Source organism: Battus philenor, unplaced genomic scaffold (genome assembly GCF_028537555.1).
Source record: "Battus philenor isolate CCGP_79_NKW_IND1 unplaced genomic scaffold, ilBatPhil1.0.hap1 SCAF_28, whole genome shotgun sequence".
Taxonomy (NCBI): domain Eukaryota; kingdom Metazoa; phylum Arthropoda; class Insecta; order Lepidoptera; family Papilionidae; genus Battus; species Battus philenor.
This window is the reverse complement of record NW_027181691.1, coordinates 6,443,555-6,581,848: the sequence shown is the minus strand read 5'-3', so window position 1 is coordinate 6,581,848 and position 138,294 is coordinate 6,443,555. Positions and strand designations below refer to the sequence as shown.

General features: G+C 32.7%; 4 protein-coding genes across 4 annotated transcripts; 3 read left to right on the top strand and 1 right to left on the bottom strand.

Moving 5' to 3' along the window:
• Nucleotides 1–43,912: 43,912 nt before the first annotated feature.
• C15 (homeobox protein C15) lies at nucleotides 43,913–99,292 on the bottom strand. The gene is made up of 3 exons (XM_068769259.1): nucleotides 98,743–99,292; nucleotides 70,636–70,864; nucleotides 43,913–44,210 (listed from the first exon to the last, which is right to left on the bottom strand). The coding sequence occupies exons 1-3, from the start codon at nucleotides 99,290–99,292 to the stop codon at nucleotides 43,913–43,915; spliced, it is 1,077 nt and encodes a 358-aa protein (XP_068625360.1).
• A 3,251-nt stretch (nucleotides 99,293–102,543) lies between these two features.
• Nucleotides 102,544–111,940, top strand: LOC137925823 (uncharacterized). Its single transcript, XM_068769283.1, has 9 exons — nucleotides 102,544–102,562; nucleotides 103,265–103,380; nucleotides 104,535–104,686; nucleotides 105,106–105,182; nucleotides 107,344–107,570; nucleotides 108,866–109,039; nucleotides 109,799–109,945; nucleotides 110,663–110,835; nucleotides 111,883–111,940. Exons 1-9 carry the CDS (start codon nucleotides 102,544–102,546, stop codon nucleotides 111,938–111,940), a joined length of 1,143 nt encoding a protein of 380 aa, XP_068625384.1.
• A 1,176-nt stretch (nucleotides 111,941–113,116) lies between these two features.
• LOC137925822 (uncharacterized) lies at nucleotides 113,117–125,250 on the top strand. The gene is made up of 11 exons (XM_068769282.1): nucleotides 113,117–113,180; nucleotides 114,198–114,272; nucleotides 117,160–117,272; nucleotides 117,631–117,782; nucleotides 118,365–118,447; nucleotides 119,817–120,034; nucleotides 120,973–121,140; nucleotides 121,720–121,911; nucleotides 123,142–123,314; nucleotides 124,350–124,427; nucleotides 125,097–125,250. Exons 1-11 carry the CDS (start codon nucleotides 113,117–113,119, stop codon nucleotides 125,248–125,250), a joined length of 1,470 nt encoding a protein of 489 aa, XP_068625383.1.
• A 2,662-nt stretch (nucleotides 125,251–127,912) lies between these two features.
• On the top strand, nucleotides 127,913–136,996 carry LOC137925980 (uncharacterized). The gene is made up of 12 exons (XM_068769489.1): nucleotides 127,913–127,973; nucleotides 128,958–129,187; nucleotides 130,134–130,368; nucleotides 131,261–131,472; nucleotides 132,295–132,477; nucleotides 132,866–133,021; nucleotides 133,537–133,709; nucleotides 134,444–134,518; nucleotides 135,140–135,163; nucleotides 135,249–135,272; nucleotides 135,466–135,492; nucleotides 136,684–136,996. Exons 1-12 carry the CDS (start codon nucleotides 127,925–127,927, stop codon nucleotides 136,961–136,963), a joined length of 1,668 nt encoding a protein of 555 aa, XP_068625590.1. The 5' UTR covers nucleotides 127,913–127,924; the 3' UTR covers nucleotides 136,964–136,996.
• Nucleotides 136,997–138,294: the final 1,298 nt, after the last annotated feature.

The following is a 138,294-nucleotide window of genomic DNA, read 5'->3' as shown; positions in this document are numbered from 1 at the left end:
TCGGCTTAAGCGAGCCCATCGCGCTCGTATATCGCAAGAGCGCGACGGATCGTGGGCCGCGGCGATACCGATACGATATCGTGACGACTTTATTCCGGGACGAGCGATTTATAACCGACTAGGCGGCCGCTGACGCGACGATAAACATGTGTCCACAATGCGAAACGTTACAGCGGGCGATACAACTGTTTTACAGCGCACATTAGCGCGTCGGTGTGCGCCTATCTTTACGATAAGGGCACCAAATAAAAATGGCGCTTTAAAGATTACAACGGTGACAGATTTGTATTCGATTTTATTCGTTGGATTTATACGTTTTTACTTCGAGATTCCATAAACGGATCATGTTTTTGTTTTTAAGGCTTCATAGCGTTATCGACTGTCCCGGGCTTGTTGGCTTGTTTCTGTGTACATAGTATTTAGTCTTTTTTTGCACCATGTCAGAAGATTAGCCTTGTGATTGTTTAGCTTGTTCCTCGAGGATAATAACATAAATAATGATACTATGTTGCCAATGATAAAAACATTTTAAAATCTGTGCTGCCTACTCAAGTAGTTGTTAGAAGTTCTCCGTTCGAAGTTGTAGGCAGTTATATATGTTGGGGCAAAAAATCCAGTTTGGTAAGTCCAACTCGCCGAATCCAACTCGAATAGGCAGCGTTCGAAAAGGTCCAAAACCGAATCGAAACAAAATACCGCAATGCCTGGAGACGAAGGTTTTTACTAATGTATGTTGCGATAGGTCTCATAAGAAAGGTTTTTGAGCAGCGACCACGTGCCGGTAGACTTTAAGTTCACGGACCCTTCCGCTCCGTGAACTTCGTTCCGTTGAAGCTGTAAAAGCCCTCGGAATAACAGCAACTTCATCGTCAGAAAATAAGTAGGAGTCGATAGACACGGAAATGAGTCCCTTGGTAGGTGGACCGCCCACATAGTTAAAGTCGCCGGAAGTCCCCGGACGTGGACAACACAAAACCGGGCGCCGTGGCGATTTTTCGGAGAAGCTCATGTGAAAACACATCGCTTTTCAAGACTTTTCAGTCGATAGACGTTCAATACAAAAGAAGTATATGATGAATTTGATTAAAAATGGCGATTAGTACTGAATTCTGTCCCCTAAGTCCACTGTTAGTTAATAATTTGTGCATTAGATTAATGTTGTTTAGATTTTGATTATAAGTAAGAAGCAGTATTTCTTTTGTTTTATAAAATAATTGTAATCATTTAATTATAAATATAAACTGTGTTAAAACTGCTAGCTTGCTCATCAGCAATCAGATAGTTGTTATACATAAACAACGAACATAAATTTAAGATAAAAATAGTATTTATGTTACTAAAGTACAACTGTTTATATCTACATGTGCGTGTTATTTATACGCATGGGTGTGTGTTTTGGTGTGTTTAAAATTTGTTCAAGAGTGTCTTATGTGTAGTATTTCACAGAATATGCTGAGTGTAAATATTCTTCTTAAGAAGCCAAATTGGTTTTCTTTTATATATACACTGCAAATAGTGAGAACATATAAACAAATTTATAGCGAGAGATTATAGTTTTCTCTATTTTCAGCGTATATATTAAGTTATTAATCAAGTAACATTAACTGCAAGAACTGTCCTGCAAGAAATAATTGAGAACATTACATTCTAGTAACGGAATGCCAGCGATTTTATTTCGTATTTTGATTAAGATAATGAGAAAACACTTTCATAAAAAATTTAATATTTCATGTGGTATTGTAAAAGTATATCATATTTTTCTGAAGGTAAAATACTTAAGGCTTGTTGCAACATATAAGGTACTTATGACATTCTAATTTCATTAATTTACATTTAAATAGATTAATATAATGCAGGAACATAGATTGTAAACATTGTGTGTAATCAGTCGAAATATACGAGTAACTAGAAATTGATCAAGCCACTCCGATGTGGTATTAATATATCTATAAAAATGTATTAGATTGTTATTACTCAGATCATTTAATTGTATTAGATATATAACTAGAAATAAACGAACAATTCTAGTTTATGTGCTACATTGTTGAAATATTTATTAATTCGCATATGACTTCGACGACGATGACTATCTAATAAATATTGTTTACGTCACGTATAAGTATATTTATTAATTATTTATTTATAGCTAATATTCATTATTAATTATTTAACATTAATATACAACATTCTTGTTAAGAAGGTTGAAAGACGTTGGATGCGAAGCGCTTCCGGTATTGGAACTGTATGGGCAAGATCTTGAAGAAGGTCCTATGGCTAAAATGATGACAACATCAATATAATGATTAAATTTATACCAAGTAGGTTTTATATATATAATTTATTTAATGCTCTTTATTATACAGGCTACAAAATATATACATAGTTGAAATAGTAAAGAAAAAAGTTTAACGGGTGGTCTTATCACACGAAGCAGTTTCTTCTAGACAACCATAGTATGGAATCAGAAGATGTACATATAGACAAAATATTCATGTGTATACATATAATAAATACAGTATAATATTAAATATATACACAAAAATGAATGAAAACATCAAACTGACTTGGATTGCACTTTCGACAGAAAGAACAGACGACAGATAGAAACAAAGAAATAAAATAAAGGATAGTAAAGATTTATTAATCATTCTTTTAAAAATAGGTAGTAATTTAGAGTCTTACATTCAGCGGTAATCCATCCCACAATTGAATGGCCTGTGTTTAAGCGTTGTGGGAATTTTAATCGCCATTTCATTTTTTTTCTTAGTGTATATGTTTTTTCGAAATGGTAGGAATGTTAGCTAGGCAGTAACAACCGATCAAGTAGAGGAGCTGCTATACGTTTCGAGTGAAAACTAAAGCCGAGGTCCCTTTTTGAGTGTTACTTCAAGAAACGACCATTTAAATTACCTAAAAGATTGGCAGTCTTTTAATAGGTGGCGAAATTTATGTATAATATAAGGCGCTCATGTCGAATGTCGCTCCAAGCTCAATAGAGGTCTAGGCTAAGCACGTTTATCGCTATTCCATCCCAAGTCGAACAAGAATGTCATCAAAGACAATAAAAAAAAGAACATGAAAAAATCAATAAAGAAAATAGACGACACAGGGTCGTCCTTCCCAAAGATACGAGAGGTACGCGAGGACCCTAATAGCGGAGGCCATATGAAACAACAAGAATATCAATGTAGATATTATTGTCTATATAAGTAGAAAATAGTATTAATATTATAAGTATTTTTATTAATTCATTATTAATGTCCACGATTTAGCCACCTTTAAATGTGACAAGATTTATGGTGTAAATTTTTAAAGATTTTTAAACGTTTGACATTCAAACAATGTTAACGTTTAACTTGTAATAAATTATTAATAGATTTCACGCATTTATTTAACAATAAATATCCTTCTTGTGTAACTTTCTAATTAGTTTCTCGATATTTTTTATAAAACATCTTTACACTTAATATTGCAGTGATGAAGTGTTGATTATTTTAGTAAAATATTTTTATGTAACAAATTAGTATATACAACTAGTAGCGGTGCAATACTTTCAGTAAAACGATAGAAAATATATTTTTAGTAAGCAAATGTTGTGCCTAAAGGTAACATTCGTTTGCGATTTAGAACTCATGTCTCTGGGAAATTACTGAAATAACCAAATATGGTATTGGTACTGGTCAGGATTTTAAATTTTAAAACTATGATAAATTTCAATGTTCGTTATCTAGGCAACTCTGTAATATTTGCCATTATATGAACTAAGAATACAAAATAGCATAGCATAAAAATAGAATTAAAAGCGAAAGGTGTAATAATTACCTACACCTGTGATATTTGAGGAATGAGATGAAGGAAGAGGGGCTATGCATGAAAGGAAATTAGGATGTAGAGGAATGCTAGAGAGTAATTGGAAGAAAGAAGTGAAACGTTAGATTATATGACGAACAAAAAAAGAGGAAAGAAATAAGTATGTGAAAAAAAAAAAATTAAAAAAATGTAAATACCTTGTCCTAAAATCAGATAGGGGAGTTCAAGAGAGAAAAAAAGTTGCCATTCATTCATCCCAATTTTTTTTTCACTTTGGATTGTTTATGGTGACCACTTCACCTCAAGAGAAAAAAACAATTTGACGAAAACAAGAATAAAATCGACCTCTCTTGTAATGCTAATGTAATGCCTCCCCCAAAAATTATCACGATGATAGGTCTTGCACTGCTCTTATCCAGCTACTTGCCGCAAGTTTTTCATTTTCGTAATTGTAATTTGTAATTAGAAAAGTCGAATAGTTAACCAGAATGCTCGAGTGTTGATTTGTAAATATCATATCCTTTTTAAATGTGTTCCTGACATATGCCTCAGTTATTTACAACAATGAAAAATTGAAAAATCTCTTTAAATAAGCTTTCAAGAGCTTGAAATAACAGTAGAATAGCCTTACTACGAATATGCTTATATTCTATCGATCTTGTTATACATAAGCCGTCGCGTGCACCGGCCGCAACGTGCGCGCTGCAAATTCGCGTCGGCGACTAAGTGGCAGATATAAATCCACGCGAGTGTGGGTGTCTCCGTATAAAATTTTAAAAATGTGTGTCGGTCGTGTTGTCCGCACAAAACACATTCATTAATACTGGCCCGTTTATCGCGCTTTCATTTAAATACCTTCGTCTTGTAAGAAATGCGAGCCGGCACTGCCCAGAGAAAGTACGGGCACCATTTATAACGTTTTAATTTTTTGTTACTTTAGAAAGATAAAAGCTATCTTTGATATGCGATATAGGTGAGGGCAAGGAAATCGTTCGCCGAACAGAGTTAATACCAGAAAACATAAAACTTACTTTTTCATAGGCCTTTCCTATAAATTTTACAATAAGGCCTGTAGAAAGAAAAATTGAGTTACTTCAGAAGGCTTTTTTTTGAAGTTATGGGTAGACGTCCTACTTAACTCATTGACTTGTTTCTCTTTATTGTTTTTAATGTTAAAAAATGTTAAATAATTTATAATAATTTATTTTATTCCTTACTTTAATTCTTAGTTCGAGACATTGCTTAGTTATTATTATAAATTGTGGTTGTTATGTATGCCTTAATTTCAACATAAAATTTACATCACATTTTCCTTTTTTTAATCGGCATAATGTTATTAATACTTTTATAATGAAACTGTAAAGTAATTGTATCCACATATAATGATGTTGTTCATAGTTCTTGATTGTGTATTTTATTTTGTTTTTGGTTACAATATTTTTATAGTTGTTGCTGTTTTGTATAAATAATTAATGGGATAAAATGAGCTTACCTTAACGAAATATCAGTTTAAATCTGTCGTTTGCAAACCGCGCCTATTTTTTTGCGTTAAATTTTCCTGTTTATTTCAATTATCGCGCTTTCAGACTGATTTCTATGCAATAATTAAATCAAAAATATTGCAAAATTTGTAGAACCAAAATTTATGTCCGTGAGTTATATCATTGAAATAATGAGTCTAAATTTTATAAACCATGCAAACTGATAAAAGATTAGATGTCAACTTTTTTGATAAAAACGATTTAAATTCTTGTTACCGGTTCTATTGGAAGTCTCTGTGGCAAGCCTATGTCCAGCAATGGACATCTTAGGGCCTTAATGATGAAAATAATGATGATCAGTAAATATGTAACGAACTAACAAATAAAATTGTGACGAATAGTTTTTTTTTTTTTTTAAAACAACTAATAATATAAACAGTACATAAAAAATAAAAATAAAAAAGAAGGTGAAAAAGAGGTACCGCAAATAGATATGCCCAACCAATAACCATTGGAAATCATTAAGTTTTGTAATTTAAAATCCTAGCCAGTATCGATCCTGTAGCTTTGAAACTGTAATACTTTTATTTAGCTTAATAATATCTCTAACCAGACATTTCTTCTAAATAGTATACAAATCGCATCTTTAGTTATTACCTTTACTTCCTTAGTTGTTTTCTATTTTTTGTCTGTAGGAATATACCACGGATTATATAACTTTGTTAACTAAAAAGATTTTTCTTAAACAATATTTTGTTATTGTTGTAAATGATTTTTTTATACAAAAACACAGAGAAACTATTTAAAAAGTGACACAGAAAGGATATCAATTAATAATTTATTTTTACTTATACGTTTGCTTTGTCTGAATGTCAAACGTTTGTAAATTAGAAAAAAAGTTCTCTATAAATCTTGTCTCGCTTAAAGGTGGTAATTCGTGTACATTAATCATGAATTAATAAAAATATTACAGACATTAATCATTAATTTGTTTATGTATATATTGTCAACATTCGCATTTGTTTTTTTTATTTTTGTTCACGGATAAATGCTTTTTGCCCGTTGGCATTTACAACTTCACCGAAGGTTTGTTGTGGTAGCGAGGGCTCTCTGGGCAACCTCGATTGGAGATTTTTAATTCATTTAATCAAAAACTGGGCTCGGTATACGAGCATCGGAGAAGGTATGTCTGATGTATGAATGTAAATATTTATTAAATATACAAATGGTCTTAAATATTTAATGGATTCAGGCGTTACATTGCGGAAGTCCATCCTAAATAAGAAAGGTATGTGCGGAGGTGGCTAGATATTGGTCCTTTCTTATATACAAATGGTCATCTATGGAGTTGCTGGGGTCTCGAGGTTATGAAGTAGAGACTTGAAAACGGCAAGCGCAGCGAAGAGCGTCCACCTTTAACATGACCTTGTTAAGGTCCTATTTTCAAGACGCTCTTTTTTACGGTATTTTAATATGAGGTAGCGCTGTGGATGTTATTTTTATATGTATTTTACAGAAAAGATATATATGAGCTGTTTATAACTTAAAAGCTGGAGATTCCTTGTGAGAAGTTTTTTAAGAAATTGTTCTCTAACGGACGCTTCGCAATACAAATTTATAACATATTACTGACACTTACAGTGGCTGACAACTGATAAATACAAGAAATAAAAATAAACTCGAGGCACCTAAATTTTGTCTTCAAAAAGTTTGCAAATTCATTTTGAGTCTGGGTGTACGGGTATATAATAAAGTTCCACAAGATATTTTAGACCTTTTTTTCATAAGTTTTAAATTTAAAATAATATATATAAATTAATCTTATTTATAGCATACTAGATTTCTTAGTTGAACGAAATGTGCTTAATTATGCGACCAAAATGCAATTTATTATCATGATTGATATAATAATGTATACATTAAAAATGGTAAAGTTTTATACATACCAAAGAGAACCGAAGAGCCTTTGGTAGATTACTACTTATATTGTTAAAATAAACGTTGATTCAAAAGTGCATATACTTAAATAAACATATTTTGAATCTTGAATTGGTACTCTATAGTCTTTTGTATAGCAACAAATGCTCTATGGCTGAAATTATAAAAACGATGATGATTGTTCGCTCACTTACTATTTCATCCTTGACCGTGAGTGATTGTTTGCGATGTCATCTATACTTGGTCACTAGTTTTAGAAATTAAATAGTACGATATATTAAGCCTAAAGCTCCATTAGTTGTAAAGCTCTGCAAGTGAAAACGTAAGCAATTTTTGTACAAACTGCTAACATCACTAATATAATTTTGTTGAACACAACACATTTCCAATATGACGCAGTTATGGAGATTTATTTAAATAACATTTTAAGAGATCCTAACGTTTCGGCGATTCAAATTACAAGCACATATGCCACCGGTGAATCGTTATTTATGCCCACCAAAAGACGTCTTCTTTTAAAAAGTATTTTTTTTAACAATAACATGGTTGCGAAATATATGTTATAATACAGTAATTCTAACAATCAAGCTATTTTACAATGTGATCAAGTCAAGATATTTGTATTTATCTGGAAATTAGTTCATAATTGTAAAGCATTTTCAGTTAAATGTATTAAAACAATTTTGTAACAGTAGAATCCTTTAAAATTACCACGCACAATTCCAAACCACTTCTTTTTAAGAAGATAGTAAAAGGGGATTAGTTTCATTTTGCAAATATTTTACCTTGCTATCTTTTAATTATAATAGCCAAAGTAAAGCTCTTCTGTTCTATATTTTTTAATTTATTGTACAGTCATTTGTTTTTATTCTTATCTTAAAATGTTTTTATCACTACATTTTCCATATAATAATTAATAAAATGAAATGCATCACCCACGTCCTGTACTTACGTTGGGCTATTCAGGCTCCGTAATAAAGTTTGAACAGAACATAATATTAAATAGCTTTTAACATTCCTCGCGCTATCTTAATGTCCGGCGGAGACATTTATATTTAGCCCAATACGTGTCCAATGTTTACCTTTTTGCCCCTTTATCGTTGCTTTTCGTTTTAAACTTTTGTATGGTCAGGGTTCCGTGCTAATTTATACGGATACTAGAACGACGAAAGACCAATATTAAGATCATAGTAATTGATTTACGCATCTTCATTATATATTACAGATTTTGTAATTTTAACCTATATGACCTTTCCAGCAAAAGGCTGTCTGAAATAGCCATTGGCGCCTATCTGTTCCACTAAGCAATAATGATGAAATAGCTAATAACCAAAATTTCATAGTTTATAATGTACTGTGTGTGTAGGTGTAAACGTAAAATAAGAATTTTACATTTTTATATTTTAAGATTTAATTATAGTTATTGGTTGTCACTGTAACTATTTTCATTGATTCTATATACGTAACTTATTATTCCTACCATTAACAGCTGCAATCAACTATTTTTATGAATTTCTTACTTGAAGTATTCTGTATATGTTCATTTTGCAACTGGAATGTTGGAAATGATTTTCTTTCTTTCTAATGGCTAAGTTAGTTATTATTGCTCTGTAATAGTTCTTTACGAAAAAGATGGACCTTTGTTAAGGCCAAAAATGCCTCCTCACGGTTCTATCGGAAATCTATGAGAGAAGTCTATATTCAGCAGTGGACGGGACGCGCGGTTAAAATAACCATGAAATCAATATTTGAAAAAATAAATTTTTCACGCCAGTGTAAAACATACATGTTATAATTAAACATATTGTTTGATGTGTTATTATGATTTGTTCTAGTAAAGGAAAAAGTGACTCTATTAGAGGAACACCACCTTACTTTCTAAAGGGCGTACGTAAAGTGCTTTAAGTTTTCTAATTTACTTATACTCACTAATTTATTAACACTAATCGTCTATAGTATAGTTAATACTAATAAACGCTGTTATTTAAATTTAGAATAAAATCTCTGTAAATATAGTACATATAAATTCATTTAAAATTGCACCTTTTTTTAATTTTTTAAATTATGAACATTATATATAATAATAGAACCGAAATACTATAAGCGGAGTAATCGCATTTCAAGATTTATTACAGACATACTTCTTTATAGGGAAAGGTTTGTATGTTAATATGGACAAATGACGACCGAAACGACGAAAGATGAATTATAAAGGATAATTGGAAATAGGTGTAAAAACTTTAAAGGGGTGGATGTATACACACTTCATTTGTTGGCAATTAATGTATGGCATACTCTATCTATAAAACAATGGTTTCTGAAATAATAAACAGCGTTATAAAAATTGTACCCCATATTAATATTATAGTTTACTATCCATCCCGTAGGCTTTGTGTATTATTATCACTTTATATTCATTTGCTGTCAAATATACTATATTTACTTCTTTTAAGGTTTTAAACCCGTTTCCAATTAGCTTGTATATTGTATAATGCAATAAATATTAAATAAAATCATATATATTAACATATATATAAAAATGCAAACAAATTACATACGAGGCAAAATGAAAATTTAATTCTCGGAGATTAACAAATAATGCAGCTTTACAAGCATTTTAAAAGTGCGAAGAGAATTTTTATTTAATGCGTACGGAACCCATTATACTAAAAATCATTTCGTCATTCGCGCGTACGACGTCGTTTGTTCGTGCGGCTAGTGATTTGTGGGTATTCGCCTCACATACAGAATGCTTTAAAACCTTTTAAGTTCCAACTCTTCGATGATAACAGCGTTATAAACTTGTAATTAATTGTTCGTATTAATAGCATGCTTTTTAATCGTTTTTTTTAAAGCGATATGATTTTTGTAATATTTTTATTTTTGTTTTTTAATTTGTTTTAATTATGGTAATGCGTCGCCAAGTAGCTGGATGGATTTTTATTCTAATGGTTTAGGTTCGAACCAAAACTTCTCTTACTCAAGAGATTTTAGTGTACGATATGCTGAACATTTTATTCAGTAGTTATTACTTCACGTTCAACATCCAGTGTTGATTAAAAAACACCTTTCTGTTAGATATCTCTATGGTAGTATGGCATAAAGCTTGAAAGCTATTACACTTATTTATAATCTGTGTAATAATATAAAATGATCATCGTGAAAATTATTACATAAGTTTAATTTTTCTATTGGAATTTGTCAAGAAAATAACTTCTTACAGTATAAAATCTGCATGTTCACAATATAATCTAGAAAACACTTTATAACATACGATTACGTTATTTATCAGTTTTAAAACCACTTATTTATAAAAAGGGGTACACCCTATATATTAATATTATTACTTGAGAGCAAATATGCTATACATTCACTAGTTTAAAGTTTTATTACTATAACAAGTCACCTGTATATGGCGACAGATCTTGGCTGTCTAATAAAAGTTGGTAAATTTTTTTATATAGTAACAGTTGAGCCATCACATATGATGATTGTTATTTTGCAAATACTTATAATTTTTAATAAGGAAACATCTCCAAAAACTTCATCCAATGATGTCTTAATTAAGCTAATCGTAATGTTTATCTAATAAATGAACCAGTGGAACAAATGTAATTACCGCTAACTTCAATACAGCGTTACAGTAAGTAACACGTGTTGCGGCGTTCAAACAAATGCTCGATATGACACTACCACCTAAATATACCTTCTTAGATATAACTTTTATAAGTTCTTGTTTCATTTATACAGCGGTTTTATAATCATGATACTTTATTTCTTTTCTGTAATACGAAAATGTTGAGTTTTTTAAGGTACAAATTACGTCTAATTATTTTTTTAAAATTTTAAAAATAATCGAGAAGAATATTGAAATCGTTTTTTTAAAGAAATGAGTCATTTTTGGATTTAGAAAAGTTAAAATATTATTATAAATTGTAATTAAATCATCTTAATATTTTTTTTACCAAAGTCTATATTATTTGTTGTAATATCAAAGTTTATATTATTTGTTGACATTTTTAGTGAACCGATATAAAACAAAAATAATTTATTTAATAAAGTAAATTTGGTGAAGTGTGCTTGTGCCATTTATTGTGAAATAAATAGTATGATTACAGTATAATAATGCAGTAGTTTAATAAATTTATACTTATGACATATAAATATTTACTTATTACGAACGGTATCACTATAGCAATAGATATTGAATAAAAGTGATACAGTGTATATAATACATAGCATATAGTTACAAGGTTTGAATACGATTAAAAGATCTCTCTAACGCTAAACAGTAGTGAGCAAATACATTGTGTTACAATACTTAAAAGAACACTCATTGAAGAAGAGAATAATACAGATAAAAATTGTGAAACAAAGTTATGAGTAGAGAATATTAGAAGCTATTATTGAATTACATGCCAACAAATACTTCAACATATAAAAGTATCAAGACTGTTCGATCGCGCTACAGTATAAAGCCAACCGAAACGCAGAGCAAACGTGCTCGGGGCGCAAACTATGGCATTCGGCTCGCGTGCCCTCCCTACTAAGTGCTGTGTATTGTTATGTTGTTTGGCGGGGACATTTACGACTTTGCGGCGGCCATTGCTTACGTTTCGGGCCTATACTACATGATTATGTTAAGTACAGGCTCGCGGATAAGTGTGTTACGGCTTTACGATACAGCCTTTTGTTCTGAGTTTACATTAAAGTATATATTTTATTTTCAACGCCTAGGTACTTTTATCCACTATTTTTATACGCCAGTAATTTCTTAAACGTTGAAAAAGCGTCTAAAGAGCGAGAAGTTATTCATAACGAGTTGAAGTAATCAGTATTTGATTTATATTATTATAGTAATAAATTTTATTATAGACCCACTATGTCTATAAAATATCAGTAAGTTGGTAACAATTATTACAATCAAGATATTATCAAGGCTATATTAGTACCTTTTTATTATATTATACAATTAAAAATACTCTAATATTAAATTTATTTTAATGATAATTCTTTGGTAGACATGCACGTCTAAATATAACGAAGTAAGTCATACCACCCAAAAATCACATTTAGAATTCTACTAGGAACCTGACCTTGCAGAGCAACAATACAATTGTTTGCAAAGAAATGATTTGTGATTACTTGGGTGAACACGTTTGACTCTTTCAGCGTGGGAACCTCATCAAGAGCCTAAAACAGTAAATAATATTACATATTTAGAGCGTAAGCAGCCCGCTGGGTATAATCGGTCTATAGGCTGCACGTATAGAAGACTTAACAGAAGGCAGTGCCAAGTCATCAGTTTTATCGGCCTTACTATATTTGCTGAGACCTATATAAAATTATTTTATAATCAAAAAAAAATTCTCATGCCATTATGTGTCATATGTTACATACAGACTAACGATGATATATAAAGTGAATGATATATTTTATATATTTTTGTAGATAAATAATTCATATCTAAGAAATAAACAGCGTTTATTTAAAAACAACTAGATAATTTTACCACAGTGTTTATTTAAGATGGAAGGCAGTGGCCTAAGTCTTAAAGCAAATAACTATATAAAACGTTCAAATTAGTTATTAAATTTCAGGCTTTCACAGACATAAGTGACTCTCATAGATTTCTAGTAGCATAGGACAGTGAGAAGCGGCTTGCATCCAGTGTACCTTTTATTTCACCGTCCACCCACTTCAGGTGCTTGTCCGGGGGTCACCTAGACAATCTAGAATAAGGACGCTCTTCATCTTTTTGTTATATACGCAGCAACTACTCCTAGATCTTTATCCTCAAATATCGTTACCGATACGATAGATATGGCTAGCTCACATCAGTTTGCAGATTTTGAGAGTCTGCAACTTTAGTTTGCTGTATTTCTACGTTTAGGTTGCGGTTTCTAAGAGCTGTGCTTCCAATTCTCCACCGTATGTCAGGTGATACCTTACCGACTCCAAAAATATGGCTTGTTTGTCATTTCTAACTATAGTCAATTATTATTTTGAAGTACACATTTTCAATCATGTGTATGCACTAGGAATATGCTTGCCAATCGCACATCGCTTTAGAAAAATATCAAGTGTACTGATTAAAAATTCAGAATATCTTGCAAAAGAAATAATTTCATATTCAATAAAACACTTACGAATAATCTATTAATTTTGAAGTACGTATTCTAGCAGAAATACAGCAGAATACAGCTAAAGTGAACACAATTTTTTTTGAATTTATTACTTTAACTGCTATTTAATTTTTATCAATTTCGTTTTGTCTTACCGTTATGAGTCTTATCTAATTTTGTTGTGACTAGAATATGAAATTTGATAAGTGCTTATTTCTAATCAGTAAGAGTTCAGTCAAACTCACATGAGTGAAAACGATGTCGATTCTTCATAACCTGTCGCAAGATCTCCCTGAAGAATTATCGATTACATTTCCTAAATGTTTCACTGACAAGGTTTAAGATAAAAATGATAAATGAAAATTAATAAATGTGTTTATTATAAAATTACAATAATTTATTTGTAACATTCTGATTGGATAACTGGTAATATTTGCACCGTCTGAAGGTGAAAGTAAACATTTAGCAAGCACCGGTTTCAATATTTACGACTATTCTTAACATACTTTTAGTGTTTTTTGTCCGAATTAAAGATTAGCCATTATCATTATTATTTTAGATGTAAGACATAGAACACAGACTTCCCTTATAGAAAGGAAGTCTGTGTTCCCATCTATTATATATCTGTATTTATAATAGATGGGAAAACAGCTTGCTTCTAACGTGTTCCAACAGCTTTTAAAGGTAGTCTATTCATCTAGCGGGAGGACATCCCACGCTATGCAAGCAGACCAGTGGTCTTCACTCCAGAACCTTGAGGCCCCAGCCGCTATCTGTTCTACGTGCTATACGCTTTAATACTTATGTAATAGAGTTTAAAATTCTGTTTTGTTTAGTATCTCGAACCTATTTCGATCTTTTAGAAGCATTTTACTGCCTACGTCTTACTAAGGTCATAATGTTTTAAAAAGTGTAGTACAGAGAACCTATTTGATACAAGCATTCTTGTTTCACAGTCTAGGAACAAAGTTTTTGTATCATCAGTGAATAGAATAGATGATCAAATGCGGGTCATTTTAAAATTAATGTCACCTCTGAATTACATAATGAAATTCATCTCGCGTACCAATCGAATAACAAGGAATATCGGCTAAGTGTAAGTCCGATGCAGTATATCGAAGGCGCTTAATATTGTACCACGCCGATTGATATACGTTCGAATGCCGGTATGAAAGTTTGATGCTGACAGACAGTGCTGCAGTGATTTCGATTGGCCCCGACTAGGGTGACCAAGATACTGTGTATTTATAGTAAGTCCCGCCTGATATCGAAGAGTTATTGTAATCATGATGTCAGCCGTAAGACATCCACTGTAAGACACATGATTTAACTAAAACATCGCCACAATGACGAGTCATGTGCTGCTTGCATTTAGCAATTTCTTACGACCTTTATTTAGTTATAGGTCCCCAAATAGGGGGCCTATTATACCAAGTCTATCGGCCAGTGATCGCTACTTGAGCAACTTTCGGCCCCGATCGACGGTAGCCTGAAATCTTAGTCCAGTCAAGACTTGGAGGTTCTAACAGTTTCCTAATCCGGAGGAATAAGGAAGAGGATTTATAGGTTACATAAAATGTTTGCTTCTTATTATTTAATTAGTTTTTATACATTTTTCCATCGTCGTTTTAGTTATAGTAGATTTAAGGATATAGGGCTGTTAGATTTCCAATAGGACCCGTTGGAAGTTGTGTGTATTCAGTATCTTCCGATCACCATAACGAAGTCGTCTGTCTACCTCATGGGCAGACGTCGTACGGTCACCGTACAGCACTTGCCGGTCATGTATTTTGTTCTGGGTATAATATTAGACCAAATGAATAATACCGAAAAGACAACTACAAAATAAATGGGCGAAGAAGAATTTGGTAAGAAAAATTTAAACAGTTTCGGTAAATGTTAAGACTTGGTTACCACAGTGATACGTGATGGTACGAGGCCCCTTGCATTTTACCGGTACACCGATTTTATATGACCGCTATGAGGTGAGGCCGACGTGAAATATTCCGAGATTCAATGATTACATTACTTGAATGTTATGTACAACATATCTTCAAGCATCTTACTTTTACAACACATGTATTTCCTACTGTAAAAATTATTATTGTGTTATCACCTATTTACATATGTCACATATGGAATAAGAAATCTATTATTTTTAAGTAAAATTCAAGACTTTATTAAATACGTTTCGGTTTGTCCGATTTGCGTCAAATACTTTTAAGGTCAAATGTCTTTTTCATAGAAGTATTGGCGGAAAACTCTGGTAATCAGTTTCGGTAACATTCTATTACTAATTTCTTATCGCTCAGTTTTGTAATGTGAGATAAAAAAAAATTGGTAACATGGTGCTATATCCGAACTATATAGTGGATGCATTAAAAATTTTCAACCAAGCTAGCAGAGATTCTGACGAGTTACTACACTACTGAAATATAACGACTTTTCTGTTGGCCAATTCTCGCCGTTTTTGTTCAATTACTAGCTTCAAGCTCAGCTGTTAAAAATAGTAATCTGGATTTAGTATTTGAAAACTCATAATAAATTATTCCTTCCCAGTCGCACCAAATACACAGTACAACCATCATAGCCACCATATAGGTTCGGACATAGTTTGAACTGCTTCACAGTACTATGACCATGATCAATTCCTCACAATATTGTCGTATGTAACCCATTACCTATTCTTAGTTACCGTTCGTTCAAGAAACGGAACGACTTCATTCTGTTTGGTCAATGTTTCGCAGATAGAAATTCGATCCAACATGTTCTCTTCATGTTAATTGTAATGGCACAAAAAACATTGATCTTCTTTTTGTATAGTTTTGCGCAAATTGTCTGAAACAGTAATATAGTGTGTTATATGTAAATATTTAACAGTCGACTTCCATTTTTTCTAGGATGGTATCGACGTTTTCGACGACGGGCCTTCCTGTGCGAGGTGCATTTCTAACATCAAAAATGCCTGAATAGATTTGACGAAAAGATACCAAAAACTTTCACAAACTTAACAACTCGAAAAAGTCGTCCAGTAAAACTATAAAACACACCGAATTTTCTCTTTATTGACTTTCATTTTTCGCATTCTATAATTCGCAACCTAATGTGAAAAAAATAGCAAATTTTTTTTTGGTATGACATCTTATATTCTAAACCAGCATAATTTTTTTTGCTATAAATTATTCGTTTGATCGAAACTTCACAAGAAATTGATCACTATAGCGATCTACCTAAATAATAGAATTGAAACAAAACATTTATCGAATAAATTGATAATAAATATATAATACGTTATTAACATATTCATAATTACCAACTTATTTAAGAGATTTATTAAAATATGATTTTTTTTACTAATTTTTTTATTAACTCATAGCATTCGTCATTTAAAATAGTTTTGTGTTTGCATGTAATATGGTATATATTTATATATAATATAGTATATACATAATACAATAATTTTTGTGCATATTTGTACTTCAGTGTTAAGATCCTCCTGGAACTAGAACAATCGGAAAGCTTTGAGGAAGTCCTATGTTTAGCAGTGGAAGTTCTACGGCTGAAATGATAACATAGACAAAATAAATAATTCGTTATTACCAAATGTTGATATTTGCAGTTAAAATTATTATAGCTGTAATTCTACTTAAGGGGCGACAGTTGGCAAAGCCTGCGGTTTCCTTGTAGGAATAGTTGACTGTTATCGGAATATAATAAACCGCCGTAAATCAGAAGTGACCCACGCAACGCGCTAAGTAATTAACCGCTCTCGCTATTGCTATTAATAGCACGCTTAAATTTAGAAATATAGCATGACCGTTTAAAAGCTATCGCATTTAAATATTAAAGTCATGTTTTTTTAATAAAATTCGAAAACATAACGACGGTTTTATTGCGCTGTAACGAAGTGGTTGTGTAAAAAATTAAGTGCTTTCGGCTACCAGTAAAGCTAATTAAGAAGTTATTACAATATTAAGTTTAATGAAAGTAATTAAAATAACATCGCTTATAAGATCAGAAATCCGTATGCACATTTACATACAGGTATATATTGCTAAAAATATGGAGGCGACTTTAATCAGTTATTAATAGATACTAAGTTATTTGTGAAGTCTCTGCCTGTGCAGAAGAAGGTATAGTTTGATTTGATAAGTTATAGAATATAATATAAAAATATATCCCACGATAGACGAACATTAAAACTTTAGGTAATTAAAGCGCCCGAAAATCAAATAATTAATATGTTCTAAATGCTACAAGTGTTTATGTGATTGATTTAATGTTTAAAGCTGTTTTCATCAAATTAAAAGCTATTTTCCTCTTTTGTTACTTTTAAAAAAGTTTTTAAAACGAGAAACTTTATAAAGTTTTTTTTTTCTGTCGAAAAATTATTTTAAATAAATTAATTCGTTTGTACAAATAATTGTAAAAAGTTTGTTTTAGATTTTAAGTATTTATGTTTGAAGGTGAACATAATGTAGTAACCGTAATTATTGTAGCAATAGTCGATAGTGTAGCTTAAAAAGCATGTTTATTTGCGAGTCAACAATTGGCGAGCGATCAAAACAAACAAGTCGACTTATAACAATTCATTCATCTCGCTAACAGCGTCAGATGATCCAAACCCAATTAATGCGTAATTTTGGCGCGTGCCGTTAAAACCCATCCGTTAGGACGCCGGCTCGTATAATGTGATTACATGCGGCTGTTCATTGCTTATATTTATTTGTCACTATTGTCATGGCTGGTAAAGTTGTCAACGTATGCAATGTCCGCCATATTCAAAGAAATAAACAAAACTTTAACGTATTTTTATCTTTCAAATTTTTATGGCGACTAGTATTAAGCCACGAGGAGAAACATCGATCGAAAGTGAAAGTACAAATTTAAAAAAGTTACGGACGAATTCTTTGTTTTATGGTGATATATCGAAGTCTAAATTAAAAGTCGTATTTTACTTGTTCAACTTACTTTTAAGTTGCGTAAGCAACATCAGCACAGACATATAAAAACATTACAGAAAATATCAAAAGTAGTGCTTATATTAAAGACAGATCAACAGAAAACAATCTTTTAAAAGTAAAATGACAGGGGGTTAAGGTTCCATGTGGTTTTTGAGCTAACCTTACTGTCGAGATCGGTTGGTTTTCGAGCGGTTGCGAATATATTTATATTGGACCTTCTGGTCTTTTTTCGCTTACTTAGGACGTCCATTGTTAGACATAAGCATGCATCCAGAATTTTACGACCTTAAAATGATCTGAGCAGCGCTGGCGTTCCATGGTCTCTATTGCAGAATCTTAAGGTCTCCGCTGCTATCTGTTTCCCCACTATGTGATTGCCCCCTGCCAATTCAATTAGAAAATCTATTTGGCTTTTTCGCCTTTTCACTACATTAAGTGCGTCTATGCGACTCGAGAACTTGGCGGCCTCCCAATCTTTAGGATCAGGCCCGGACCGAGGCTTCTGAGGGAGATACAAGAGATTAGGTACTGTAAAGATATCTAGGCTTAACGTCTTCAGAGCTATAGCCTCAAGTCCAATGAAGATGTAAATGCCGAAAGGCAAACACCATATGCTAATGATAAAAACCTGTCATTATTTTTTACACGTTAATTTTTTAATTTCAATATCATGGTTGTATTTCGAAATGATACGACGTTGTAAAAAAAATATTATTTAATTTTACTCGTGTCGATATTGTCGGATTTCTTTAATAACTTAACCTTTTAACGAAGCTGTTAATTGTTATGTGAGTGGTGTATCAATTACACGACGAGGTGTTCCCGCTAATTGGTCGGTGTGAGCTACGGCCGGTGCAGTCGCGTTTATTGATGACTTTAATTAGGTTATTGAACGTCGATGACTGTACACATTAACACACTTTTGATTAATTGTGTAAATTTGTAAAGCAGTCGAAATGTGACGACACTTGTCATAGGCGGAATTGAAATAGAATATCGTAATTCAACATTCATTTATTCCTATGTCCTCAAAATGGGGCAGAAGGCGTCCATAGTATGTCGCCATCCCGAGCGGCCCTGAGCCTCGCGCTTTACTTCGCTCCGCGTCATTCCAACTGCCTTCATTTCTGTAGTGATCGTCCGCCGCCAGGTTTGCTTTGGGCGGTCATGTCTTCGCTTTGCTTGAGGATTCCATTTTAGGGCTTGCCTCGGTATGTGATCCGGGTCCCTTCGGAGCGTGTGGCCTACCCAGTTCTACTTGCGGCGTTTGATCTGCTGGTCGATCGGTATCTCACCGCAGCGTTTCCAGAGGTCTACGTTGGAGACTTTTTCAGGCCAGTATATACTGAGAATACGTTGTTAACGAAGACTTGGAGCCGACGCATGATATCTTTGGTAACCTTCCACGTCTCGCATCCATATAGCAACACGGTTTCCACATTGGATCGGAATATTTTGAGCTTAACTCTCCTAGTCATCTTCCGTGATTGCCATACAGAATGGAGTCTTGCGAAGGCTGCCTTAAATAGAATATTGTAGTATATAGAAATCCAAAAATCTTAATTTATTATTTTAGTAGACTTAGCTTACAGGTTATTATGAAACGTCAATTATATATATAGTTTTCCTCTACCACCTCACCTGCGTTCGGAAAGCAGATATGCGCCGGAAAGAAACGGCGAAAAACGCAAATACTTGTTGTTTTAAAAAAAAACATAACATTAATTTTTATTACATGATACAATATATCTCGTAAGCAGATGGAAGCGAAGCCGATTGTCCCCTAGAACCCATGTTATTAAATTATTACTTTATTACTTCATAACTATTGGCGAGTAGATGGTTCAGAAAATAGATTGCAAAAATAATTGTTCATCGAACGATATCTTATTTCATTTAAAAACGATTTAAATGTATAAACGATGTGTTTAGTTCATTAGTAGATGTATTTTTTTTTGTCACTAAAACATATTTCATTCTTTAACCTTAGATATAAGTATGAAAACCAAAAAATTAAAATTGGAATAATTCCGAAGTCTATAATATTTTCACATAAATAAAAACTATTTGAATTATAATGCTCAGTTCCCATTATATATAGAAAGTATAGATCTCTCTCTAATTTACTATGCTCATATCAATTAAAGTTGTGTCTAAGTTGAGTGAATCAATGTTTTTAACGCGAATACTATATAGGTCGTTCGGAATAAAATATTCCTAATTAGAATAGCAATGCTTGTGTTTAACGACTTTTGTTGCGGAGTATAGCTATGCTGGCGGAAAACAATAGACATCATTCTATTCTTAACGCAAACGAACTGTTCAGTATTTTTACTAGTTTAGATAATAATTCACAAGCTAAAGCTAAAATCGATTTAATTGCTCCATGTGCCATACATTCCCCTTTGCAACGTACAGCGGTGACAAAAAACTTGCTTCCAAAATTGCAATATAATCGAGTTAAGCGGAATTTGCTCTGGGACGGGGTTTATCACTGCATCGAGCTTATGTTTGATGAATTAAACGGGGGGATGCGGACGCGAGCCGACTGAGCATAACAATACAATAACCAATACAATACCGACAAGTTTAGTTGTAAGTACCTCGATAAAGAAATATAAAAATCTGAGGTATTCTGTCTTTTTCTCTTTATGGAATATGTCAGGGGAGGCCAAGCTCGTTGATAGTTCGAGCCATTGTTCGAAATTTGAAATTTTTCGCAAACCCGCAAGCCGTAATTAATACGCATTTAAAACACGCAAACATATTTTTTTACAAAAAGTGTAATTAAAGAAATTATATGAGAAAAGTACATAATATGTGCACTACTAATAATACTTATAATAAGATGCCGGTTAGTTAATTATGATCGATGTTTGGATTTTTTAAATTTTATGGTGGAATAATAATAATAACAGCACATCAGTAAATTGTTATATAATAGGTTACATAAACTTGTTAATTGAAATAATTCGACAATCAATTGGAGTCAAAAATTTAGTTCAAAGAGCCGCATGTGGCTCACGAGCTGCAGTTTGACCACACCTGGTATATATTTACTTTAGTGGCACTTAAAGTTTCTGTAGATTGGTAGGCCATTGAAGTATTCGGTTCGAGGGAGACGTGAGAAAGGATCTAGACTTGGGTTGTCAATACCCGTTCAGCATTTCGACTTAAGCCCGAGAAAGGACAACCTCTACTTGATCGGATACTGTTATCGGGCTACTATTTCTACCATTTCCAAAAGCGATGGAAGGCACGCTGTTTACTACTTTTACCTGGCACGTCGGAGTATTGAATGTAGTCTTGTAACAATAATTTTTTTTAGGTTATGGTCAAGTTACTACTTATTTATATACAAAAATAAAATGCAGTAGGTCTTTATTGCTAAGATTTAACTTAATTAATAATTTATTATTTGAAAGTTAATATAGAATTAAATGTACGAGTAATGTTTATAGTTATCCCTGTACCTGTAATAAAAAAAGTATATTTACATATACTTTTTCTACTTCCAGGTGGGTTCCGTTCACAGTCTGGTTTACTATTTATCTATACAAATTGATTTTTATAGCATGTAGTACATATCTCCATTTCTGAGTTTTGTTTACAGTTACATAGTGTAATTTTATATTTTAACGTAGCTCGAAGAATTGCTTATCTGTGGTGGTAGTGGGCGGGGTACTTCACACGCCCAGTCGATGGTCATAGTGGCCGAAAAGTTCTCAGGTGGCGACCATGAGCCGGTAAACACGGCGTGGGCGCTCCTACTTCGTGACCAACCACAGGAAAGGTTGTGGAAAGTAACGAGAAGTCGTTCGATCTTTGGAAGAAGCTTATTCCTTGCAATGGGCGTCCATCGGCTGATATGATATGTAACTTTGTCTCTTTCCTATCTATAGCGATTCTTTTTTCTTTTATATTAGTAAACATATTTAAGTTGTTTCTCTTTCTGACTCCAAGTTTATTATACATATTATAAACATGAATATATACATGCAAAAAGCTTGCAATTTTTACATTATTGGTATACCCTCGTCCTTGAACAGGTCACTTAGCGACCAAAATCGTTTCCGATTATTTGATATCCATTTAACTATTTCTTTTTTGCATTGTATCCTATTTTCCTTAGTATAATATTACAACATTATTTATCATTTCTGAAATCATAGACTTTTTAAAAATGTGTACCATACATATATAAATAGCAAATGAGCAATAAATTCACTACTATAAAGTTTATACACCTATAACCAACCACCCCGTATAATATATATTAAATAAATAATAAATAATAGATATTAGCAGACGAAGCTTGCCGATCCCGGAAAAGTCGTAATCAAAATAATTGCGACACTAAAACAAAGCCGCACTCAACGATATCTCAATAATAATATAACGCGATGGACCGTAACCCGCGCCCCTTCTACGAGAACAATTAACTTATTGCAACGATTGAGGGCTGTAGCAAAGATCAGTTATCAGATGCGATAAAATATTTTATTAAGGAATATTGCTTTAATACTAATTTATTTAATAATAGGAACTAATCCAGTCATGGTTCGGTTCTCTTGTAGTCCAATTGGATTGCTAAAGTTGTATCAAGTGACAGCTCATATCTATGAAGCCACCAGTGGACCGTGCATCTGGATGCAGGAGATACTACATGGAGAGAGTCGGGGCCCCGTAGGGAGACTACGGCTTGGGAAGTCACTCGAAACACGATAAAAATTCCCAGTGAAATTCTAGATGCAAGTAGGGAAACTGTATTTTTCCGGCATTTGTTACAAAATATACATATCGAAATATATCAATAGATAATTTTACTGGTACTAATATTAATAATTTATAACCAACTTCTAACTATGCATTGACTGTCCTGTCTGAAACGTTCATGTTTATCTATGATTATAGATGTGTTAGCATCCCGCCCTATTGAGTTTTAATGCGCTTTCGAGGGTTAACAAATGTGTCCATTTCAATTAGATCTCTCATGCCTTAGTTCATTAGATACTTTATAAAAGATAGACAGGTCATTGTACGGTGGTTGGTGTCGTAAAATTTATTTGTCTCTAATCAAATTAAATTTTGATCTTATCGCGTGATAGTAATCTTTATGACGTATCATTTATAAAATCAATTTTAAGTGGCAACAAATCGGATTAACACAATTTAAACTCATTTTAGTTACTACAACCAACAGAATTTTAAATTTGTATTGTAATAGGTATTTGCTATACAACAAATGTAGCGTTTATTACCTAACAGCGCGCAAGTACTACTATACTTCCGTTGGATATGAATTAAAAAAACCCTTAATACGGCACTGGTGGAACCTGTAAAAGATTAACTGCGATTGCGATATATTTATACGTTAGTTTGGTTATAAAAGTTTTTAGTAAAAAATATGACGGCATATGAACTCAAAAAATAATGTTAAGAACAGTGTATCAATGTAATATACAAACAAAATTATTTATTATATTGAAATATATATATAAATATATAACAGTCCGAAGAAAATATTTAAAAAATGACGGGTGGTTTCATTTAGGTTTTTCAATATAATTTTTGAAAATTAATATTGTGAGTATTGTATCTTTCATGCATTGTTTGCAAGTAAAAAATCACTTCACTTAAACAGAAACAACGTATTCTCCAATATTTTAAAATTTCGTAATCTGTTATTAATGAAACACGCTATAGAGTATACAGAGTGTGCGTAACTTGCGAGCGGGGCAATAAAATGGAGGGGCCTGATCGAATTACAGCACAATACGATGTAGCGGTGGCGCTTCATAATTGTTTGATAGCGCTTTCATACACAGGGCGGATTTCAATTGCTTTAATCATTTATTCGTTGATTTATTGTTGTTTTTGTTATCAAATGATGAGTATAAATACTATCTATAAGTAATACATGATACACCAATAATATGGTAATACTTGACGGTAAGTTATACTTATGCGAACTTAGACTTCACAGTTTGGTTATGATTTGACATTATTAAGACAATTTTACAAAATAGAAAAGACTTGAATGAGAATGCAGTACATTATTTTTGCAAGGTAGTCCTCAGATTGGCAACTTAAACTGGCAGTGAGTAGACCATGAAGCAAGCAAACAGATGGCCAGCAGATGACAGCCATGGACCTGCAAGCCCAGCGTTGATTGACTACCTGCAAGAGGGGCAGATGATATTTTTAAGGTTTTTCGGAAGACGCTAATGTAGGCTACTTCCTACCAGTCCTATTGGAAAATTATGGAAGAGACTTACGTTCATATGCGGTGACTACTAAATAAATTGTCGTGTTGTACCGACCATAATATGAAAGTGTAACATATGAGTTTCTTATGTCAATATTGTAATAGAGTATGTAGCGTTTGTAGCCAAGGTTTTCCAGGATAACTTTGAGCTTTAAAAGGGATTTAGGCTACGAGTAATCTTTTATTTTGAGTTGCTATACACTCGGTAATAAGTTTTCCAGAGAGTTATAATTTTTCCCAAGTTTTGTACCTATTTACTATTTTAAATTGCCTTAACTCTAGCTTTTATCATACTTTTATATAAATCTTATTATTCTTAAGCACCATCTGCACCCTGCCTTCTCAAAATAAATGCTAATATGGCAACAATTATCATCAATACACAAACAATACTATCCTAATCATCTACAACACATCTTCTTCTTTTTAGCCGATAGACGCTCTCTGCAAAGCTTCCCCCAAAAAACGCCACGATAGCCGATTCTGCACTGCCCGCACTTAGCAAGTTTCCTCAACTTGTACTATATTGTTTGTGCATCTAACCGTGCCGCGTCTACCGGATTGTAATCTACACTAGAAAACTTTACGACCCCAACGGCCATCGGTTGCACGAGCAAAAGTGCAAAGCTCTCTGCCACTTCAGTCGACCAATTTTTCGTGCTACTCCGGTGATCTTAGTTCTTCTCCGGATCTCCTCAGTTTTCAGTGTTACCAATTTTAAGATTAATTTGTATCAGTAATTTTTGTTATTCTATTTTTGAATTAGCGACCAGGGAACGAGTATACATTGATTTGATTTCACGACACATTAAGCCACAAATAAAAACAAACCGAGCGTGGGAAATGTGAAATAAAGAGATCAATGGGCGAAGTATGCCACCAGACCACCCCTCTAATTTAGCAACAAGATGTCACCCATTTATTGAGTGCGCTTCTAAACAGTCAAGTGCAGAATTCACTACTGCATTACAGATTATGGGAATCACGCCTGCCGTATATATTTCAAAAGATCCTTTATACTTTTCATTGATTTATTCAAAATTGAACTAAGCGTTAGTAGCTTTAAAGTAGTATTTGCCTTCCTCTATTACTTGTACACAGATATAAAACATTTTAATGATGAAAAGTCATAAGCGATTTGAAAAAGTTATTTGAATTTAAACCTTATGCCAACAGCATATGGTATAATTTAGTATGTATTGTGAAATTAATATCAAACGCCAGTTAACACTGGTAATCTCCAGGGACCTCGCAAGCCCCAAAGCTTTGCGGGATACAGATGGAAAGTTTATGGAGGTGCACTTGTTAGCTAGGGGATTACAAAAATGTTATTGTTTTATACGAGGGTAGGGTGATTTTACGTGTTAATAAAAAGTGAGGGAGCGACGCTTTGCCCTTGATACGCGGAACATTCGCCTGTCTGTTTTTATTGTGTTTAATCGGATTGTTTAATTGTTTACGCACTTGAGCGTTGCCCGCTATAAAGACTCTCCTTAATGGAGATATGAGAGTCATATGTTCAATCTGTTTTAAATTTGGAGTACAGTTTATTGTTGTTGAATTCTGGATGTTTCGAATACGTATTAATATATTATTACTGGCCAGTACTGTACGTTCCAGACTATAAGATATTTTTATTTATCTATTGAAGTAGTGGACAGAAGTAATTACATTCTTATTGTTATTATTGTAACGTATACTAACGATTAAGAATTGTAAACAAATATTTTAGTTTCACTTGTGTCACAAAAACTTTAGGGAACAAACAGGAAATTAAAATATAACTATACACATTATTAAATATACTGTAAGGTATTCTGGTCTGGAGAAAAATGCGGAACGGTCACTCACAAGGTTGTCGGACGACCTTGTCAAGGTCAGCGGAAAATTCCAAACGCAGGCCAAACAAGTCTTATTGGAAGTTTCTTTATGTCCTGCAGTAGAAGTCTTGCAGCCGAAACGATGATGATTATTAATTGTTTGAGGTAATATAAAGGTAATATATTCAAACAATTGCCCTAAAATCTTTATTTTTAATCGGTACAACTTAATACGTTACAAGTATTGTAGTAAGCCGGTTTGAAGTGTATCAGTATAACATTATAGTTTTAGTTTATGCACAGGTTAGAATTATTCTTTCAATAACAACTTTGTTAGCAAATGGGACAAATAAATACAACGGATTTAAACTGTTGTAAACATGCGTTTAAACGCGAATACTTTTTAAAAGGTGTGCAAGTGCACGTAAAGATATTAATTTTAATTTTAATGTTAGGTGACAGAAGATGATGACCTAACCTTTTAGTTGCTAGATTTTCTAATATGCTACAAGTTACAGAGTAAATAGGAATCAGTCCAACAACAATATAAATCTCAAGTTTATTAGATATCAGTTAAAAACACGATGACATAGTTAATAAGAATAATTTATATACGAGTAAGAGAATGACGAAATGACGAAAAAGTTAGAAATTTTTACATGCAACTTAATAATGTTAAAGGTAATCGAAACATTTAATATTATTAATTAAATAATTTTCTATATACCTGATTGAAATAACTGAGGTGAAATTAGAAAAAAAAATTAAGTAACATTCGTTCAAAATAAGAATAAGGTCGCGTGTGAAAGCTGGTTGACATGAACAGTATAAATCGGTTAATCGTGGGAGTGCATCAGATAACTCGAGCTACAAACAATTATAATACGTCTCCAGAGGATCGTGTAATTTCAGGGGCTTTTGCTAAACAGCTATAATATCGTGACCTACTCTCCCCTTCTAGTGTAAAGAAAATGAATATATATTAGGGGATGTTGCTCGTCGGTTGACAGCTCAGGTTATTTTGGACAAAATATAAAATATTTTATACGTATTCGCACGGATATTAGATGTAACACGAGATGCTATAGGATTATTATCAGGAGAGTGATATAATTTTGTAATTTTACAGGGGTCAAGAGATATCAGTAGTGCGAAGTATGTGTGCTTTAGACAGTCTTGCATGTGTTTGTATGTGTGTTCTAATGTAGTCTTCGTTCAAAATAAACTAATGTAGTTTTAAGCTATTCGGCACACGTACAATAGTCAAAAAATTTAAATTTAAATAAGACGTCATTAAGAAAACGATCGAATTATGCTCACAAAGGGAAGAACAAACAGGAAAATTCTCCTTGTATTCTAGTTGTATGAAACCTATACTAGATCGGGGATGTAGTTTACAGATCACTCTCTGATAAAACTAATAATAAAACATATGAACCGGTAAGACGCATAATAAATTTAGGTTCAAAGTCGCTCATATTCATTATGCTTCGATTAACTCTTTACAAAATATTTTTAACTTTATTTTATTGAATAATACGCTAGCTGCATTCATATCAAGTAGATGACAATAATACAAAAAGTTAAGTTTAAAAATCTTTCCTAACTATTTAATAATAACACAATTTTGTTAATTATATTAAAAAAAGGTTCCGTATAATCCCATAAAACGGTATAAATAGTTGTGTAAAGAATTTACGTACTAAATTACTTTAATTGTATACGTAGTAATAAAAGAATTAAAACAAAAGGTAACGTTATTTTTTCAATTATAATGTTTATTAATGCATTTATTTAGATGTTCCATACAATTATAAATTAATGTATTTAAGAGAGCGCATGTCAAAATAACAATATTGCGGAATTTGATAATTCAATGCGCGCGGAGCGTTCGGGAAAGCAATTAGCGGTATAGGTGAGACTGATTAGCTCCACATCAAACGTAATCCCGCCTCGGCGCGTAATTTGAGGTCGTCCACGAGCTGCGAAAAGCACGAGGATATGCCACGTATAACATTTGCTTTGTGTTGTTATTATATGTACCTGCGTGAAATATATTCAAAGTTGTTGATATAAACAACTTGTCACAGGAAAACCGCCCATTAGATATGAAGTTCTCAAAGGTCTAGGGAGATTCTAAAATTCGCTGAAGAAAATGGGACGTTCAATCTGTAATGATGCAATTGCAGCCAAAGTGGTGATGGTGAGAGGTCTCTCAAAATTACCTGGACAATTCTGTACTTAGCTAAACCAAGAGAGGACTGCAATATAAAATGATGGAATTACGTCCATAATAGTGACGATGTAAAGACTATCAAATGACGAGAATGATTCTGAAATTATCTGAATCAAAAAGGGAGTAGAATCTGTAATAAAAGAATTGGATACAGAGTGGTGAAAGTGAGAAGTTTCCCAAACTACCGGCAAGATTTTGTAATTAGCTAAACCAAGAGGAAAATTTAATCTATAATATTGCAATTGCGTTCGAAGTGGTGGTCGTAAGAAGACTGTCAAATGATCGGAAAAATATTAGAATTTGCTAAACCAAGAGAGGACTGCAATCTAAAATGACGGAATTACGTCCAGAATGGTGACGATGTGACAACTATCAAATGACAGGGATAATTCTAGAATTCCCGTAACTGAGAGGTCTTAAATTTAAAACGTATAGAACTGCGACTAGAAAAGAGACGTAGGACTTTTGACATTTTTGGACTTAATAAAAAAGATGTTTGGTCCACGTCCATATGTGTGACAAACATTCATCGTTCTGATATTTTGCCGGCCGACAAATTAATCGAGTAAACTTTTCGTCGAAAATATTTATATGGAATATAAAATAAAAAAAATGTTATTCATTAGCTGCTTTAATGTTAGAATAAGTTAATCGATGTATATTCTTTTGTCTGGTGACTAGGATCTTATCTGTGGGCCCAATGTTCAACGGTATTATTACAGACTATCGGAGGATTTTCCTCGCTATGTACGGAATGTAATGATATAGAAATGAAAACAAAAACTTGAAATGCGGTCAAAGCTATTCATAAGTCCATTGCTATTACATAAAAGTGTTTTTTATACGAATGGATTTTAAAATGTCTTAAGATTTAAGTAAAAATCACGTGATTTTGTAAATCCATTAGGTTTACTTGAACACTATTCTTACAAGCTCCAAATTATAAGCATTATATTGAAAAGAATGTTGTACTGATTTTACAAATCTAAGTCTTTATTACTAGACCATGGCATCAGTGTAGTAAAATATAACTTTTATGAACTTAGGATTGGAAAAAGTTGTAAAAATTCTTACTAGTGTACTGTACACCATTTTTCGTTTCCGATAAAAAAATGAGGAGAATCATGGACGAACAAAACTTACCTTATATTTACGGTGTTACATTAGAAAAGCTAAATTTACCAAACATCCCTGTTTCATTTTAATGTTTCCTAAACGCGGATAGCAATGCCGACGACTCATTAGGAGACCGCATTCATATCAAATAGCAACGTATGACATAGCTGCCACACGGCGTTGTAACTAACGGAGCAAATTAACACAAAATGTTTGTCGAAACAAGTCTATTTGGAATTACTAGAAATATAATAGTAATAGTCAGCCTAGGAACACTTATCTTTAGTTAAATGATCTATAAGCTATGGAGGGTTATGCTCGGAATTTCTCTACGCGATTAAATAAAAACGAGGAGTTCGATAAAAATACTAAACTAAACGGCTTAATCTAGAGGATTGGCAAGTTAAAGTAACATTGGTCAATATCTGGTCGCTAAGACCTCAAGGTTCTGTATTCAAGATAAAGGACCTGTAAACTCAGTGTAGGATGTCCACCCATAAGGTAGACAGCTTGGAAACCTTGTCAAGGTCGCGAGAAGAAGCTGCGGCCTGCAACCGTTTCCAACCTATCTTATTGGAAGTCTATAGCGGACTCCTATATATAGCAGTGGACGTTCTAAAATAACTTAGAAATCAAAGGAAACAAAGTAATCGTCATTAATATTTCCGAAAACTATAATATTCTGTTTCGCTGTTAAAATAAATAAAAAAATGTGACAGCCGTGCACGTACAATCAAGCGATAGGCCCGGAGCAAAACAACAAAAGCACACCCCTGGATAATTGGACACGTCTATATCTTTATGGGCGGAATGAAACCTAGATTCCTACAGCGCAATCAAATGGAATACATTAAATAATTGATCAGGCAACTTTTGCATTGTTAAAAATTCGCTCTTACCCCCCTATTATTTTTGCCGTCCCTACTCGATAACGCTTTTATGTCCCCCGTCTACGCCAAAAAATGAAATAAACTGTAAATTTAAACTGCCAAATTGACTTTGACGGATGACGGGAGCTTGGGCCGCGGCCGTCTTGCATCAAATATTAACGGAGCCTCAACACCTTCTGTGCGAGCCTTATGCGGTCACTTGTTAGGAAACGTAACCTAATACGAATGGAGTATCGACGAGGTTTTCAATAGATACATTGACCGTTATATTATTAAATAAATAGCGAGACTTAAATAAGAATAAACAAGAACTTTAAACTTAGTAAATGTAACACAATTCTAATGCTTCCTTTATAGAGAACACAATTGGTCTTGTGCAGCGGTATTTAACTCGTTTAAAAAAATTGCGCGCTAAGACCTCATGTTTTTTAATCTATTATCTTTAATGATAAGGTTATATTGTATTTCTTTATTATTTATTTTTCATAATAAGAACTATGACATACTAACTGTATTTGGTAACATTAATTTTAAGCAATTAAAAAAAAAAACATGCACCAGGAGCATTGTGTAATTAAAAAATCGAGGGCGCGGAGCCGGATACATAAACTAGTGAGTGGTAAGTACTTATGATCATGTAAATTCAATTCGCAAATAGGCGCATAATCTATTAAATACATCGTTTCGTTAAATCGTGGTCGAGGACAACGCTAAGCAACTGAACCCTTGTGAGGCGTATGGTTTTGAAATTGCAATAGAAAATTGGTAAATCTTTTGTGAATATCTGTATATGGTGTTACAAAACACTCCCACGAAATGTCGTTAAATTATTAATGACTTGTAAAAAATCATAATATTGCGTGTAGGATTTTTTAAGCCGTAATCTTTTTTCTTGATTAATTTTGGCAACGAAATACTTTTCTACGGTATTATGGAAATTGCAAATGTGACAACAAAAAAACCTAAGCCTGAGTTTATTGCAGGACCTTCTAGTAGAACTTTCTACGCTGCGTGGCTCTTACTAAGCTTAGCCTTATCCTCAATCATATGTCCTCGATCAATAGGCGAAAATATTTTTCTAAAGGGATTATTTATCTGGTCAATGTATGTCTTTCTAATTTTTTTTCATATTTTAAATTTTTCCTCGACTATAAATTTCATGTAGGCCGACATTTTTCTGTCCACTTTTTTCATTTGACATTGACAAATGACATTTTCTCTCACTGTTTTGGGCAGTGAAGAATTAGTGTATCTCGTGGCTTTCACACGTTCCACGGTCTCCATTCTAGTAGGCGCTTATTAGATTGTCTTTCTGCTTTACAAATATCTAATTGACTAAGGCGGATAAATAGCCTAATAACAACATTAAATCACTATTTCCTTTAACTCAAATATAATTTGATTGAGTCAACATACAGTTATTCTAGCGATCTTGTGGTACAGGCATATCGTTCTTAGACATTACACGAAATAATGTGTATTTATAAATTCAAACAAAACATAAGTAATCATAACAAAAAAAAATGACATTAGCTGATGTACTATCGTATATCTCCAAAAGACCAGTTCATTTCTTTATTTATATATTATTTTATTTTAAAAGTATTATATAACTATAAAAGAGTGTTCGAGAAACTTCTTTGTTATTCTCATTTTCGCATAAGATTCTAAAGAGAGGTTTAATATATTTTATACATTCCACGTGTAGCCAACACAGGGACAATTTTACCCTAGTAATATTTCCACGTTCTTTTTCATTTGCTCACTCTTCTTACATCTTTAACTCATTCTTCCTTTTTCCCTCACATTCCTTTATCATTTTTATTCATTCCCTGACTTTTCATACGTCGGCGCTTTTACTTCACCATTCTTTCCGGACTGCTACTTTTTACTATATTAATATTTATTTTGTTTTCTATATTCATTTAACATTTTACAATTCTTTAATTTCTTATTCGAGTTGTTTATATTCACGCCATGCTTTCTTCTGCACATCGTATAGCATGATTAACTGTGATTTTCATATTATCTTTAATGTAGATATAGAGACAGGTAGACTATAAAATAATGCGTCAACTTTATTTTCTATCATCAATTTGTAGTGAAGATACAGAATGATTGAATTGGTGAAAAAGCTTCAAAGTTGTGAATGCATATCTCATTTGTTGTCAATTAGTGTATGGCGCACGCTATCCATAAACTTTGGGTTCAGAAATGATAAACAACGTAATGTTGATGTAATAACAAAAAGTGTTATAAAAATTCGGATTACTATATATTAAAATTAATTACTATTTACTATCTGTCCCGGCAGACATTGTACTACCAAAAGTTATAGGTCTGCCGCATACCAGTAGCTTCAGAGTGATTACTTTACACAGGTTTGAAAATAGGTTTTGTGCGATTGAAAAAAGCTTTAAAGCTTTTACACCAATCAATCTGTATGTAGAAGCAAATGTTAGATTCTTATTTTAACTTTTATTTTCAAAACGGCGAGTGTAATTTTGAATAGTTTATTCGGTTTATCGATGACGTCCCTGTTACGTCACGCGTGACGTCTCCCCGGAGTTAATTGGGCCGCGCATCAATCATTCGCCAGTTAGCCTGACTGCGGGGGATACACCCCTCGCGTGCGAGTTGTCAGGGTTGTGCTTGTACAAGTAAATGTATTTGAAAACGTCATCAGTAGTTTTCAAAATAGTTTTTAATTTGAAGAAGTTTTGTGTTAAAACTAGATATCTAGTTAATGTACCTAACGATATAGACACACATTTCTCACCTTCGGCGACCACGGACCAAGCGCATCGCAGAACTTCCTTCCACAAGGTGGACACATAACCTTGTTAAACAAAATGCTAGATGCAGGCTACTTTCACCGAGTCTTGGACGTCTTATTTGAAATCTATGCAGGAGTCTGTTATACGGTTAAAATTATGATAATGATGTTATTTTAAATTTGCACGTTTCTTATTATTGTGTCTGATTCATGTGGTAATTCACGCCGTGGCTTTACAGCGGGTTGATAAATTTCAATACTATGACATTTTTTGACCGTAAGGTGTATCCAGTTCCTTCACCGTTCGTAAGTAGTAGTAATATTATATAATTTTCATAAACTGGGGGCTTACCGAAAAACGAACCAGTGGCCCACTATCGAAAGTCCACTAAAGTCTACAGAAAAAGAGATTATCAATAAAAGTCGCAACATAAATATGAAGTGTCAAAAAAAAACAAAAGTATAAGCATGATAACAAATAATGTCACTGATATTTAGTGACCACCTAGCGATACATCTGTTGAATGTTGAAGTTATGCTACGTAATAACAAATATTCTTTTTGTATTTTAATATTTTCTTTATTGCACATTAGTTTGAAAATGAAAATATAGCCCGTGTGGATCTCTTGTGCAAGAAGCTATTTAGGTGATCACCAACGATTTGTCAATTTTAGCCGTGAAACGTGTAAGTTGGTAAGATGTGTAGGATAATGAGATGTGCCATTTGCACACACTATATAATACAGTAATATGTATTTTAAAACACTGTAATTTAAATGTCGTGTTAATTGCAATCTGCTGAATGCGTTGTTAGTGTCAACATAATATATAAAATATGTGTTCTGTAATATTATACAGTTAGTATTTGAGGTGGTGGAGTTACTTTTTGATGCATACAAGGCACACCAAACTTCGAATAATACGCAAGTTGTGTGATCACTATATTTTAATACACATTTTAAAGTGTCATCATTATCATGTATTTTTAGCCATAGGATGTCCAAAACGAAACTAGGGCATCCCAATAGAATTAAGCCCCAATAAGAACGATTGAAAAAGGCCTGCGTCTAACTTCTTCCGATGAACTTAATTGGACGAAATTATGTCCACCTTATGTACTCGTATAGACCTTTTAAGCTGCGTGATAAAAGTATAGTTATAAATAATTTAAATGGTGGAATTAAATAGTTAAAGATGACTTTAAATTTAAATAATAGATATTTTTATTTCTTTATGAATCAATAGTACATGATTATAATAATACATCATACATCATTGCTGGATTTCTCAATTTTCATAAAGTACAAAATGAATAGACATATTGTCAGGAATTTTTTAGACGCATTGAAAACAGTCAGCTAGGCACAATAAATACAGGACTAATATGTACATAATTTAGTGAAGTAACTAAATGTCGTCCTACTCTCGTACCCAACTCTCTAATAGCGTGGCTTACTACCAACTATAAGAGTACTCAACGATTGCTTAAAAAAAAACTCCTCGCTAAATATTTTTTTTGTTATTACCCTATCTTTGGCTTTTATTGTTGTTTATACATTTTCTTTTTCGTTAAGTAATAGATTCGAATAAGAAAAACCGTTCAGTTCTGTCGTATTATTAATGTATGGACTAGCTTTAAGATTTATTATATTGTTTTGCTTACAAGTTTACTTTAACATTGTTAATTTCAATAATTCCATATATTAAACGCCGTAAAAAATGTTATAATTATTTAGAAGACACAATAATGTGACATTTTTTTAAGAAAGTTCAAGATTTGCATGTAGTCTTAAACCTAATCCAAATCCTTAACGTTAGCGTTTGGGCACTACTTTGACTGTTGCCTTAGTTACAAATCTGTTGATAGCAGAAGCCATCACCTACTAAACCACAGTATAACATACAATACTAAAACCATGGCATATTCTGGCATTCTCATAACATACGCAAGCTATCTCTATAAACGATTTAAGGTATAGAATAATATGTGTAAATAAATTAATAAATTTATTAGAAAACGGACTTGACTCTGAGGATTTTTTTTAATTAAATAAGAATCTAGATATATCAGAATGGTTATAAAAACTAAAGGAAAACAGTTCGAAGAATAGTTTTTTCTCGCATCGCGTGACGGCTCCTACGAATTAGTCGTGAAATGAGCCGCGAGGACGAGTGGGACGATAACTAGTGACGTGTTTTGATCGGCATGGCGTGCAAGCCTTACACACTATATGCGTGTGTATCGATATATAATGCTGACAACATTTATTGGCCTTATTATAAATAATTCATTTCTACATAAAAAATATTTCTTAGTTATATAGTAGCAATACAGTTTAAATTCGACGCTTGTTTTTTGGAGGTAAATGGTTTGTATGGACTTTGTATGTATTTCGCAAAAGGAGAAGGAAAACTGTAGATATTGGCACATTGAGACAGCTATTTTCATATTCGACGTGTATGTTTTGATTGACTGGAATGGATTGCTAAGTAAATATAAGAGCCAATTAAGAAGAAATAGGGCTTGAAAGAAAGAACTGTTTTATTTTGATATTAATGTCAGATGTCTGAATGGCCGCTATGAAAAAAGTATAGTAACAATGTTTCGAAAGGCAGGCAGATTTAATTTCGTACGACAGTATATGTAAATATATACATAATCATTATTTCAGCTAGTTATTTCAGCTGATAGAAGCCCACTGCATTCCCAAGGTATAGGCTTCTCCCAAATATCACCACGTCTTGCGCTGCCGGCATCCAACGACTTCATGCGACATGGACTTTGTCGTCGTTACTCCTAGTGAGGGAGACCTCTGCCGCACCTACCGGCAAGTAGTCACCTCTTGAGAACATAGATAACACTTAACTCTAAGAGAATAATGCCAGATAAGCCTAATTTGATAGAAATAAGTGTGAAATTAAGCTTCCCTATATTCATATTTAAAAGAGAAATACTACGCTCTTATTTAAGTAGATCTCCAGCAAACTCTCTTTTACAAATGTCCTTTAAATTGTAGTAAGATAAATTCATCCCTTAGTTGTATTATCAGTTAAATAATCAAATAAACTTCAATATGTATAGTAAAGTTTATAAGAGAAGAAGATACCTAGCTTTACCATGTCGTTCAGGATTATTTAGAATAAATATTAATTATTTGTCGCTTTAGTTCTTTTAACTGAGTTCTGGTGAAGCTGCAAAAGCTTCTAGCAGCATTAACGTAAACAGATGCAATGAATTTTAACAATACTATGTATTACATATTTTCAGACAAAAATAAAACTATACGCTGATATAACTTTGGAAACATCCAATTTGCGTTAATCCGACTATACTAACGCCTCCCTCACAAATCAAAAGACAGCGAGTTGACAATTCCGTGAACAATTTTTTTGTCACGGCGTCGCGTTTAAAGGAAAATTACGTGTTACAATAACTAATGAAGATCGCAAAACACAGAGGACTACGGGTGGCGCGTAGCATATGCCTTATTATCCGCACGAACGAACCGCGCCACTGTTATTGTTTACACAAAACTTAAAAACTCAGTTATTTATTTAATACTGTAGTATTATATGATGAAATGCAATGCAAAGGCATCAAGTAAATGCCTTGCCGAACGCTGAAGTCCTCTTGACATCTAGCATGACCTTAGTAACTAGGGTTGTAGGGTAATTTCGGAGCTTGTGCCTGAGCCGATACATACATTTAATACCAGATAGCGAGGTTATCGCGTTCTTGGAGCTCTCGGACGTAAGCCATGAAGTGTTTAAACTTTCAAAGAGGTTCTTAATACAGTAGTTAGAGAAATTAACTACAAAACTTTGTCATGAAATATAAAAATCTAAAAGAGTCCACTTCGCACTATAGGTTGATTGGTTATTACTGTAAAAGCTTTAATTTCGTGAATTTCATGTCATTTGTCGCTTAGTACGTGACAGACGCTCCAATGGTTTCAGAAATATTAAATAGCGTGATGATAATATAGAAAGAAAAGCGTTTTCATAATTCATATTACTACATATTATTGTTAACAATTTCTTTCTACAGACTTTGTACTGCCAGACGATATACTACGAAGTGATTATTTTATACAGTGTAATAGAAACTAGGCTTCACGCCTAGCTTTTTATATATTCATTTACGGTAGTTTAACGTTTAGTTTGGCCTATTGTAGCCAATCTATCAACACTTGAGCAATGATATACAAAAATGTGGTACTGTTGGCGTGTCGAAATAAAATAAATAAATACATAACCAGACGTCTATTAAATACAATTTTTTGTTATAAGTGAAAGTCTAACGTGATTATTTATAAACACCTTTCCTCAATATAAAATATTTCACAATAATATATACGAATAAATGAAATAATACATTGATAAATTTAATCGAAGTCATTATAAGTGGACACGTTTTAGCTATGATACGATAGCGATCAAAAACGTTTTTCATTACGACCTTATACATAATTATGAAACGAATACAAAATTACAACAGATCAAGTCTGTAATCGTCTGTAATCGATTTTGCATACAATGATTGGGACTTCTCGGAAATATATCAATTTATTATACTGAGAACATGTTTGTAACCATGCGGATTGATTTTATTATGAACTATATATTATTGTTATTTATATATTTGTATTATTACTATCCTCTTACCATATTGGTAATCATTTGTGGACATTTTGAGAAGAACGCCAAAAGACTATGTTAAAACCAGAATCAAAGTGCGCTTTCCTGTAATGATAACGTTGAAAGCCATGAGTTGTTTTTAATTTTAATAATTTTCACAATATAGTTAATACAAAGAACAAAATTGTTTTTCGAAATTATAAAAATTGTAAAAATTGTAAAGTATATATATAATATATACTTTACAAAAAGAAACCGTCCTATAAACATGGAATATTAAAATAGTGATCTTACTTTGCACCATTTCAGTTGCAAACTATATCGAACGAAACTACAGCTTATACTTCCTGTTTTTTTTCGAAGCAAATTGTGTCTGATCGCCTGCGTTTAGTAATTAAGATACCTCTTATTAAGTAATTATAATCATGGGCTCCTTTATTTCCTTCTATTTGAAGCTCGCCGAATTTCTAACTCGGGCTCCCAAGAGGAGACTTCGAGTTGGATTGTCACTCAGTTCACGTCTAATTTCAAGGGTGCTCAAGAAATCCGTACCTTTGCCTGATAAGTTACTACTATTGCATCAATTCAGTTTTATTTTTCTTTAAATCAGGAAATGCTCTCGTATACCCGCCCTTGCTGTAGCAACGACTATTTTGACTGACTAGAAGAAGGCGGGAACTAGTTCATTGGGATTCCAGCGAAAAGTTCACCCATCCTTACTTCGTGTACAATGAAAAGGAGATATATATACAGCGCACACATTGTGCTTACATCTAATAGAATAAGTAAATAATTTAAGGCAAATATAAGAAAGGAAATGAATATTATAATAAGGCAGTAAATAGAAAAATTATATAAATAGACTAACATTCTGCAGTAAGCAATCTAGGTAAATAATATAAAGAAGTAGTAATTTGGCATCGTAGACACAAAAAATTTAAAAAGAAATAACGGTAAGGAAAACAGAAGTAAAGATTGCGTGTGGTTAAAAAATATTTATTAAACAACTTCAACGTTTGATATGTCTATAATCTCTTCTCTAACACTGTAATAATATTTTCAGTATCTAAATAAAAAGCATATTTTCTTCGAGATTCGGTTACAATGCTTACGTTTATAAATGATATAGTTATAAGGAAAAATTATGGGATTCCTTTCCAAGGAAAAAAAAAGGAATAAAGACAATTTACTGTAACCTGTAGTTACCACTAGCGATCACACTAAGGCATTGGAAATAATCGTTTTTTTTTCTTCAAGAAACTTCGAACCGAAATGTCCTAATGATGGGCAGAAGTCACGTCGCTTGATAATGCTTCGATATTACGACCACCGCAATGATATTAAAATTGTATTATAGCATAATGGCGGCGGTGGAACGACGTTAAATGGACCGTTTTCGGGGACGGAAATAGTATTTTTTTTAATAGCTTTAAATCGATTTCGTTTAAATTTTTGTTTCGAGACGATTTCCAGTTTTTGTCGGTGTCGATTTATTTGTATTACTCCCTAAACATAATCTTAATAGTACTATTAAATATATTATACATCTCAGTTGAGATTAGGTATAGTCAGTAGTTTTTTTTTTATTTTGAAAGAGTAACGTTTCGAGTACAGAATAATAGTCTTCATATATCAACGAGATAATTCTCTCTCCTTGTATGATTGGTGTAATAATATTTACACAAATTAACAAAGAACTCTCTTATATTGGTAAATACTCAATAGTTATTTTTAATAATCAGCTGCTCATAAAATGTGTGCATAATATGTGTGTACCTTACTAATTAATCAAACACTAATGAGACTGCTACACAAACATGTGGCACCTCCTGTCTTCTGTCTCCTGAATAGTGAATCAGGTCTTAATAATTTGGATTTAAGGCATTTGGAACAGGTTTGTAGTTTTAAATGATACTGAAGATGAAAGATGAATGAGATCCAAAAATATATAAACAATAATTAGCTACTTGATGCTTTCAAGAAATTGTCGTCTCATAAGTAGGATAAGTTAATCAGTTCAATAAAGAAGCTGAAGCATCGAACGAATACTGTTCGGACTGAAGGCACTGGTAGAGCAAATATACGCAAAATTGTTAGGCGTTTAAATTTAGGATTGGAAAAAACTTCGATATATATGTCTCGATTAGCGACTGTAAGTTACACTGATATCAGTTAATAAGTTAAAGTGTATATTTAACAGCACAGAAAAGGTCTTTAATGCTATTGAACATATTTGGGAGGTACCATTTCAGATCAATGCAATAAAAATACTAAATTCGGTGATGATACTTCTTTCTTTATCAAGCTCGTGATGTTTCAATTTAGTATGTTTCGCAATCATTTGTAATTTGAGGTGAATATATCTAAATCAATTGGTTGAATTTTAATATAGTGTTACATCTTCGTGATATAAGCACGCGTGCGTGTGAATGGGTGAGTGTGTGTGTGTATATCCGTTTGTTACAATCTGTGGTCATTTATTCCTCAATAGACCGAGATGCTCATAGATTACAAGCCATCTACTTACGTTCATATTACGCATAATGATTTTATGATCAATAGTGATTTTAAATGTAAATTCATATTAAATTAAGACAAGAAACAACTTTTAAGTAAGCGGGTGTTATTAAACTTAAACACTTCTTTTTTTGCGAAGTAAAGGCAGTTGAATCCGCGGGATGACGCTAGTTTCGGGCCGCGCTAAATAGGGCATCGTGGCGATCTTTACGGAAAGGCCTACGCTTTACATTGAGCATCTATAGACTTATATGATGACCATGATGAAAGGTAGTTAGAAACTAATAAAAACTATTAGAAAAATTGTGCAATTTATTGAAAATCTAAACAAGATATGACAAACATAAAACAGACACAATGTAATAACAACTTACAGTCTTATGGTATTTTTTGATTTCATATAGATAGACTTTGAATGGATTTAAAACGATATTGACCACTGAGTCGTAAAAAGAACTATGTTATGCAGAGAGGTGTATTTAGTACCTATTAAGTTAAGCGGCTATTTAAATTATTCTTTTTTAGGATTACAATAGAAAACATTTTTCTTTTCATGAATGCGAAAGTGAAATGGAATATAGAGCATTGTATTTATCTCCTTCTTATTTTAAGGACACAACGGAATTTTCGTGATTTTTTATCTTTTTCTTCTCATCTTTCTTTTTTCTTTTGATAATATGACATCGATTGGTAAATACCATAGTTGAACTACAAATGATTTTAAAGTTGAGAATCATATTAGGATAGACAGGTTTGAAGAAATTTATTCATCTCCATGTTTTTACAGAATCATCAGACATGGGGTCGTCTATAGATTTCCAATAGGACATGATATAAGGGGCTTGCATCCAGCATTTTCCGAAAGCGTCGACCAACGCCGCGCTTGTCGGTCCGTTTCCACTCTAGAACCTACATTCCTCTGCGCCAATTACCTGATACCTGATGGGATCTCGTAGAGAAATCTCGAATATAACTCTTTCCATGGTTTTTAGAGTGACTGTAAGCTTCCGAATGAGGACCGAAGAGAATCACCATTGCTAATATTTATTACTAGCTCTAAAATATGTATATATATACACACAATATGTATGTAATTACTGTAATAGGCCGGAGGTAAATTAAAGATTAAATTCCTTAAAAATTTTATATTATTGTTAAAAAGATTCAGCATTCGCTATCTAACATAAACGCAGTACGCTAATTGTTTCTATAATTTACAGATTAATGGGATACGTCATGTGTGACATATTGCTGTGCTTACGTATCATCGAAAGACACATCATAAAACAGCATTTTTACAAAAACAACAAATATATAATATTTATTTAATTTACATATACATTTAAAAATAAGAAACGTAATAACGCAGTATTGATCTGATGTGTATCCGGCACGGAGTTTTGGAATTCAAAATTCTTCATAAGAAGCATACATTGGTTTTGATTTATAACATGCAGATAAAACATTCGCCATATCATTAAATTTAATGCTAGTTGATATCAAACAATAACTAACGATGTCTTGCCTTAGCTGTGAATAATCAATACGAAACTTGCAAAAGTTATTTAAACAATATAGTGTTTATTGAATTGCTTTTTTATACAAAACATTGTTAGTTCTTTTTTTGAGGTCTGGGAAAATATATGTAAATCATTTTCAAAAAGAGAATGACTGACGTACAATTGAGTATGTTTCCTTATTTTATGCACTTGCGAATCCCTTGCAAATTAATCATGAAATTTTTTTTAAATAATTAATTCTCCAATTCCTTTGGAAAGTATAAGTTTTACCCATAAGAATCTTAAACGAAATTTAAACAAAATTAATAATGGTCGTTCTCAAGTCATTTTCTTTGCCCCTTCTTTCAAATGTGAATATTACGTATCGATGAACATTTAAATCATTTTATAGTCATATAATATCAGAACAATTTTTTTTTATTTTGTTAAAGTAAAATAAAGCACGGAAATAATAGTGTATTTCTACAGCTACAGACATGTCTGGGTTTTATAATGTGTCTTTATGAAAACGTATTTTAAATCTAATAAATCAGAATTACTATATACATATACTTGGAATGTTCCGTGTAATGGAATTTAGTATTTTCAACTACATGCCCGGATATAATATTTTGATTAATCCGACATGCATTTGGCCGATATATACATCACCGAAGTAACAAATTGACGTCGGTTAGCTACAAGTCTTTTGTAGAGATAAAATTTTAAGTTAGTATAGGTTGGTTTTTAATATAATAATAATCAAATGTCGACAATTATCAATTATTTATGAAATGTTGTCAAAATGTCAATCCGGTTATCCGTCGGCTAAACCTCCGTTGCGTCAATATACACTTCTGTACAATCGTTTACATTCGTATTACACCTTCACTTGTACACAAGAACAACTAATTTCAGCATATTTACATTACATACTTTTTATTTTGATTTTATTAAAACAAAATATATAAAAGTTATAACAAATATTAATAAAGATAGCAGCGAATCCTTTTGTTCTTTCTAATTACATACTTATACAATTCTATCCATTAATCTAAACTGTTTAGCTTCTTGATTATGCCTTCCTAAATTGCAGCAGATGCAGGCTAAGTGATTATAAGTTTAGGTAATACACATTTTAATGCTATATTTACAAAAACATATTACTAAATAATTTAAGTACATGTTTAAAGTTATTACTCATTAATTACATATATCTAAGTACATATTGGTCTAATGATATTTTTGTCTATATACAATTAATAAAGCTTATTTTTATTTATAGAAAAGTTTATATATTTAATATTTTAAAATGAGAATTTAATCGGATCCTAGTCATAATGATTATCACCATTTTAGCCGCAGCACGTCAAATGCCGGAAGTAGACCTCACTCATAGTTTTCCAATAAGATCGGTAAGAAAGAGCCAGTATTCAGCTTCATTTAATGATCTTAGCAATATCATGAGTCCACCTTGTATTTTGAGGAACTACGTCATGTATGCTGAAATATTTTAGAGAATTAAGACAAGTTAAAGTGGCAGAATGCAGACTATATAGTGCGCCGAACAGATTACCTCTGGGGTTTAAGATTCTAAAGTGGAAACCCATGAGGTGGACAGACGATCTTGCACAGGTCGCCGAAGAATGCAGGCCGCTTATTACCGGTCTTTTTTGAAATCTATACGAGTTCTAGATCAGCAGTGGATGTCTTACGGCTGAGACGATGATGGTGAAGTAAAGTCAAATTGTTTCATTGTTATTCTGTCTTACAATAATTTCACTATTGAACTAAATCGAAAGGAAAATGCAATATTTGATTTTTTTAATTTTCTCAACAAATAGGTGATGCCACTGGTGGTGGATGTGGCGGTGCGCTGGTGGTCGGTGCGTTCAAAAACGCGCCCTGATTTCCCGCCCATGGCTGGAGATTTTGCAAAGCGCTTAAAGCGGTGTTTGCTGGAGGCGCTGGCGCTGTATTTGCTGCGTTCTGATAATGCAGCGCCGACAGCGGCGGAGCTCCCGGTGGCGGTTCTGGTATGTAACCTTTGCTAAGCGCTTCAGCTTGGAGCGACAGCATCAAGCGGTTTGCCGCTTGACGTTCGGCTTCTCGCTCCTCGGCTGTTTGTCGTCTGTAACAAAGCATTATATTTTATTGAATTTGAATTAACGAACATCATGTACTTGTTTAATATTTCGTTAGATTTTAAGCATTGTATATTCATTTCATTCACGTCAGTCAATTGACGCCCACTGCAAGGCATTTGCCTCAGTCTCAGCCCCAAAGATCGCCATGATGACCGGTCTAGCGCTGTCCGCATTCAGAGACATCCTACGACTTTAGTTAGTTAGTTAGTTATATCGGCGATCCATTTAGTAGGGGGCCTATTCACGTCGCATCTACTGGCTCGTGGTTGCTATTCCGTCCACCGCACGAGCGATTTACTTCGGCCAACTACTTCAGACGAGTAGAATTTAATGTCTAAATATTTTTTTACGGTTGGCATTGCACTGTACCTTCCAAGTATTCGGATGATAGACAGTTGACCATTGTCACAGGACCAAAGTTGGTAACTCGTCATATTTGATTGAATACATGTGAATTATTTAAATAAAAAAATAATTTTTTGAAAAAGGATATTCGATCGGTTATCCGCCGCTAATGACATCGGTGTCGTTTCGAGCGACAAATCTTTTAATATTACGTCCCGATATACCAATATCTAGTAATATATTATTAGGATTGAATAATAAATTAATATTAATAATGAGAAATCATCTGATTTCTCTATTTTATTTTCAGTAAGATAATAAAGATAAATGTTTAAAAAACTTCAATTTTGCAATCGACTTTTAAAACATGATTTTAAATTAATACGTAACAACGGAGGTCATATTTTATCTGTTACCGCATAAAAAACCTTTTAGTTTTAGTGAGTTTAAATATGTCATTAAAGCGGCCCTCAATATGATTCTCTCTATCAAATTAGGCTCTTCTAGTATTCTTCTCATGATGTGAATGCGCGGTCAAAGATCCTAAGCGGATAATCATTAGAATAAATGAATAATGTGAAAAAAAATTATAGGTCATAGAGTAGTTTTATGTAATTAAGGATTTGGACAGCATAATTTGGCATTGACAACAAATCAGCGACACTGTGAAGAAGACTAGAAAAAAGATGTTGTTTTGTGTTATTTAAATTTCTCGCCTAACCCTGCATATGCTTGATATTTTTTTTTCTTATTCTCTTTAATCTGTACTCTATCCTATATCTATATTCTGTAAAAAAACTGTATAGAAACTTTACAAAGACACATGTAGTAAAATATTCAAAGTGACAAATATATAATTCATTTCTCAGCAAAAAACTTCACAGCTTTTACACCAATTGGTGTGACGAGTGATCACTTTTAAATAAGTTAAAATAATTTATTTTTTCTGTGGAAATGCGTTCGGCTAATATTTTTTGGCACTACTAAGTCTGCAGGGACAGATAGTAAACAATGACTAATCTTAGTATGTAGTAACAAGAACCTTGGATACGTCTTCTCTTACTAGGTTATCATTACGGTATTTAATATTTTTGACAGCATATGAGCTTTGCATTCACCTCTTCAAACCTTTAACAACCTGTATACTTATTAAATAAAAGTAATAGTTGTTGGAATGACTATGATACATTTAATTTATGAAATGCGAACAACTTTACAATCTTCATTAATTTTTACCGATATTTTTAACAAGCGGCTAAAAGTATATTAACGATTAACCGTTTCATTAAATACCGTTTCACGTGTAAACTACACGGCGCGGTTTGTACGGTCGGTAATGGCGGCGTTGAATATTGCATCGTCCGCTGAGTGTCCACTGGTTGCGGCTGAATAATTCAATTGCACTAATAAGGCCCCAACTGTGTTATGCACTTTACATTGACGTTTACAAATATAATAGAAATACGTTCATTATGTTGCACGTACGAACAGTCTTAATTAGTTCTGATGCATTATTCGAAAACTTCACCTAATGTTTAACTGTGAATATAACTACTTATTTGTAAGATATGTTTGATTAAATCTGGAGTGGTAATATGCTCGCGTCCTTGTCGACGAAAAAGCTTTTAATAATACAGTGGATATAAAAATGCGTTGCTGATGCTGCTCTCCTTCCAGCGCTAGCACTTTCCGAGGTTTGAGTAAAGTTAGCCAGGCAGTAACAGCCGCCTAAGTTGAGATCTAACTATTCCGAGTGCCGTTGGGTCGGAATGCTAAACGCGTACTGACAGTCCAAACAGAGAACTTGTCAAGATTTCTAATCAGTCAACTCTCAAAGTAAAAAGGAAATTATATGACCAGCATGCTTTAGTCGTTACCATTCAATTTGTAGACCAGACCCTTTGGTTTACCTTTTAACATTTTTATTTATAGGTTAATATTTTATAGCTGTTACATGCTTTAAATAATTTAATTTAAATTTATTTATCCGCTGTCAATTCAACAACCTGTATGAAAATAGCCTATTGGGATGTAAAATTTCACTTTTAATTTGACTTTCAAAAATTTTCGGACTGTTTAAAAGCATTTGGTTTTTAAAGACAAAAATTTTAATTAATAAACTTATAGTTTGTTAACACGCGTATAATATATACAATAATATACAAATGCAGTTTTAAGTCATTCTTCTGACATATTTTACACAAATGAACGTATTATAGTGAGGTAAGCAATGAACGTAGTAGCTTTCACTAAGTCTCTGAATTAGTTCGTAAATAATACATGAGTTTTAGAGACTCGGTTGCCGGCGGACTCTAATTTGATTCACGTCAATCAATTAGCATGAACGACGACAGTCGAATTAGTTCGCTAATTTACGTTCGTTTTGCAATATCGCATTCAAAATCGAATTTGTTAGTAGTTTTTAAATATATCTCTGGAAGTATCAGAGATGTGAACACGTACAATAAATTCAGTTTTGTTTTCACTAGAATCTTTGTGACTTTGTAGCAGTTGTACTAAGCGCAGGAAGCCGCAGGTTGCGGTCGACGAGACAATGTTTGGTTTATGCCTTGTAGTCGCTGTCTATCAGATTACATGGTGATAATGATAACTTTACTACTGCTTGGTGATGAATGCATGCGATGCATTACTCGGTATATTGAGTGAGTGTGTTATGATGAAGCCGAACTACTATATTTAATATTCAAAATTTTTCTTTCATCAGCTGCTGACGGAATATTGTGTTCTATAGTTTATTTTATAGATATGTAATGTATTGAAAGAAAACGTCATCATCTATCTGTGGCTACTATATTATTTTTATTTATTTAGCACACTTCATTACATGAAAAGTGTAGCTTAATGAGTTTCAGCATTTATTTATTATTAATGAATTAAATATTCAAGGTAAGCTTATAAAGTAATAGCAAATTGACAAGTTTAGATTAGAAACATCGATTTTCTAAATACGTGCCTTCTGTACTTACAAATGTTTTCTTCATTCTCCCAGTTAACCCGGTAAAAACTAATAAATATTTGAGGCAGGTGCAAGGTTGGTGGGGTAGGATGTTGGAAATTATTTCCACTCCATAATGATTCTAGTCCCTAGAGTCAAGTACTGAGCTACTTATGCTTTGTAAAACTATAAACTTGTGCTGTTAAAATCCTTTCACCGTAATACAGCGGTTGACATAACGTATAACATCAAAAGATTTGTCGCGAGATCCGTTACTCAAGCCGCTAAAGTCAATCAAGTCGAACACTTGAATTTGATTTCCTTTGAATAAAATTTAAAAGTCTTCAATATCCATTAGGTCCATTTAAAGAATAATATTATAATATCAAACGATCAAGCCAATATTAAGACCTCTCGTGGATAGTCGAATACGAATATTAGACATGTTTCGAAACATTCTATGAAGCTTTCGAGTGAAATAAATAATGTCACGGGTCAAATCTCTCCTGGTAAAGTCCTGATGCTTAGATACTAGTAAGAGTCTTGAGAAGTTTATACACTGATAGCTGGGAGAAGCAATAACAGCTAACAAACAAAAAATCTTAATGTAAAATATGAATTAACTTCATAAGCGTGAATTAAATCATTCGATAATTAAGAGTCTAAAAGTACACACCAGTTTTGTAGTCTTTTATAAAGACAAAAATCAATAGTATTTACGTAGTAGGGTGTTAAATTTTAAATTTATATATATAAATTATATATAATTTATGTACATATATATATGTTACGCATCATATATTAAACCTCGTCGAAAATTAATTGTTAAGTATTTAAAATTTAACTATTATATATATATATATATATATATATATGTATGTATATATATGTATGTATATATATATATATGTATATATATATATATATATATATATATATATATATAGACGCCCACTGTGAAGCTCAGGCCTCCCTCGAAAAGGACTGTGAAGAAAATACTTGCCTTGCCTGGCGGGCGGGTTGGCGATCGCAATGTGGTATTATGGTACACAGAGGACGCTGCTGCTATACAATTAATGCACAAAGTGTGAAAAATACAAGTTTGTATATAGGGAATGTAACACGTGACTGCAAGATGATCGCAAGCCTCGGTCTACTATCGCTGGGCTACCACATCCTAAACATACGACCTGTACGAGACTCATATGTCTCGAAACAACTTAAGATTGAAAGCTAGAGCACTCGTGCGACTAGTTTTGTCCAAATTGGGATCATAATTACAAGAAACACAAATGTTACACGTTCCTGGAAGTGATGTTTATTTGTATTTACATATGTAATTTAAATTAGGTTGTCTAGTAGAGATCGCCCTCGAGCGATAAGATTTATATAGAGATACAAGAGGCGGTCTTGTATCTCTGTATAAAAAGTTCATTTTTTAAATTTATTATCTGTGGCTTACAATAAAGTTTAAATATATAGAATAAATAAATAAATTGTGTATATAAGCGCAAGCCTACAGTGTAGTCATCTGTTAAAAATTTGTTGCCAAACTTGACAATAACATATTTGTATTTTTTTATGAGCTCGTTTTAACTGGTCTATGTGAACACAGCTTTCTAATTTTCACGATTTCATTAGTGAAAGGGCGTTTTCAATCTGAGAGACAAAGAGTCACAATTATATTAATACTAACACACCATTGGTATCCATCGAATTTTGTATAAAATCGATCTTATAAAAATTATTACTTTATGGGTTACTTGTATCTATGTTATTTTAATAACGAAATTTCGAAATACGTATTATAATTAATAATATTTATTGATCATTTCAGAGTTTTATCTCTAAAAATTTTCGTCTTTATTTAATCTGAAGTACGTGTTTTTATTGTTTAAGGAATTGCATCTTTAATATTATAAAATTGCAAAAATATGTGAGCCTCTTCTTGTTTATCTTAATTTGCGTGAAATGGCTCTGGTTCTTAATATACGAACTTAACTCTTAGTGGCCCCAGCTTAAAAGGGGTGAACACACTTAGGCTAAGCGTATCTTTTCATTAAATATTAAATGAGGAAAGTAGAAGCGCTCTTGAACTTTAACTTTGGCGAGGAACCGGTGTCCCTGAAATTTATTAGAATACTGATATGTTGAAAAATTATAGTAATTTTACGACTATGTCACTTTTTTATAAAAAGATTTGAGTCTAAAAAAGTTATACAGCTTTATGGTTTAGATAAAAAATTAATATTATAAAATGTCTCAAAGTTTGAATTGAAAATTAATATAATATTATGTAGACGACTCGCAATATAGAGAGTAAAGAGAAATTTAATAATATCTGTAAGAATTATATTAACAATATATGAAATTTAACTGTTTTTTTTAAATATTATTTATATTTTTTACATTATTTAAATAAAAATGTTATTTATTTAAGATCGAATCTTTATGAATATATAGATTAATTTGTGACCCAGCTTTGTGATGGAGGGATCAGGTGAGCATGCTTTCGGTGTCACCTCGAGTTTCAATTGTATCGAGCAATAAAAATGACTGTAACGATAACCGCAGTGGCCAGTCACATGAAACATCTTTTCACGCATGGGTTAAAATTTTAAAAATGGAACGTAGAAAATAATGTTTTTATTATCTTTATCGTTATAATATTTATCACAAATATGCTATTGCTTATCCGGGTCAAAATTTTAGGTGTTTTTATCGTGTAACAGTAGTTCGTATATTGCTGAAATGGTTTTAAAGTAATTCCTCCGCTAACATTACCTTAATCTCAATCCACCCGTGGTCATTAATGCCCCTACCATAAGGTCGTACGTGAGCTGTTGTATCTCAATAATTAAGATAGCAGCCGAGTTCCCGAGTGGGCTCTTTAACAATCATTTGCATGTGTAGATATTCGAACAAGCTATTTGCATATTTTATAGTCCTATTATCAAAGCAATAAGGTTTAAAATGCTTTAATTAAAACGCAAATTAAGTGGAGATCGCAAATAAAGCTTTTAAGCGCATATCGTCAGTGTCCAGTGACCTAAAGAGTCTCAATTAAATAAAGTTTTTTTTTTATCTTTATCGAGAACTTTAAGGCAATGCCGCTGAAGCCAATGGCTAACGAATGAGGTGTTGTTTTACTTAAGCACTCGTTACTATATGTACTTTTTAAGTGGGAATGTTAATTGTTTTGAAGATGGAGCAGTTTTAAGTCCCGTTTTTCTTTTATTTATTTATGATTACAACTTTAAAGAGGTCTGCCGACATGAAACATACCATAGCCGTGATCGGGTCAAGTCAGACGAGTAAAGACGTGGAAGAGATTTAAGACTATTTTATATGCTAGGCATAGTACCTACTAAAATTCTTATTAAATTTATGGGAGTCTACCCTCTAGACCGATACGTCATCGATGAACACCGTCGCGTTTTATGTACGCAATGTATCAGCTATGGCAAAATATTAATATCAACTTTTCGTAGTCTCATACACTTCCATACAAAAATACGTTTTGGCTGCCACTATTACAGCCCTATTACCCTTTCTTCTTCATCCTTTAACCTTCATTTATATCACTATTATTATCATGGCAGAGTTTTTGAACAACTGTATCCACTAATTATAATGGTGCTTATATGATTATAAATTAATAATTAAAACCTTAAAATATACTAATCAGTGCATACTAGGCCAAAGAAAAAAAATTAAGTTACTAAAAATAGTAATATTGAACAAATGTTGTGCAATTTTTGAATTAATTTATGTTTAAAGATATAATATTTTAAAAGCAACATTGTCTTAATAATTTAGAACTATTTAGGATAATCAGAGGTAAAGATATTATTAAATTGTCAAATAATTATTGATATATTTTATAATTTATTTAATCTGATCAACTAATCCAACAAAAAAGTTTTAATTATATACAACGATACCTGAATTCTGAACGCAAAAACTTCGCGGATATAACTCAAGCTCAATTAAAACCGACACCGAGTTCAATTCCAAGTTAATTCATTTGTTGAATTCCAAATTCAAAGTTTCGAATGATATATGGCCACCCTCGGGCGGGTCTTTTCTCCTGAAACCGCCAAATTGCTGGGGCCTCGGTCCCTGCCGGAAACAATGAAAATTATAACTGAACAGCTGTTACATAACGAGTTGAGATGGCTCTTATTACGATGGCTGGGCTGTTAATGAATGATTGAACAAAGCGCTAAGTCTATTATCGCAGCGAGAACTTTATTAGAGCGGTTAATATAAGCGCCGTTGTCTAGTGATGGGCTTGGTTCATTTTTATACATAAGTGTTTAAAATTTTTTTGTAATTTTATTTCATTTAAAAACCATATTTTTTTAAACACTATTGCTTTACTGTCATTTATTGATTCTGCGGAAGAAGCCTTAAACTCTTTTACGAAACATAGTTTGAAGGCTCCATCGGGAGCGTCGGCTTGAGTGCTTTCAACACATGCATTATTACTGGATAAGGAGGCAGTGCTGTTCGGTCGCTTCAGCGGGGTCTCCATGGAGTGAGCAAGCACAAAAAAGCCTGAGAGGGGACCTCGGCTTTGGCAGTCACTCAATACTCATTAACCATTTCTCATCAAGCGCATCCGAGTGTGCTTGAATGATCATCCGCAAATGCGTTACGAATATAGTGAGTCATATTTGTCACACGGCTGTTGACGGATTAAATCATAGCAAATTAAAGAGTCGCTTCCACTTGACTATTTCAACCGGTCAATGTGAACACGATTTTCTAATTTAATAGGAGGTCTTATGTAATAATATACGAAATACGAAAACATAAGACATAACCAATATTTTTGTGTGTCCTGTATTACAAATCGCAGTAGTAAATCAGGATGCCGTATGCACTTTTAACAGTTTAGTTTTTAATTAATTGGAAATATAGCATGGCTAAGCGGAGTGAAAATACCGAGTCCCTGTTGTTATAGCAAGTTTATTAAATCAATATTATTCAATCCTGTAAATGAAATAATTAAGAGCGAGAGTAAATAGGTTCTTACTAGACAAATATGTCTTACAAATGAAGGCTAAATCATTAAACATCATATGACCTGAGGTCTTGTCTGGTTAAAAAAATATTTAATTAATAATTTCTTAATGTATGAAACTCGCCCGTATTTCAGTTTTATCGGTGTTGAATGAATCCTGAATTCATATTTTTTATATTAGTGTACTAAGGCCAATAACGCTATTTTTTAGCGTAAAATATTAGCGAAACTAGTAGAATTAAATTGAGCTGTCCCAGAGGCGAGGGTTCCAAACGCGTTGTGATATGAGAAGTCCGTTTAAAAATTCTGTAGAGCTTTTTGTCATCATTATACAAACATATTCTTAACAAAATAGTTCAAGCAACTTATTCCAAAGCTATGGTTATCAATTTAAAAATTCTTTATGTAATAAAAGCAGTAGAATTTTAAAAATTATGAATTTAATTTTATTGCATAGTGTATCGATAAAAATTATCTATGTACCAAGCACAGCACTATTCAGGCGGTGCGGCGTCGAGTCTTCATAATTAGATAAACTTTATTTGTACCTCGCAATTAAATTTCACTTAAATCAACAAAAACGTTGTTCGCTTACAATTAGAAATTTCTCGCCGATAATTTTGTTAATTGTCTACAAAAATGTAGAGATAGATAATTTTGTGAAATAAGGCTCAGATATATAGATACAAGAATAATTTTATTATAACTTGGAAGTAGATCCTAATTGGAAAAATATGATGATCACGTATATATAAAAAGATAAACCAGCTAGTGGGCCGCTCAAAACGGTGCCTTTGTGTATCTATGGCTTAAGTCCAGTAGTGGGCGTCCGACAGCTGAAATGGGAACGATTAATATTTCGTATGTATTAAAAAACGCCATAACATTAAAAAAAAAACAATTTAAAGGCAATTGTTATTGTAAATTTTTTTAAAACGTTTTTGAAATATACGGATTGATTATTAATACACCGTTTTCCTGGCTTCGATTAAAAACATAGTTTCAAAAATAACATCGAAAATTTATTTACAGTAAGGGCAATTGGTCGTTTATTTATTCAAGTCAACAGAATATTGTAGAAACGGTAATAAAATATTTCCCACGTTTTATATCATCGAACGAATATAAACGGCATCATCGCGATCACCGTTTATTGCGAAATAAATCGAAAGATAAAATAAGACAATATGCATATTCGGGATCAGATGCCGCGGACATTTTAAATTCAAATTTTAAAAAAGTCTCGTGGTTATCTTTATAGCCCATTCGCCAAAAACAAACGTGCTATGAAAAATAACGCGATAGTAATAGACGAAAGTGTGATTTATTAACGTATTTTTAAGATTAAACTTTTTGAATTTTAATTTTAGTAATGATTTAGTAATATACATTTGATTTAAATAACTTATCATGATTTGGCAATATTTGTGAAAAAAAAATAACATTGGTCTGTTCTGTTATTCGATTTCATATACTTAGCAGTGATATATACTTAGCTGTGTTTTTAAAAAGTGTGCTATTTCAGCATTGCCGACATCACAAATATACTTCCGATGATAAAAACACATTTCATGTGGTAGCCCAGCGGCAGAGGAACGAGACTTGCGATTGTAGGTCGCAAGCTCGCTTCTCGTGATACAATATTAAATAATCCACACTTTATGCATTAATTAAATAGGTTTGCCACTGTTGAAAATAGATTTCCAGAGAATGGACAACAGAGTCCTCTGCGTAACATAATAACTGCGATCGCCTACTCGTCTGCCAAGCTGACTATGGTTTATCTCCCCAAAGATATCTTTGGGAGAGGCTGATGCCTTGTAGGGGACTTCTATTGGCTGAAATGATGACAACATATCTCTAATACACATATTTACTCATAATCTTCTAAAATTCGTCTTACACCTTAATGTCTTGAGAAATCTGTATGCTTCAGCGATTCAAACTCATCCTCATACCGACGGTGCATCGTTATTTATATCCCTCGACAGGGGTTTATATATTTACATTCATCTCCAATAATTATTTTGAACAATCACTTGGCTTTTTACGATGCGGTTATGTTGACATTTACAATCATATCTACAGGAAACTATAATTTATTAACAGTGTGTTTTTATTAAAAATAAAAATGTTATAACTGAAAAAAAGTATTTAAGGTAACGTATTTTTTAATATTATTACATACATAACATTTTTTTCCTGGCGCAAAGTGAGATTAGTGTCGTTTGATTGCTGAAATCAGCCCATTGAGAATATTTAATTTATAAAAATATTACATGAATAATATAATAATTAATATAAGGGGATATTTTAACCTTTCATGATATTAAAAAGTAGCGTTGTTAATTCGCTATCATATAAGCTTTTTCAGTTAAAGTTTATTTAAAGTTAATTTTTAAGCCGGGAAAAAATCGAATTGCGACGACTAGGCTTTTTAAAGTCAAAAAGTTAAACGCCTAGCCGACAATTTCAAGGTGAGTCATCCAACCCTCGGAAATATCTCAATAGTGAGTGGTGACACCCACGAACATCCCCGAACTTTCACCAATTTGCTTCAAGATACGAGTGGTTCTTTTAGAGGATTATTCATGAGAATTAATTTTAGACGATTTTCAAAAACGTTTCTTGAAAAACGATTCGTGTTTTTTCAGAATCTCCAGATTAATAAATTAAAAACGAATATGCTTATGAAAGTTATAAATTCACAATTTCTGAGAGGGGGAAATAATGTCTTGGATTACAAAAAAAATAATTATCGACTATGTATTAAGCAGATAGGAATCTGATTTTAAAGTAGATGATGATAAAATGGTAATTTTTATGTTCTGAAAGACATAATGTTAATGAAGAGAAAAGAAGAACTCTATTTCGGTTTAATCCTATGTATGAATTTATTAGCATAATAATTATCTTAATCATACAGCGCAAATATGTACATCGTTGATTACTTTGATTTTAATTCAGTTATTCATTTTGTGTGCAAAGGAAAGGCTTTTCATACCATAGATACTATTCATTTTCAAGTTAAATATTCGAATCCAGCATAGCCATCAACTAAAGCCTGTCAATAGTTTCTATGTGCATCAGTATAGTATGCATTATTGTACAAGCTATATACGTTACGGTCTTAACTCTAATGGCAAACGAAGTTTAGCAATAAAAGACATCTTAATTAGTATAACCAGGTCGAATTTGAATCATCATTTCAGCCACAAAAAGTCCATTGCTAGACATTGCCCTTCCTATAGATTTCCAATAGGATCAGTTGGAAGCGGCCTCCATCCAACGACTTTCGACGACCTTCTTTGTGTTTCCTATTCCGTAGTCTCCACTCCCAAAAACTTACAACTCTAGCGGCTATCTTTAATTCATAATGATCTTATACGTGTGAAGATCTTACGCTGCGCTTGCCGATCTATGTTCTCCAATCCTTAGGGTCCTCAGACCTAAACGTTCAGCGGGCAATAATTCTACGCACAACGTGGTCTGCCCATGCCACTTCAACTTTTAATTGCCGGTTCACAGGCCTATGTCGGTTGCTTTAATTCCTTATTTGATTTCGTAGGAAACAAATCACTTTCTGTCTTTTCTATTTAGAAATCCTATAAAAAGCTCATTCTTCGCTCAATCGATAATGTTGTGGATAAATTAGATAGATTTCTCTGTCACATCTTGATTAAATCATTGACGGGATGAATTCAAAAACATCGAGAAAATAATTTTTAACGAGCTACATAATTAACTTGGAAACTTTAAAAATTATTGACATGTAAATATTTCAAATGACTATACTAATAATCACATTATTCTTGAATAATATCACAATTAGCAAATATATGTAGCTAAACGATTATTTTATTCATGCTGTACAAGCATTGGCTACCTGCTTCGCTTGCTTACCGGAAGAGAGTCCATTAGCAGAGAATATTTTCTGGCTAGATTTATTACATTGATGCGAATGGGAAACATTTATTTAGACTAGAAAGTTGCAGAACAAGCATATCAATCACCCGATTGAAAGTGTCATATAGCGGTAACGACAATGACGATATAGTTACCTCTACTTACTCAGGATTACTTACTTTGGAGCGTCATGTGTACAATTTATCTCATTCAGTATCATCAGTCAGGTAATTTATGTTACATTTTAATGTATCATAAAATGTTAATAATGACACGAAAATAAAAATGTAAATAATAAGGTTAGCACTTGAAATACAGATAAGCTTGTAATGCTTTTCTCTAGGTTTTATTAAATTTGTTACTCTTTCGTGTTCACGATATTACACACTATATTGTCTCTGTGCCTCTTCGTTAATATATATAATGCTTTTTTGGGTAATTAAAAAGCTTGGGAATGTATTGTTCGTTTACTGTAACCGTGAAAGTAACTACTAAAAAATTTGTCGGAGTTTGTTGTGGGTTCTTCCCTGGTAAGGGCGCGTTTAGTAGCTTTCAAGAATACCTGGTATAAAGGAGCTCAATCTTATTTTAGTTTTAATTGAATTTAATTCTTTTTTCATGTTTCACATGAGAAAGTACATTAAGACGTACACAAGTGGCAACTGTAAATTATAGTAAGTGGATAACCATATTAATAAATTAATAAATAAAATAAATAATGTGGCACGAACCCTGGATGTAGTTAAACTGGCTACCACTAAATCAATACAACAGCATCGTCATTTACATTACGGGTGACTATCAGATATAAAAATTAACATATTTCTTATAAGATCTTATCTCTTATCGTCTAAATTAATACAAGTTATCGTCTGTAGGCTAGAAATGGTATAACCAGGTACGAGTGAATAATTCCAAAAGCGGCATCTCCATCAGATGGTTATCTGTGTAATGACTTATGGTTATTTGCGGAACTGAGTTCATATAAATTGGCCATTGAGTTTTTGATACAAGACCATTTAGATTAGTAAATGTTTTTTTTTTAAATACGTTTTGTCATCTCTCTATAGAGAAAAGACCTAAGTGTTGCTAACTTATGTAATACACAATCAAAATCTTGCACAAACATTGCGACTGGACTATTATATGAAATCTGATGTGCCATATAAAATATAAAACTAGTTATTACATTAGCTTTGGCTCCCTAGAAACTGAATGTAATGGTGCTAGCTCACTAAAAGTGACACCTACGATGGCCATGACATCTTATAATATGGGACATTAAATAAGGCTTTTAATTTAAAAATTGGTTAGAAATTGATGTCTGGTCAGTGAGGTTGTGTTCCCTACAACGCGATGCTAAGATATTGCTTAGCAAATTTATTGAAAATAAAATTTGTTGTACAATAATGTTACTATGTTAAATGTCACTTTTATTCATACCGAAGCAAAAAGCACTTGAAGAGTGAACATATGAGTGCTTTCTAATAAGAATTTTTGAGGTGAATTAATGACCAACGGATTGGTAAATTAAGGTAGAAGCGGGTAGGCTGTGTTCGTCGCAAAACAGATAGTCGCTAGGTCATTATTGGTCTAGGGTGAACACCAAAGAACGGCAAACTCAGCGTAAGGCATTCATACACAAGGTGGACAGACGAGCTTGTTAAGGTCGATTGTAGATGCTAGACGCAGACCGCTTCCAACCAATCCTATTAGAAATCTATAAGAGAAGATTATGTCCACCGGTGGGCGTTCTTTGTTTGAAATCATTATAATGAATGCCTCTTGCAACTTAAAAGCTACCGCGTCATATATATTTTTGGTCTAACTACAATTTAAAGTTGTACCATACATAAAACATTAGCAAAGATATTTTAAAACATTTTTATTAAAATCACCAGTCCTAAAAATTCAGTAGCCGTCAATCAATAAACATTCTTACAGCTCGCTACAGTTATCAAAACGATCCAATAAATCCGAGGAACGTTTTAAAACTCGGAACTTCTTGTAAAGTTTTACATTATAAATGAAGCGATGGAATAAATAATAACTTCAAAACGTTGCCTTTTAAATGCTTCAAGAAACGATAAAATGAAACAGCATTTTTAAAAATAATTTAGATATCTAAATGTCTTATAATAAATCTCTATAGACCATCAAATGAATGTAAATTTGTCTACTTTTCTGTCCTAAATATTTTAAATTATAATGAACGACTATCGTTTTTATGATTAAGATTAGATACGCTACGCTTGTCGGTTCGTGGTCACCACTTCAGAATAGTAGTGACATTTAAAAGGCAAATGACAAATTTTGCAAACAACTATTGCATGCACTCGGTTAACAAGGCAAAAATTATAGAATAATAGTAGCCAAAAAGCTAAAAATCTGCAATATTACAAGGCTATCAAATCTCATTTTTGTTTTTTAAAGTACGACAACATTAAACAAAAATAAAACGAGGATTTCTATTCCGAACATCAAAGGCCTAATAAAAGTTAACAACTCTAACACATTTCGCCTCATTGCTTCCTCCGACACGTCGCGCCTTACCCTCCTATCAATCGGTAAAAGGATTTGCTGCTTAATTTCTAAGGAGACAACCTACAAGCAACAATTATCCCGAAGACATTCAATACGCACCGAAACAAAACGACGTAACTACAACACTCGAGGTAAACAATTTTCTACCTTAACATGGTGGTCAATAGACTCAATTCATCGGCGCTTAATAAATTTTGTGTATTCCAATTGCATCGAACTGTGAACAAAAGTAGACTCTTTGCTGTACAAAATTAGAACGTTAATTTCGTGAACTATAAAATATAAATACAAGGGATATTAATATTCACTTACAGGGGAAAAGAATTACGGAAGGAAAATGAAGCAGGGTCAGTAAATAAATAAGGCGTAGTCCCTCCGACTGTTCCTATTGGCGGGGTACATTGCGTGTTAGATTAGTGTACGGTGGCAATTCGATTTGTCGACTGTCGAAGTAGCGGCCAAATGATTTCAGGGCAATCACTGGAGCCTTAGTAACTGTAAATTGTTGGCGGAAGGTCTTCGATGAAGATTTCTATTCATTAACGAAAAACCTTCGAGAATTTGTTAGTTATTGTGAATTTGTACGTTGTTTGCAACGTTATGCATAAATATATTCTAAGAGTTTTCGTTTGAAAATTCCTCACTGTAAATATCGCTATAAATTTATAACAATTTTAATGTAAATATTCATGTAAAATTAGTTTTAATAACAAATTGATGTTTTTTTTGGTCACAGATATAACAGCTTCATGAAGGAGATATACACTACGTAAACATGACATTAACATTTCAATTTTATTTTTACATTTAAAATTTTGAATTACTTTGACTTGTGTGTGTTTTTACCAGCGATAATTTATATATATTTATCACTGAAAATATGCCATAGGTTATGTATAACATAATCATAAACAAGAAAGAATTACCAATCATTTATTTTATAATTTTGTGGAACTATACTTGAAAGTCAGTTGGCACTCAGGTTTTTAAAAATATTAAGAGATGCTTAAGGTGTAAGATACTGTTGTGACCACAGTCAAACCATACTCTTATATAAATGTGATAAAAATTAATTTCAGCTCATTTAGTATTCATAAAAACAAACAAAATATAAAGGCAACAACACTGGAAGCATCGCACTTGTATTCAAGAGAACGTTCACGAAATCGTCCATAAAATAAACTCAAGAGCCCGCTGTAAAAGTCACAAAAATAAGCAATAAAGCAAACGGGCAACAATGCATGTAAAAAGTCGACCGTCCGTCTTTCCACCGCGGTAATAATTGATGAATCAAACTGCCGAGTTGTGTTCTTCATACAATATTGATCCCCCTACCTACCCCGTGTTGCCGCCTGCCCCATGTTCCAACACCGTACACATATATATAAATAAATACGTCTGTGTGTTCACTTAAAGCAATCCCCAGAACATCGTTGACGAAACGACTTGCCTTTGTATTTGATAGCGTTTCAATTAATCAGATACGGAAAATCAATCGAATAAAAATAGATAGGTTTTTGGGAATAGACTAGGAGTCTAACATACAAATCATATTTATATCTTTAAAGGAGAAAGTTATATACTACTTGAGAAATATGTGTTTTTTTGTTAAAGTTATCTGGTCAAGTTTTTATTATGGGATTTTGCTAGTATCACCACAAGTTGATAAAAACCATAAACTCTAATTATAGATATATAATACATCTCTTTTGGAGAAGTCTTAACATATGGATACCTCTATCTTAACCTAAATCACATATGGCTGTGGAACATAGGCTTTGATAAAATAACGCGGAGAACAACTTGAAAGATGTCAAAGAGCTATGAAGAAGAGTATCCTAGGAATAAGGGTTACAGATAAAGTTAGGAGTACAGATAAAAGGAGTCAAACATATCTAAAGGAAGTCCTAACACGTAATGATCAACTCGAATATAGATCGACTCGGAGATACATAGGTTATATGCTTCGAAGTAAGGTAAAAAAAATTAGCTAAAATGCGACAGGCTGGTTTACCAGGGATGGTCTTTGGATTAGGGGCCGTAAGGAAAGAAGATGAGAGGACGAACTCAAATTAACGTCGGGTCTCCTTTGGCATGCCATAAGGCACACCGAACATAAAGAACATTAATTAAAATTGTGACTGTTAAAGGAAGAATAAAAGACTAAATAATTAGTACAATACGAGATTAATCATGTTATTATTTAACATATCAGGAAAGGTTCTTAATATTTATTGTAGAAGAAAATAAGTACGTATTAACAATTTATGTTTAATATTGAAAATATTATAAACCGTGTTAAATGAACTTTCTTATGTGTACCGCATTCAAAATAAAAAAATATACGTTCATTTTATGTATAATACGTGACAATTACAGATAAACATGTCGAAGATGGACATATCTTTTATTTAAAACCTGTCGGCAGCTTATCTATGAATACAATGAGATTGATTGCGTCGAATAGGTGTGGATGTTAGCGGGTCTATTGTTCCCGTATCCCATTCAGTACTTTCATTTACAAGTGAGAAGTATCGAACGAGCCCATATCCCGATATATCAATGTTTTTTTAGGTCAACCAATATTCAACGAATTCTAGTAGAACAGTGATGTATCTACTCCACTAAAGAAGATAAAGGAAGTGATGTCCAAGTTGTAGTATAGAACTCTTACTGTGTAACGGCAAAAATTATATTTTCTTAACTTTTATAGGCTTAAACTTTTACATAGTTTTAGAATAGGTCAGTATTTATTTCGTCATGTCTAAAAAAATCATGACGATTCTTTACGTCGCAAGAAAAATACAAAAAAGAGCCCAATTCGTTTAAAAATGTAATCTGATTATGCTTCCTTATAATGGCATCCTCATCATAAAACTATGTTCGCTATTTGCGCGATTCAACCTTATATATAATATATAAATATATAGTTGTGCATGCAAGCGCGTAGAAATGTGGTACTATGCAAGATGTGGGAACAGAAAACGTGTTCTTTTGTTGTCGTCGTTTCAGTCGATACATCACCACTGCATGTTGCAATTCTATATAATTAACGCTCAATGTGTGGATTACATAAGATTGTATCCCCATAATCGAACCCGCTATCTATGATCGCAAGTCTCAGACTTCTACCGCAGTGCTGTATTTACGAAAGATATAATACATTTTTATTAGCTCTATAATCTCGCCACCAACTGCGCCTCTCAAAAGGGGCAATGATTTTTATAGTAGATGACAGTTTCAAGAAAAGAAAATCTACCATTATTTATTGTACGAGTATGTTCTCATATTACATACGAACGTATGTACATCAGCAATAATAATTTATGAAAATAAATCTAATTTACAGACCATTTTTCCAAGGAGTTGAAGTATTATAGTTGACTATGTTTTTTTCATATTGTCTCATTTTTTTGTTATTAAATGTTATGCCTAATTATGACATGATTTCATTTGCTGGTTCGATTACAATCACAAGTACTTGTCACTAAGTAATTCCTATTGTGTGTATTAAATATACGGGATTGTTACTGCTCACAAATAAGTTTTCTGGGGATGGGTATCAGCATTCTGTACATACCGGAATATCTATGCAGGGACATAGCCCTCCATAGTTATCTTAGGAGAAGATCTATGCCGTGTAGTGAGAGTCTATGAAAGCAGAAACTACGACGGCCTTGACAGGTTATGTTCGCCTTTTTAAAGGTTTTTTACAGCATTAACCAATCATTCTGGATATTAAAACTAAAACATACGAAAGGTATACAAAAATAACAGTAGAAAATATTTTCCGTATTATTGAAACCACTTGATTTTTTTGGTTTTTACCAAAACTTCTTGTCTTCATTCCAATACCATATATAATCTTCATATTATTCGGAATTGATAAAAGTCATCCATTTATCATAGATAAACACACCATTTTATTCGTGCCCAAGCAATCAATATAACTTGACATTTAAATTAATTTTATCGAAAATTTTAGTCTACTGTCGCCGAGGTTCGAAAGTTACGTATTATATTGAAAAAAACATATATACATATTTAAGAGTACACATTAATTATGACGCGAATTGGAATAGATAAATAATAATTTTCAGATTGAAAATTAATTAATCGTTAAAATAATCTATAATTTAAATATTATGCAGAGTAGAGCATTAACATTAATTTAGTTTCGCAATGTCGAACAAATTGGAAAAACACTGTGCATACAAGGTGATGTTAAACAACTTACAGTATATACCTATAAATAATACTTGCTTTTGTCCCTATGTCTGTAAATAGCTTCGGCAAGAATCAAATTATCGTATTAGACAAACTCTATCCTTTTTCCAGTCAGATAAATATTTACGTCTGTATAACATTCCATTGACCATGTTCGCATAAAATTCAATTGATACCAACCTCATAATTTATATGTACAAGTTAAGTTTGATCGTAAATGTTCAAGCATCGAAATCCACATCAAATTTTATCGTTGATTTTTAAGTATTACCCGTAAAATTTAATTGACAAATGAACGGTTTATTGTTTTTTTTTTCCAAAATTAAGTATAAATATTAACGTTTTTAAATTGCTTTCTGTCAGAGATGTAATTTCTCAGTGTTCCATGGAGTCGTCACTCTGGTACGACGCCTGGGGCTGAAGACCGAGTAGGTTTACGGAGACCTCTATCTTACAATTTATTGGCGTTCATTTGCAGCAATCAGACTCCACGTTTGATTGAACTACATTTTAGTTGATTTTTAAATAAATCTCGTTTAAGATATTCTAGTTTTTGCTATACCAAACATCTAAACGTTCTTTTTGACAGCTTAGGATGACATCGAAAGTCAAGTCGAACAAAAAGTACAAGAAAACTTTTTACAGTACTTCAGTCTAAAAGATCAGTGACCAGATGTATTATTAATTGCGTGATAGGGCTTGTTCGTAAATATACTATCAGAAGAATTTATTCTAGTCACTATCGTGTACTTTGGTCAACTCAATGAAACGAGAGAATCAATAATTAAACGAAAAATTTTGTATCTCTTTGTGTAGTAACAAACATTCACCATTTCCCTAACCTAGTCAAGGATATATTAACAAAACAGACTTTTAAAGAAAAATAAATAAACATCCGAAAATATTTGTAAACATTCGTAAATATCTGTTTAGTGTCATGTGCAGTTTTTAAACAATGGCTTTTTAGTACAAATTATAAGAAAAGTATTTTTTATGTTAGCTGATAAAGAAACGGTATTTTGATAAAACAAATAAAAACGCATTTTGTGAGAAGTATGGAATATGAAGGTAAATAATTCAACCAACACAAGTTGTTCAAACTACAAAGATTAAGCTTTTAAAATACAAAACCGTGTTCAAGCCTGCATTTAAAACATAAGACGCGTGTTATTTTAGGCCAATGTTTCCACTAGATACATCGCTTTAGAAACTGGAACACAATATTGATTGGGCGGTAAAAATAGTTGCCGAGGTAGCTGGCATCATCTACATGTTAAAGAGGCTCAATAAAAATTACTCTTTAAGCAGCTGTTGTTGACGCAATAACTAAGTGTTATTAATACAGTGAAATATAATGTCTAGATACCTAACTGATCAAATCTTGAAAGACAAAAGTCTTGTCTCTTTTCTTGGTGTTGATCGTCATTTCAGTTGTAAACGCCCATTTCAAAGCCTTCCCCAAAGATATCTATGGGAGATATATTATAATCGCCGCGCTAACCAGACAGGTTGGTGATCGCAGTGTGGTATTATTGTACGCCGTTGCTCATCCTCTGGTAATTTATTTGTAAGCAGCGGCAATCCTATACAAATAACGCACAAAGTGAAACCTGCGACCTGCGATCCCAACTTTACTGTTGGGCTATCACTGCTCAACGTATGTCGGTCACTATTGCTTTATTGGCATTTACAGATTCCGCAGGTTGGAGGGGGCAGGGCGTTGATAGTGCTTTGGATAAAAGCTAGTGAACTAGTAAAGATTGTGGGCTCACTGGGGAGTCTTGGCTCGGGTACGTACTACTTTATTACCGGATTTGAGAATCATGTTCACAGTGACCACATAATCATCATCATAATTTCAGCCATGACCTTGACAAGGTTGACTATTTACCTTTTAGTGGACTTCATATGCTGCAATTACCGGTTTGTGATCTCTCATCCAAATCACCAACCCAACTCCAAAAACCTTAAGGCCAAAGCAGCCATCTGATCTGCTACATGGCCTTGTTACTTATTTTTAATAAAATTATAAGTCTTACATAGTAAAAGGGATAGTTAGACTACTTGCATTCAGCACCATTAAAGGGTATATTAATCAAACACACGAAACTCTATCGGCCCTAGTCGGACCTCGTTAGGACGATCCAACTTTTAATAATAACAACAAAATAAGCCGACGATAAGCCGCCATTAACACAGCTGGTTAATACAAAGAGACGTCTGATAAATCGACCGGACTTAATACCGAACCTCTTTTTTTATTTACATCGAATAAATAGGCTTTCATTTTTAAAGTTTTGCTCTTTTCAACGGTGAAATCGAGTTTAAGCTGATACGTCTTTTAATGTTATTTATAATTATTGTGCAATCTGCACGATTAAGCGGTATTAAAGAGATATTACTTTTTTTCTTTATTGTTTTTTCTTAATTATCCTCTTTGTTTTATTTTAAAATTAGAATCAGAAGTGATATGAGCACGCGTTAATTAGCTACGATGAAATAAAAAAATTGTGTCATCATTATCTTTTCAGTTACAGGATGTCCATAAATAGACATGAATTTTTAGCGTTTTCCGAGGACCTTAACAAGGCCATACTGTATAATCTTGCCCTTATTAAATAAACTATTTATTAATATACATTAAAGTAAGTAATTGATAATTGTAACTCGAAAGAATTACGCTTTCAAGTAACTTATTACTTTAAATAATATGTACGTGACATTTTACAGCAAGTTGAAATAGAAATATATGTAGATATCAAAATTGTATATTTATGATACCGACAGCATAACTTTGTATTTTCTCTTTATATTTGTGAAAACTTCTTAATCGCCTTCCTATATGATCCCCTATTATTATTTAAATCTAACTGTAAGAAAACAATATAAATAAATTAATAAAAGTTAATAAGAAAAGAATAATCCAAATAAGTCTCTTCTTTATATAGAATCATTATTTCATTATATCTGTACTATTTATAGGAAAATGCTTGTTATTCGACAACTTTAGATAAATACAAAGAATAATTATTTAATTATATTTAAATAGATAATTAGTCTGCCATTTTGAAATTTATTTGCTTTAATGATTACATTTTGTACATAAATTTTCTTTTATAATTAAGCATGTTATAATTAAATTTTATTATTAAATAATATTATTAAACATTATTACACAGATAAAAAATCATAGAGATAATCAGACGGTAGATCACGCGCCATTTTAAGAAGCCGAACGATGTTTTTTTTTTTCTTTTGTTATTTATAATAAAAAGCGGTGGCATGGCGCCGCGTATCGAGCCACGCGTTATCTGTCCCGAACACAAACAGCACTTGTCCATTAGAAGTAATCGTCGATGCCACCAACACGGCCTCATTGTCTCGCGCTTTACGAACTGGATTTTCGTTACGTGCTCTTTATATTTTGTGTTCTGAATTCAATCGTGTTTATTTGTCAAATCACATTTAAAAACATTTTGACTATTTTTTTAACGATTTAATAAAAATTTCGTCGATTTAAAAAGGTTAGATTTAATAGGTGGTTAGTTTTATGGAATAAATCGCGTTCTGATAAAATCGCCATTAATACTACATTTTTTTGCCTGTTACATGCGATTTGTTTCTATATAGCTACTGTTGATGTACAAAATCAAGTAAATATAAATAAAAAATATATAAGTCAATGTGATCCCGTAAAGTTGTCTAATTGTTGAAAATTGATTACAGTAATTATGTTCAGAATAGACACCTATTCATCAGTGTTAGTCCAGCGGTAGAGAACTAAGACTTATGATCGCAGGTCGCGGGTGCGATTCCTGCGATAAAATGTTATATAATTAACGCACTCTGCATTAATTACATAGGATTTCCACTGTTCACAAAAAAAATTCCAGAGGATGGGCGAGTATCGTCTTCTATGTACCACAACCAAACTGCGTTCACCCACCAGTTGGCCAAGAGCGGCGATTATTGTACATATAGATACATCTTATGGCTATAGGCTTAATCACTGCTTATTGAGCATCTATGGTCTGGAACGACGAAGTGGAATTTATAAAAAATTGGTTATATTATACCGAACACTCACGGTGCAATGTGTTAGTAAGGTACAATGGCGACTTACTAGTTAGCGGTTTCATCCAGAATACCTTTAGTCGAACAAGAATTTTGTTAAAGTCGGTTTCGTTTTTTTTATTTATCAAACAAAGTTATCTCGCAAAATATACCTCTAAAAATTTTGCCAATAGATGTTAGCCTACAAAAAATAGTTTATTTTAGTAATATTTATGGCACTATACCAAAGGGGCTACTTTTACGTGATAATATTGCTTATGACGACACAGTTTTTGTACAGCGCAAGCCGATCATGTAATATATAACGAAACGTGAAATAAAAATTATGACTACACGTAGATTACATAAACGAACACTATCTGGCCATATGGGAATAGTTACAAATACGAGTAAAATAGCGATGTATATTATATTTGCAAAACAACCTTGTCACACGTTTGCATCGACTCTTTTAAATTAGTTAGGTATGTTATTGGTAGGCAACGGTATACGCTTTTACAATAAACATCTATGTAATTCTTAATAGAGCCTTATTTGAAAGAATTACCATATATCAAAAAGTGTTCACTTTATTTATATTGAATTCATCAAACAAGAACTCTTATACAAGTACAGCAATATATTAAAATCTTTTAAAGTAACTGACATAGCCTAGCGGATTGGTAAGTTGACAATTGCTAGATCATATAACTCGCAGAAGATAGCTGTTTGGACCTTAATATTCTGGAGATAAGACCACGAACCGACCTATGCAGCGTGCCCACAAGGTGGACAAACGACTATGTTATAGCCGTTGGAAGACGCTGTATGCCGGCGGCTTCTAATCAGTCTAAATGTAAATTTATTGGGGGGTGTATACCCAGCAGTGGACTTCCAATGGCTGAAATGATGATGATGATGTATAGGTAGTTTAAGGTAGATAATAATATGAAAGTCAAGGCTATATTCTATATTCTAATGTTGCTGGGCGCTGTTAGCCGTTTTGGCTTTTACAGCTTCATCGGACTCAGGGCTCGCGGATCCGAAATCCGCGAGCTAGTAAACTGAGCTAGTAAGCTAGTAAACTAAAAAAAAAATCTACGTCAAGGTCGCGGGATGTCATTATATACGGGTAGCGCAAGACTCTACTTGCAGAGAGTGTTCATCAGCTGACATAATGATAAACAATATGAATATAATACAACATAATTTTATCTTAATAACTTTAACAAAAAAGTTTTAATTAATGTAACATTAACACTTTTATTTAATTATGCTAATGTATACAATGTAATATTAATTATAATTAGCAGTTATATTAGAGGTAATGGAGTATAGTTAATATTTGTTAATTTACGTATTAGTTTAACATAAGGATTGCGTGTTATTAGATAAATATCAATATTAATGTTATTAAGGCCTATTAAATTCAAACGTCCGTTTAATTATTAGACAGGTAAAGTTACAGCTGATTTATCGGAGGACGGCTATCGTGAATCTGTCGCGAGGAATGAATATTAAAACAAGTCTTGTCAATTAAGAACTTATAATCATCGATGTATTCAACATTATTGATTGCGTGTTATTAATTTAAATTTTTGTGCCAAAAAGAATTAAAAATATGTATCGGTCTGATTCTTTATTTTAAGATGCTTGAGGATTCGTTGACAAAAATATAATTTATACCACTTTTAAAATTATAATATACAAATTGTGACAATTCCTAGAGGCGGTCTCAAAATTTTAATCACGGGGTTGTTAAGAAAATTTATTACGAATCAATATATTCAAAATAAATGATATATTCACATATATCTAGATATACTAGATATGTGTAATTAAGGTTGCAATAATTATTAACATATATTAATAAAATCAATTAGATAAATATATTTTAAATTAATGAATTTTTAATATATGGAATAAAAATCATCGAAATTTCTCAAAAACATGCAAATATTTTTATTTAAAAATTCACTCATTTTCGACCATTGAATAGTCGGAAAAAAGTAAGGAATTACATTTTTGTAGTACATTCAGTTTAATTACATATTTAACGTCGTCTCTAATGACTGTATATATCCATTATTAGCTGACCTGTCTACACAGGAAAAGGTTTAGCAATTGAAGATCTGTCTACCTGGTCGTCTGCGGTGCCAACACTTATCAACCAATGTCCGTCGACAGGAACACGATAGGGGCAAACTGTCATTTAGGTAAGATCATTGTTATAGTGATTTTCGTGAATGTTTTAGAGAAATTTGCTGATAAAGTAATGGCGCCTGACAAAGCTACATTTTTTTTAAATATTGGCCAATCGCAAAATTACACCGTATTGTGAATTTAAAAGAAGAAACTCGATTTTCAATAAAAAAAACTTTCAAATCACAGCCATTGTGTAGGTTACAATGTCATCGCAAATATTTATGCTATGTCAGATTTTTCTATAAATATTACCGTGAAACGTTGAAAGCCCACGCGCCTGTCGGTTTTCTAAATTGGTTATGTTTATTAATTAATATTATTATCACCACAGAATCATTTACAATGACTGTATATTGACAATATACGCCATGAGAAGGCATTTTTCTAGGAATGCTGCTTACAACTCAGCGTGTTCTGACTGTTCTTAATCTGTTATTGAAATATTTAATAGAGGCAGTAAAGAAATGAATGCCATGATTCAAAACAAGAAAACAATAACTGAAAATTTTAATATCATTCTAAAACATCCCAGAAACTGATAGTTAATCAGGTAATAAGTAGTTTTTTGTTCTCGTTACTAAAATTATTTTTTGTAGCTTTTTTAGAAACTCCTCGCACCTTTTACAATTGTAGCCACGTTAATATAGTAACGTCTGTTATTAATGTATACAATAAACTTTTACACAATTTATCCTTCTCACGAATCCGATTCCAATCCAATTTCCAATCTAATTTTTCTATTCAAAGCGTCTAACAAACTCTCCTTGGAATAAGTAAGTTAGCAAATCATATCGTCGTTATGTATACATTATGTCCTCCTATTTATATATGTGTTTATTTGAAATTAGATAATAAATATTATAATTATTATGTACTCGTATATATGTATAGAATTATATACGTTCCGTATTAATTTTACATTACGACGTTTTTACCTACCTATTTGATATCTTATGCTTTTTTGTCTCACGGGATACCGTTCTGTTTTGGAGGCCAAGAAAGCGTTCTCTTTACGGCTAAAACTCCACGGTCTGCTATAACGGCCTTTGTCATAACCACGGCAACGTTTTCTCATCGAATTACATAAAATGTCCAAGGTTTTAAAGAAAAATGAAAATCTTAATGTGAAAAAAGGAACTCTCACCTCCATTTTGTTCTACGGTTCTGAAACCATGTTTTAACTTGCGCGTCGGTCATCTTTAGGGTCTTCGCCAAGGAGGCGCGTTCAGCCGATGCGAGGTACTTCTGCTTGTGGAACCGTTTTTCCAACTCGGCTATCTGCAGACGGGTAAATGAAGTCCTCGGTTTCTTTCGTTTAGGTGGTGTTCTGTTCTGGTAGGGATGGCCGATCCGCCTCGTGATGGGAAATGATGCTGGGGAAAACAATAATTACAATAATTTAATAATTTTAATTAACGTTTTTATTTCTATAACAATAGAATTACATCGAAATCTGCTGCTTAACAAAACACTCTAAGGTACACCAGGTACAGTTTGTCTCTTAGAGTGAATTAGGTTTTACATACATTGGTTGTACATTTTGAACTAATACGCAGCATTAGACAATATTGAAAGAAGATTATATAAACATAAAGATCTATGTACAAAAGATTAAAACCTATCTATACTATGGTATGGTGCAAAGATTTAAATAAAAATCATGCTTGATGCTTTCAATAAACTTTCGATATGGTCGGGACTAATTTATCAGTTCTTTTGTGATTGTATTTTTAGCTTAAAAAATAATTTAAATAGTAAATTTTTGGAGGTCTAAAAATCACCATAAATAAGGCTGATGCTAAGAACCTGAAATTCTTTGAAACCGTGGTCGTGGGAAACTGAAATTTGCCTTTTTAAAACGACCTTTATACCAGTTATCCGGGTTTTGCCAAGCCTGGAAGGTGCAATGTTGTCTTTTAGGTAATTTGTTTTAAAAAAAATAATTCAAGCGAACGGCCAGTCACTAATATATATTCTTATATATATATATATATATATATTGTATATATATATATATATATACAAATTGATATGGTTATAACGCGTAATAGAATTAATAGTCGCAAACTATATTAAATGAATTGCTAGAAAGAAAATAATTTTTGGAATTTTAGATGAGTCAAATAACTAATTGAGAATGAGTAACTTTTACGCAAAAAAAAAGTTTATTTATTTGTTTCAAATAGGCACGTCAACAGCAATACATGGATATAAGTTTACAATAGTTCATTTAAGAAAATACAAAATGAATCATGCTTGACTATTGTAAGCGAATACAGTCTTAATTATGCTTATATTTTAACTTTTATATCTGAATAATACAGAAAACAATGTTAAAAGGCATTTTAAGTCCAAAATAATCATCATAATGGTACAAGTTATAAAAAGACTTATTGAAAAATATAAATATAAAATATTATTGAAGGTGATATTAGATTGGTTTATTTGCCACTATTTATATCACTCATTAGTCGAACTTTGCCAATTAATAATAATGAATTCTGGTCAGACAAAAAATCCAAAACTTTCAAAAAAATTACATAAATTAAAATAAAATACAGATACGTAATTTTGGAAACGCGATTCATAAAATTTAATTCCTTAAAGTGATAAAATTATACCTTACGTTATTATGCCCCAGTGATCTAAGAAATGAAAAAAAAAAACTGACCGTTTCTAATTCTAATAAAGTCAATTTGAATGCGAAAGTATAAATGCTGGCTACTCATCAAAATCATTCACAAGAGTTCTTTTATCAAATAATAACATCGGGCCAATTACGCAAACGGCTCCAAACTCTTGTCCATACATTTACGTTTTATCTTGGTAATTGAAATCACGAAGTAATCGTCTTGGTTATATGCCCGAATACAAAATGTCGTGTTTAAATAAAAATCTCATTAATGTACTTCCCGCGTTCGGTCCTACCGTATATTACAGCTGTAACCAATTTCCCCGACTCAATGCATCTCAAATTATAGTGTTGGTGATTTTTATCCAAAGTAGAAATAATTTTTTAACCGTCTAACATTGATTTTAAAATTAAATAGAAAACGTAATTATAATATAAGTTTTGAATTGTTGTTTGCTATCTACCTTTGTGGACTTTGTACTGGCAGAAGTTAATATCCTATCGCATTACATGAGAAAAAAATAAATTATAGTAACATATTTATAATTAGTCATACATAAATATTGTTTAACAACTATAACTAATCCTTAATCAAGTTTTTTCTAGAACATCTCTTAGGCGTAGCACTTAATTTTCTTTACATCGAGGTGACCTAATTAGAATATGAAAAACGGGAATTTTGTATAAATATTTCGTAAAATTTGTATTTATAAATCACAGAAGAAATAGTTGTAGATCTTTTTACATTACTTTTGTAACAGCAATGCTATTTACCACATGTGCTGTAGCAGTGTATTAGAAATGAAACTCTCCGATTTAGGTTTTGAATGTGATGTGCGTAATTGTAAAATAATTTTGACCTTTGGACTTTGGACCCTAGACGCGGCATTATAAGGAAATTCACAGTCCCCCAGAAAGCAATTGATAGAGCTATGATCGGAATTTTGCTGCGAAATCAAATGAGAGGTTCTGCAGAAGAACCAAAGTCACCCTCTTCGCTCAAAGGATCGTTCGTCTGAAGTGGGGCGGGTACATCGCTTGTGCAACTGACGGCCGTCGAGGCTTTATAGTCCTTGAATGGCAAATATGAGCCTGTAAACATAGTCACAATCGCGGGAAGTCGCTAGATGTGGGCAGAACAGATCTTTCATTTGGAGGTCTTTTGGACCTCGGCTGATATGATAACGATGATGATGACAGAAATAATAGTAATGAAATTATATTACTATAATTCGCTTAAAACATAAAAATTTCAAGGAAATATTAAACTTTAATTTTAACATTTTTAATACAAAATTACAAACCGTTTTCATTAAAAGTAAATTTATTTTTGACTTACATCATCCACGCCATATCATTACATTTATAAATCGTTCAAAATGGCGGCGGTACTCTTATACAATTTGAAACTGAATAAAGTGAATACGTTTAATGGCGGTTCGCGATTGGTCCACAGTCGCGTAATGGTCGGCGCTGCGTAATAGATCGATTTGCGTTTAATGATCCGTGAGATGAGATCATGACAATAACTAGAATACTGCTGTCAACGTCGACCGCTTGTTCATTATACGAATGGTTTATAACGATTCTGACCCACATTTACAAACGAGTACACCATCGTGCCGGTGTGAAAAATTTAATTAAATATTTCACTATAAGTTTTAGGTTTAGGTACTTACCGAAATGTAAGTAAGATGTAAATATTAATACCTTATGTACAGAATGATTGGTTATAGGCATAATAAATTTAAAGGCGAGATTGTATAGCTCATTTGCCAGCAAAAAGCACCAAAGATTTGACACCTACTCCAATCAACCTCTGTATGATCAGTTGACCCTGAGATATGTTACATTATGTTTGTCTTTTCTATCGGACTGCGATTGGCCAATAACTTCTAGCAGTACTAATAAATTTTAATACATAGTAATCCGAATTTTGAAAACTCTTTTTCTTAATTCATTATCATTTTGTTACTTATTTTTACTGAAAGTATTGATTTGGGTTGAGAATCGACATCGTTTCAGCCTATTGACGCCCACTGCAAAGATATACGCCTCCCCCAAAGATATCTATAGGGAATTTACCATAATCTCCAGGCTTGGCCCGTGGGGGATGTACCATATTGCAATTAATAGAAAATGCTATAGCTATAAGTACATTCACATTTCTAATCCTTTTATACCTATTACCTATCACACATTTTTTTTGATAAAATTATAATACGAAACGTGAGAAGCGTGTTCTATTTTCAAACTTAGTTTCAAGTTTTACAGTAGAAAGGTTGGTGCAGAAAGAACAAAAAACTTGAACAAGAAAGATGTACGTTCACAATACAATTCGTAATCCGGAATGGAATCTTTTTAATTGGGAATCAAAAAGTTGTCGACTAGTATTATCCGCTACACTATTTTCTTACTATTACACACATTCTCAGTTAATTTTATTAAAGGTTTGTGGTACATCGTTGATTTTTTTTTTAAGTTTTTTGCATTTATTTATGTACCTAAACATAGAAGTATAGCGAGAAACGTATTTGGACAAATAAATGTTGTTCTTATGATAACTTAGTAAAAATATAGTTCTTAATATAAAATATAAAATTACAATGAAAATGTAGTTCGAAATCATTTCGACGCTCTGAAATTATAACATGGCTAACTTGCTATTAAATATATTTTTTCAATGGACTTACCTTTCAATAATAATAAATCACATCATTATATTTTTTTATATACAATGTAAACAGTCGACGCTAAGTCACGTGTTTTACTTGATCGATTTTATATATTAAAGTGATATTACTTCAATATTTTACTTATTTCTGGAAATGACAAATGTAAATGTCCTGAAGTATTATTGTTTGAACAAAAACCTGCACTGGTATGCCCTATGGGTTAATTGTTATGATTATAGTGTATTTTCTGTGTCAAAAACCTTACTCAATGTTAACTATTTTTACGACTTTTAGTAACATCCGAAAAACTATTATTACCGCATTGAAATAGGTTAGATTATCTCTGTACTACGTTCTTATGTAATAACGTTATAATAAATAGAAAATCTTTAAGACGTCTGGATATAGACCCGGATTTTACCTTTATACGAAGTATTTGAAATATAATTCCGTGACAGACGTTATTTTTAAATATCATTGTTTATAGGCTGCATGTCACGAATTCCGTGACATTATTGTTGCCTCTCTTTTCTAAAAAATGCAATCGCATTTAACGGCGCGCTCCCATTGGTCCGACGAATGTAATGGCTGCTTCTCGTGACCGCAAATTGCTCTGTACGTTATTTCGTTGTATTATAGTATAAGAACGTTGCTTGTGACCTTTGTTCCGCCGCTGCTTAGTTATAAGTGCAACCATTTGCCATTTATTTTATTAGAGACAATACACGTTTTAATTTTTTTTTTGTTTGAACAACTGTTTGGTTTCTGTGCTTTGTCCATGTTTAGTTTTATTACGGGTCTTGTAATTGTCAAGAAAATTAATAACTTAAAGAACTTTTCTTTACGTTATTAATTTTCTTGATAGATGAGATGCTTTCATCATCATCATCATCATCATCATGCTAGCCGATGGAAGGGCACTGCAAGTCATAGACCTCTCCCAAATGTCGCCACAATCTCGCGAACTTGTCCATTTCACCGCTCCATCTAATAGGAGGCCTACCCACGCTGCTTATACCGGCTCGGTGATCGCCATTCGAGAATCTTTCAACTATAACGGCCCATTGCACGAGCGATGTATCCAGCCTTCTGCCACTTCAGGCTTTTTAGAGCTTTGTCTGTTACCTTCGTTCTTCAAAAGTTAATTGACATTGTACAATAACTGTATTATATCATCCTCCTCGCATCATTTTTCTTATTGCTGAGGATCATGATGCCCTGTGTTCAGGGCAAACTTCTTTTTCTTTATTCTGGGCGACTTGTTGCCCTTTGGCAACGTGGAGAGAGCAACACCAAGTGTCGATTGAATTTGGTCCGGCTGACCGCGACCACCAGGGCGTTTGCCCTCAAATTCTTAATTTACTACAAAACAAAAATCCTTGTTAAATATTTATATTATTTGAGATTCTAATTTGTTTTACCAGCATGATTCAGAAGATTGGCAATGTCAAGCGATGCGTAAGATGATCACCCAGAAAGTCAAATTCAAATTCAAAATATCTTATTTAACTAGACATTCACATGCGATTTTGAATCCTCAATTATTTTAACATTATAAGTAATAAGATACCACCGACTCCGAACGCTGATCTGTTAAGAAAAGTTGGTTAGAAACTCAACAATTGCTCTTTTAAATTTATATGTGAATATTATAACATCAATAATGTAAATGTGTCAACAAATCAAGTTTCACATTCTGTGAAAAAGACAACCTTTTTAAGGAAGATGCTTGATGTAGACCGCTTCGATCTAGTCTAATTGAAAATATACGAAAGGCCTATGTACAACAGTAATCGTTGTATATTTAAAATACAATAATAAAGGTACAAATAACTCTGAATCATTGTAAAAATTCAACTTTATTTTTCAGTTTATTACTGCTGTGTACATTATAATAATATTAATTTTCATATTATATAAGAGGGTATATAACCAACACACAATACAGATTAGCAGCGCTCAGATATTTCACTTACGTCACGCGGTGTCGGGGTAGAAAAGGGTGTCGTAATAAGATTCCGTGGGTCGTAATCCGTTTAGAGGCGTATGATTCATGCGTGCGGGCACCCGGCGGCTTAACGTGCGCGTTATGGTTATTGTTACGTTACGGGTTTGCGTTTCCATTGTACGGTTTCAATTTAACTTATTCAATTAGTTTTATAAACAAAATGGCTGTTTCTTTTCCCTTGAGGTAATAAGACCTCATCATATAGTACTGTAATAAATTCTTTGTACCGAAAAATAATGACGAAGTATTATTTGCGGGCCTCATTAGCAAGCCTACAGTCGCTCAATGAGACATGGGTAGAGTCAGTTTCTCTATGAGATCGAATTAGGAATTAGGAAATCTATTGACGAGCGAAGGAAACCGACTTAGCCCAGAGAGCCCATGTTGAGGTGATAGTGGACAGACCACGCAACGTACAGAAAAGTATGCCGCAGGGGCCTTAAGATTCAGGAGTAGAGACCTTTTTAAAATTGTTCCAAAGGTTCGGCAGACAAAAATCGTATTGTAGAGATCTTTGGGGGAAGTTTAGGTCATGCAGTGGCGGTTATAAGCTGAAGAGAAGAAAAAAAAAGATGAAAGAAGAGAAAAAGAAGAAAGAAGAAGAAACACCTTTTACTAACGTTTAAAAAATTCTTTTGCAAAAGTTATGTTGGTTGTATTGTATATAATCTGCACATTCGACAGGCAGAGTACAATAAAAATACAATACAATAAAAACATAGTTTAGCGAACCGTAATAGAATAATAAAATGATTATGAATTTTAATGATAATATTAATAAGAAGCATCTGTTATTCCAAGTAACATATTGATTTTTTCCGTCTAATTTTTTATTTGTAATATTTTTTCTGAGATTATCAATTCGCGGGAAAATCTAAATATTTCTGTTGCATGCTCATTATAATTCTTCTATATTTTATCCATATGCTTCTGTGTAATTCATATTTTCCATAATTTAACATGTGTGTGTCGTATTAGTCAATATTAAATTGGCAAAAAACATGCGTCATTATCTCTTCTCTAAAAAAGAATATTTGTTTGGCATTCAAACGAATATTCTTTTGCGAATCCTATAAGTGTTTTACGACTTTTTTATTATCTTTTACCATTTCCGACGCAATAAAACGTTAAAAAGAAATAATTGAATATCAAATTAAAGTGATAATGTTAAGAAGTCAAGTTGGAAAAATTAACTCGTTGATTAACAGTGAAAGGTTTAAGACTCTCGGAGGGTAATGCTTTTATGATATTATCCCTTTGGGCGGAACCCTTGCCGCCCTCAAAAAGGGTTAGTGGACTTTGAAGAATCTGTTTAATATGCCATTCCTGTTTATTGTATTTTTAAACAGAACTAAAATTCCGAAAATTACAGAAACTAAATAATCTATCATTAGTTAAATAGGATTTTAGAAAATAAAAATTATTAACAAAATTTTTATTGAAACGACTTATTCTTATTTTTGCATCTTTATATACTTACATTAGATATAAAAAATAATATTATACGGAGTGATTGGTCATTAATGAGAAAAGCTTAAATCACCTATTTACAAGCAACCCGAATAAGATGATCACTTTTAGATATGTTAAATCATACTTTTAGCATTACAAAATCTGTAGGGACAGATAGTAATATTAAATAATTTTAATATGTATACTGCAAATTTCGAAAATGCTTTTTTGTTGTTATTTATTATTTCTGAAACCACAGATTAATTGACAGTAATTAAGCTAAAGATTCACTGCTTTAAAGTTTTTACACCTGTTACTAATAATATCCGCCTGTGCATGTTAAATCTCTACCTTATATGAAAACGAACCTATATTAAAAATCATATGGATGATTTAAAAAAACATATTTCATGACATAAAATATGTTTTGTGTTTATGTTATAATTTACATTATACGTTCAACGAAACACGAAAAATTCCCGCCAATATTTTTCCCCGTAACTCGGGAGGCGAAAAAGTCAGAGCAGGAAGACGAATGCCTGACGTCTAATTGGGCTCAGACGTCACCTGGGATTAGAGGCAGATCCTCCATCATTCGGATAGTCGCATTTGTCCGCACCCCTGAATTTCGGCTGTACGCTCTATGATTTAACGAAACCCGTCGCAATGTGTTTACGGATAGGAATTACTCGTTATAATATATTAACCGACGGCATTGTCTACTTTCTATTCGATTTCTGTTTTTACTAATTTTATAAGTAGTTTCATTTCATTAATTCATCAAAGAAAAAATTACATTAGTGTAATTGATAAAAGCTAAGTAATTTAGCACTAATTTTTCCATGTTTTTTTTTATAATTCAAAAACTCTAACATACATTCTTAAATGGTAAAAAAGTGGAGTTTAATAGTTATCCTTTTTAAGAATATAAAAAAATTACAACAAACGTTTTACATTAAGATAATATAAATATAATCGAATACGTCATTCAAAACAAAAATGTTAAAATTAAACGTCTTAACGTTTATGTAATCCGGTTTATGTACACGTAATGTCATAAACTGACGATTTTTTATTGTTTTTTTTTGCAAACTTTAAATAACATCTTTCATAAATCTTCATTAATACAAAAGAACACAAAAGCAATAAAATTCTGTGTCGTTATTTTAATATATTCAACGAAGCGTAACCAATGAACACGGCAATGTCTTTAAAAAAAAAGCTAGCATCTAGGTTACACACGCTGAGCTTTATCGAGCGTAAAATACAACAGCGATAGTATGTGGAAAACAAAGCAAAAGAGAGGGTGAGCTTGGAAATGTACGACCTCGTGTCCTACATGGATAACGACAAAGGGAGCGCGCCAAAACCGAAACATCATAAGGGCGGCTATTTGCAAGAGCTTTTGTTGTTGCAATGTTGGCAGCGGTGGCCTGATTGCATTCCGCTTTTGGCTGAATTTTCCATGAGCATGTAACCCCGTTTTGTACTGTTGGGGTTTTGTATGTTGGTAGTGTGCAAAATGCATGCGATTCGTGCCAGTTCATTTTTTTTTCGTCCATTGTACGGTGTAATTGGAAAATGGCCGCCCTCCTATGTTTGCGCGCACAACCTCTAGATTGTTATTTACGGCCGATTGCTAGCAATCCGTGTTTATTGGCAAAAGATTTTCTAATATATCTTCATAATGTGATTAAATTTGTTATTTCATTTTCGAGATCTTGTTATAAGTTTTATTTGACCAGTTTTTGGAATTTTAAATTTATAGACTGTAAAAATGTTAATTATATTTAATTAATCTGTAATAAAGACTGATTTGAATTCAAGATATGATTATTAACTTGTTTTTGAAAATGAAGTTTTATTACCCCAAGTCATAAATAATTATATTATAAATGAATATTTTATTTAAAAAGGCGGACCTGGTCACACTCTGTGCTGAATGTGGTGAGACGCTTTTAACGATTAACGGCATTTGTTCCAATCTGCACTCTGTATTCATATCAGATACAAGCATTACTTATATATTAGAAATTGATCACTTAATGGAAACTAAAAATATCTGAACTTAAACTTAAGACAAACTCACGTGTTCTACGTTCGTCTTGTCCCTTAAATCTTGTTTACCAAGTACTTGCGGTTAATACTTGTGTTGTTTATCAAGTTTTTACCTCTTACTGGTCAATCAAATACACAGCTTAAACACCTTTTTATTGGAAAGTCTTTTAAGAGAAAATTAACTACCAATATATATTTTTTTAATTTTGTTACACTATTTTCTCAAAATGTGTTAGGGCTTTTCTCCCAATATTATCAATATATCAGACGTAAAATGGATACTGTTGGATATTGGGTTCCTTTATAGATTTATAATAGAATCTGTTGAACTTGGCCTGCACCAAGCGCCTTGCAACGATTTCCCCAATGCCGTCCCGCTGTGGATGGACGCTCTACACTGCGCTTATTGGTCTGTTGTCTCCGCTTCAGAATCTTAAGACCCCAGCGACTATTTGTTCTGCGCGCTACGTGACCTGTTCACTGTCGTGTTTAGTTACCTACTCACTGTGCTTTGTCGGTTACTTTGGTTCGAAAACGGATCTCGACATTCCTGTTTCGATAACAGAGAAATTCCGCACAATGACTCCTTGAGCAACTGAGTGCTTGCTAAGGAAACGACTAATATATCACACAAAATAACAGATACTAAACATAGTTGTCTAACAACCCTGTCCCAAACTAGATAGGGGTTGAAGCATAGGTCTCTAATAACGGGGGCAAAAAAAAAACTCTATTTGTCAAACTCAACACGATTAAATTTCGAAAGGAATTTATTACTTCTTGTTCTGTTAATTTTGGAGTATAATAAAGTTGTAAATAATATAATCGGAATATTTAAAAACGACAAAATTAATACAAGGACTACAACGGATATCGGTCGACTATAAAAACGAGAATAAAAAAAACGAATATGTAAGTTTTTTATGATAGACAGGAGAATGTTGAAATATTAAGATGGACTGACAAAATGATGTTACCAGATCAAAAACTTAATTATAATTCTCATTTCATTCAACCGCTACTGAGACAAAGTTTATTTATTCAAATATTATAATGGTACATTTGAATAAATTAATACATATTAATTTAATTACAACATAATTAAAATATTATATTCCGTTTATAATATATTACAGAACTTTTACAATATTCATAAACATGTTCATCATTTATAATACTTACACCAGGGTAGGTTTCCTTTAGACAAGGGTAGCATCGTGATGTCTATACCTATTACAAAATACTAGTTTTCCAAGTGTGACTTGAATTGTAAGATATGAAATACCTATGTTAAGGTTAAAGTGTTTTTGAAAAAAAAAGCGCAAATGAGTATTATATATTTTTAAATAAACAGTAGTTCCGCAGGAAGAGTTGTCTACGTCAACACTAGTCTCATCCTAGCAATTCACATTTCATCTTCATCATTTCACTCGTAAGTCGTTCACAGCTGGACATCTCATCTAGGGTCCCCCTATAGAATTTCAATAGAACCGGTTAAAAGCGGCCTGAATCGAACTTCATACGAAGACTTTATCAAAGTAATTATCTAGTGTGTGGAGGTCCTGCCCTGTGCTCGCTGATTCGTGATTTCCACTTCAGGACCTTAAAGCCACAACGGCCATTTTTGTTCCGCTCTTTATGGCCTGCCGTTTTAATTTTTTTATTTTAATATAAAGTTTTTAATTTTATTTATAGTCATAAAGAAGTAGTTAATTAAATATAGGTTATAACTACTGTCAACTAAGTTAAAAAAACAGACCACTAATATTACGTTTGCACTCGCTGCAGTAGGATATATCATTAATATCTTAATGTTTTAGTTTCTTGTAATAAATATGTAATGCGTATTAAAAACTGACCGAACCGTGTATTTTCAGTTTAACATCGTCGTATCATTTATTCTGTTAACTCTCATTTTATTGTTTGTGGCTGATACATAGGCACGGATATTATATTCAGAAAAATATTTACTAAATATGCGTTTAAAAAAACTGAGCGATTTAATTTGCTGAAACATTACTTTTTGTAGAACATAGACCAATGAAAAAACACAAATCACAAATCGTTTATGAATATCTAAAGCATTTAAATCCGTTACATCATTTTTATTACGTGTGTACTTCACAGATTATCGATTTCAAAACCTGTCGGAGTAGATAAAAATGTCATTCAATTTTATTACTCTTAATTTTTTTTCGCTGTATTATATATTGGAAAAAATGTGTCGACTTAATGGTAATTTATGTATAAGCTACTGTCCTCAATATTTTACAATCGAATGGTAATAAAAATGATTAGAGATTGATGTTTTATCATTTTAATATTCGCTCTACATGCTACGTGATTATGAAAAATTTAAATGAAAAAAAAAATTACTCACACCAACTAGATAAGCTATGAAATAGTACGCCTTATAATTCTTAAGCCTATATTTATCGATAAGAACAGACTGTTACAATATTTTAAACTGGGTAAAGAAATTTTCGAGAAAGATCTATTCTATAAGATCATGATCCAGTGTGTTTGTTAGCCTTTGTTATGGCGTTATCTCGCTTATGTGTTGCACTATTTCAGTCGCTGAATACGGGCAGTGCAAGATCGGTCCTTGTGGTGGAGGCATAGGCCTTGCAGTTGACGTCCGACGTCATGATGATGATCTATTGAACCATGCTTCTCAGTAACTCTTTTCATAACAACGTAGAGCTTACTACTCTTCCATTATTTTTCCTTCTATGTCTTTGAGGCAGGCAGAAATCGTTTTTTTTTTATTTGTCATTCGTCGTCTTAATTTTCTGCCTTTCTTCGTATTTCATTTTTCACATCATCTCTTACTTCTAGACCTTCATTTACATACTATTCTCGCATCGCCACATTTCTCACTGTATTACTATACATTTATGTGTTGAAATTTATATTTACTTTTTTTAAAACTTCGACTTCCTTACCCAAACTTAACTTTTATATTCAATATCACATTTTTATCACTTTTTTGCAATACTGCTAGTATATGCGGCGCTATACATTGTTTCTACTGTACTGTGTTAGGATAAGATAGTATTATTCTAATAATTTTATATGCAATAGATTTTCAAACGATTTCTTTCAGCCAAATGGTGCTGAAAGTGTATAACCCTAATTTAAACTTTGAGTAAGTTACGTTAAGTACTGCCTATGTTATAATAAAAGCTATGATGAAAAGGCAAGTTTTAGTGGAGATGTTTTTTTATTGTAACTGTTGATACCTATTTTTTATCAAAAAGATTTCCGTTATCTATAAAAATACGATACTCTTTAAAATTGTACCTTATATTCAGCTGAGCGTAACCATAAATAGTGTTTAAAATTTATTTTTGTCGTTCGAGCAATTGGACTAAAATATTAAGGAATAGACGCATAAAATTATAGACTTTAATTAATTATTCAAAACTAAAACATTGATAATTCGAGATTCAAAAGAATGAACATAACTCTTATTTGCAATTTTTAAATTTGTACACCTTTCGAGATTAATAAATAATGTTCTTTCAATCAAATATTTAATATATTTTTTTTATTAATATCACTGACATTAAATATTTTGTTATTTTTTATTAGCTTTAATTAACAACTGAAGTAGCTACGCTATTAATTGGCAACAATATTTAAACGGCGGATTGCCCTTTAAAGATTATTAAATAAAAGAAGATTATATAAAAGAAGTAAATAATAATAAAAAAACCGTTTATAACTAAATTAAAAAACACTTAAAAGGCAAGACTTACGCAAAGATACGAGATGTAAGCGGTTAATCACAGCCGTGAGATGTTCACATGACACGAATATCCCCTCTCGCAGTCCTCATTAAACATTGCCCTCCCGATGTCGTCGGACTACCGAGTTACGTGAAACGCACTAATTGTGAATAATTTTGAAACGATCCTCGGCTCGACCCTGTTATTTTCGAAATTGGATTTAAATACGCTTGAACGCAATTTTAGATTGTCTAATGAGAGTCGTCCGCCATGTTTGTTGTTTTGTTTTTAATTATTTTATGGCTGTATGTGCAGCTTCAAACACACCGCGCCGCCATGTTTTTTTTATAAAATTCTATTCTTATCTTTTACTAAAACTTTTTGTTAAAAAGAATTTCACTGAAATTTTATAACGAAATGTAATGCAGTTTCTGGACTAAAGTGAATATGATTTTCATCTGTTTAGTACGATAATAGATAAATTATAAAAATGATTTAATATTATAGTTATACAACGCAAGATTGTTTAAATTCCTTAAAAGAAATCGGAACAACCGTTAAAAATCATCAAGAACTTGATTTGTATAATTAATTACATCCTATAAGCATAATTACAATAATATAATTTAACAAAAGTTTTCAGTTAACTTGTTCTATTTCCTTAAAGTTAGATTTGTTTAAATAATGCTATATATTTAATAAATAAATGGTACTTGGTGCATTTTATCAAATTATTCAAGCATAATACTTTTGAATCTTTATTTTTTCTTGATAATTTCGTATTTTACAATAGTGTACTTGTCATCAATTTTATAAAGGTTTTTCAAAAATCGTCAATTTAATATCGCACATCATTAAAATAGTTTAAAGGTTACAATAATTGTTACCGATTTAAAGATGCGAATACAATACAATTAAAGGCGTGGTTGATAAAACAAGGACACTTTTTAAATGTTTACGACCTTTTACATGCAATACCACTTAACATGCGCTCAATCTTCTAATCACTAAAGCGAAAAATATAAATAGCAATATAATATTTTATGTACGCCGGTCCGTGTCTCCCGGCGGGAAAAGCTTCCCCGTATATTTACACATTTGAAATATGGCGGTTTTTATAACCTCCCAAGTTATGGATTGGCGATAAAATGTATCGGCTTTTGGCCCGTTGGATGTGCATCATTCAAAGTAATACAATAACATAGTGTGTTTAAAATTTTACTTTTTCACAGTTATTTTGTATATAAATTATTCGTATATTTTTTTGTTATAGGATTTGTAAAAAAAATCTCATTGCTATAATAACAACCGAACACACCAAGATTTGGCCATTCGCGAAACTCTTCATGGAAGATGCAAGATTCAGCAGAATAAATATTATAACAGTCCGAACCGAAGCTTCCGAGGGAGACCACAAATATAAGACCGAAAGAGCTCTAGGCTCTTTCCGTTTAGCATTCAGCCACAATCCGATAAAGCTATAAACTTCAACAGATCGAACTAATAAAAATTCCAAATACGCCTGTTATTCGTTGATTTTTTTTAAAAAAAATTGCGTTAAAAAAGCTATCGAGTTTTTGGACCGATTCTTCTAGATTAAATTAATATTCCGTACCTGGCATCTGCTGGAACCAGCATGTATATGTATATAAAATATATACCATCAATGTTTTTACGTTTAGAAGATTCTTAGTAAAACCTATTCGAAAGAATTAATATTTGTTCCGCTGTTTAGAGAAAGTAATATGTCACTCATTGGTTATCAAAACCTATCACTAAAAAGTAAATAACAATACTTGTGTTTAGATTTAAAGAGCGTTGTAACTAATTTAGTCGTTGGAGTGAAACGTATGAACGAGTAATAGGTTCCTTGCGAGAGAACCGATGTAGTACAATACTGTTATAGATTGATTATATCACTGGCCATAAGGTGATTTTACGTCAGTGCTTTTTTTTAATTATTTAGACTATGCTGTTAACTACTTGGCATTTCCAGAGTCTGATAGTAAGGAGACGGCAGAGGAGTCTAGCCTAAACCTCTTTTATAGGTAGCGAAGCCTGAGGGCTTCTTCAAGAGCCAGGGCTCGAGCACTACATAACATATTACTTTATTACCCGTCCGACTGACGAAGCTATGACAGCCCCACAAGGCTAACAGCGCCGGCATCTAACACATTCTGCAGAAAATAATGCTTTTCTGCAGATTGTGAGAGGCTTAGTTAAAAGCTTTATAATATATTTCTAATCACCCTGTGTAAAATTATCACTGTGAAATTCTATTGGAAAGCGACAATCCAATACTTATGGCAGTAAAAAATCTAAGTAAACAGAACAATAAATAATTTTAATATATAGTAATCCAAATTTTTTAAATCTTTTTCCCTGCTATATTACCATTATGTTATTTATTATTTCTGAAGCCATTGAATTTTGGATTGAGTATACTATACATAACTAAAACCAAATGAGCTATAAATTCATCACTTGAAACTTTTACATCTACCACCAATAACTTTGTATATATTCATCCAGTTTTGTATAAAATGCTTTATGATCACAATTTTTCACAGAACGGAAAGAAACAGTAAACTTGAGATGGCTAGGATAGATGACATGGGAAAGAATTCCACTTGGCATTAAAAAACCCATATAATTCTTGATACTATCAAAACCAGTCTTTTAAAAGCAACAAGTTATTTGCAACTTCATAAATTTACTCGTACGAAACGATGTCTCTATATCACAAATGGAAATACTAGGTTGATCTATAAAGTTTAACGACCAAGTAAAATTCGATTTTTTTGTAATTTGAATTTATAAAATGATTTTTTTATTATAATATATACGTATGTTATAGCAAATCAGAGTAAACGACTTTAATAAATTTCTATGGCAAATGATGATATTAATTATAGGATTTATAGAGACAGGTATTTGTTAGTGCGAGAGAAATTTACATTTTAAATTTTAAAGAATAATCTCTGATGTCTAATTAATTTAAAGACGGAGATATGTTTCTATTATAATCTTTTCTGTTGCTATTAATATCTCTCTTGCGTAGTTGTCGATATATATGACGACACCGATTGTAAATTTTATAATGTTATCATCGTCATAATTATTTCAGCCGAAAGATGCCTACTGTTGAACATAGGTTTTTCCAATACATTTCCAATAGAACCTCTTTAAGAGTTTCCTTCATACATCGTCTTCCGACATTAATAAAGCCATGTATCTTCTATCCAACATACCCTCTTTTAATACCTAACAGGACCTTAGCGTTACATGGGGCAGAGCATGCTGATCTATCGCACGGATGTAATAACCCCGTGATAACTGAATAAATAATAAAAGTTTTGTCGGACTTGCACTGACTAAAACCCTCAAGTTGTTCCTCCATCATTGCTGTGTGGCGGTGCCCTAAAATGTTTTAGCTAGCAACGGCCACCCATGAAGTCACGTTCAGGGGAGAAAAAATCTCCCTTTCTCCACCCATATAAATACGGTCCAATAATAAAACCGTCATCCAAAAGTCAAATGGACTAAAATTGTAGCACGGGAACTTACAAGTATTGGCACTTCTTAACTCTTTGTGGCGGACATAGTTTTTGACACGGCCGTTAACCGTAATTCGGTAGTGGAGAATGACTAACCAGCCGTGGAGAGTAGGGAAAGCTTCCTTCCGCGACTCTGCCTTCGTTTCGGAAGCAGAGATAGATGTGTCCAGTTAACGGCTACTAAACCCCCCACAACGAAGATATACGGCACAGGGGTAGAGGGGCTGCTCCAGCGCTATCTTAAGCCCTGGAGGAAGAAGATGTCAACGTTGAAACAATGGTGGTATGTGATAGTGTTGGTGTAGTATTGACAACAGGCGGAGTTTAGCTGCATTTGTTATCAGAATATTCAGTCGCTTCGTCACTTTATGATATAAAATAAAAATAATTTTATAGCAACCCTAAGCAGTAAACACTGCCAACGTAACCCCAGAGCATATCATCGCGTATTGGTTCGCGTCAAATTTTCATAACAGCCTCCGTGGCCTCCCCGCGGGAATGCGGCTACAGGGAAGCGAGAAGGGCGGCATTATCCCGATGTTTTACTATATCGACGAATTTCATGGGCACATCTCGGAAAGGGTATCTTTTAGCGTAGCACTTTATGTACGACTTTGGACAATGTGTTGAAATGTGTTTTATGGTACATCAATTATTTTTAAAGTGTTTTTGAATCTCTATCGTCAGCGCAATATAGGACGTTCACCAACAAGGTTGGCAGATATCTTGTTGAAGTTATAGGAAAATGCTTGATGTAGATCGCTTCCAATAGGTTTAATTTGAACGTCCTATGACTGTAACAATGATGATGACCAAAACGCATAATTTTTAATAAGCTAAAAGTATTTTTTTGACAAAATAATTTTATTATATTATCTATATTATACAGATTCTATAAGAGCAAAATAATTCTAGAAAAGAAAATAATTTTCTTATTTAATATATAATAATATATTAATGCATATTTATTGATTAAAATAAAATACTCGAGCTATCCTGATAAATATTCTTCTTTTTTCCACAGAGCGAGTTTTATTTCGCGAATGAAGATAAAAGGATGCCAGGGCTGTATAATTTAGAAGCGTAAAGACGCCATCTGTTGGCAATTTGTTTATTGAGCTTAGTAATATCCTTACTTCCTTGAATTAAAATTGCATTGTCATTGTAATATACATCGTATGCGTATAACATAAGATTTTCATTTCATTAGCATGTTTTGCTGATATCGTATAATTTTACTGCATAAGTATAATGTGGTAAGTTGTTATTCCTGCGTGTGTGTGTGTTATTCGTGTTAAATATTCTTTAAGACGGCGTCATTGGCATATAAATATTACAAGACTGTTACGTGTTTTATTATAATAAATTGAGTGGAATATTTCTTATAATCAACTGCTGAAATGTACAAACATATTGAAATAGTAATTTAAATCCTTATTTCATGACTTCCTTTTATATAAGTAAATTTTAAAAGGTCATCAAAGACATACGATAAACTGATACGGTGTGCAGATGCTACTCTCTGAACTCGAAGTAAATTATGTATCTATAAAACATTTATGTTGTCTGTGAACAACCATATACTAACCAAAATGAAGACATAAATTGGGAATATTTTAAGATATGGTTGCGAAGAAGTTATACGATTTAAATTTGTTGTTAATAAAGTTGAATGATTTGTTATTTAGAATACTTTCTAAGTACACCAGATCATAAATCAGGTGCGTGAACACATATACCGGAATATTGTCATAATTGTTTTGTTAAAGAAATTATGTACTATTTTTATAGAAAATTCTGAATGGGGAATAAAACGGGTGACAAGAAGAGCATGGCGTTCACCCGACATTGAGTGTTTCTATTAGAAAATAAAAATGTAATATCTCTTCTCAGTTGCATTTTGAACCTTCGTAGCTTTAAGTTGAACGATGCCATTAACCTGTTTAATGACATCTTTCAATTCTATTTGAGTTCAAATTTTATATTTATAAGTTGTATTTTGTGTTCTAATTAGAATAAGGTGATATTATAGGCGTGCTGAATTTTATTCCAGTTTTTACCAGTTGGATTTTTCTAGAATTCTACTCGTGACGTACATAAGAAATCACATCACATAAATTATTCTAAGTGGAGGATCATATGGTAAAAGAATAAAGATCAAGGGAAATACATGTAGGAAGAGGGAGAAATAGCATAGTCTTATAGACTGACAATTTAACCTTCGGCGACAGAAATAATTATGGAATAGTGTCCAACAAATAGTCTTTTCCTTTGTACAGTGCTTGTCTGCCAGTCTCTCCATGTTAGAAAACAACTAGCACAATATTAAATTGAAGAAAAACCTTTTTTAATTTAATATAATATAATTGGTCAACTAGGTGTTAGAATGACTCAATAAATTCTTGACGCGACTTGACTATTGTTTGTGTAGTTCTTCTCGATAGTATGCTGTCGTAATGGAATGACTATAATGAAACCTTAATTTGGGAGTAAAAGACAGGAGCAGAAACCTTACATCCTTGGAAGAAACCATCTGCTTCGTTTTTCTTTTCTTGAACTAATTATCTGTGTTCGTCATATAATTATGAAGCGAAATAATAATTTAATCGGTTTAATTTTAATTTTCTTAGTTAAATAAGTATAGGCTACCAAATGATATTCAACAAATAATTTTATTAATCTGTAATTTTTTAATGAATTTTAATGCAGAATGTCTATAACTGTAAGATAAATATAACATCGGTATCTTCAGTTTTTAAATTGTTAATATGTCTTTGCCAGCTAAATTACAGACAAAAAACGATAAGTAAAATAAATTATTACAGAAATTGATATGACGAACAATGCCAATATTACGGATTATTTATTATTGTCATTCATACAAATTTCTTTTAAATTATGCTTGGATACAATAAATAATTAAAAAACCGTCGAAGACTTGAAAAAGTGATGCGTTTCATTTATTATACTTCAAAAATAAAATAATTCGTTCGGACACCTCTGAGATACGCAAACTACTCTTTCGTTTTACAACTGAATTCCATATTTAAAAGCAGTTAAAGCCCGCCATTCATTATTTTATTGACGCAAATGGCGGTCGTCCGCACTAATAAAATAAACAAACTATTGTAAAACAGCAATTACGTCGAGCTATTAATTATACAATCAAGTGATCGGCCGGTGGACTTCAAACGGCCGGGCAGAACGATGAAAGGTACAGACATGTTCATAAATCTTTTAAAACATTACACACTTTTTTATATACATCACAACATAAGTGCCGGTGTTCTGACACCTTATCGATGATGTTTACTAATATAAACAAATTTGTAAACATTATCATTCATCATTTTTCGTTTAAAGTTATATATTTAGCTATCCTGCTAACACAATCCATAATTTTAATTCGTTATATATAACTTCGTTCTTGTAAGCCTTATTAAGTCACAATGCGATCATCTAGTATTGATGTATTTAACCAGTATATAAGTATAACTAAACACTATGATTTTTTCTTTCAATCTTAAATGTTTGGATCATACTATTGAATGGCAAAAATATTACAACAATGATTCTGTTTTTGAACAGAATCTCTATTTTTTCTGATGATATTTCTGTCTGCAGGCTGTTCGTTTATATCTATTGTTCATAAACATCATCACGCCCACTGCAAGGTAAAGGTCGACTTCAAAGATCGCTGCCATATCTGATTAAGCGCTGCCAGCACTCAATGATTTCCTGCGACCTTGATTATAGAGTCATTTGTGAGACTTGTGTACAACTTAATATTTAATAACAACATAATACATTTCAACAAATATTCATGGTTTGAAAATAATTAACCATAGATAAATCGATTTAGAGTGGCTGATCGGAAAAAGAAACGCACTCGGGTTTTTTGCCAAAAAAAAACCTCAAAATAATAGACTAGAAATCTTTAACGGATGGCAGCGGTCACAGAACTATCGCTACGTCGCTAAGTAAAGCAAATTGGTTGTTAGGTAAAGTGTTTGCGGTGGCGGTAATCGCTTGAAAACGGAAACGCTGCAGCCATTATCGTCGGTTGAACGAGATCACCGACGGACCAATTACTCTTTCTATTGATTTCATAACGATTCAATGATTTCGTTGCATCTATTTTTACTTATGATTTCGCAACGAGTCAGGAAAGATTCATGCGGTCAGCATTCGTCTCTCTATGACTTTAACAAAGCCATCTATTCATCTTGCGGGTCGATGGTGCTCTGGCCAGTCTGTAGTCTCCAATCCAGAACCTTAAAGTCCAAGCGGCCATATATTACGAGCGCTATGAGTCCTGTGTTACCATTTTTACATCCCAAGCAGCTGGGTTTTATCGGTTATTTATATTCGTCTATGTATCTATATATATGTCGGAGTGACAGTAAACCAAAGTAAGAGTCCACAATTCAATGCCGTAAATCATCACTAATAGAAAACATTTAATGTAGACCTTTGTCGTAAGATACTGTGACGTATTAGAGGACAAAATGTTTTGTAGTTTACCGAAATAAAGCGACGAATCTAATGAAGTTCTTAATGAGGCTACGTCGACCATGATTCGTAATACAATTTCATTCAAGAGATTTTTTGTATTATTCAACAAACCCTAAATTTTATTATCTGTGCATGATGCTGCTAAAGATAGTAAGAATGTTTTCCAGTTCGAAACTGACTGGACAATTAGATAGCTTCGTCAAAGCGCGACAACCGCAAATAAGCAGAAATCGGCTCACAGTGGTAACACGCTCCATGAAGCGTGTTTTACAAAAATAAAATAAATATCTTCATCATTGATTACTACAAAATTTAAATAGTTTCACTAAAACCTGCACTGATAAAGGTTCCAAATATTTTATTACATAAATAATATTTTTCTTAAATTAATTGTTTTCAATTTAACACAATTGCTTATGTCTCCATAAAAGGCAAAATACAACGCGAATGATACAATCTCTTTGTTAATTATAATTAATACATATGGTTAATTTTATAAAAAAAAATAACAAGAAGAAAGAAATTATTGTAATAAACCTTATACTATGGTATTGTACATATAAATTGCATATTTAATACTATGTTGTTTTCTACATCCTATTTTACCGTGTACATACACTTCACGCATATAACTATTTTATATATTTTGGTACTATTGTATCTTTTATATTTATTATTATTATTTACTTTTATATTTATAATCTCTCTGCCTTAGATTTGTTTAAATTTAAAATCAATACCCATACGTTGTACGCCAACCAAAAATCTTTTTGTTAGATGTTTGTGTAAATAAAACACTTTTTTCTATACTGTTACACTAATGAATAAGCTTTATAATGACTTTAGTACAGACAATAACATTTGAATCGATATTTTTAATCCCTATTTCTGTGTATTAAAAAAGAAACGATTGTTTAAGTAGATTTTAATTATTTACTTAGGAAATAGTATAATACACAAAATAATGTAATGTTGTGTATTTTCTCTATCGTGCTGTGTATATATTTAGGGATGAATTTATATTTATTTATTGTTCCTATATTTAGAATTAAAACTTATTTGATTTTGTTTTATTCATTGTCTGTGTCCTGTTACATCGGTATTTTTCAAGGCTCTCATTCATCGTCAAGCCTATTTTAACTATATTTATTTTTGTCTCTGCTCTGCTTTCCAAAGTGTTATAACTGTGGAGAAGAAGCAGGAAGAAACTCCATAAAAACATTTATTTAAAAAAAGTTTATCAGTACTGATTTATTCTCATACACTTTCTGTCAAACACAGGCTAAATCTAAATAGCCAAACGATATTGTTGCAAGGGATTTATGCCATTTAAATATTTTTATAGAATAATATTCCTTTTCCTTTTAATTTACTTTAAATAAATATGTGACAAAAAATACATATAGTATATGTGCGTTCTATTCTGTTAATATCTCATGTAATAAATAATTTAATAGTCTCAAATAATTTCTATAAAATTTCTATATGTATTCTAATATAAGAGACTGACTTTCCTTCGACGTTGTGAGTTATTCCGATATTAAAAAAAAATCGATAAGAAGCTACTGCATTTATCAGTACATCTTAAAATAATCATCGATGGTGCATCAGAATTTTAAGATAACCTATATAATGTATTCCTAAACTCCAAAATTCGTGTCACGCCGTTTATTGGTACTAAAGAAGGCAATAAAATTTATATCTTACGCATCTTATCAAACTATCGATTAGGGAATACCGGGACGGCTTTCCGATAAAATTCTGATTTCTGTTTCTATTAAAAATGTAAATTTAATAGAGCACGACGGGAATAAAAAATCGCATAGTTTATTCGTTTTAATCAAACAAAGACATGGCATTTGTTTTTATTTATCATTTCTAATGTCATTTAGTTTTACGGACTTTTGTTAGACAGACAATAGCAACTGGTCAAGTCGAAATTGAGCCCTCCTAGGGCCCTGGAGTCGAAATAATTAAGGTGTTGTGAATCGTAGTCCAGGCCTAGGTTCTCTCTCCTGGGCCCTTGTGTCAGGTCCCTCAATAGTACATCCGTCCAAGTGATTTAATCGGTATCCCGATGCGATAGTAAAGTAATATATAGCAACCCGCGCCGAGGCTCCTGAGGTAGCCCTAGAGTTTTGGTACCACGAATGTGCTTTAGGTTATACGCCATTTACATCATATTTCCTGAAACCCGCGGAATATAAAAATGCCGATGGAGTAATATCGACCATCTGTCACAAATAATGTCGTTTCTTTCATGAAATCTCTCTGTCATTGGAATAAAATAACATCGTAGTTCAATATCTTTTTGCAAAATGTTTTAAGTCATCCGTCATGACCTCGTGGATTGAAATTTAAAAATAGCAATAATTTCATTATATATAATTGCCCTGATCCAATAAAATCCTTTTCAACGTCTTAAATCTTTTTACTTTGAATAAATTAAAAAGTAAAAGTTAAATGCACATTTAATAGTTTAGGTATAATGCACGTAGTCGTCCTGATTTATTAATCATAGTCACGTTATAATAAACATATTAAATTAATATTATAGCGTAAATTTCGCGTTTTAAAATAAAAATCATATATAACATAGGACATCAAAAAGGAAGCCGTCAATAAATAAATTAGAGAAAAAAAACAGAACTGTCAAATTATTGGCGCCAAAATGAGTAAGGTTATATTTTCGTCATCTCCAAAGTATTTCCGACGCACGGAAGGGACAGCCTATTGTCTCAATTATAGGTTGGACGTCCGCACTTCCTCTGTCATGGTGGTCGAAAAAAATAATACGCGATAGTGCAAAAAAACATTCGCTAGCTAAAACCAGATCATAAAGAATATTTAAGTGTTAAGATATATTTGATGAGAAGGTTATACATAATTTATATTCTCCTGACTATACGCACATCATACATGAATTGTTAATTACTGCAAAAAGTTATTAATTTTATTTGCAAAATTCGAGAAACACTTTTGACGAAAGCTAAATATAGACTGGTTATGAATGTAAAAGATTTGAAGGGGTGAATGTATAAGTCATTGGCTGTCAAATAATATATTCTGCGCCCTATTTAGAAATTAATGGTTTGAAAAACTATACAGAAAATAGTTAAATTTACTATATGTTAAAAAGTATTACTATATATTGTAGAATTTGTGCTACCCGAAGTTATAGGCCTTCCGCATTCCTATAGACAAAATGACATACAGGTTGTATAAATAACCAATCATTTTGTATATTCTATTATGATAGTAGCATTTTGTTAATATTTTTCTGCATTCCGTAAATAATATTTTGGTAATCTTTACAGGTTTGAAATTGAAGATTTTTATTGCTGTATTTATATACAAAAGATACTAAAATGATTAAATGAACTTTATTTTAAAGTTGATTATAAAAAGATTTAAGTAATAAATAAATCTATTCACAACTACTTGACACAAATGTTTGTTTTTTAGTAGTGTCAGAAACAAATAAATATTTGGACCCCGATGGACCGTCGGCGGCGGGTCGCCAACAAATTGCCATGGACACGGCGTTCCCTATCTCGGCTCACTATGAAAAAGCGACCAAAAAAGTAAACAAAAAAATCAATGACTTTGTATGACTAATCAATGCGGGTGACACGGAAAGGGACCTGCAAAGGAATTTATATTTTAGTATGGAGTTATAATCATTGATTTTATTTCTTACTAATTGTTTTAGTCACGTCGCGCGCAGTGATGGAGCTTGAAGGTTCTGGAATGAAGGACAGGAACCGGCAAGTGCTCGGAAATTATTTACGAGATCGTATCAGAAATGAGGAGATCCGTAGAGGAACTAAAGTTGCCGTAATCGCGCGCCTAGCTGATTGCTGCTGAAACGTTGACGTTCTGCAATGAAGACCACGGGCCGGCAAGGTGGACAGAGGACCTTATCAAGGTCTTTGGAAGACGTGGGATGCATGCCGCCTCCAAACAGTCCATCAGCTGCAGTGATGATGACGATGAAGATTTTTAGTTGACCGACGACTGTTCATTCACGATCCATTCCAATATTTCAGACAATCGCACACTTTGTTATAAAATATTTTTTTCTACAACATATACATTGTTAACAAATGTTGAAGAAATATATTATGAGAAAACTATCATATGCATAACATATAGCACTTAAAATTCTATATGTTATCGCATCATCATAAATTCCAATCATTTCCTAAAGCATTATTGTACATATACCGGTAGTAAACTACAATTTTATAATATTCACAATTGTATTCCGTTACCTAATTACGGATTGCAACCTTCCTCTCAGAAGTTTTGCATCAATGTTGACTACATTATCAAAGCTAAAATCATCTCTGGAACGATACAGTCAACATAATGTCTCTTTTCCATTGTATAAACACCAGCTTATTTCTAACCACGTACAGTAGCATAAATATTATAATATTTTCGATTAAAAGGACACTAATTTACTCTCTAAGCAACGTTCATTATTACATAATTAAAAAAAAAAACAATGAACATTGGGTTTCAGTTATCATGTAACCCTTTCATTGAAACGCCCAAGAGCTATAATTGAAAATCAATAACAATAAAGCTTTGAGAGAAGATTATCTACACAGGAAAAAGATAAATAATATCATGGAAAATTAATTATCAGTAATGTGATCATCATTTCAGCGGTAGATATTTCCCAGCTGGACATATACCACTATTAGAAAAAAAAATAAGACTGTTTGGAAACGGCCTGTATCAGGCGACTTCCGACAACTTTGTAAGTGGATGTTTTACACTGCGCTTGCTCTTTCGTAGTCTCCACTCCAGAATATGAAAGCCTCAGCGGCGATTATTTCTGCCCGCTATGTGGTCTGCCCATTGCTGCCATTCCCTTAACAATGACCGTTACTTTTCTTTGTTTACTGATCCTCAATCCTGATTCGATCCCGTAATGAAATCTCAAGCATGTGACGCCCGCAAGTGAGAGGTAGAGATAGAGACATATACTATGTATTAATTTATTTATGTTATTGGCCACATAGAATTATTTAAAGTGTGTACCGAGACGAAAATAAAAAAATCATGTGAAAAAATTGCTAAGAAATTAAAAACCCTGTTCCCAACAAAATAGGGGTCCCAATAGCGGAGGCCTCAAAAAAAAGTGTATTCCACTTATGCATGACTCAATAAAAATGTCTGCAGAGCATAATTTGATAGAAACTGAAATTCCATTGAACCCTCGGATAAGGCATCCTTCAACTTAATGCTATGAAGGTTCCAAACGCGCCCTTATCTGAGAGGAGCCCGCAACAAACTCAGACGGGCTTATTTATTGTTACTATATTTAATTTACATTTAGAAATAATTAAATAACGAACACATTTTAATTGGTTTACTTAAAATCGTTTTGATATCCATAGTAATTTTACTTCACACAAGATGTCCGCTGAACGAATTATTCTTTCGGTATTGTGTTCAATATGACGTAAGTTAACTGTGGAACTTTATCTAAGGCTCATTTTGAATGGAAATTTTGGAACATCCTTAGATGAAGAGATACGTTAACCATTAGGAACTTATCTAAATGATTTTATATGCAATCTTAATGAGTGCGTACGATACGGACTATCGATATGATCGGAACAAGCTTATCAGGGGAACTTCGAAGATACGCAGCGCAGCATTAAGCAGATGTAAATTTTTGTATTTTATCTGTAATGACTCTTTAAATGGATAATGATTGTTCAGGATAACGGGACCTGTTGAATAGGTGAGAGCTACTACTCTTTAATTGATTGGAGCGTAAGATTATTCACTCACTGATTTCCATACGGATCAAACAAAAACATATTTTAATAATTTTGAATAAATAGTGTAATTAATAGTCAGTTTGTAAGTGCCACAAAGAGGCTTAGGCCAAACGTTTTTAGCCTAAACCGCTCCCACTTCAAACCCGGTGAAACTGTAAATGTCAAGCAGTAAACAGATTTCACTTATTATAAAAAAATTAACTAACTTCAGGAATCACTTATAATAAAAAAGTTGACTTTTCTTGTTCACGCCCATTTTGCGAAATAAAAATTATATCTATAATATCTTGTACTTTATATTTAAAATATAGTTATCAATGGAAAGGAACCTACATATATCTTAAACAATAACTTGCTAGTTATGAAGTGAAATAAAAAAGACACACAGAAATAAAATGTAGTATTTAAGTGTCTATTTATTATTATAAATTTTATTTTTACTTTTGTTTTAATATATAAACATTTCTAATATAAATATTATAAATGTTTAAATATGAAAAGTTATAGGTTATATGTTATATAGACTAAAATTAACAATTGAACATGAAGTAATAAATTTATTAAAATGTTATATGCACATCATGTATTATAACAAATATATTATAATAATAACTTCAACGTGATATAATGAAGATATTATTTTCGTATTCCAAAAAAGAAATATAATATAAAACATCATAGAATTATATATATATAAAACATTATAAAGAAATATAATATAAACATATATAATATAAAATACTATTACCTGTTATCAAATTACAAATAATAAGCACATACTTAAATAAGGGGGTGTAATATGTACATGGTAACTGTACTTACCATTAAGTCGGTCTTTGACGACCTGATGCGCAAAGGCAGCCGCAGCTGCCTGTCTCATTGGATCCAACGCCACGCCCCAAGCACCTAGAGCTCCTAACGCCCTGTGCGCTGGAACCCTAACAACCCCAGGGCTACCAGAAAACCCATAACCACCACCTAAACCTAACCCTGGCCTGAGAAGCAGCCCTGAACTAGGGTACAGGGCCTGATTGTGGGAAAAATTTAAAGGCAGACCCGAACTGTCCTTTGCCTCATCCTTAGCACTCTCTGACTCTGTATCCTGATCACTCCTGTCATCACTCTCCCCGGAATTTCTCCTCTTGTCGATATCCTCGAACTGTTTTCCAAGCAGCCTGGATATGCTGAACGGTAGATTTACTCTCTGCTGTGTGTCCGTTAGATGCTCGCTGGGAGAATCGTGGTATCTGTGATAGCTGTGTTCTGAATCTCGGTCTTCAGAAGCCACACTTCGGTCGCAATGCGCTGATAACCTGCTGTCGGAGTCCACATTAATCTCCTCTTGATCATCGTCTGAATGAATAGATGACATTTTAAAGTCTTTAATTTATCTTACGATCGTTAAACACTGGCACTTTTATTTGTCACCATAGTAAGTAAACGTTTAGAAAAATCACAATAACATATAATATGTTAAAAAATATATAAAGTATTATTAAAAAAAAAGTAATGGGGTTAATGTGTTAATCTTGATTAAATTGTATCAATTTATTTTTAAAATTATCATCTGTCTTTTGTAATTAGACGGTTTTCGAACGCGAGTTCCTTTTTCGTAAGGGCTTTCGTGCCACGCTCGACCGGCCGCGGTGGCACCTTAGCACACAGTATGAGCGCACGGGCCAATCAGCTGCGCCCCCTCCGTTTGAATTCCGAACGCCAGTGCGGCCACACAAACGGCTCCACTACGCTCGCTGAGTGGAACAGTTTCCGACAAAAGCTTAATACGATTTCCGAACATAAAAACAAGCTCAAAGCCGCCAACTTTAACAGAATCGTTTGCTCCGTCCTACTCTGTGCAATCCTACTTCTCTCCCCGTGTTTATTACACGCAGTACGTTCTATTTTAAGCGTTATTGTTTGAAGTTAAAGTGTATTTTCGTTTACAACACCTGTCACGATAGTACATTTTTATCAAAAGTAAATCGATGTGAACACGTCAAGGAACCGCCGTGCAATAGAGATGACGATACATTGCAACGCTTGAAGAGCTGGGCGAGGGAAAGAGCCGGCTAGTGTTCAGACAAAGGGCGTGTTCGGTTCGGTAACGCATCGTTTAAATCCAGTTATGGCCTGACAAATGGTGTACATATTTAGGGGGGAGCAACGTTAGGAAACTATTTTTGAATCTTTTAAGACAGTTAAATTATTTACGTTCGGCGGTCGACCGAGCTCCTTCAGACAATGCACTTTATAATAAAATAGATCCCGACTCTCGTGTTATGGTCATAGATAAGTAAGGATAATGTATTGGTGAAGATAGGTTCTTTATGGTATTGAGAGAGACAGTTCGAGTGGTAAAGGGTGTTAGATTGTGGGCGCGAGCGATAAAACACCTCCAATATGGCGATTGCTTTTACAATAATTGCTGCTTGCATTTGAATTTGAAATCTGGATATGATTTTATTACGAATGCATAGCATGCGGAATACAGAATCGAAAGTGATATCAACACGGTCTTACACGCGGTTGCTATTTATTAGACAGTTTAAAGAAATATTTTTTGTTATATAAATCAAGTTTGATAAAATTTATTTTATTTCGGGAAATATTTTTTTTAACCAAAAACCGCCTCGTTTCTCGAGACTTTAATTAATTAATAATTATTAAATTTAATTTGTAAAACTATATATAAGTAGATTCTTCTTCTTTTCAGCCGAAAGACGCCCACTGCAAGGCATAGGCCTCCAAAGGTTGTAACGATAACCGATCTTGCCGTGTACGTTTTCAGTGACTTCCCGCGACCTTGACTATTTCGTCGGTCCACCTAGTGGGGGGAGGGGGTGCTACCACTTACCCACGCCTTTCGAGAACCTTTCTGCCCCAAACATCGGCTGCACATGGTATTTATTTACATTAAACAAATTTAAATATATTTATTGTGCTTTTTTAATTACAAATCCAACTATCCAATGGTAGTGGTTAACACTGTTACCTGGTTTATTCTGCCATCAATGATCGCTTATGAAAAATTATTTTAATAATTTATTTTTATTCAAAGGGTATGACGCTGACGGCTGTTACATAGTATAACTAGTACAGATTCCAAAAACATACTAGAATTATAGAAATTTTATGTGTAATTTTAAACAAATAATAAGTTAATTAAAACGAATTACATTTTGTGCCAGATTATCAATTTAGCAGCTAACTACAACAATCCCCTTTCTCACGGAAATTTTTCAATTAAAAATAAATAAAATTCATGACTTCGTGATTGGACGAAATCAATCTTCGTATTATAAAGAAGTGAATGAATTTGTAACAAATTTACTACATAGCTAACACTAAATAGTTTTCCGAGAGAATTCTATGATATAACACATAAAAATATACATAAAGCCTTTAACAATGTAAATGCCATACGGCGTATAATAAAAATTAATTAAAACAACTGTTCCAAACATAGTATTTGAAAATATTCATGGTTAATTTTAAAAGTTACTTCACAAAATAAATTATCATTGTGGAAGTCAATTAATTGATTATAAAAATGTATATATACAGTGTGTTTGGTTACAGGTGTAAAAGTTTTAAAGGAGTAAACATATATCTCATTTGCTGTCAATTATATATACACCATACCTTATTCTAAATTCAATGGTTTCAGAAATAATAAATAATTTAATCATAATATTGTAAGGAAAACCGTTTTCAATATTCATTTTACTACATAATAAATTAATTATTGTTTACTGTCTGTTCCTGCAGACCTTATAATGCCGGAAGTTATTGGGTAGTCGCTTCGCCCTAAATTCAAAGTAGCTGTAAAAGCCTTTCACGACCACCAGTACCAACTTCATGTTAAAGATATTAGCCAATCGGAATCCAATAAAAAAATGTTTATTAGTGTAACATAGTATTATATAGCTTGATTGGAAATAAGGGTAAAAGCTTTTTAACTTTTCGCTGACAAATGAGTTACATATTTACCCTATTAAAAACTTATATCCTCACCTTATACCCATCACCCCTGTATAACAATGTGACTTTTAGACACAAAAAGATATCTGTGACGATTAGACCGATATAATATGTACCTTAGTCACTGAGTGAACGTCTTGCATGTCTGGTACTAAGGTATGATAAAAAATGCAAAAATAATTAAAATGCTAATTCTTCTAAGTTTTGTAAAGTTTTTCTAATTATTACCAGTATACCAGTGAATATTGAATTTTTTTGTATTTTCGCAATAGTACACATGCAGTTAACACTATTTACAATATTCAATATTTTAAAATAATCCGAATTCCAATTATGTAGATAATCAAGAAGTTTTTGAAATATTCAGTTATATTTTAGTGGCATCTAATGTTGAGTAGAAAATAAAACATTAACTTTGTACGGCATATTAATGTTGATAGCGACATCTAGTGTGTAATAGAAATAATATTTATTTACACAAATCTTAGTTATGACTAAAAATTACGCTAGATGTCACTTTGAAGAAAAATTAAAATTTAATGCACTTTGTAACAATTTTACTTTTAAGTATTTCTTCAGCCGAAGCTTGAATCGTGTAAAATCCAGTGGTTCTGGTTATTCCTGATATTATAGATTTGTACGATGGAAACCTGCTTAACAAGTGGGTTGTAATGGTAAAGTCAAAACCTATAAGCCTGATTCCATATATCAAAATATACATATATCAAAACGTCTTGTCTACAATTTTATTTAACTCGTATTAGACGAGGACCTAAAAAAATTATTAAAAATTACGATACTATTCACTAAATATAATTTGCCTGAATTTATAACATAAATGCGGGTTACTACATAAATGAAAATTTATTGGTTTGGTACAAACATCGCTTAAAAGGAAATTTAAGGGAATCTTTAAGCGAAAGCAATCGTAGTTTCAATTAATAAAATCATGCAATCATGAAATGCTCTGATGCGTATAGCTACACAATGTTACGTACAAGAATGTTTAATAAAATATTATTTGCAACATGAAAAGCGTAGTTTTTTTATTAGTTTGTGTTTTTTTAGGTAAACTAGGTAAGCTTTTTATTATTTATCATTCATTAACACTTATAACCGCTGCAGCCGTAATCATTTATACATTTAACAAAAAAAAAACCACTAGTAAATATGCATGTAAAAACAATATTTTTACGAGTACGGAAAAATTAACTTTTTTAAATGTAATAATTGTTGACAATCAAAATTATTTGCAAATCTCTAGATATAATTTAAAATAAAATAGTACAATATAAATAGATTCTAAAGATTTTGTGTTCAATACAGGTTTTAGAATAATATATAAGTACATATTTTTCTTTAGAAATTATAACCGGAGAAAACGTAACTGTGCAAGAGAAACTCGCAGCGCATCTGGGGCTGAACAAATCGCGAAGGATTCTCAGAGGCGTCGAAGCCGGTGACTCGGAACCGTTTATGGTAATAATCTTTTATTACATTACTTATTTATTGTTTGATTTATAACAGCAATCATACATTAAACTAAGACATATTAAATAAGGTTATAGAGGTGGTTTCGTTTATTATTTCGATTAATTTTGAAATAGTAAGGGTAAAGGACATTGTGTAATGTTCCATCCGTTGGACTTTGTACAAATATATGGAAATGTCAACGTCGTCTTCGTTACAGCACCTAGACGCTGACTGCAAGACAGAGGTCTCCTTCTAACATAACTATAGGCGATATATTATAATCGCTACGCTTGGCAGGCGCGTTGGCGATCGTAATGTAGTATTATGGTACATACATATATTTGGTAAAGGACGCTGCTGTCCATTTTCTGGAAACTTGCTTGTTAGCAGTGGCAATCCTAAATAATTAATACACAAAATGTGAATTATATAAGTTTGTATTCAGGAATCGAACCATTGACCTACGATAGTAAGTCTCAGTCCTCTACCGCTGACCTATCTCTGCTCTATGGAAACGTACAGTTTCAAAAACACTTTCAGCTACAAACCAATAAAAACACCATTAAAGATGGTTGCTGCCAGTCTAAATCATGATCATTAAAAATATAACAAATTCACGTAACTATTGAATCATCAACATTTCATAAAAAAAGATTAAGATCTTACAAATAATTTGGTCCAAACACGTCGATGTTGTAAAACAGGCCGGAAATTAATTTTTTTTAATATGAATTTAATTTTTTTTAAAAGGTACAAAAATGTTAATAAGAGCTCTGTTATCTAAGTAAATTAGATCGTCGGATAGGTTTAACATAAACATATCGGCTTGACCGCTTTATAAAATCGTTTGATTGTTAAAATATAATTACTATGGGTTAAGCGCGAATTTATTTTCGTGAGTGGATGGTCAGTGTTGGCCAACGCTGGAAAAAGAAGTGGCAGAGGAAACTCCAGCAATGCCTTTGTATATAATAGTAGGTAGTTCGATTCACTAGCGTGACGGAAAGAAAGTTTGTACTTGAACTGACGGAACGTTGGGATTTCTGAAGATTTTGTTACACAGTTGGAAATCACGATAAAATAAAAAAATACTCCACTACTGAACTTTGTCACCGAAATAATGATTTTGTTTTTTTTTTAAGTTTTGTTTTTTGCTTTAGGTATATTTAAGGGCGTCGCCGGAAGACAAAAACATTGGGATAGATGCAAATTGGTTATGCGGGGGCGTCATCATTCACGAGAGCTACATTTTAACATCAGCTGCGTGCATTGAGAATGTTGGACACTTCTACGTTGTGTCGGGCACGCATAGGTAATAGTTTATATGTATGAATATAGTAACACCACTGGATTATCTTAATTATTTAGAGCAACGGATTGGCCAGTTTCGGCTGCAATGGGCGGGCCACAGAGCGCTCAGAACAGATGGTCACAGACTTTATGGTTTGAAGCGATGAATAAGCAAGCGCTATGAAGGACCTCCACTCACTAGGTGGCGACTTTGGTAGTCATGCTGCTTCCTATTAATCTAATTGGAAGTCTATGGGAGAGCATATGTGCAACAGTGCACGCCTATCTGATAAAATGATATTATCATCATCACAATGTTGTAACTTTTTACATTACAAGACTATGGCATTAAGTCTAACTCCATACGTTCGTGCAAATAAAAATATAAATAAATAATATATATGTTAAAGTAGTTTTTGACTTTGAATCTTGTTTACGCAGATGGATCCCACCGGGAGTGAAAGACGACTGCATAACAAATGGTGCGTTGAAAGCCGTGTGGAAATGCGTGCCCATCAGTGAGTCGCTCTTATATTATTTAAATTTAATCCACAACTCGTTCTAGGTAAACTCTTAAGAGTTATTCGTTTTACTTACCTGTATATTCTCGTATTCTCTTATGCTCACATATTTTATTTATTTTGTTATCCACCAAAGTAGCATGTTATTCTATAATATAATACTAAGAAACCAAAAAAATTAAGATATTTATTTTAACGTCTCCGAAGTTACAAATGCTTTAAAGCATCCATGGTGACGGGTGGGTTTAAAGTAGGGCAAGGTCATAAACACCTTCGAATTTGTTACGAGTAATTATTGCACCTAGTCGATCGGATCTACGCGGAATAATCGATACCTTGAAAACATGCAGTGCTTAGTTTGAGATTTAATTATGGGTTTCCAAGTCTTTGACTTTTAGGTTCTGGAGTGCAGTTCACGGGCCGGCAAGCGTGACATAGGACGTACGCCACAAACACAGACAGACGATAAACAATCCTGTTAAAGACTTTGAAAGTCACTGGACGCAGGCCACTTTTAACCAGACCTAATGGAAACTATGGAGGAGGTATATATGCAGCAGTGGATGTCTAGATGTGATAGGTGAAATGATGATAATGATGAAACAGAAAAATTGTAAATTAATAAATATCAGTCACGATACAAGCATACAGTAGTTTATGTCACCACAAATGTTTGGTCGTCGAAAATGGATTTTTCGAATTCATTACGTACCTTTATTGATGTTATTATTCACATACTAACATATACAGTGACCATTTGTGTATGTCATGTGGAGATGCCTGTCTAAACTAGTATGAAATTGAGCTGTATTGTAATAGCATTTTTCAACTTAAAACTACGATGGTTACAAAGGCGCAATGAGCATTGCATGCGGCAGTATCGCTTCCCTTTTGGAGGAGGAAGAGAGCCGCTACACTTTTTTGCAATTTTGTTATAAGGTAACAAGTAATGTAACTTAGCGTAACAAAACCGTGTAACAAGAAATGTGGCGAGGGATGGGAGGCGATGCGTAAATGTAATGTGGGTGAATGCTATGAGAATGATAGAAAATATGATGGATTAAAGAGGGAAGTATGAGAGAGACAGAAAGGGTGAAAATGCGTCACAAAAATAACATGGGTAAAAGTGAAAAAAATCGCTCTGATCTTAGAGCCCTTATCAAACTTAGACGGGTTTTTGTGGTCACTTTTACAACATTTTTAAAACAGTGGTATAGTTTTTTATTTAATTTCGGAGCTTTATTATTACTTAAAATACTTCACACTAAAATTGTATTATTTTCTAACTTTTGTTTAAAAATCTTCTTAAATGTATTAAAAAGTAATTACTGAGCTTACCTTATACTTTTTTATATTATTTATATCATTTGTTGACCCTCAAAAGAAATTATTTTATGAAAGGATCTTCCATCGAACGAAATCAAACGTTTCTTTTCTGTTACAATTATGATCATATAAAAGAACCTGCTTCATCCATGTCAATGACGAAAATCACAGTAATTACAATTCCTTCCAACATAATCTGTATGTCTGAGTACGTATAAAATGTATTTAGTGTGTAATGTACATATAAAACTTTTCCACCAATGTCTTCAAGACTTGAAATAATCTTTTTGCTAACTTTCTCTTTCTCTCTTCTCTTCTCTCTTTTCGCTGCTCCTGATTCGCATCCAAAAGACGTAACCACGTGACCTTATGTGAAAACCTTAATATACCTCCGTTCAGCTTACCGGACCTTCTCAAGAAAAAATCTACAGCAGAATCTTTTGGTGAGTTGGCCCGGCACATTGTCCTAAATCTCAAGGCATTTAACGCTGTCGTGCCTCGCAGCTGGGAGAAGAAAGATCCGTATCAAATAAGCGGCAACCTTCTCCTAACTGTCTGCGTTTAGTTAAAGCGAAAGATAAATATTGTAAAAAAAACATTAGCGATACAAATTAGAATTAATACAAAAAAAAAACTAGAGATCAACTAAGAACTAACATTCCACCCGTAAGAGGGCTTGAAGGGGCGTTCATTAAGTTCACGAAACGGGTGGAGGACAGCTAGCGTCTCATATGACACATTTAATCGAGCTTGTTCTTCAATACTTCGTTGCATGTCTGTTTGGTTTACATAAGGAATGCTTTTGGAAATAATGAAGGACATTCCACGACAGACTATGAATTCGATGGCCACCAGTTTGAAAACATTCTTTGGATGGCGAATGACATCGCGGTCGTGAAGGTTGAAGATGATTTTAACTTCGAGCGGAGAGTGATTGGCTGCGATTTCGTGCCGAAGAAGATCAATTTCAACAATAGAAGTATGGCCTTGGAGGCACCTGGTACTGTTGGAACACTAGCGGGCTGGGGTTCGCAAGAAAGCTTCGGTGACCCCATTAAGGTGTGCATTTTCAATTACTACCTTTTTGTTTCTTCTCTTATTTTACCTTTCCGTTTTACCTACCAACTTTTAAACCAATAGCCAATTACCTGTTGACGGTAATTCTCAAAAGTTGATTAGAATGTTTATTTACGAAGATGAAGTAATTTGTGTTTTAAAATCGAAGCATTATACAGAATGATTGGTTATAGCTATAAAGCTTTAAAGAGATGAATGTTTAGCTCATTTTCTATAAATTAATATATGCTACACTATATTTAAAAATAAATATTTTTAAAAATAATAAGCAAAGCGAGTAAGAAAAATCGTTTCACAATTCCTTTACATAATAAGCTTTCATAGTTCGCATGCTTCGTTTTCGTTTCATTTAGATGGATTGAGGATTCGCACAAAAGCTTAATTCGTGAGAAATCCGATATCATTTAATGTTCTCCGCGTAAACTCGAATTATCGCAGCAATGCCTTTCTTTAAAAGCAGCCACCCGCTTAACCTAATGCATAGATTAAGACTTTCTTGGAACGTGATCCGAGACTTAATAATGCATTCTTCCTTTGACTTGAATAGTGGTATTTATATATACTGTATTTCTTTAATAATGTATTTTTAATGTTTGATCTATACATTGGTTTAAATAATACAAAATTTTAATGTTATAAAAATTTAATTTTGATAAAATTAATATATTTATTATTAGAATTCTTCTCTGTTATTATAAATCTTAGACCTAAAAATATCTATATAACTAATTTGTAATGTTTTAAGAATGTACCACTTTCTTTAAGTGAAAATTTTTGATTTACCTGCTGCTATTTTTAATGTAGACTATCTATAATTTTTCTTTGACTATACATATGGTTTGCTTAACACGTTCACTGCGGCTTGAGGTCGATTCAGCCTCATGGTAGACTTTGCACTGGTGCGGCGCGTAAAACTCGTGTTTTCTCTCTAGTGCGGCGGCTGTTTACACTCAACCGTATGAGGTATGACAAAGACAAATATAGCTTTCTTTATGTCTGCGAAGCATTGACTCAATATTGTAAAAAAAATGATTGAAACATGAGGCAGAAAAGGCCTCAACCGCACTACTAGGAAGTTCAGCTTGGGGCTGATTCGACTTCAGCCGCACCAGCTGAAAGTTCTTCAAAATTGGGCCCGCAGTGAACGTGTTAAGTAAATTTAAATAATTTTTGTAGTGTAAATATAAATTACTTATTAAATTATTCATTGAATTTTAATACCTTTTTCTAATTGTGACACTCTTGTTGATATTCTATATACTATACATTCTCAATAGGCGCTCGGAAGGGAAACGGTCAATTCGCCGGTGCTTCTAGAGACTACAGCCGTGTTACTTTCCATTCAACACTGCAAGAAACACTGGCCAGAGCGATACCACCACATTATCGACAAGTCCATGATCTGCGCGAAGGATTCTATTAACGGCGGTGGCCTCAGCGAAGTTTGCAACGTACGTCTATCTTAAATATAATTGCCGGCAGTTGGTTTGGCACTTTCAGATATTTTTATTCTATGTGTCCACCAAGCTGTCAGAACACTATGGGATAGAGAGAATGCTCTATAAAACCGAATCCAGTGGATCTTTGGCATAAGTCTTACTGCTCGAGGTGCAAAATCTAATGCCGGATGCTAATTGTCTCACAATAACACTTACGAGCTCAGGTCGATTATATGCAGCTGTATATTTAGGGACATATTTCCAGATAAACATATATTATGTATGCATTGTTGTATAGGGCATTGGATGAAGAGAAGACAACCGATTCATCTTTTCAGCTATAAGACGTCTACTACTCGACACCTACAACCAAAAAGATTTCCAATAGGACCGATTGGAAGCAGCTTGCGTCTAGAGTCTACCGACGATCTTGTTAAACTGCACTTGCCGGTCTCTGGTCCACCGAAGCCACCACTATAGAATGTTAAAATCCCAGCCGCTATTTATTCTACGCGCTATGTGGCCTGCCAAATGCCATTTCAACTTGCCATTTCGCTTGCCTAAGCCACTTAACTTTATTCGTATACAAATCTCGAGCATTGCTCTCTCTTTGTCGTTGAGCAACTGTAGCGTGTCAATGAGCGCCAGAGGGACCGACTAGTAGTATAGAAAATAATAAGAATGATAATACTAAAGGGAAAAAGCAGGTTTAAAAACACTCGTGACGTATACATGTATGGGCGAATACAATTAAGTTACCAAATGTAACAGGACAAAGTGAAATGCAAGGAGCTGATCGACACCGAGGAGAACTTTGGTGTGCGCAGGTCGCAGGTGAGCGAAGAAATGGAAGTTCACAACGCGGCTCATTCTGCCAACTCGCGAAGATATCAAATTGTTTCCGGAGGATTCTGTGAGGTATGACTTCTTAAAAGTTAAGTAAGCATTATCTAGGCTTTTTGATCTTCAAATAAGAATTACGCGCAAAACAGCGTTCGTATTAGATTAATAATGTATAATATTAACATAGTGTTCGTGTTAAGAAAATAGTGACTCTTTGTTGTTACTAAGATTAGCCACGCCCTTTGAGCTAATTAACTTTAAATGATCTGATTATTTGTATTTTTTTTTGTCAAATTTATTCCTGCCTCCTGTATCTCATTCAATTTAATGTTTTTGTCGATGACAATAAAGAAATAACCTAATCAAAAGTTAATTCTTTATTAAAGCATTATTAAATTGATATAAAATAAATTAACTCTAGTAAGTGTATGTCTTAAGTACAAGCAACGCCGGAATTGGATGATTGCGACAAGTCTGATAGTGTTAAATGGGTTGTATTTTATATTTTCTATTTCTTCCATAATGTTTTATTTTACGTTTTCGCTCGGATCCAGTGTTTAATACATGGTGCTAAAGGTAATAACAGGTAAATGTTGTGGACTAATTTTAACAAGTGGTTCAATAATATTTGTTCACAATTCACTATTGTTGGTAAATGTAAAGATAGTTACCGCTACTAGCCGTTATACTTCAAAATATAAATTGCCTTTTCTATTCTTGACGTAAGCAAATTGATCGCAAATATGTACAGTAACATATACTTTTTTATGTAAAAACCATCGTGCTACAAAGAACGATCACGGCGGACCACTCGTCGTGGGACACGGCGCTGGTGCGGTCGTAGTGGGCATCATCTCCGCTTGCCTCACGACAGACGTGACAAGGAAGTGCTACGGACCGTTCCTTTTCACCAGCGTATACAGGAACCGGTTGCTGATTACCTGTGCCATTGATAAGGACACGTCGTAAGTTATATTTAATCAATGCATTAATAAAAAAATAGTGCCCGATAGTGGAGAAGTTTGAGTCGCATTAGAACCAGTATTCTAGTATCCATAAGCGAGCCTTGTATAGGGGAATCTACAGCAGGGGCCGACGTAAGCAAGCTTTGGAACGTGTTCCGTTCACCTTCACCTATCTTAAATCTAATGCTTATTAGGAAGCCTGTTTCAAAAATGAGCTGATATTTGCTTTTAATAGTTCTTCAGAACGCTGTATAGAAATTTCACTGTTATACTTCTTGCTCCTATTTCGAGAGCATATAAATTCCTTATAATATCTGAGCTAAATTAGATGTGCAAACTAAATAAGGCCTTTACATGATTTTTTTTGTAATAGACATCAATTTGCTCGTTGGCATTTAAAGCTTCATCACGCTGAAGGATTTACTTCTTTGTAGTTCTTGGGCTTCATTAGAAACCTCGACACGGACCGATATATTATTTATTTTCGAAATGGGAACTTACGATATTAATAAAGTAAAACAAATGAAGTACGATACCAGGGGCGTCCGAAAGCAGTGTTGTTAATTTATTTATTTTTATCATATGTATCGTTGTTATATTAGAATGTTTTATAAGAAAATACTAGTAATAAAATTTTCTATAGTAATCAAATTTAAGTGAAATAAATAAAAGAATATTTATTGTTATACAGTGTTATTTTTTATTACATGTAGACCGGCGTGCCGTAGGCTGCTGTTCAGATCTTCACACACACGTATGAACGAGACGACTTTCAAATGGGTTGGGCATCCCGACGGGTGAGACTTTTTATCTGAAAATAAATGACCTATTATTATGGTATGCAAACCCTTACAGTTAAAACACCAGAACTTATTTTGTGTAGTAGTGCATACAGTTAATAAGTTTTTTTAAGGTAAAAAAAAATTGGCTTTCCTAAAGTTATAAAAACCTTTGTTACTTATAGATGGTATATGGTAAATCATTGCATTTATGAAAGTATGTTTATCGATATTCAAAATGAAATTTAATTTCTTTTGTTCTTTACAGCCCAGCTAAATCTGATAAAAAGCACAAGAGTAAAAAGACTACCAAGAAAAAACCCTAGTGACAGATTATATTAATATATTATAATTAAAAACCATTTACGATCGTGTGATTTTTTATTTACTCTTAAAAAGTAATCAACTGATTTTTGTAGATACTATATCTGAGTGATCGTGTAGTAAAATCGCTTGGTTATTAAAAATCAATTATTATACAGTAAATATACAATCCAGCGACTTCCCGTGATCTTAACTATGTCGTCGGTCCCCCTAGTGGGGGCCTACCTACGCCGCGTCTACCTGCTCGTGGTCACCACTCATGAACTACGACCAACGGTTGCACGAGTGATGTGCTCTGCCCACCGCCTGTTCAGATGAGCAATTCTATAAGCTACGTCGGTGTTCTTTGTTCTTTTGCGGATCTCCTTATTTCTATTTTGATCTCGCAGAGAAACTCAGAGCATAGTCCTTTCCGTTGCTCTCTGAATGAAACTGAGCCATGGGAATGGATACGAGCAGCGCAGGACCGGTCATGGTGACGATCTTTGGGAGCAGGTCTATGTCTAGCAGTGGGTGTCCATTGACTAAAAGAAGAAGAAGAAATACATAATTTGTAAAATAATGTTAAAAATTAATTATATTATAATTGTTGAATATTAAAGAGTCTTGTTGGTGGATATAAATAGTAGTGGCTCGAGCTGCGGCTCCCGAGGGGGCCCTCGAGTTTACTCCGCCTACAAACGATGTTCAGGCTACACCTCATTTACACCCTGCCTGCTCTAATCAGCGGAAACTGCAAATGCCACTGGCGCAGCAGTTATAGTCCTGTAGGAAAAGAATAAAGCATGGACAGGGAGTTGCCACTTGAATTGCTGAGGTGTTAGAATCTCCCAAGAAGCTATTTCTCCTAGAATAAAAATTATTGAAGAATTATCTGCATGATATAATTCATAAGAAATAGTTTCACTATAAGAGTCAAGAGGAATATAGTCAAACTAATAATACAATATAATTATATGCTTGGTGGAGAATTGCTTGCAAGCTATGCACATTCGTATATTATTTCAAGCTGTAGCTTTCCTTTTGTCTTATTAGCACATTTGCTGCTAGAACTTTTCTTACTTCCAATAAAATCATACGAATTTATAGAAATTCAATGTAATCACAATGTTACATTGCCATGAAATTGAGTAGCCAATTTGATTTATTTAATCGACTGCACATGTGTAAAATTCACGATGAAAAACTTTTATTTTGTAATATCATTTGATTTCTTTGTACAAGGATTTAATTTTTTATTAGGTAAGTTGTGTTTCCGGAGCTATCAACTCGAAATAAATGACGAGATATACAGAGTATAAAACTGCTTTGATATTTATTAGAAAGACACATAAAGAGCCTTTAAAAAACAGTGGCGTATTCTTCTCAAGTTGCGTGTTGTGCCATAATATAATAGTATTAATATTACTAAGATGAAGACATATGTGGACTCTTTCTTCTGAAGGTTTTACAAGAGTTTGAGAATCTAGGCTTTATTTACAGTTTCTCCTCTAGTAGTCTCAAATCATAGCAATTTTTCTCCATGTGTTGAACTCACTCATCTCCTTTAGTTCTTTCTACAAATAATCGTCATTTTTACACTTTTTTATAAAACAGACTACATCGAAATTTTCGTTGTTGACCTTTGGTTCCTGTTGGCGATTACACCAATGGACAGTTGGCTGTAAATCATTTCCTACATGATAATAAACGTATATACGTATATTAAAAAATTAAAATAACGATATACGTTATTAAAAAATTACCTGAAGTAAACATAGAGTAAAATAAATATTTTAATATACCGTTAATGTGTGATTAAAGATCTCCGTTGCCAACAAAAATGTAAAGTAATAGAGCTAAAAGTGTAAAAGTTATTTTTATCTGATACTATTACATCTTTCAGATTAAATAAATCAAAAGAATTAACCCAAATATTGAGTTAGTTTATTAGCTTTTTTATTTATAAATAAGGCGAGACAGATAAGGCGTTTCCATTTTTTAGTAAAGACTTTAGGTTTGTTTAAACACAATATCTTCGCAGTATGAGATATCTACAAAGCCCCTGCTGGCCTATTCACAAAACTACTTACCACAAACATACAGATTAGTAAATAATTTGCAAGTAATTCATATAAGGCAAAAAAGAAAAATTTTCTCGTTTCAGTTTAAATAACTATGAGTCGTATTCAATTTTGAATGTCGTTATAAATAATTACTTCAAAAATAGTGAAAAAAAGTCTTTTTTTTAACTTTCTCTTTATAAATCTTTTGTTTTAGAGTCAATTGTAAACAATTCAAAGCAAGCGAAGGAAAAGTTGAAGAAGAAATTAGCTGGGTCAATCACCCTGACGGGTAAGATCGTTAATGTCATTGTTTTTCAAATATCACACACAGATATACTTTGCTTGCATTAATTTGCTATTTTTAATATAATAACTTTGTATATCTCATAATATATAATTGTCTTCTGCTCAACAGGCCTAGCAAAAATGAATTATCTCAAATGCGTCGGGCTGAGGATAATAATACAAAAAGCACTCATACTAACAACGAAACCACAGAAGCTGCTCATAAATTATACTGAAACATCTATGTAAAACGTATCGGAACATAAAATATAAATAAATATATGTAATATATTGCTTAAAAATTAATAATTTATTCTTGATTTTTTATTATGTCATCCACTGTTAAACACAGGCCTCCCTCATTGATTTCTAATAGGTCGATTGGAAGCGACCTGCATGTTGTGTCTCCGGACGACCTGAATTAAATAAAAATATCTACTTTTTACAATATTGGCGGCAACAATCCTTGGTTTGCAGAAGATAAAGTTATCCAGTAAGTCCATTATCAAATGGCGCATTCTTTGTTATTACATAGTGTAGTGGAGGTAGTTAAGTATTCTTAGCCCTTCCTTTAAAAACATTCAATGCGAACGGATTTAAATCAAGCGAGGGGGCGGGTTAATAAAATAGTGAAATGTTGTTCTGTCGATGTGTATTTATTTAGCTTAATATGCAGCATACATATAAAAAGAAAAACGAGAATTTAGCTGAAATTCGGATCACAAAATGCGTTTCGCAAAATTTTTCACAGAACGTTGTTATTAAATCCAGCCATTTTACTGTCTTACCGTTTTACTGAACATTTCTAGAGTCAATAATTTAGATTTTATAAAACTGTTATGTACCCACTTTTGATGATTTTATTTTGTCATAAATACTTATATTTTATGTTATGTTATATTGAAGTGTTATAAAGAAATAACGAATTTTTATTCAAGGTTGAATATAAAAAATAGGGCATTTATTCTTAAATCATTAAAAAATACATCTATAGTAATGTTTAGTATCGTTAATATAACTTGTTATATATTACAGTACTGATAATAATTTCGTTTCCTTTAATCTAGATCGAAAAAGGTGTCAAAATAGTTCCAGTCCCTTCCTGCGATTTTCTATTATCATCTTTCCATCTTTTTTATGGACGAACAAATTTTCTTTGGCCAATTGGACCCTTTCATTTTATTGTCAGCAGTATCCACATTATACCTTTAAAGCACGCTACGTGCCCCGCCCATCGCCACATTAATTATATTTTTCTTAAAAATACACATTATTTTATTGAATATTGCCTTTTCCTTTGCATAAATTTTACAAGATTATCTTTCAGTGTTTAAATAAATTTAACATACTTGATAAAAATTACGTAGATCATTATTGTTTTAATAAAATAATGACGTGATGATTGTAAAATCAAAATAATAGATTATGTATAACTTTCAAAACATAACAAACCACAACATTCAAAAATAAAAGCCTAACAATGTAAGTTTGCCATACGATCATATGTAGTCAAGTCACAATTACGATTGCTCTCATATGTTGAAGAATAATATCGATTGAAAACTGAATTAGTATTAAAATCAGACATGCGCATTTCTTTTTTAGTCTACTATTAAAGGTTATACTACAAGACCGTTGTTGATAAAAATGTTATTGCATTGTGAAAAATACTTATTATATCTAGGAGAGGTTTTAAAGTCATTTTTATGAAATTAAATACTCGGGTCGTATTTCATTCTAAATAATGGGTGATTGACATATTTCATGTAGGAAAAATACACATAAGTGTGTACATATCAAAACAATTGTCACGTGTTCAGTCGGGTCCATAGCGTAAAATTAATAATCAAGCAGCAAGACTTTATATTCAGTGTTAGTAAAAATATTATCTGAACAAGAAAATGATAGAATTTATTTTTATTCCGCTATATTTACTATTAGGTATTTCTGTTTATTTTAAATTATATTATTACATATATATATATATATATATACATATATATATATATATATATGTATATGTATATATATATATGTATATGTATATATATCAATACATATAATAATAAGATATATAAGTTATAAGTATACATAAGCCATAAGTTAGAAGAAACACGTTATCTATTGGCGTTTCTTATATATTAAATTATTATTTCAGCCGTAAGTCGTTTACTGCTGGATATATTCCTAATAACTTCCAATAGTACCAGCCTACATCCAGTCTTTTTTTTATGGCCTCCGCTATTGGGGACGTCTCCTTCCACCCCCTATTTAATTGGGTACAGGGTTTCGCATTTCTTAATAATTTATTTTCACTAGAATTTTTATTTTCGTTCTCGTCTTCCATAGTACACAATATCTTTTTTCCTTCTTCTAGCATTCTACAATTCCATCTTCCTTTCTCAATCATTCCATTCCTTTCGTACATCCTCAAACACTTAGTTATCCATTTCTATTACAGTATCACAGTTTTAATTGGTTTAATTATTTTCTTGTGTACATATAGATGTACACGAGAAAATAATTAAATTAATTTATCACGGATTTATTTTACAAATGTTTTTTTAATACCAATAAATCTATTTTAATAACTTTACAATCCAATAGTTTTATCCACCTATGTTTTGTTCCTGTCTATTGCGTATTGTGCAACTTTTCTAAAGAATTTGAAGCATCCAGTCTTTAGACGACCTCATCAAGGTCTGTCCACTTTGTATCCTATGCTGCGCTTGCCGGACCCTAGACTCCACTCCAGAACTTTGAGGTCCCAGCGACCAATTTGTCCTGCACGCTATGTGACTTGTCTACTGCCATTTCAACTCTTCTCCATCACCTAATTCTTGATTCGATGTTAAAATAACATTCAATAAATATGTTTGAATCTGTTTTAGGTGTGGAAACTGCAGAGTTTGCAACGAAATTACCAGAACATGTGCAAAACGTATTAAATGATACACGAAGAATAATTCAAGGCCGTAATGTAATTGACGGTAGACCGTACATGGTATGAATAAAAAAAAACACATAAAAGTAAATTACAGGAACTAACGTCGAATAAACTTTTACATCCATTAACATTATAAAAATATATATATAAATTTATAAATATTCTTAAAAATGTCAGTGAATGACAATTTGAAATTCAGACAATTTCGTGAGTTTTATTCATTCACACACTGCAAAGCTTAAGCCTCCCCGAAAGATCGCCAAATATTGTAAGTTTGTGATTAGGGGAATAAAATTCTCTTTATTTAATTTAAAGCTGTAAAATCTGGTCGTCTTTAGAGTTAGAATAAAATGTTAACTTAATTCTAGACTTAGAACTTGCTTCCCAATGTCTGCAGATCAATGTATAATTTTAGGTTTATCTGAAGGCATCCCGCAATAATAAGATGCTGCAAAATTATAGAAGTTGGTTATGCGGAGGCGTGATAATTCACGAGGAGTATATATTAACATCTGCTGCGTGTATTCAAGACGTGTTGCATTTTTATGTAGTTTCCGGGACTTACAGGTACATTTAATCTATATCTAAATTTAGCGTAGAACCGAAACCATTGTAACTCGCGTAAGGAGAGCGCGGCGAAGTGGGGGCCGAGGAAAAAAGAGTATGAGCAGCGCTACCGCGTGTGTGTTGACAGCGAACCGACGGAACGTTTAGTATACCCCGTCTCCTCGCGCGCATATCTACGGCGCGGTACAACAGTTTCGGTAGCAGTATAACACCAGCAAATTATTAGCCACAAAAATTGTTAGAAAAAGTAATATGGCGTTAGATTAGACATTGTGGATTGGGACCTAATAATATATATTTATATATATAGGTAATTTTGATGTCGTTTTTGTTCTGACTTATGTTCATATCTAAGAAAAATTAAAATGAAGCATTATTTTTGAATTTGAATTTGAATTTTATCACGGTAGCAGCGTTCCGACAACTCCTGAACAATTAATGTTGACCCAGTAATTTTCAGATCTCTGTTTTATATATATATACATTCTTAGTAGCCATTTCGATATTTTTTATATTAATGATTTTATTGATTTCTGCCGATCACTAACTACTATTTATTAGAGTACTTCTTTGCTGTTCAAGGTTTTCAGAAGAAGACGATAAGTACAATAATGAGTGTATTAAGAACGGGGCAAAGAAAGCCATTTGGAAATGTGTACCGAAAAGTGAGTTTCATTTTATTTGTTGAGACCGTTAGGAAAATTTAGATCCTTTAAGATCCTTTTCTGGTATGTTTTTCTAAAGCAATTGCATTGACGCATTAAGAGTACGATTCAGACCAAACTGCTCTGATTATTCAGAAAAATAGAAACGGTTGACAATTTTGTCACATTCTCAGTTAATTTGCTTAAAGGTTTGTAGTAATAGCAATTAAGCTTGTTTTAAATGTATCAAGTTTGACATTTAAATCTTGTTTACAATTACTTTAGTACCAAAGTCTACGAAGTATATATGATTATACAGTAACGGAAATCCACAACATACCAAAGTCACACTTCTAAGTCGTCGGTTAAAAAACAATTACTTTCTATCATTTGATATTCTTTATTGTGCACGTTAGGATACATTTAAATAGTTTCATAACAATAAACAAAAGAGTATAATGGGAGTTCTTATCACACAAGGCTACAGACAAATATAGTCCATACTATATTTGTCTGTAGCCTTGTGTGATATTATTTATACTTCTTCCTTTTCCATAAAAGGAAGAAGTATAAATAATTGGCAGTTAACAGTACAAAACTTACATATATACAAACATACACAAATAAATACGCATTATCTTAGATATATTTTGCTATGAGTCAATGTATAGTACGGTACACACTTTAAATAATGATTTTTTCATAAAGAATAAACAGTGTATTTGGAAAGAATTTTCAAAATACGGATCACTACTGTTATATAACATAAAAATAGCATAAAATTTTGCCATATACGTATCCTTAAGTCAGTATATAATCATTTACATTTCAGTTTTGTTATTCCAAATTGGACTTTTTCATTATAATAAGTTTCTTTTGTATAAACATTTTATGTTCTGTTTATCATAAATAACTTATGACATGTTTATGACTTCCACGTCTCGAACAAGACTTGACATTTATAATTTCTAATTTCTTAATTGCTTTGTTATAATATGCCTGGTTTACAGGCGGATATATATACGGAATAAACCGTTTATAAAGAACTGAAATAGTAGCGATAAGTTAGTCTTAACTCAGCATTCAATACTAAATCATAAGCTATACTTTGTATTCTAAATCTTTAATGAATATATTCGTTTTAATAAGATAGGCGGAGATAATTATTGCGTAACACTACATACCACAATTTTTTCTATCTGTACCTGCAGTCATTTGTGCTACTATAAGTAAAGAAATAAAGAAAAAATAATGTAACAGCTGAAATATCAGCTATTACTTTACGTAGAATGATTAGAAATAGGCTCACACTATTTTATTAATTATACTCCTATTAATTATATTTCTGTAAATTATATTTCTATTATTTATATTTCTATTAATTACACAGATTACGTTTTCGATGGTCACGAGAATGACAACATTAGATGGATGAACAACGACATAGCCGTGGTGAAAGTGGAAGAAGGCTTCGACTTTACAAGACGTGTCCGCGGTTGCGAATTTATACCAAAACCAATAAGCTTCAACAATCAAAGTCAAGCGTTGGAAAATCCTGGTTCCATTGTCCAAATAGCAGGCTGGGGGACTACCACTAAATATAACGATGTAACTAATTTTCTTTATGCTTTTAATCATAAATTGTTCTACTTTTTTCACGGCAATATTGTCTTTTGCACATCGAATACTGGGTAATTTCTTTTTGTTACCGAGGAATATTGTCGTACAATACATGTCAAACTCTGGCTATATTTGATTGTTATTGGGCGCTGTTAACCTTTCTGGCTTTTACAGTGTCATTCAGCCACTCGATGCCCCTTTTTTAGTGCAAGGAATCTATTAACGCCATCTATTAGGGCCATCACAATTCACAGAATTACGACGTAAATAAGATCCTATATCACCGATAAATAATTTTCATATTCTGTTTTACATTATTTTCGAGACAAGTTCAATTCTACGCATTTTTATTTTTATATAATGACACAGCTTTCATACAGGATTATGAAATTGAATATTCTATTAACCATGTTTGATTGTTATTGCTAGGCCACCGGTCATAAATGTTATTATAAAATAATAATATATATCGGAAAGTGGTCTAAATGTTATGGACCTTGTATCAAGTAGTTTTACTCTTGTGAATATTAAAAATTGCAATGAATAAAGATGTTTTGACATTTGAAAACCGAAGTCGAGATTGATGATACTTGATGGCCCATCAGTACGTTTCAATGCTTTTGGATATATTATATTCATCATGGGTACAGTGTATAACTTATAACTGATCAGGATCCTATGCTCTACTTCCTTCTTAAAAATTAATTGCCCTGTAATCAAGGCATGAAGTTATTCAGAATTTATAACAAAAAACATCCCTTGTTTGAAAGAAATATAGGGATATGTTGTTACTGTAATAATTTTATACAATATCTCATTACATCTGATTACGTATTACTTGTATAACGGTTACTAAGTGCGATAATGTTTAAGATAATTTAATGTTCGTCATGATTAATATAAGCATTTATTATTCTTACCAACAGTGGGTGAACCGTAGAAATTTAAACCAGCAGAATCTTCTAGAAACTCAGGTTGAGATTATATCTAAAGCGAGATGTAAGCGGAGATGGGGTTCGCGATACCGTAATATCATCGAAAACTACATGATCTGCACGAAAGATATAGGCCAAACCATGTCAGAGATTTGTAACGTGAGTTTGGAGACGAAAATTTTTTTTAGTTCTTAGTGTCATAGACGAAAGTCTAGAATCAATATGAGTTACCGATGATGTCTTCGGGACCCATTGGCAAGCACGTAGTCGCTCAATGAGCCACGGATAGGATCGCGATTACTTCACAATATCGAATGAAGAATGGGAAGATTCTTAGACGAACGAAGGTAATTGATATAGCTCAAAGTAAGTTAAAGTGACAAAAGGCAGGCCACACAGAGTAGAGAACATATGGCCTTCATGTTCTGAACTCCACGATACGGTAAGTGCAGCGTATGACGTCCCGTCCAATAGGATCAATTAGAAGCGGTCTACATCCTGTGTTTAATGGGTAGACATCTTGCCCTGTGCACGCTGGTTCGTGATCTCAACTCCACAACCTTAGAGGCCTCAGTGGGCATGTGTTCAACGCTCAATGTAGCCCGCCCGCTGTTGGAAATATTAATTAGGATTGTATATTTTGCACCGTCGACGAAATCATAGTGATTAATAACTGCTCAATGCACGTTTTACATTTTGAATTTTACACTATTATTCAAAATATCGTATTAATTTCAGGAAAAATATGTAGACTGCGAAGATATATCTTACTCTGACGAAGATTTCCGAAGAGAAAACGGCGAGTTAAGGTCGGAGAGAATTCCAACTAATCTTTTAATGCATTCGGCTTATCACAACGAAACAAAAAATAACGGATCAGTGCAAAGAAAAAATTATGGGACAACACCAACTGATGGTGGCTTTTGTGAGGTGTGTTTGACTTTAAAATATATTCAGAAAAAGAGTTACGTGTTTTTCAAATATAAATATTTGACCCTTTTTATATTAGGAAATCACATTTAACCCATGATGTTAACATGTATTTGCATAGTTAGGTTTAAATTATACGTATATTTTTTCTTAGCCTTAAAAAGGGAAATAAATAATTCTCGATTAACCATTTATAACTTGTTAGTAGAGTAGGATAACTCTTGATTATTCGCCAAGCTATTAAAATAAAAAAAAAACCATACCAATTTACACCTTGTGGAAAGCTGAGTTCTTCCGTAAACTTCATCATTATCATCATTACAACCAAAGTGTATCCACTTCTGGACCTAGACCTCCTTCGTAGATCCCCAAAAGTATTGGTTGGAAGTGGCCTGGATGCAGCCTTTTCTGGACTACCTTAACCAGGTCGTTTGTCCACCTTGTCCGTGGACGTCCTATGCTGCGTTTGCCTATCTGTGGTCTCCATTCCAGAACCCTAAGGCTTCGGACTTAGAAACCTATAATTAAAACTAAACCAAAAATAACACCGCAAAGTACCGCGAGATTATTTCGTGTTAATCGGATCAACTACGCTAATTAAAAAATTCAACGCTACTTTGATGTAAATAGGATATATGGACGTTTAAACGTCAAACCTTCGGGTAGGCTTCGGACCATGGGTGCTGAAAAACACTTAAAACACCGGGAACATGTATTGTTGTTCTTACGAATTAGAAAAGTTTCCTTCAGTCTTCTGGAGAGTTTTGACGCACATAAATTTCTCTATCAAGAATATTCCAAAAAGAAAAGTCCTTTTCCTTACTGTCTACATAGAGGTGGCCTAGCTCTTTGATAATCCAGGCTATTTTTGAAAATATATTATTTTTCGTCAGTAAATATTTAAAAATACGCAAAAAAGGAATTAAAAATGTTGCACAAATTATGGCATATTGACAAAATATAAATAAAAGTACGAAGTAAATGTATTGAATAAAACATAAAAAATTAAACACATTTATTTTATCATAACAGAGTGTTTGTTTTTGTTAAGTTAACACTAATCGCTGTTTGAATTTCACGGTTAACTTTTTTTTAAATTTGAAAATACAAAAGTAAAAAGGGAGCTCGGGTGCATTTAGAGCATTTAGAGCTAGCCGTAGGTTGATCCTACCTATTCTATATCATACGAATTATTCTTGTATTTTCCCACAAATTACGTTTGACTTCTAGAATGACCATGGTGGACCAATGATATATGGAACTGGAATCAACGCCATCGTGATCGGCGTTATTTCCGCTTGCCTCGTTAAAGAGAGGACAAATAAATGCTATGGACCTTTTTTGTATACAAGCGTTTTCAAAAACAGACAATTCGTGTCGTGTGCCATTTACAAGGAAGTTGAGTAAGTTATTGATTTGAAATGAATCATTTACCAGCTTATATTAACAACTTTAAATTCTCAAATATATGAGTCTTATACAGATGTTTTATAACACGATATTTTTTTTTGGTAAATTCTTAAAAATAAGTGCATCTTATATGATTTTATAAAGACATGTAAACAAAAATCAAAATATATAAAGAGTAATAAAAGGCTACTGCGCGGGTAATAAGGTACCGGACCTCCCAAAATATATTTTATTCTTCGTGCACTGCAAGATTAGTTATAATTAATTATATATTCACTGTAATTTTTTATAATAAACGATTGCTTTTGTTGAAGTATATCCTATCGCGTTTTTTTTTGTTTTGTTTATTTCAAATGTTGGACAGTTAGCACTTGTAGTAAGCAAACATTCCGTGAAGCCCAGGCCTTCGTTATTTCTTCGACTGCTCGCAACATTTTCCAAAATGATGAACCATTATGAAATTTGGGTAACTGTAGCTTTTCACATAAATGGTACTAAATTTTTATACGGATCTAAATTCATTAAACAATGAAGTATTTTTTTATATTACCTTGTTATTAAAAATCACCTGATGTATTGCCAGACACTTGACATCGTGGCAACCCTTATCAGAAATCTTAATTTTTATGTAATTATAATTCTAATTATGTTATAGTAAAGAAGTTGATTTTTATATATAAATCATGGATAATAGTTAGATGTTTCCTCATTAGCCAGACATTTTTGATAGTGTCAATTCCTTGCCAGGCAAGCATTTAGAGTAGCTGTAGGAGTAAGCGCGAGACAGTATATATAACCTGTTATTGACGAATTAACTTAATTTTTATCAATTTCGGCTTGAAAAAGTAAGTGTACTGGTGGAGTCGCCTAAGTTATTTGCATAGAAAAACGTTTAGCTATTAATATTTTTTTACGTAGTAAGAATTCTGTTTTCTGTTATCTTTATCGGACCGTTCCCTTTAATTTATTAAAAAACTTGACTCGTAAGACTAATTATTACTCTTGTAAAGTAATTTTTTTGTTGTCAGTCAAAAATGCAGACGCCAATTTCGTTCCGGAGTGACTCACGAAGAGAAGGTTCTTTCATGGCGCGACCATCCCGACGGGTAATGTTCTTGTCAATATAATATTCTGAACTAGTCCTTTTTCTTAACAGTTGATTATATAATAAGTAATAACGTTTTTAGTAAATATAATTAAATGTATGCAAATTAGGCTATGATTGAATACATTACACAAAAAAAAAATTACATGGAATACAGGAGACAATGATAAATAAATAATATGAGATTAACGAAAAAAAATAATTATCAGATAATTGGAAGTTTCTTTCTGTTAATATTTGCGTAAAATAAAATTATATAAAATTATATCTCATTGGCTTTAAAACCTTTTCTTTTGACATTTACCAATAGACCTTTTATAAAATTAAATATGATACATATCGTCAAACGACCGTGGACGCTCACTGCTAGGCATAGACCTCCCAATGAGATATTTATGGGGGGAATACCATAATCACCACTTTTAGCAGGCGGTTTGGTGGTTTCAGTGAGGTATTATGGTACACAAAGGACGCTATTGCCCATACTTTGGAAACTTGTTTATAAGTAGTGGCAATCCTATAAAAGGAATGTACAAATTGTGAATTATATCCCGGGCATCGAACCGGCCACATACGATCACAAGTTGCAATCCTTACGTTGGGCTACCACTGCTCAATGTAATTTATATAATATAATTAATTAATTAATAATAATGATGATTTCTTTCAGGCCAGCTAAAAATGAGTTACAAGAAAAATCATCTCCTAATGAAGCTCAAATATACGTAGCTGATAATGAAAACGATGAACATTTTTCCAAAAATTATTACATGATGCGTGCGCAAATTGATTCCAGGATACTTGTAACAAATGCTACTCATTAAAATTTAATACATGTAATTAAAAATATAAGTATTGTTACAAAAACTTTTTGTTTCATTTTCAAAAATATAACATTCAAAGGGCAATTAAAATTTTATGTTGTTGTGTTCCAATCACGGGGTGTCGTGACTTCCTGTCGGCACACTCCTTCTAGGTAATCTAGTATCTTCATCGTTATTATTATCGTCATATCAGCCGTAGGGCAACCACAGCTGGACATAGGCCACCAAAGAGTTTCAATAGGACCGGTTCGGAACGGCCTGCATGCAACGTCTTCTAACGACTTAACAGTCATCTGTGTATCTGTCTTATAAATTAGTTCGTAAAATTACAGATTTTTTATTTAAAACGACAAGACGACTGTACTTACGAGATAAATTTACACTATGATTACCCAGTAAGTTGATCGTATAACTATATTTTATTTACTTGGATGCCCCACATTACCCCTGCCTTGTGTGAAGCAGGGGCGTTACAAATTCGGGTGACATAAGTTTTTCAGTTTTTGTTTTATTTTTTTCTACATCCTCGTTCGTTCTTCACATTGTTTTTATTCATTCCTTTTACACTTCAATAACCAGTCATTCTTCGTTTGTAAGATTTTTCTTGCACTTCCTTTCTTCTTTCATTTATTTCTTTATGTATTATTCGTATATGTATATTTATTTATGTATTTCTATTTTTATAAATTGTGTAATGGCAGACTTTATACCATGTAGGCATTCCTTATTTGTCAAATCAAGGTGTTGCAGATAATAAATATACGGGTGTGTAAATGTTATATAAAAATTATTTAACTATATATATTATAGCAGTCATAAGCAGCAGTAGCCCTGTGGTAGAGGACTGAGACTTGTGATCGTCGAAGTCGTGCGTCGGTTGTGCATTAATTATATAGACTTACCGCCGCCCACAAACAAGTTTTCAAAGGGCGGGTAACATTTTGTCTTCTGCGTACGGCAATGCGATCGCCAAACCGATAAAATAGACATCTTTGGGGGAAACCTTCGTCTTGCAGCGAGCGTCTATGGACTGAAACGATAACATGATAAATACCATGCTCGTCCTCATACATACATACATACATACACATATATATACATACATACATATATATACATACATAAATATACATATACATACATACATATATATCTATATACGACCTAATACGCAATTAGTAGTTAGGAGGAATTTTTCCGCTAATAAGTAGCGAATCTTCTTTTGAGACAACAGGTTGCTGACTCCAAACTCTAAGTAGAACATGTCATTATATGACACATATGATGTTCGCATTAATTTAAAGCGTTTCACTAATACTTTATTTTAATGCTTGTAAAACAGCACATATGTTTACATAACTGAATTTCCACAAATAATAAAATAAACTATTATTTTGTCAAAAATAATTTTACTGAATCATGAAGCCATTCATGTGTGTTTAATGCCTTTTCATTATTTATTCATTTTAAGCCTTCTTAGATTGCCTTCATTGACTCAATAAAAGATGGTAAATGATACACCCAATCAAAAATAATTTGTTGGAATATTTTGCGATACACAATTTAATATGCATATCCTTCGGAATTGAAGTTTTAACTTTCACCACGTAAAATTTTAATAGAGTTTACTCTTTAGAAATAAAAATACAGCGAAAAAGAATGTTAAGTACATTAAAAAGGTTTCGTGTAAAACAAAACCTAGAAAAATGTTAACTAGTATCTATAAAAATTAATCCATTTTGCATTGGTCATGCCTTAACTTGAGAACGACTTTACCGGTTTCGTTTATCTTTTATTATAAGAATCTTCTAATTTTGAATAACATTCTTGCAAAAGAATTCAATCTGCAATGCAGCTTGTAATTGCAATATCGATATATGTAAATCGCAAGGGCAGTCGTTGAGTATATATGGCATCAAACTTGAAAATCTTATTTTTACATGGCCAATTGTTCATGGCCTTTTCACGTGTTGTAAAAGCATCAACAATATTTATATACTCACTAATAATTTGACATATCATTGTTGTGTAGAAAAAGCATTGCCATAAACACTAAATATTCAAACTAGAACTTTTTGATTTAATAAGGTTGGGATTGATTATTCTTAGCTACAGATATATCAACAGCCCCGCTTAATTGAATAATATGCATTGTTTATTTCAGTTCTTTCTTATTTCGTTATTTATTAAATTTAGAATAAGATATCGATTAAGGTAATAATAACATTAGAATATAGCAGATTCATCTCAATGTCCTAGTTTTAATAGCTAGTATTTTCAAAATAGATTTCTTATCTCAAATTAAGATCTAGAACCTAATCTGACATCAAACATGGTTATAAAAGTTAAATTAGAAGATATATAAAATGAACCAAAACAGCTAATTGCAAAGACTTTTAATTTTAGAATAATGATTCAAGAAACGAAATGTATATTTACAAACACATTTATTAAACAGAAAATAATAACTTTTTGTAACTATAAAAATATTAGTCACTCCTTTTGCAAAATTGATTAAAATTTAATTATTAATTTGATTAAATATGGAAAGAATGTCAATTAATTAAAATCGTCGACGCGTGTCAGGCTTTTAGATTGAGCGTATAATTATATGTATACTTTGTATCCGCGTAAGAAACATACTTCCCTTTTATGTTTGGATTTGAAGACAGAAATGACTAATTTTCGCTTACTCCTGGCTGTTTCGTGTTGTTTAATATTGGGTAAAGTATTTTAGGATCTAATGTTGTTATTTTTCTACTGTTTTCATTAGTGATCAATATCGATGTTACATTTATTATACTATATAATTTTATGTACATAAAAATGAAATTCTGTTTTCTTTGCCGTGTTTATCTTGGCCGTGTCATTATTCGGAAAGAACTTTACAGCTTTCATCCGTCTATTATAATTTTTCATTAGAAAAAAAAGTATTAACTTTATAAAAGGTCCTCATAGAAAATAATTAGAAGAATTCATAAAAACTTATTTTTTTTTGAAAATATGAAGCCAATTTTACGTATTTGAGAGTTCGCTATGAACTGCGCATGCGTGACGATCATGTTGAACTTTGCGCGGTTAGAGATTAAGCCACGAAAAATATAGATAAATGAAGTGATCTTTCTGAAATATGGCACATTATTTATATATAATTTAATTTTTTTATTGTTACGCCAACGCTACAGTCTGATAAATTCTGGCAATGCAAATCCCGCCGGAAGAGGCATTGACTGATACAAATTGAGCACTCGTAGGAATCCACGACTAAAGATATTAAATCATAAGTGCAAGTAAAAATAAAAAAAACGCAATGCAAGTTTTTAAGTATTTTTATTTCCAGTATATATTTTTTATTCATAGAAATGTAACTGAATTTGTTATACTACATTTCGATAACTGTAAAACTAAAAATAAAAACGGTAGAAATATCGAAGTACATATAGTTCAATCGAACACAACGATTTCATTACAAAATTCTAAATGTATAATGCTTCATTAATAATTATAACACGTAGTACAAACATTACTACACTTTATTATAAGTTGTTGAAAAAATACAGATAATCAACGTATACCGTAACATCGGCTAAAATAATTAAAACGACGATTCCAACAATAATGTCAAAGTATCAAAGGACTCGTATCGGCAACCGAGCAACAATGCGCTCATTTTGCGTTCTTTCGTTCGAATTTCTTTGACATTACAGATGTGGTACAATCAGTTCCAACAACAGCTAGTACAAATGGTACAAAAGCAACGGTATCACCTCCAGTCATCAAAACACCAGATGCAGTGAAAATAAACAACGCAAACAATTCACAGAACGAAATAAGTGATATCCCAGACGAAGGATGGGAGTTTGAAAACAAAACAGTGGTTGACACTCGCAGAATTTTGTATAGTAAACGAGTTGCCGTGGGCAAGAGACCTTATATGGTAACGATATTTAATTATTAATTAATAGAATATATTTTATATTATTAATTCAAATTTACACAAGGGTAAAAAATATGTAACAAAGGTGTTAACAAAACAGTTATAAAGCGACAAGTTCATGAGGAAAGGGCATCACTTTATGAAAAAAATAATCATAAATATCACCATTTCACCCGTTGGAAATCCGCTTCTGGACATAGGCCCCTAATAATAATAATAATGGTCTATCCAACAGAACAGGTGGAAAGCGGCCAGCGTTTAGTGTCTTTTAACGACCTTAACAAGATCGTCTCCCACCTTGTGAGAGTCCTTCCACGTCCGTTCTACGCTGTACTTGTCGGTACATGGTCTTGACTTCAGGCCCTAAAGAACACACCAGTCATCTGTTAGGCGCGCTGCCTGCTCAGCACAACTTTAACCTGTCAATCCGCTGGACTAAATCTGTTACCTTCGTTTGTCTATGGATTCCTGTTTCGATCACCTTTCCCTGTAAAATTTCAAAACCTACGAAATGAAAATTTTACATCTGAATATTAATTTAATTTTGCCTAAATCTTATGAGTATACGATCGATCTTATTTTTCATTCGTAATATTATGTTAATGTTAATTGAAGGATTTGATTTCTGACACGTTTTTATATATTTTTAATGTTTAAATAGTAAATAACTTTTAATTAATTTTATCGTAAGGTAACTTTGATACTTAGCTTAAAATAGTACATAGTCATTATTATAAACTATATTTAAATTGTGTAGGAATATTTTAAATTTTTATTTACTTTACTCTTTTCTTTTTATTCGCTTTAATAATATATTATTTTCATGGAAATTTTGTATACATAATTCCACTTAGATGGTGGTCACAGCCAGGTTTTACGTTATATTTTGTGTTTCATTGCAACAGTAACTGTCACTAGTTGATATGTAAATAAATAATTCCTATAGGTTTATCTCCAACTGACTAAACAATCGGCAAAGGCTCACAAGTACAGAGGCTGGTTGTGCGGCGGTGTTATTGTGTCCCCGTATTACGTGTTGACGTCAGCCGCGTGCGTCGAGGATGCAGATCATTTCTACATCGTTTCGGGTACAACGAAATTCGTCGATAGCTTCGATTACAAGAAAGACGACTGCGTCTGCAAACATCGTAGAAAAGTTGTATGGAAATGTATCCCTAAAAGTAAGTGTCTTCAGTAATAATTAATCCTCGCTCGTTTATTAATTCAGTCGTCACACGCACTCATACAGGAAAAGCTAAACGACGTAACAACTGAATGCCAAAAAAAATACCTATCAATGCCATTATTCATAGGTTGTGCTAATCTCTAATAAACATTAATTCCACATCAAATATATATATCAAATATATATATAAACTGACTCGGTGAACTTCGTTCCGCCTAACAGACAATGAATGCGCAGGTTTCAGATAGTTGATCAACTAGAGTGATGTTCTTTTAATGATATTTTTTATTTTTGCAAAAACACAAAAATTATACAAATCGGGCCAGCCGTTCTTGAGTTAAAAATGGTGTAATTAACAAGATTTTGTTTAATGTATGTATATAAATGTCGGAGGTGTACAGAAGTCTGGTTGTTTTGCTATTGTTACTCATAAGCCTTTTTAATAATCCATAATTTTGAAAGCAATATAGCGTAATAGCAAGAAAAAATAAATCGCCGCTAAATAAAAATTATTTGCTATATGCAAAATACTACATGGGTATGTTGACATGACAACCATCCGCACTGTAAAATTTTAATAACCATGACTTTCAATTTAATTATAATTATAATTTCGACTTTAATTGTATTTGTAGACGCAAATGTAATTTTTGATGTAATTTGTGATTGTTAATAAGGGTTTATAATTAATGTTCATTTGATTCTTCCCATTGTTAAAAAATTAATAAATAAAAATAAATAGAGGCTAATTAGTACGTTAATTAAGATCAAAGAGATATTCATATTGGTACATAACAGTCTATTTAAAACTACATTGGTTACGTATTTGTAAATGGAACTATGGATGAAAGGAAATTTACATAAGATTAAAACTTTCTATCAATCAGATTACAAGTTCGACTTCCAAGACAGCATCAAATGGTCGTCTAACGACATTGCCATAGTGAAAGTAAATCGAGCTTTCAAATTCGGGGTTGTGGAGAAGGGCTGCGAATTCGCCACTGATCTCGTTTGCTACAACAACGTCAGCAGGGAATTGGAGAAAGCCGGGACGAAAGGCTATATTGCCGGGTGGGGAAGTGGCAATACCTTTAGAGAGGTTTGTGCATTGTATATACCACTTTTGGATTTTTCAAGTATCAAAAATCACTTCAGTTACAGTGACTAATATATTTATTGTTTTATTACAAGTTCTCCACAGAGAATACTAGAAATAACATACATTAGAAATATGGTAAAAAGCTATGTGTATCTTTCACAACGTGCATTACAAAATGTTGATGTTTGAATGTAAGAAACTATGACCTATATAATCATTTTCTCATAATCGTCATCATGTCACAGGCATCACAGGCTTCTGGTAAAGGTCGCCAAGATAACCGGTTTTGTGTTGATCGCACCCAGCGACTTCCCGCGACCTTGAATAGCAATCGTCTACCAGCCCAAAGGTCGTCAATTGCACGAGTGATGTGTCCCCCCCCCCCCACTTTAGCAATTTTTGAAGACACCTCAGTAAACTTGGTTTTTTTGCGTATCTGCTCGTTTCTGATTTGACCTCGCAAAGAATCTCCATGCATAGCCCTCTCCAGTGCTCTCTGAGCCATCTTATAAGCGTTATTGTGGACGAACACGTCTCTGAAGTCATCCTCGGCAACACATACTATACAATAAAACAATAAAATTATTAAAGACAAGAATAAAAAAATTGTAACTTAAGTAGCTTAAAAGAATTTCCTATTAATAACTCTACTTTTCTCTTATGAACTCTCTAATAATAGCCTAGTGAAATGGATGTAGTTATACTATTATTCCATAGCACAAGGAGATTCTGAAAATTTGGATAAAAAATAGTAAACACTTTAAAAGTTTTAAATATTTGTTAAAAAAAATATTTCTTTGACCACATCGATGTTATAAACAGGGTGTTTACCGACGTCAAAACGTGCATATACCAGAGAACGCGAAGTTTCTACAAGAGGCTAAGGTATGCGTGATGGACAACGAGCAGTGCGCAAAGAAGTGGGCTCAGAAGTTCAGGAGCATTATCACCCAGTACATGGTGTGCACTAAAGACGTGATGAAACGCCTCAGTGAGATCTGTGACGTAAGTCTTTTCTTAAGTATAAAGAAACGGTATACTATACCAAAAAAGATAACACAGGTAGAACGAACAACACATTATCAACAACAATTTCAAAACAAGACAACAAAAACAATCCAGCACCTACATCCAGAAAAATTATTCAAAAAGTAAACTACATTTTAAGAGCTGGTAGTCTTGAAGTAGGGAAAACACTAAGTCCGAGTCCAATCGATGTTCGCCCATATTTATATCGATATAAATGATCAGTTTTATTTCTGAGGAATTCCCCTTGTCGATGCGCTACTCACGATGACGTAATATTACCCCTACAATATAATAGAATAAAAATAAACATCATGATGTGATGGAATAAAATAAACTTAAATTAACATATGTTTTTTTACAATAGAAAAAGTATGCCAATTGCACGGACGTAGAAAACCGACGCAACGTGGATGAAGCTGACGATTTCCCAGCGGGGCAATTGAACGTCGACCTGGGCAGACACTTGCGCGACCCCGACGATTACACCGCACGGAGGACGACTTTAGGTGGATTCTGTGAGGTAAACAAATCTTCGGCACTTCGATATGTTACGATATGTCAAGCGGCGCTTATCTCTTTTAAAAATAATTCTTTACCAAAAAAGTCAAAGAAATGAATGCTATCGTTAATCAGGTCATAAGCATTGTTTTAGAAGGTTCATCATCATGATCTTCATTATTTTTATCAGCGAGCATCTGTCAACCTCGTTAAGAGTTGTCATAAGTTGCACCTTCCACCACCACCACCACGCTGCACCTTCAAAACCTCAAGTAACCATCAGTTACGCACGCTATGTAGCATGTGTATCCCACTTGAACTTGCCAATCCGGTGGACAATATCAGTTACTTTCGTTCGTCTATTGATCTCTTCCTTTCTGATTCGATATCGTAGAAAAATTAAGAGCATAGCCTTCTTCATAGCTCGTAGAGTGGCTGAGAGGATGGCAATAAGGTCCAAATTAAAAGATCATGTTTCACTAAAGTAAATCATCGCAGGTAACACCATTGGTAATACAAAAAGCATTTCAAATTTAGAACGACCACGGTGGACCATTGATCGTCAAATATCAAGGCAAGGAGCGAGTCGTCGGCGTCATATCTGCATGCAAAATAGACCCGAAGAGCCATAGCTGCCACGGACCGTTCCTGTATACCTCCGTCTTCAAGAACAGACAGTTCATCTCTTGTGCAATAACGAAGGATGTAGAGTGAGTATTTTGATGTCCTGTAACAAGGATTCCCTGCATACGCATATCTCTAGGTGTAATCGGGCTGTCATAGGAGTTGCATGAATATTAAGCAGTTAACTAAATGTACTGGCTGAACCAAAAGACGTTCTTCTGTATTGGGTATAAGTACTCATAACATACATTCATAAATAAAAAAAAGATATTTAAAAAAAGACTGTGTTTATTGTGGTACTTTTTGATACAAAAGAAAAAATCTCTTTTCTCGTAACAGTGTCAATTGACGCTGAAAAAAAGTACTGTTTATTAAAAAAAAAAAACAAAAATAAATGAAGAATTCAAAAACTTCGATACATTTCTTAAGCTAAAATTATACAGAGTATCTTAATATAGCAGTGATGTTAAAGTAATCTATTTTAATTGATTGCAAAGTAAACAACTTGACCTGAGATCCCTTTTAAAGGAGGTGAACGTAGTCAATCATACAAAGATGATAAGTATCTGTCACATATATGACACATCTTCTGCATTATATTTCGACACATAAAACATTATACTAATCTAAAAGCAAAAAATATAAAATACCATAAACAAAATAAAACAATAATATATGAAGAAAGTAATATAGGTAAAATATATGTTAAATAAACAATAGGAACTATGCAATAGCCAAAAATTTTGTTGGAGAATTGATTGATAACTTTCTAGATACGAATATTTATGATGATAGCCATTTACCTTTTTAAACATTTCAGGGAGAACTGTCGACGAGTATTTCGATCCGGTATCACCCACGAGGAGTGGTCCGTCAACTGGGATAATGTGGAAGAGTAAGATGGATATGTATAGTATATATGCGCATATAGTACGCGCGCTATTGCTAGTCACCTTCTGACGTATGCGCGGCACAACGGGGGAGGTAGACGAACGTCAAGCCGTCTGTTCTTAAATGTCTCGTGTGCGTCTTACCAATCGCGCTTTCCCTGCCTCTCTAGCAATTTATTTATATTCACTAGCAACAGCAAGTAAAATATTATAATCAATGACAAAATGTAACATATAACCAAGGACTATTATCACCATCGCTAGAAGTGCATCTGAAAAAAAATTGAAGTAAATTAATTTGAAAATAACAAAAAAAATGCAAATATAATTCATAAGAATAATAATAACAAGCATTGCATCAGTATCTTTAAAGATATGATTAAAATTGAGACACTGGTGAGAGTTACTGGTGGATTTTTGGTGTATTTTAGAGAGAAAGTCCCTGCACAAATAATTTATTATTTCAGTCATTCATGTCCGTCGATAAAAAAACACCCACTGCAAGGCTGCAGGCCTCCTTCTGAGATTGTAACAGAAATAATAGACAATTTGAATTATTAAGCATATAAATATCGTTATTACATTAACTAAAAAGTATTATTAATTAAAATTTATATTTTTTTCAGAGACGACAACAATCGAGATGCAAGGTTTAAGTTTGTTTCTTTTAATTAAAATATTTACTAACATTTTGAACAAACGTTACTTAATATGTAACTTTTTTATCTTTACCAGTGGAGACAGAGATTCGGATGAAAGGTAAATAGTATTAATATTATCATAGTAACACAAGACGCGTAAAAAGTGACCAGCATACAACGTCTTTCGATAACCTTAGCACAGTTGTCTGTCCACCCTGTTGGTGAACATCGTGCCAATCGCTGGGCTGCGTCTTGAAAATAAATAACGTATTATTCTTTATGTCCTTATTAACTTATATATTTTTTTGCAGCGACGAACCAAGCCCGCTGAGAGAGAAGTATTATATTTTAATAGTAATCATAAATATAACGAAGTTAAGAATTGTACGTAATAACAATTTCTCTAGTTAGTTAAGATCGAATCAGAAATAGACAGAAGGAGAATCAAGTTCACTGACGTAGCACGAACAGTTGCTGGGCGCATAGTTCCTGCAACAGAGGGGAGTTGGGGCCGAAAGATCCTCGAGTAGCGTGAACAAGCCAGTAGCCGCGGTGTGGGTAGGGCCCGGACTAGGTGGATAAGGTAAAGGTGTCGGGAAGTCTCTAGATGCGGGCAGCGCAAGACGGGTCATCGTGGCTATCTCAGAGTAATGCCTATGCTATGCAATCGGCACCTGTTTGCTAAAAAAAATTCATACAGCAATGTACAATAATGACATTCAATATAATCGTTTATGTATTTTAATTAAAGGTTTTGAACGTCAAAACATTAATCATCTTGTATCCGATAACGTATCTTATATTACTGTTAATTACAAAATGTTGCAAAATTTTATCTAGTGTATCAATAAAATTATCGCTACATTTTACTTTACGAGTGAACAGAGAGGAGTGGTGGTTTTAATCCACTTTCTACAACCTTTATCAAATGAATTGTGAGTTAAAAGAAATATTATATAACAAAATACTGACTGACGTCGTTTCAACACTAAGTGCCACCAGCCTATCACACAACATTTAACCGGTTGCTCTGAACGGTACGTTTTGAACGAAGACAGCTCTATTTGAATAACCATCTTGTCAAATGTGACTCGCCTGCAAGAACACCGCTGCAGCAAATGAGGCACTTCGAGAAAAGTCACAGTAACAGCACACCGTACTTTGTGTAACGTCATTACAGCAAACCGTGTGCCATTTGATGAAATCTATTATATTTCCATAGGTATATAAATAGCCACGTAATTATGTCAATATAAAAAGCGGACCACTTTAGGAGTAGAGAAGTATTAATTCTGTAATAAATTACTGTGTGAAGTATGAAATATGTAGCTATTCCAATTGGAATGCTTGTCAAATTTAGTCGACTTATCTCAAAGCATTCCGTCGGCTGAGGCCAATTAGTACCAATTGTGATAGATGTTTAGCTTCTAGTTTGACAGCTAAATCGTAAATTATAAAGACAGGTGACATGGTGTTTGTAATTAATAATAATAAATAAATTTAAGAAAGAGATAAACAATTACTTTCAGTAAAAATCAAGGTGACAAGAAGGGTAGCTCTGATGAATCAAATGCAAGCGACAGTAAGGATTCAAAAGCGATTAAGAGAGAAAAACACGGCAAGAAAGATTTGGCAACCGGTCACAAGAAAGAAAAGAGCAAACAAAAATCGGGACACAAACGAGGTTCTAAGAAACATAGCGGAGATTCGAAAAGATCCAAACGTAATAAAACACCTGACAACCAAGATAAGCAAGAAGCGTTCTACGAATCCAGTCGTGACGAAAATGTAAACGATCCTGACAATTAATAAAGCGAGAATTCTCAAATTCTACATTCATTACTTAAGATGTTTTATTTGTCCCGTGAATAAATTCAGACTGTCAGACCAAAAACAATTTCAGTACTTTTCTTTAAGTATCAGCTATTGATTATTTTCTACAATGATTTCTAAAAATTGGCTTCAATTTACTATGTACAAAGGCAACAAATTATGTAATAAATCTTTATATAATTAACAATCTCCACCATTACAGCTTATCCAACTATTTTTTCATCGATGACGTGACCTGAATTTTAAAAGGTTTCAAGGAAACTATTAAAGATACAATTTATTTGCAAAGCTAAATTAGTAATAAATATGTACATACATCTAGTATAATAAATATGTATACCAAACGTTTAAGCAGAGTTAAGATAACAATGTTTCAACAACAATTTAAAAAAAAAATCTGAGAGGGATATGAGAAATTTGAGCGACAGTGACATAAGTAAATATGCCTTTACATGCAGAAATTTTTTCAATAGTGTGCTGGTGATGCATTTATTTTTTATCACCATCTTCTAGGTCTAGATGCATTTATACACCACCTTAGCTAATTATGAATAATCAATCATCTTCATTTTTGCATGCGGTAGGGGAACTCCCTACGATATTAACAACATTTACTAAAATATTTAGGTTATAAATTGAGATCTGGCAATTAATTACATTATCGTATCAAATTCAGTCTAAAACCAATTAGCAAGCTTACAGCCGCTCGGTATTTCTCTACGAGATCGATTCGGGTATAAGGGAATCTAGACGAACAGATAGTAAGCAACATAGCTTAACGGTTTGGCACTGGGCAGGTGACATCGTGCGCAAAACAGAAGACCGCTAGAGCCTTAATACTTTGGAGTACACACCATGGATCGGCAAGCCCAATATAGGACGTCAACGCGCATGGGGGACAGATGACCTTGTCAAGGTCGTCGGAAGACGTTGGGTGCATGCCTTTTATAACCGAACCTATTAGAAATATATGGGGCAAACAGTCCATCTAGCAGTGAACGTTTTACGGCTGAAATGATAATCTCGTATCGTGCTTTCAGTTGAGAAACAGGTATTCTTTTAAGCATACAACATTAAGAAATAAACAGTTAAGTGAATAATACCAAACAATGCATTTTTAAACGTTATGCAATAAAAGGTGATTTGTTTATTAATGTTTATTTTTCCTTCTACAATTACAGCACAATTCTTGCATTAATAAACATGACGTTTCTTTTGTTTAAATGGAACTATAGACGAAAGCTAAGATTCCATATTACACAATATATTAATTTTAGATAAAACTCTACGAACGACAAACACTACAC

Bases quoted from the DNA above. Each gene is read 5' to 3' on its own strand.
- LOC137925822 (XM_068769282.1), top strand. From the start codon at position 113,117: ATGAAAAACTTTTATTTTGTAATATCATTTGATTTCTTTGTACAAGGA. The intron at 117,273-117,630 runs GTATGAATAAAA...GTATAATTTTAG, and splicing joins TTGACGGTAGACCGTACATG to GTTTATCTGAAGGCATCCCG. The intron at 124,428-125,096 runs GTAATGTTCTTG...GATTTCTTTCAG, and splicing joins TGGCGCGACCATCCCGACGG to GCCAGCTAAAAATGAGTTAC.
- C15 (XM_068769259.1), bottom strand. From the start codon at position 99,292: ATGTCATCTATTCATTCAGACGATGATCAAGAGGAGATTAATGTGGAC. The intron at 70,865-98,742 runs GTAAGTACAGTT...TGTTTTCCCCAG, and splicing joins CGTCAAAGACCGACTTAATG to CATCATTTCCCATCACGAGG. The intron at 44,211-70,635 runs GTGAGAGTTCCT...GCTTTGTTACAG, and splicing joins AACCGTAGAACAAAATGGAG to ACGACAAACAGCCGAGGAGC.
- LOC137925823 (XM_068769283.1), top strand. The intron at 105,183-107,343 runs GTGAGTCGCTCT...ATTCCACGACAG, and splicing joins GTGGAAATGCGTGCCCATCA to ACTATGAATTCGATGGCCAC. The intron at 110,836-111,882 runs GTAAGTTATATT...TGTTCTTTACAG, and splicing joins GCCATTGATAAGGACACGTC to CCCAGCTAAATCTGATAAAA.
- LOC137925980 (XM_068769489.1), top strand. From the start codon at position 127,925: ATGACTAATTTTCGCTTACTCCTGGCTGTTTCGTGTTGTTTAATATTG. The intron at 127,974-128,957 runs GTAAAGTATTTT...TTGACATTACAG, and splicing joins TTCGTGTTGTTTAATATTGG to ATGTGGTACAATCAGTTCCA. The intron at 132,478-132,865 runs GTAAGTCTTTTC...TTTTTACAATAG, and splicing joins GCCTCAGTGAGATCTGTGAC to AAAAAGTATGCCAATTGCAC.